The sequence below is a fragment of the Emys orbicularis genome, chromosome 24 (genome assembly GCF_028017835.1).
Source record: "Emys orbicularis isolate rEmyOrb1 chromosome 24, rEmyOrb1.hap1, whole genome shotgun sequence".
NCBI classification, from domain to species: Eukaryota; Metazoa; Chordata; order Testudines; family Emydidae; genus Emys; species Emys orbicularis.
Genome location: NC_088706.1, coordinates 10,253,893 through 10,394,565, shown reverse-complemented (window position 1 = coordinate 10,394,565; position 140,673 = coordinate 10,253,893). Strand labels below are relative to the sequence as shown.

At 51.2% G+C, this 140,673-nt stretch overlaps 4 protein-coding genes across 15 annotated transcripts; 3 read left to right on the top strand and 1 right to left on the bottom strand.

The window, feature by feature from the left end:
• Positions 1–7,764: 7,764 nt before the first annotated feature.
• NCLN (nicalin) lies at positions 7,765–28,125 on the top strand. The gene is made up of 15 exons (XM_065422073.1): positions 7,765–7,945; positions 15,856–16,046; positions 16,273–16,417; positions 17,233–17,327; positions 18,339–18,419; positions 18,642–18,745; positions 19,584–19,672; positions 20,494–20,633; positions 21,265–21,443; positions 21,749–21,836; positions 21,942–21,980; positions 22,100–22,263; positions 23,096–23,149; positions 23,252–23,330; positions 26,842–28,125. The coding sequence occupies exons 1-15, from the start codon at positions 7,765–7,767 to the stop codon at positions 26,899–26,901; spliced, it is 1,689 nt and encodes a 562-aa protein (XP_065278145.1). The 3' UTR covers positions 26,902–28,125.
• Positions 28,126–37,383: 9,258 nt separating this feature from the next.
• Positions 37,384–47,099, top strand: LOC135894176 (activated RNA polymerase II transcriptional coactivator p15-like). The gene is made up of 5 exons (XM_065422227.1): positions 37,384–37,443; positions 42,594–42,663; positions 43,634–43,750; positions 44,052–44,160; positions 46,407–47,099. The coding sequence occupies exons 2-5, from the start codon at positions 42,595–42,597 to the stop codon at positions 46,484–46,486; spliced, it is 375 nt and encodes a 124-aa protein (XP_065278299.1). The 5' UTR covers positions 37,384–37,443; position 42,594; the 3' UTR covers positions 46,487–47,099.
• Positions 47,100–54,645: 7,546 nt separating this feature from the next.
• Positions 54,646–109,953, top strand: CELF5 (CUGBP Elav-like family member 5). Of its 12 annotated transcripts, none has more exons than XM_065422114.1 (14): positions 54,646–54,904; positions 66,242–66,324; positions 85,010–85,064; positions 86,323–86,339; positions 94,983–94,986; positions 97,466–97,594; positions 98,035–98,114; positions 99,299–99,445; positions 105,729–105,873; positions 106,270–106,416; positions 106,795–106,857; positions 106,948–107,031; positions 108,299–108,382; positions 109,826–109,953. In XM_065422114.1, exons 1-14 carry the CDS (start codon positions 54,646–54,648, stop codon positions 109,951–109,953), a joined length of 1,425 nt encoding a protein of 474 aa, XP_065278186.1. The 12 variants fall into 12 exon arrangements, with proteins under 12 accessions (XP_065278186.1, XP_065278184.1, XP_065278180.1 ...); XM_065422112.1 differs by having other exon boundaries at positions 106,795–106,863; XM_065422108.1 differs by having other exon boundaries at positions 106,795–106,863; positions 108,299–108,442.
• A 7,380-nt stretch (positions 109,954–117,333) lies between these two features.
• On the bottom strand, positions 117,334–133,563 carry LOC135894168 (repulsive guidance molecule A-like). Its single transcript, XM_065422220.1, has 3 exons — positions 133,443–133,563; positions 129,231–129,724; positions 117,334–118,002 (listed from the first exon to the last, which is right to left on the bottom strand). Exons 1-3 carry the CDS (start codon positions 133,561–133,563, stop codon positions 117,334–117,336), a joined length of 1,284 nt encoding a protein of 427 aa, XP_065278292.1.
• Between the last annotated feature and the right edge of the window lie 7,110 nt (positions 133,564–140,673).

Below are 140,673 nucleotides of genomic sequence, written 5' to 3'. Positions count from 1 at the left end.
TTGAGGCTCAGTGGCCTTTGGTGCCCCCTTGTGGGTTTGGTATTGAATCATTGAACCTCAGGCTGGAAGGGACCGTGAGACGTTATCACCCCCAGCCCCCTGTGCTGAGGCAGGACCAAGTAAACCTAGACCATCCCTGACAGGGGTTTGTCCAACCTGTTCTTAATCACCTCCCATGATGGGGATTCCACAACCTCCCTGTTCCTGAGCTTAACTACCCTTAGCGTTAGAAAGCTTTGCCTACGATCTAACCTAAATCTCCCTTGCTGCAGAATCAGATTAAGCCCATTACGTCTTGTCCTACCTTCAGACATGGAGAATAATTGATCACCGGCCTTCCTACAACCTTTAACATCGGAAGACTGTTAGCAGCTGCCCCCTCAGTCGTCTTTTCTCAAGACTAAACGTGCCCAGGTTTTTTTTAACCTTTCCTTATAGGTCGGGGTTTCTAAACTTTTGTTGCTGTCCTCTGGACATTCTCCAATTTGTCCACATCGTTCTTAAACTGCGGTGTCCAGAACGGGACAACTTCTTCTTGTGTCTTATATGCAGCCCTTTTCATAACCACATCACGTTGTTGACTCATCTGCTCTTTGTGATCCACTGTAACCCCCAGAGCCTGTTCAGCAGTAGGACCACCTAGACAGTTATTTCCCATTTGGTAATTGTGCATTCGATTTTTTCCCCCCTTCTCAAATGAAGCACTTTTTACTTGGCTTTATTGGGTTTCAGCGGGTTGATTTCAGACCAGTTCTCTAAGAGCGCGTCTACACTTGAAATGCTATAGCTGTGCCTCTGTAGTGCTTCAGTGTAGACACTACTTATGTGGATGAGAGAGGTTCTCCCATCAGTGTAGGTAATCCACCTCCCCAAGAGACGGTAGCTAGGTGGGGCTGTCTACACTGCGGGTTAGGCTGGCATAGCTACTTCACTCGGAGCTGTGCGTTTTTCACACCTCTGAGCGACGTAGTTAAGCCAACGTAATTTTCTAATGTAGGCCAGGCCTAATATAGCCCCTCTGGAAGCTCCCTAAACCCTCTTCTGGTTCAAAAGCTCTGTGGCGTAGCGGTTCTGGGGCCCAGGCACCTGGAAGGCTGGTGGCCCCCCAGCTGCATAGCCACATTCAGTCTGCTCTTTCAGAGGACAAAGGACACTGACCCCAGTCCCAATTATTGCAGGCGACCCCTTCCTATAATCCCGTTCAAAAATATATCAAGCTCCACTTTTAAACTAGTCAGGTTGTTTGCCCCCACTACCCTACTGGGAGGCTATGCCAGAGCCTCCCTCCTCTGATGGTTGGAAATCTTCTTCACACACACACAGCTGGGCAGGAGTAGAGCTCAGATTCTCTTTTTCCAACAGACATTCCTCCTCCCCCGCTTGCAGTAAAGGAGAGAATCTCCACTTAGCCCTTAGCAGTCTAGGGCACATGACTTGCAGTTGGGCAGTTCCGATCCCACCCAGTAGGGGGCTGGTGCTGGGGGATCTGGGTCCCAGAAGCGAGAGGGGAAGGTCTGGTTACGGTTGGTGGTTTGATGCTCCGAGTTCTTTTCTGTGCCACGGTAAGTGGTGTCATTTTGAATCGTTGGCAAATCCAGCGGGTGAAAAGCGTGTGGGCATCAAGGCTGCCCATGTTTGTGTGACAGGGTGTCTCGGGAACTGCTCTGGACCTGGATCAGGGCTGTGAGAACGGAACTCTCAGCTTCACTTCAAAAGGATCTGTGAAGAGAGAGCCCTGTAATGCAAACAGAGGGACTCTCAATAAACATAAAGACGCGCTCTGTCTGGCTGGTGCGCCACTGCCCTCTACAGGGTAGAATCAGAACTGCCTGCCTGTGTTTCATAGGCTCTACACTGCTACAGCTGAGGGAGATTTTCTGTTCGCTCAGGTGGAGGGCTGTCTTTTGCAGGAGGGGGCTTTGGAGTTTGATCGGTGGGGTCACTGGTATGTTCTCAGTGGTTGGGACACACAGTGTAGTCACAGCCGTGCACTCAAGGCACGGCAATGAACTTCTACCACATCATACAGCGATGAAACCATTCAACACTTGTCCATTTTCTTAACCGGAAAAGTAACAAAACAGCAACCACTCTGCTAAGCCCGAGTGTGGGTCTGTTTCGATGCCCTGGGTGGCTCTCACCCATTTCCTAGCGGCCAGGCACAAAGACCCCCATCACTGTTGGCCTCTTGTGGTATTATCGGCAGAGTAGCCAGTGAGTGATAATAACAGTTACCTCCTTTTGCCATAAACCCCAAAGCACTTTACAAAGGCCAGTCCCATTATCCTCATTTAACAGAAGGGGAAAGTAAGGCACCGAGAGGGAAAGCAACTTGTCCAAGCTCAGCTAGCAGCAGAGTCAGGAATAGAATCCAGATCTCCTGAGTCCCAATCTGCTGCCCTATCCACTAGGCCACACTACCAATGGGTCATTGAAACTGAGCTCCCCACTTACACGAGAGTCGGGAGGGTCCCTCCACGTCAGGACTGAAGCAGGCAGGCTGTGTGTGTGGGAGGTTTGCCCTGGATTTGGCACCCTTTCTCAGTCACACTTTCTATTAGGGTTCCATGTATAAAGGACTATGAAACGATCAATGGCTGTTACAAGCATGTGCCAGTCATGCGTATTCTAGATAGTTATAAGCCCATCTGCAGAAGGTGTTAAAGATGGTTCTAAACTGTGCTTGTCAGTAACCTATTGGACTCTATAACAATCTATAACAGTTGATTAACCATTTATGAAAGCTGCTATTAACCCTCCATTAACTATTTATCAAGGTACTCTTCCTATAAAGCGTGACTTATTCCTCCAGCAAATGCACATGAGAAAGTGACCAATAAATAAATAAAGCGGTTTCCTTTCTCCCCCTCTCAGTGCAGAGAGGTCACCTCTGCCGCTTGGATGGATCAAGCTCCACAACACGCGATACCCACAGCAGGCACAATGACAGCAGCTGGATTGTTGGGCTATGGCTGGCTGAGTTGACCCTGACGGCTTTATAATACCCATTGTATGGCTGGTGCATGAGAAGTGATCTCCTGCTGCTTTATACACCCTGCACCCCTTACAAACCCAGATTATCATGTCATGGTTTAGATTCCCCCTCTTTAAAATGGGGACCTCTCACAGGGATGTTGGGAGACTAAATTCATTAAAAGGGTCAAGTCTTGAGTTTTTGACTCAGGCAAACTACAATTGACTTCCACCTAGGCTAAGAATTAGTAACTGGTGATCTGTTGATCTAGAGTCACCATCTAGCCAGCTGTAGAAGCAGAAAAGCCGGGCTATTGCTACATCCATGTTCCATCCGCCCGTGGTCCCATTTACCAATGAACCAGCAGAGATTAGCCCAGCCCTCACTGCTGAGAAATGATTTCAGCTGAACTAGGCAGCGGTGATGCCTTCACTCACAAAGGAAACCCTCCTGCACAACAGGAAGCCTTCACTATCATGCCCACACAACTGTGAGCATTTCAAAACATCTCATGTTTACTCTCTTGCAGAATCCCGGGCTGCTGGACGGAGGTGCCAGCTCTGACCTCTGCTCCATTGGCTGGACGCGGGGCCGGCTCCTGTCCTGTCTTTGTGCTTTCTCTAGCTCTGGGCTTTGCTCTTCCTCAGGGCTTGCCGGTTCCTCAGAAGATGAATAGAGCTTTGAAATGCAAGTCTGCATTGTTAGAGATCTCAAGGGTAGATGTTTGCTCAGGTCTTGTGATGTCAGCAAACACGTCTTGTCTATTGCTATAAATTCAATTCAAAGATCAAAAAAGGAATATTAACATTTGTGATGATACTTGAGTGAAATAGTATAATTGTCTCTATGTCTCTTTGAAGGTAGTGGTAACCTGTATCTGAACTGTTTAATGGATAAATTACCCTGTGCTAAATGCCAGGATGTTTGGAAGAAGGAGAGTTAGGCCTATTGTTTTCTCAGGCTGAAAGGCTGCTGGAAATGTATAAGAACCCTGGGACATGATCCTTCTTCATCTCAGATCTGCTTTGGGTTTCAAGAGGGGGAAACCTTAAGCCACAAGGATTGAGATCCCCAGTCATTGACTGGAGTCACCCTGAATATGGACATTGGACTATAACCTATGGAGTATATCTAAAAGGACTTTTGGCAACTACAAGCTCACCTCTGCTATGTATCTGAACCTCAAGAATTGAATTCAAGTCTGGTATATATGGACATTGGACTATAACCTATGGAGTATATCTAAAAGGACTTTTGGCAACTACAAGCTCACCTCTGCTATGTATCTGAACCTCAAGAATTGAATTCAAGTCTGTATGTATATTAATCTTTTAACCAACTCTCTCTCTTTTCTTTTTTAATAAATTTTAGTTTAGTTAATAAGAATTGGGTATAGTGTGTATTTTGGGTAAGATCTAAGTTATAATTGGACCCGGGTATGTGGCTGATTCTTTGGGATTGGAAGAACCTTTTCTTTTGTATGATGAGATAAGATTTTCAGTAATCATCATTATATCTGACGTGTGTGTCTGGATGGAGACCTGAGGCTGGGTACTTTAAGGGAACTGCGTTGTTTGGACTTCTAAGTAACCAGTGAGGTACTATAGAAGCTGTTTTGTGCTGGCTTGGTAAATGTAAGTATTGGAATATCCACCAACTTCTGGGGTTTGGCTGCCCCGTTTTGTTTGCAGTTCACCCTGATTGAGTGACTTCAGCTGGCTCCCACGGGCAGCACTGTCACACCCTCCTCTCCAATTCCCGACTTCTGACTCTGGTTTCGATCCTGGGCTCTGACTCCAGCTGTGGCCCTTGGTTCTGGCCTCTGGCCCCAGCTGCTCTAACCACTAGGCATGGCCGCCCATGTATATCCTGGTCCCTGACACTGGGCAGTTGCTTTGAGAAGCAGGTGGGGGGGGGGCATAAAAGAGACAACTGCAGAGAACTAGATGTCGGTGGATCCAGTGCCGGAAGGCGTATGACACCCCTAAGACTTGGGTTCAGCACAGCCTAAGGCTGAGCAGGGCAGTGAGCTCAGGGCAGCTGTATGTGACTGAGGCAAAGTCATTCCTCTTCCAATGCGTGTGTCAGCAAGTACCGTCTGGGCTATTGTTTCAGTGTGTCTGGGGTGTGTGTGGAGTTATGGGCTGGACGCTGCGTCTGGGTGTAGGCCAGGGGTAGGCCTGTGTGACTTGATACACGGCTCTGAGGGCTGCTCTCAAGAGACTCCAGCTGGGCTGAGCCTCCTCGAGCGAAAGAGGAGCAGGGGTTTTGTAAGTCCACTTCTTCTGCAATAAACCTTTTGTACAAGAAAGTCACTCGTTTGGCAACACCTCCTTCCATTCTCCTCCCATCAATTGAACAGCACATCCCACAGGAGAGGTTCTGATGTAGCAGGGGGAAGTGACTTCGGCGCTGGCGAAAGGTGCCACTGACTTCCCGTGTCACCTTGGGCAAGTCATCCGGGGGGCAGAGGAGGGGGGGAATTTTTCCTGGGCAGATTTTCAAGCACCCTCAGGAGGGGCAGAGTTTTCAACCCCCCTCCACTACCACCACCAGGCTCCCCCTGTGATGTCTATGGGTGGGTTTTTAAAAGAGTTTAGTGCTCAACTTGCTTTTGAAAATGTGGTCACTTATTTTGGTGCCTCAATGAGAGCTGAGCCCATCTGAAAATTGCGGCCTCTAGGGGGCATCTTCAGAAACACTTAGCATCCAGCTAACTCAGCTTAGGCCAGTGGAAAAGACACTCCTGACTCTCTCTGGGCCTCTAGGCTAAGAATTAGTAATTGGTGATCTGTTTTGTTTTTTTAACCAGATTACATTAGCAGCTGGGATCCCCGGAAAGAAACTACAGCAAAATCTGATTTGAGTGACTACTCAAGGGATTGACAAAAATCAGTTGTTTAAATAAAATTGGCCTGTTAAATCTCTCTCTATCTCAGGGTTTTGTATTTAGTACCCATCGCTATCTGATCACTAGTTTGGGGACAGGGGGGCAGAATGATCCTTTGTGTGTTTTGGAAATACTCTTTAGACAGGTGGCAGTTTACTGAGTGTTTTCTTTCACGGGTTTCACTGTGTATATCCTCCACGAATTCTCTTAGGCATAGCTGCCCAAATAGGGGATGGGATGACTCAGGGGTCTGGGAGACAGAGCCCTTCCTGTTGGGTCACTGGTCAAAACCGGCCAAGCTTGTAAATGGACATCCCTGCTATCTGATGGCTGTTTGCGGCTTGTGTGAAATGAGTATTTGGTGGGTACTAAGTGTGATGGACTGGTGCTCCCGTTGCTAAAAATACGCCTCCACTAACTGGTCCTCATTGTAAGCTGCCACTAAATGGTCCATGCGGAGTAATGATTCAGCCCTGGCCCTGGAGCTGGTCTCTATGAAACAGAGGTGAGGCCTATCTGTAGACAGGCCATTTGTCCGGTTTGAAACTGAACAGTTCTGCTGTTCTACTGTTTGTCCCCTGTCTGATACTCAGCGAAAACCGGCTGTGGTTTTGTCCGGTGTCAAATGGGGGACGTCATAATGAAGAGCATCCCTCCACCGGTGTGACCTTGCGCATGCCATCCGTGCCAGGTTATTCCAGCAGGGATGGGGCAGGGCTGTCTTCAAAAGGGCACCCCATCTGTGTGGCATGACCTCATACACACCGTGCGTGTGAGATCACAACAACGAGGTGGGGTCAGGCCCAGGCTGTTCCTGAAGATACTGGAATGTGTGAGTGGCCACCCTCCCTATTGGCAAGATGGTGCATTGCGCATGAGGCGGAGTGACTGAGTGGTTGAGGCTCCTGAAGGTTGTGAATTTAACAATCTCACACTGAAAGGCCACCTCAGTTTACCCCGCTGCGAATCAGGTACCCGATCCATTGGGTTTGGGCAGCCAAAAGGGGACGGACAGGATGCTGACCACATCACTCTCTCCTGTGCTGTTGGCTATGAAACTGATGGTGGCTTAACCAGCTGAGCCAGTGGGTGGGGGGTAAACAGAGAAGGGTGTGAGAGGACTACATCCCCCAGCAGCCCTTGCAACAGATCCTGGAAATACTACAACTCCAAACACTCTTTGCAGCTCTCGGTAAATATTTTATTAAAGCTAATGTTAAAAAATTATATAGCAGACAGGTTAAGAAAAGAGTGTCTGTATATCAGGGTATAGTGCTTAGATTATCCACAAATACAAAGTTTGTTTTTAAAATCATAAGCTGCATATAGTGCATAATCAGCAATAACCCAAATTTAGGTGAATAAATTTTAAGAATACAGTTTATATATTAGCATCCAAGTATTCGGCTACGTCACTCATGAAAAGTTATACAGAGAGTTGGTTGTGGAAAGCAAATGTAGCAATGAGTGGAGACTGTCCCTCAGTAACTGGGAATTTATGGTAGGGTATCCATTTAAAATACAATCCATGAGGAAAGTATCAGAGGGGTAGCCGTGTTAGTCTGGATCTGGCATGCGTCTGACGAAGTGGGCATTCACCCACGAAAGCTTATGCTCCAATACATCTGTTAGTCTTTAAGGTGCCACAGGACTCTCTGTTGCTTTTTCCATGAGGAAAGTATTTCAACTACAACTCCCAGCAGCCCTGGCAAAGAACGCGCCTATAGAGGACTACAACTCCCAACAGCCCCCGGGGCTAGGCCTCCGCCCCCATCCGGGCCCCTCCCCCTGGCAGGACTCCATCTCCCGTGAGCGCTTGCGGGCGAGGCCCCCTCAGCCGGGCTGTCCGTGCGGTGCCTGCAGGCTGCGGCGGGTGGCCGGGTGTGAGGGAGCCGGGGCGATGCTGGAAGAGGCGGGCGAGGTGCTGGAGTCGGTGCTGAAGGCCTCGTGCCTGCCGCTCAGCTTCCTGCTCTTCGTGCCGGCCGTGCTGCTGCTGCTGGGGCCGCCGCCCGCCGCCGAGGCCGCCCACGAGTTCACGGTCTATCGCATGCAGCAGTACGAGCTGGGCGGGCAGCCCTACGGTGAGTGAGCGCCGGGCCCGGCCTGGCTTCTCCGCTTCCCCCCCCCCCCTTCCAGGGCCCGGCTCCCTCCTCCCCAGCCCGCCCCCCCCACCCCCCCCGGCCCCGGCCCCGGCCTCGGCCTGGCTTCCCCATCCCCACACACAGCCCCGGGGCAGCCCTACGGTGAGTGAGCGCCGGGCCCGGCCTGGCTTCTCCGCTTCCCCCCCCCCCCTTCCAGGGCCCGGCTCCCTCCTCCCCAGCCCGCCCCCCCCACCCCCCCGGCCCCGGCCCGGCTTCCCCATCCCCACACACAGCCCCGGGGCAGCCCTACGGTGAGTGAGCGCCGGGCCCGGCCTGGCGTCTCCGCTTCCCCCCCCCCCCCCTTCCAGGGCCCGGCTCCCTCCTCCCCAGCCCGCCCCCCCCACCCCCCCGGCCCCGGCCCGGCTTCCCCATCCCCACACACAGCCCCGGGGCAGCCCTACGGTGAGTGAGCGCCGGGCCCGGCCTGGCGTCTCCGCTTCCCCCCCCCCCCCCTTCCAGGGCCCGGCTCCCTCCTCCCCAGCCCGCCCCCCCCACCCCCCCCGGCCCCGGCCCCGGCCTCGGCCTGGCTTCCCCATCCCCACACACAGCCCCGGGGCAGCCCTACGGTGAGTGAGCGCCGGGCCCGGCCTGGCTTCTCCGCTTCCCCCCCCCCCCCCCTTCCAGGGCCCGGCTCCCTCCTCCCCAGCCCGCCCCCCCCACCCCCCCCGGCCCCGGCCCCGGCCTCGGCCTGGCTTCCCCATCCCCACACACAGCCCCGGGGCAGCCCTACGGTGAGTGAGCGCCGGGCCCGGCCTGGCTTCTCCGCTCCCCCCCCCCCCCTTCCAGGGCCCGGCTCCCTCCTCCCCAGCCCGCCCCCCCCCCCCGGGCCCGGCCCCGGCCCGGCTTCCCCATCCCCACACACAGCCCCGGGGCAGCCCTACGGTGAGTGAGCGCCGGGCCCGGCCTGGCTTCTCCGCTCTCCCCCCCCCCCCTTCCAGGGCCCGGCTCCCTCCTCCCCAGCCCGGCCCCGGCCCGGCCTGGCTTCCCCATCCCCACACACAGCCCCGGGGCAGCCCTACGGTGAGTGAGCGCCGGGCCCGGCCTGGCTTCTCCGCTCCCCCCCCTCACTCCCTTCCAGGGCCCGGCTCCCTCCTCCCCAGCCCGCCCCCCCCACCCCCCCGGCCCCGGCCTGGCTTCCCCATCCCCACACACAGCCCCGGGGCAGCCCTACGGTGAGTGAGCGCCGGGCCCGGCCTGGCTTCTCCGCTTCCCCCCCTCACTCCCTTCCAGGGCCCGGCTCCCTCCTCCCCAGCCCGGCCCCGGCCCGGCCTGGCTTCCCCATCCCCACACACAGCCCCGGGGCAGCCCTACGGTGAGTGAGCGCCGGGCCCGGCCTGGCTTCTCCGCTTCCCCCCCTCACTCCCTTCCAGGGCCCGGCTCCCTCCTCCCCAGCCCGCCCCCCCCACCCCCCCGGCCCCGGCCCGGCTTCCCCATCCCCACACACAGCCCCGGGGCAGCCCTACGGTGAGTGAGCGCCGGGCCCGGCCTGGCGTCTCCGCTTCCCCCCCCCCCCCCCTTCCAGGGCCCGGCTCCCTCCTCCCCAGCCCGCCCCCCCCACCCCCCCGGCCCCGGCCCGGCTTCCCCATCCCCACACACAGCCCCGGGGCAGCCCTACGGTGAGTGAGCGCCGGGCCCGGCCTGGCTTCTCCGCTTCCCCCCCCCCCCCCTTCCAGGGCCCGGCTCCCTCCTCCCCAGCCCGCCCCCCCCACCCCCCCCGGCCCCGGCCCCGGCCTCGGCCTGGCTTCCCCATCCCCACACACAGCCCCGGGGCAGCCCTACGGTGAGTGAGCGCCGGGCCCGGCCTGGCTTCTCCGCTCCCCCCCCCCCTTCCAGGGCCCGGCTCCCTCCTCCCCAGCCCGCCCCCCCCCCCCCGGGCCCGGCCCCGGCCCGGCTTCCCCATCCCCACACACAGCCCCGGGGCAGCCCTACGGTGAGTGAGCGCCGGGCCCGGCCTGGCTTCTCCGCTCCCCCCCCCCCCCCTTCCAGGGCCCGGCTCCCTCCTCCCCAGCCCGGCCCCGGCCCGGCCTGGCTTCCCCATCCCCACACACAGCCCCGGGGCAGCCCTACGGTGAGTGAGCGCCGGGCCCGGCCTGGCTTCTCCGCTCCCCCCCCTCACTCCCTTCCAGGGCCCGGCTCCCTCCTCCCCAGCCCGGCCCCGGCCCGGCCTGGCTTCCCCATCCCCACACACAGCCCCGGGGCAGCCCTACGGTGAGTGAGCGCCGGGCCCGGCCTGGCTTCTCCGCTTCCCCCCCTCACTCCCTTCCAGGGCCCGGCTCCCTCCTCCCCAGCCCGCCCCCCCCACCCCCCCCGGCCCCGGCCTCGGCCTGGCTTCCCCATCCCCACACACAGCCCCGGGGCAGCCCTACGGTGAGTGAGCGCCGGGCCCGGCCTGGCTTCTCCGCTTCCCCCCCCCCCCCCTTCCAGGGCCCGGCTCCCTCCTCCCCAGCCCGGCCCCGGCCCGGCCTGGCTTCCCCATCCCCACACACAGCCCCGGGGCAGCCCTACGGTGAGTGAGCGCCGGGCCCGGCCTGGCTTCTCCGCTTCCCCCCCCCCCCTTCCAGGGCCCGGCTCCCTCCTCCCCAGCCCCCCGGCCCCGGCCTCGGCCCCGGCCTGGCTTCCCCATCCCCACACACAGCCCCGGGGCAGCCCTACGGTGAGTGAGCGCCCGGCCCGGCTTCCCCGCTCCCCCCGGGCACGGCCCGGCCTGGCTTCCCCGCCCGCTCCCCGCGCCCCCAGGGCCCGGCTTCCCCGCTCCCCCCGGGCACGGCCTGGCTTCCCCGCTTCCCCCCCCCGGCCCCGGCCCGGCTCCCTCCTCCCCGGCCCGCCCCCCCGGCCCCGGCCCAGCTCCCCCTTTCCCACACACAGCCCCGGGGCAGCCATACGGTGAGTGAGCGCCCGGCCCGGCCCGGCTTCCCCGCCCGCTCCCCGCGCCCCCAGGGCCCGGCTTCCCCGCCCGCTCCCCGCGCCCCCAGGGCCCGGCTTCCCCGCCCGCGCCCCCAGGGCCCGGCTTCCCCGCCCGCGCCCCCAGGGCCCGGCTTCCCCGCCCGCGCCCCCAGGGCCCGGCTTCCCCGCCCGCGCCCCCAGGGCCCGGCTTCCCCGCCCGCTCCCCGCGCCCCCAGGGCCCGGCCCGGCTCCCTCCTCCCCGGCCCTGCCCCCCGGCACCGGCCCGGCTCCCCCTTTCCCACACACAGCCCCGGGGCAGCCCTACGGCAAGTGAGCGCCGGGCCCGGCTCCCTAACCGCCCCCCCCCCCCCCGGCAGCCCTACGGCGAGTGAGCCCCGGACTCCCTCCCCCCCGCCCCGCCTGGCCTGGCTCTGCCCCCTGATCTGTCTATCCTAGGCCTGCCCGGATGCCCACCTGACCTGTCACCACGGTATCTGCCTTGGCACATCCTGCCAGGTCTCATCCCATGGCAGCCTTGCTTCACCCTCACCTGGGGCTCAGCCACTTTTTCCGTTGTCTGCTTTGGCCTAATGAAACGAACAAGTGCCACTGGGCATAGAGGGCTCTGTCAGAGAACGGGGCAGTACTTCAAGCACCAGCTTCTGGACACGGCTTTGCGCTCCACTGGCTGTGGCCCATACAGGAAGCCCCTTGTTTGGCAATATCCTCTCCGGTGAGCACTGTGTGGGGGCTTCTCTCTTCCCTGCTTCCACCCCCCACAGGCTTTAATCGCTGTCATAAATCAGCTGATGTCCTGTCTGTGCTGCTAACTTCATTTAGCTGAGGAACCCAGCTTAGATTTAGCATCTGGCTTCCAATGAGGTTTTTTACTTTTCACCCAGATTTACAGCTGCTTTAACAGAAGCCAGGAGAAGGCTTAAGGGCATCTCCAGAGGTCACCGAGCAAGTGAGCGCAGGCTGCTTGGCCGCAACTGAAGTTTCCTGTAATGCTGCACCAGGGTGCCTCTTGCACAACACTTCAATGTTGCAGATAGCTCAGTTCTATTATTACAAAGTTCTTCTCCCACTCCTAGGGCTAAATCCAGCCCTGGTTTAAGCCCTGGTCTGGCTTCAGTAGAGTTGCAGTCTCTTATGTTGGAGAATTTGGCACCTAAATTGTTCTGTTCATATGCCTTTGACTTGTCCTCTCCTTTCTGTTTAGAGGTCAACTTTCCTCCTTCCTGAGCTATTCTGTTTTCACTTTTTTCCTTCCTCCTGACATATGCCTCACTGCTCCCGAAAGTTCTAGTCCCTTCTCCAATCTATTCCCCAGCCCTTTCTTCACATTACATTTCCCTCATCTTTCTCTTAGTCCTGATGTTCTTGAACTTTACGTTCTTATTGGTTGCTCAACATCTTGTCTTGAGTCAGAAATATAATATCCATCATGAATTTCTTAAATGTTATAACCTTTTCCCTTCTCAAATGCTGATTAACATGGAACCAAGTATGGTTTCTAAGGGCTCTGTTCCTAGTGATCTTCTTCCAAATTAGGGTTTATATTCTGCTCCTGTGTGGATCTTACAATTTTTTGTCATTGTGGTCTAAAGCTTCAGCCATTTGTTGACATCCAGAAATACTTAGGTATCCCTGATCCAGCCTCAGATTCATGTCATAGAACTTTGGGGATTGAATCTCTAGATATTTCTGAAATTCCATAAGATTAAACAGCACTAAAGGCGAAACAGTGTTCGCTAGATCTATGTGCCTTGTAAATTCTACCCTTAGTCGGATTTTGGCCTATGGGATATATGAATGGACTGGATCCTTGTGATTATTTTTGAACTAGAGTTTAATCATTGCCAATGTTCAAACCTCCATTCTTGAGAACTTCATTAGGTCATAGCTGTGTTCTCTCATGGAGATACTGACCTAGATCTCTTCAGACTGCAATAAGTCTTCGCTGGCAGGTTTAATAGGAGGCACTGTGCACAAATTTCAGTTGGCTTTGACTTCAGCTGTAAGAATATTAAATCCAAGCAAGTGTTCACAACAGCTCTCTCTGATTCCAAGTTCTCGGACTCCTAGAAAAGCAGTATATTGATTTTTAAGATGCCTGCGATTAACTTTTAATGCTGTTTCTTTTTCTGGTTAGCTAAGTGAATTGTGTATTCTCTTTATCCCTTGCAAAACGCTTTGGGTAGCTAATGTTCCCATTCTGTGTGTGTTCTGAGGCCAGATGTCCTTTGGGGTAAAAGCTTTTTGTTGTGCCAAACTCTCAAATTTCTTTCCAATGGGATCAACTAGTTTTTTTTTAAAAAGATTGAGCCTGAAGCAGGTTAAGAACAGAGTTTGATTTGCTTCTAATTTTATTAAAATAGAGTCCCTTCAGATTATAAATAATTATATACATATTTCATTTGTCTCTGAGAAATTACAAAAAGTAGCTCTTTCTTGTAGTATCAAAGAAAACAATGTTGAGCTCACACTGCAGCAACATCTAACTGAGATCCATGCTGGGAACAGAATATGCTAGTTACAACCATGTAAACAGTCGTTGCTCTTGGGATTGTTGCATGGTTTTCCTGATGAGCATGGGCAGATTTGTTTGTCTGGGAGGTGTATTATAGATATAGGCCCCTCTGATCATGCAATCTGATCCACTGGTGTAGATCCCTGTGTCTGTGCAGGGGCAGAAGTCTGTACTAGTTGGGCTCAAGCAGGGGTAACTAGAGAAAATTCTATAGCTTGTGTTATACGGAAGGCCAAACTAGATGATCCTTCTGACCATAAACTCTATGGATCTGATTGCGGGACTGAGGCTGCAGTACATGCTACACTATGTATCTTCATGCAGTGGGGCATGAAATGCAGCTCTCAGGAAGAATAAAAACGTTCCCACTGCTCAGGGAAACTGTGGCGGAACTCTGCTAACAAAGACCATGTTTAAACGCTGTTGTGTAAAGGTGTAATGCAGTTCCCGGATGCGCTGCCATCATTGGGACATGAACAGTAAAAAAAACCCTGTGCTTACATTGTAAAGAGGTTTGGCCTTTCCTCTGCAGACAAGTAACCATGTAAGCAGGGCTAGCCCTGACCTTCACGATCCATGCAGGCAAGACTAATGTGAATTGGGGTACTGCCATGTTCAAGCATGTTGACTGACTTAAAAATACTGACAGCATGCACCTTTTTGGCATGACTGACTTAAAAATACAGTCTCCCGTCCTATAAGTATGGCCTAATTCTTTGTTTGTAGATGTATACATTTACATTTACCCATTGTTTGCTTCCACCCAGTGTACCAAGTGATCCAGATAGCTTTGAATCAGTGACCTGTCCTCTTCATTATTTACCACTTCTCCAATTTTTGTGTCATTTGTAAATTTGATCAGTGATGATTTCTTTTTCTTCCAGGCCACTGATAAAAATGTTAAATAGCATAGGGACAAGAAATGATCCCTGTTGGACCCCACTGGAAACACACCCACTTGATGGCGATATCCTGTTTACAATTAATTTTGAAACCTATCTGTTAGCCAGTTTTTAATCCATTTAATGTGTGTCATGTTAATTTTATATTGTTCTAGTTTTTTAATCAAAATGTCATGTGGTACCAAGTCAAACGCCTTAGAGAAGTCTAGATCTATTATATCAACACTGTTACCTTTATCAATCAAACTTGTAATCTCATCAAGAAAAGATATCAGGTCAGTTTGACAGGATCTGTTTTCCATAAACCTATGTTGATTTGCATTAATTATATTATCCTCCTTTAATTCTTCATTAATCAAGTCCCGTATTCGCCACTCTGTTATCTTTGTCAGGGATCACTGTCAGGCTGACAGGCCTATAATTTCCTGGGTCATCTCGTTTACCCTTTTTAAAAATCGGCACAACATTAGCTTTCTTCCAGTTTTCTTGAACTTCCCCAGTGCATCAAGACTTATTGAAAATCAACATTAATGGCCCTGTGAGCTCCTCAGCCAGCTTTTTAAAAACTTTTGGATACAATTTATCTGGATCTGCTGATTTAAAAATGTCTCACTTTAGTAGCTTCTGTTTAACATCCTCCAGAGATACTAGTGGAATGGAAAGAGTGTTATCATTACCATATGATGAGACTATATTATGTTTTTCCCCAAATACAGAACAGAAATATGTATTGAACACTTCTGCCTTTCCTGCATTGTTATTGATAATTCTATCAATTCCATCTGGTAATGTACCAATGCCACTGTCAGGATTCTTTTTGTTCCTAATATAGTTAAAGAACTCCTTTTTGTCCTTAACTCTGCTGAACATAGATTTCTCCTTGTGTCCCTTTGCTTCCCTTATCAATTTTCCACAATTCCAAATTTCTGATTTTATATTCTGAATAAGTTATGCATGTATAGCCAACACCTTTTCATATATTATCTCAGACTGCGCTGTCTGTTGGCATTTCCATTCAGCTTGATCCCTGTGCTCTCAGGGAAGCTATTCGCAAAGCCAGAGGATGCAGTTGCCTGAACAACCCGCTGCCCAGATTTTCCCAGAAAGCACTGGTACTGACATAGGTGGTAGGTGCAGAGAAGCAAACAGATCTCATATATCGTTGTGCTGTGTGGGTTTGAGTGTACTGTATCAGTAACAGTCAGGTGAGCATGTCAGAATATGGTTCCACAAATGTGGTTGTAACCGGTGTAGATGAGTGTACAGTGACTGTCTCTTAACGTGCCCATTGTGGGCTTAGGAACCCAGGGGCAGATGATTAGTGTGTCCCACAGGGGAAAGGGGGAAAACTGAAGGTGTTCAAAAGGAATGGGGAAGGGAGAAAGGAATAACTTAAGTGATTACAAATACCTGTCTCTGCTGATGACTGTGGAGATAGTCAAGGCTGGTTAGCATGGAGAGTGTTCTGGGAACAGGATGCTGGTATTGACAAGACCATCGGCTAGATCTCATCCTCTTCTCCTTCCCTGCAGGCACCAGGAATGCAGTGTTAAACACAGAGGCCCGCACTGTAGAGGCGGACGTGTTGAGCCGCCGCTGCGTGATGATGCGGCTAGTGGATTTCTCGTATGAGCAGTACCAGAAGGCTCTCCGCCAGTCAGCTGGGGCCGTGGTGATCATCTTGCCCAAGGCCATGTCAGCGCTGCCGCAGGATGTTGTCAGGGTAAATATCGCTCCAGACAGAGAGATGCTGTTATTGGAGAAAGGGAGCAAAGATTCAGGTACAATATAGTGACTGAAACTCCCAATTGTGGTTTGACGGGGTTTTTACTCTGTCAAGGTTAAGTTTAAAACTTTGACATATGCCCCTCTGCTTTGGCCATTAGTATGCCTGCCTTCTTGCAAGTTCAATGGAGCCTAAGTGTGCCCCTCTCCTTCTAACTTCTCAGCAATTCATGGAGATAGAGCCAGAAATGCTGGCCATGGAAACCATTGTGCCGGTCTATTTTGCAGTAGAGGATGAAGAGCTGCTCTCCATCTATGAACAAACACAGGTTGCTTCTACATCACAGGGTTCAGCTTCAGCTGCTGAAGGTGAGTTGCTGCGAAAGGGGGGTTTGAAAGGAAGAAAATTAGCCATAATAATGTTCCTCAGTCAGGTGTCCCTAAGAATGGTAGGCAAAGGTTTCCACAAAATTCTGGAGATGCAATGTGATCTAGTGGCTAGGCGGTCGACCCCAGGAGTCCTGCGTTTTGTTCCCAGCTCACCTAATGTGTCACTTGGACAGATCACTTAATCTTTCTTTGCCTCACTTTCCCTATCTGCAAATTGGAGATAATGATCTGTGGACGAAAAGGCTGTATAAGGGCCAAGTTATTATTTTACTTGGAGTGACATGATTTAGGAACCTAGTTCCATAGAAATCCTTATTTCTGTTTCATCTCATTTGCAACAGCCTAGGGGCCAAATTCAGTACAATTTGGTGGAAAGTTGTTTTTTCTAAGTGGCTATAGCAGGTTACTGTGAGTCACAACTCTTTGGCCCTATTCCTGGCTGGGCCACTGATCACTCTGTCTTTGGGCAAGTAACTTAAACACTTAGTACCTTAGTTTACTCCACTGTAAATTGCTTTAATATTTACCCATCTGTCAAGAGCGTTGGGCTTAATTGTTTGTAACAGCTTTTGGATCCTGGGGTGAAAGTTGCTGTAGAAGTTCAAAGTATTGAGATTTTTGTACAGAATTAAATTGCTTTGTCACTAGATGTGGAAATATAAACAGTGAGCCGGAGAAGTTATGGGCTTATTTGACAAAGCTAGATTCTTTGTTCATCAGCCATCAAGGGAATTAAAGTGATAAGATTTCCCTCCCACACCTCCAGTGTCAGTATATTGAATTCTTTTTTCTAGTTCTGCTGCACACGGCGACTGCCAACGGCTTCCAGATGGTTACGAGTGGGGCTCAGAGCAAAGCTGTCAGTGACTGGCTCATAACCAGCCTGGAGGTGAGTTCTAGATGGATCAGAACTGGGATCTAGGCTGGTAATGTTTATAGGAAAGCCCTTTCTGTATGGGGACTTCACTGAGTTGTGTGTTTCTAAAGACTGAAAGTTAAAGCCGCCTCAGAGGAAATCGGGGATTTTTCAGCCACATCATAGAGGCAGCTTTTCTACCTTTCTGGATTCAGAAGCCAGAAAGCTGGTTAATGGCTCAGTACTGGAAGTCAATGGGAGTATGATTCAGCACTGAGGCTGTTAGAAATTGACTGGGTGATGGTTAGGAGTGGTCTATTGTGCCCCTGTACTCCAGGCAATAGAGTGATGCAGGAGGGGATGAGTCAACAGTGTGCCCTTGTTGCCAAGAAGGCTAACGGCATTTTGGGCTGTATAAGTAGGGGCATTGCCAGCAGATCGAGGGACGTCATCGTTCCCCTCTATTCGACATTGGTGAGGCCTCATCTGGAGTACTGTGTCCAGTTTTGGGCCCCACGCTACAAGAAGGATGTGGAAAAGTTGGAGAGAGTTCAGCGGAGGGCAACAAAAATGATTAGGGGGCTGGAGCACATGACTTAGGAGGAGAGGCTGAGGGAACTGGGATTGTTTAGTCTGCAGAAGAGAAGAATGAGGGGGGATTTGATAGCTGCTTTCAACTACCTGAAGGGGGGTTCCAAAGAGGATGGAGCTCGGCTGTTCTCAGTGGTGGCAGATGACAGAACAAGGAGCAATGGTCTCAAGTTGCAGTGGGGGAGGTCTAGGTTGGATATTAGGAAACACTATTTCACTAGGAGGGTGGTGAAGCACTGGAATGTGTTACCTAGGGAGGTGGTGGAATCTCCTTCCTTGGAGGTTTTTAAGGCCCGGCTTGACAAAGCCCTGGCTGGGATGATTTAGTTGGGAATTGGTCCTGCTTTGAGCAGGGGGTTGGACTAGATGACCTGCTGAGGTCCCTTCCAACCCTGAGATTCTATGATTCTAGGAGGGGATGCTGGGTAATGCTCCTATGTGTTCCATCCCTAGGGGAGGCTGACTGGTCTGGGAGGAGAGGACCTGCCCACCATTGTAATAGTTGCCCATTATGATTCTTTCGGAGTGGCCCCAGTAAGTATTATTTTTCTTGCAGCTCTCTGTTTCTGTTAATGGGTTACTTCCTGGGACCCGTATCCCTGTCTCTTCTCCACCCTCTGGCTGTTGGGGCGGGAGGGAGTGTGCTTTCCGCAGGAACCTGTGAGGTCAGTGTGTTGCAGCGGAAGCTGTTCTCTGTGGGGTGGGTGAGCACGGTCATGAAGCCTTGTCTTTATGTCTCCCGTTCTCTTCCTGCAGTGGCTGTCTCATGGTGCAGACTCCAACGGCAGTGGCATCTCTGGGCTACTGGAGCTAGCCAGGCTCTTTTCTCGACTCTACACCTACAAACGTACCCATGCTGGGTAAGAAGCTGCTCTCTCCATCGGAGAGCATGGGCGGGAGTGGGCGCGTGGAAGGGGTTTTGTCTGTAAGAGGAACTTGTGAACAATCCTGCAGCTGTTCTACGTGCACAGTCCCTTAGCACAGTGACAGGGCTGGCAGGGTGAAACCAGGCTGCCTGTGTGCTTTTATCTCAAGCTCTGTCAGGAAATAAAACTAATAATTCATGAACAGCAGATGTGTTAGAAAAAAGATGAAATATCATGCTCTTTCCTTTCTTCTCCTTGCAGTGGCTTATCATTTTATGCTTTGTGCAAGGCAGAGGCTGCATCATCTAGTGGACTTGAGGGTAGGATAAGAGCCAGGAATTCTTGTGCTCTGATACGTGCTCTGCCACTGTCTTGCTGTGTGGCCCGTGGCAAGTTCCTTAACTTGTGTGTCTGGGTTTCCCCATCAGCAAAGTGAGGCTAGAGACACAGAGCGATGGGGAGAGGGGATTAGTTAATGTCTGTAGAGTGCCTTGGAAATGTAAAGTACAGAAGTGCCAAATATTCAGTAAGAACTGTGTGTTCCAGCAGGCATTTCCTTGCCTTCTGTTCTGTTAGGATGTGGATTCGATCATATTCCTGTATAGATGTTGCAGTCAAGTGCATATGGTATATAAAGTAAAAACACACATGATTTTACTCAGGGGTGCTTAACAGGATACAGCTCATAGTAATGAGCAAAAGTTAGTCTTTGGGCAAAGTTCGACTTGGATTCCATGCCCTGTCCTTTACTTTTCCCGATGCTGGGCATGCTGCCACCACAGCCAAGAAGTCAATTCTGCTAACTATATTTTCCCTGTTTCTTGGTGGGCAGGTATAATCTGTTGTTCTTTGCATCTGGAGGCGGTAAATTTAACTATCAAGGAACCAAGAGGTGGTTGGAAGACAACTTGGATCACACAGGTGAGACAGACACCTAGGATGGGAGCAGAGTGTCCTGCAAGCTTAGCTGGGTGGAGCAACTTCAGCAGTGAAAGCATCCACTATTTGTGCTGTGATAAGTTAGGGTAGGGAGTGGGGTGGGTAAACTAACTTCAGAGAGTGTGATGCCATTTGCAGGCCAAAGATTAGATCGCTGTATGTGTTCTGTGCTCTCTGGAGAGAATGTGATTCTCTTGGGGCTGTATGGTTGAGGGAAATGCCAGGGACATGAGAAGTATGTGCGTCAGGACTAGGAAAATGGGCCTGCAGTGAACTCCTCCAGCAAATGTACATTCCAGAGAGAAACCATTATCTTCTGTGAGTATGCACAAAGGAATCCCAGACTAGCATGACTTGGGATTGGGAGATGGTTCTCTTCCTGACTGTCACTGACTTGCTGTGTGACATTGGATGGTTCAGTTTTCCCCTCTATAATCAAGATAATGTTACTGATCTATTCCTACAGGATTATGAGGATTAATATTGGGGTAAGGCACTTTGAGATCCTCAGATGGAAGATATCCATTATTGCCTATGTGCATGTTCTGTTTTGTTGAATGGGCTTTTAATATCAGCTGAATCCGTACTGAACCACTCTAATAAAGGTATATATTGTAAAGTGTCGTCCATGCTATTTGTATTGCAGCTGTTGTAAGAGGAGTATAGGGTGCATACCGGCCTCCTTACTGTGCAGCTGTAATACCTGACCATGCTGGGAGATCTCTTCTCCATATGTCCTGCACATGTGTCTAGCCCCGAAAGCGTGGAGTGGCGTTTCATGGGTTTGGCTGCATTTGTTTCAGATTCCAGTTTGCTGCAGGATAACGTGGCGTTTGTTCTGTGCCTTGACACCCTGGGCAGAGGGAACAGTCTTCACCTCCACGTCTCAAAACCTCCCAAGGAGGGGACCCTGCAGCATGCTTTTCTAAGGGAGTTGGAGATGGTAATGAAAAGCATCAACTTCATTGGGCATGTTGGGGAGGGTGGGCTGTGCACGTGCTGCATGGATGGGCATTTGGGGGTGAATTGCTATGGGGAGCTCTTCTGCTTCTATAAAGGATGATAGAGGGTGTGAAATTAATGTGGCTAAAAGAGATGAAGGGAGGAAGTCCTGATATCATCCAAGCCTCATTTCTGGTGGCCTTGATTTGGTGCAAGGAGTTACCTATCATTCAGGAATCCAATGTGGAGCAGACTGCGTCAGTTCCCTTTCCTTAATACAATGGTTCCTTTTAGAGCTTCTTGCTTGTACAAAGTGACTAGCCAGCTCCTGCGGCAGATGGCTGCCTCGGCAGCTTGGTGACTGTAGAATGTTGCTTTAATATTCTAAGCCAGGTTTCGAGGGTTGCTACGTATTTTCCGGGTGCATCTGCCTTAACCAGCCCTTCCTGAAGGACGTTGGCAGAAACATACCCCTGTTGGAATAGGCCGGAGGGAGGGAAGGTGTAACCATCTATAACACTAGAACTCCAGCCTGGGTTTTGAGAGGGATGGGGAATGTGTTCTGAAGTGATGGGATCTGTTCCGTGACCTCCGGGTCATCCTTTTCCTGGGCTGCTTGGCTTCTTCCACAGGTGGTCGCGAGCCAGTTTCCAGAAGTGAAATTCTCCATGGTGCACAAGAAGATAAACCTGGCTGAGGACATGCTGGCATGGGAGCATGAGCGCTTTGCGATCCGCCGCCTGCCTGCATTCACCATCTCCCACCTGGAGAGCCACAGGGATGGCCTGCGCAACAGCATCATGGACTTGAGGTCAGTGGCTCTGAGGGGAGGGCGCCAGCAGAAGATCAGTTGTTGAATGGACATGTGGGCTAGAGGCACTTTATAAGCATGATTGTTCCAGTGTCTTAACTTTCTCAAGTGGTGTTAGCACATCAGGAACACTGAGAAATCAAGACCAAGAGCTGGGAGTGTTGGGTCTATAACTGTGTCTTGATTGGGCGCCCTCTGCTTCCTCCTTTATGGATGATGTTTCACCATAGTTGTATGCAGTGAAAAGAGCTTTCCCGAGAGGAAGCTGTTACCGTAGCCAGATTTACACCTCCCTTCTCTTGTAGGTCACGAGTTGACTCTAAGACTCTAACCCGTAACACCAGGATCATTGCTGAGGCATTGACTCGGGTCATCTACAACCTCACTGAGAAGGTAAGACTGTCCCCCAACATGCACCCGCTGCCCATTGGCCAGGACTTTCCAGTTCTAAACCACCATGCCTGCTTTCGCAACTGCATCCCTTTTCTCTCTTCACAGGGGGCGCCTGCTGACCTGCAGATCTTCACAGAGCAGATGGTAAGGGAGCAGGGGGGCATAGACGTAGTCTGGTGGGGAGAGGGAGTGAAGTGCTCTGCAGACCTTTGATCAGCAGCATAAGTTTGTCTAATTCTCTCTCTGGTATCCTCTTTCTGCAGCAGATCCAGCAGGAGCAGCTGGAGTCCGTGATGGATTGGCTGACCAGTCAGCCCAGAGCGGCCCAGCTTGTAGATAAAGACAGCACCTTCCTCAACACCTTAGAATATTACATGAGCCGCTATCTGAAGGATGTCAAGCAGCATCATGTGAAGGCAGATAAACGGTAAGGGAGGCAGGTGAATGGAGAGGGAGAAAATTTGGTCTGCTCCTGACATGCTTAAACTGACTTCCCTCTTCATTGCATTCCTGTCTCCTCCAAGAGTAGCAGCTTCTCAGGTGTTCTCCTCAGCGTGTGGGGTGACTGTACCCCCCATTTCCTGCTGCACCTGTACAGTCTGGCCACATGTTCTTTACTCTCTAACAGGAAGTTCTCTAAGGAACTCCCAGGAATTCCAGTGGGCATAATTAGAAGTCTTGTCTTCATCAGTGTGAAGAGGGAGGGTTTGTTTTTTCACTGTTCAGCCCCCTCCTTCTCCAGAAGTCCACCTTGTTAGATATGCTGTACCCGGTCTGAAGGCAGTGAGAGAGGAGCAGCAGTCTCCTGGCGCCAGGAGAGCATTGCCTGCTTTTAAACAAAGGCAGTCTCTCGTCCTGATTTAGCTGCTTGGGATGAAGATGCTCGTGAGCCAGTGAGGTGTCTCCAGGGCATCTGCTCTTTGAGACAGCTGAAAATTTGTGTGGAAATGGAGGGCAAAGAGTCTTGTTCTTGTGTGTAAGTAAACAGCATTTTGCAGCCCCCTGAGAATGGGGTTCGGCTTTCCAAGGTTCTCTCTCTGGTTGGGATGGGTGATGAGTACTAGTTTATCCGGGTAGCTGCTGAGAGCTGTAAACTGGCTTAAAGGGGTATGTGAAGCTGTCAAGCTTTGCCTGTCACTGGTTGGTTGCTTCTGTGGCGAGGGGGACAGGAGATGAGTGAGTTCTGGGGCTGTTTTTATTTCCTCTGGAACCAATGCCCAGAAATGTCGCACCATCTGAAGAGCTCGTTCTTTCCACAGGGACCCTGAGTTTGTTTTCTACGACCAGTTGAAGCAAGTGATGAACGCATACAGGTATGTACTAAGGCAGGGTTGGGTATTTCGTCTAAGGCAGGGTTGGGTATTTCATCTTGCTCAGCTCCTTTGGTGACCTCACCCTTTGTCGGTCCATTTCAGGGTCAAGCCAGCAATCTTTGACCTGCTCCTGGCTCTCTGTATAGTAGCCTACCTCGGAGTTGCCTATGTTGCAGTCCAGGTGAGAAAAAAGGAGTGATCCTTCTATTCATTCACTTCCTCTTTAAACTATAAGAGTGTATGAGCCAGGTATGCTTTAGTGGCCTTCAGGTCAAACTCAGAGTGTGAGAGAGTCTTCTCTGGATGAGAGAGGACCCCTGATTTTTGTGACCCATTAACTCTTCGGGTGCTGGTGTTTTCGCTTCCATGGGTGTCTTCACTGTGTTATCAGGCTCATAATTCAGCTCCCTTCTAGCTCTGGAGCGTATTCCTGATGTGGGACTAACCTAGAGCAGCATCCTGCTCTTGGAGAGCAATGGGTTTCATTGGTGAGGGGAAACGCATGCTGCATGTGTTACGAGACTAGCTTGAATTCTGAGCTCTAATCGCATGCATGGGCTTCAGGCAAAGGGCTTGTACACACTACCACTTATGTTAGTATAACTTACATTGCTATGGGGTGTGAATAAGCCACACACACACACACACACACACCCCCGAGCGATGTACGTTACACCTATCTAAGTCCCAGTGTGACCAGCGCTTCTGCTGACATAACTGCTGCCTCTCATGGAGGTGGTTTTATTATGCCGATGGGAGAGTTCTCTCCCCTTGGCATAGAGCGTCTTCATCAGCTGTGCTACGGTGGTGCAGCTGCAGCACTTCTAATGTAGACCAGCCCTGAGACATCGGAGTTAAATCTGCCGTGTCGTCGTAAGAGTTTACAGCCCATGATAGGTCAGGTCACACACTAAGGTGCATAACATCGGCGCTCCAGATGCCTGAATTCAGACTGCACAAAAGGTTCTACGATTTTGTGCAATGAATAAAAATCAAAATCTCTATTTTTTTGAAACCTTAATTATTGCATGAATAAAATCAGGAGACATCCCAAGCAATTCAGTACATATGAAATAAATAAGCACATGTTCAGGTGATGGTTTATATCACAAGCACGTTACATTCTAAGCTTGTTGGCCTGTCCGTAGGTTCAGGGAGCTATTATTTTTGACACGATAATGAGACTGTGACGGGTTCCCCCCGGGGTGCCACTGGGGACCCACCAGCCTGGGCTCCCTTTACACTGTACTGCTGTGACCAGCCTGCACTGTCACCAGCACACATACAGGGTAGGGACACACCCAGCTGCAGTTGCATGCAGATGCTGTGATCAGCTCTGCATGGGAAGGCTCCAGCTAAGGAGCTTCCCAGCTACTCAGGCGTGCACCCCCCTCTGGAGTGCAAACCCAAAATGATACGGTCTTGTGCTGCACAGGGAACTGTACAGCGTAAGCTCATGAAATTCATCCCCTCCCGCAATGTGGAGAGGAATATACAACAGCTTTCTGCCCCGAGTTATGACTCCCACACACTGGTTTTAGACAAAGCAAAAACAAGTTTATTAACTACAAAAGATAGATTTTAAGTGATTATAAGGCAGGGGTAGGCAACCTATGGCACACGTGCCGAAGGCGGCACGCAAGCTGATTTTCAGTGGCACTCACACTGCCCGGGTCCTGGCCACCGGTCCAGGGGGCTTTGCATTTTAATTTAATTTTAAATGAAGCTTCTTAAACATTTTAAAAACCTTATTTACTTTACATACAACAATAGTTTAGTTATATATTATAGACTTAGAGAAAGAGACCTTCTAAAAACTTCTTAAAATGTATTACTGGCACGCGAAACCTTAAATTAGAGTGAATAAATGAAGACTCGGCACACCACTTCTGAAAGGTTGCCGACCCCTGTTATAAGGCATAGCAAACACATCGAAGCAGATTACCTAGCAAATAAACAAAACACGCAAACTAAGCTTACTATACTACATAGAGCTGATATGAATAGCAAATGCTCACCCTAAGTGAGGATACAAGCAGGTTGCAGATTCTTAAGGGGCAGGCTGCACTTGTTCACAGCTTGGAATCCCCAGGTGTTCCATTCACGGGCTGAAAATCCCTTTGGTGGGTCCAGCACTCCTCCTCCTCCTCTCCCCCCCCCCCCCCCCCAGTTCAGTCTTGGTTCCTCAGGTGTTTCCAGAAGTCTCTTTGGGTGAGGAGTCAGTGAAGAACCACGATGATGTCACTCCCCTGCCTTAAATACTTTTTTGCATATGGCGGGAACCCTTGGTTTCAAAGCTTGGTTCCCATGCCAGTCAGTGGAAAAACGCTGATATCCCAAGATGGAGTCCAGCACCAGGTGACCTGATCACATGTCCCTGTAGTGTCACAGCAGCAGCCGCCTCAGGAAGGCTCCCAGGTGAGAGATAAGCTTCTTCTGAGGCCCATTGTTTTCGCCAATGGCCCTTCCCCAGCCAGGTTTTCAGAATGAAAGCATCTTGTCTAGGGGGCGTTCCCCAGGTGTAAACACATTTGTAATAGAGATGCGTAGTCAATATTCCTAGCTTCAGATACACAAATGATACGTGCCTACAAATAAGATAATCATATTCAGCAAATCATAACCTTTCCAATGATAGCTCACATGGCCTATCTTGCATAAAATACATCCTAACTATGCCATAATCATATAATAATATCACCATGAAGAATATGGGGTGAAGTGTCACAGAGACCATTGTGAGTCTGGCTCCTGATCAATGCTCAATGAAAGGGGGAACTATGTTGGGTAAGTCTGTACCTAATCCTCTTGCTTCATAACAAGCCTTTTTTCTTTTGTCATTTCTTTTTTTAAGTTAGATGCTTCAGGAAACACCCACCATTTGATTAATGTCTTTTGTATATTAACAATCCTATTAAATAGAAAGAAAAGCACAAATACTGTTGTATAATTCAAATGGTCCTGTCCACCCATTTATTTCTTATTGGTTAGCTAGATTGATGATGGGTCATTTGGAGGCTGCTGCTAAGGTTTGGGTTTGTAACCAAGTATTTGTTGAATATCTGCAGTGGCCGTTTAAAAGAAAATGGGAATCACATGGGTTTTTCAGTGATTTCTAAAACTGCAAAAGATAAGCCCATGTTAAAGGATTAGTGGTTGGCCTTAATCTGTGGTTTTACCTGTTGGTTTTGCAATCCCAAAATCATTACAAGCCAAATGTTACTATCAGTGGGCCAGATTATATGCACTGAAGTCTGTGGGAGTTTTGCCATCTATTTCAATTGGAGCCGGAGCAGGTTCCACAAGTACTGATTGCAGATCAACAGCAAATACTCATGGCAATTCTCCATGAAAATAGGAGTTCATAATGGTAATGCAGGCAGGCCCAGTGGGCGTTTCTGTAAGTAATTCATTGTTCTTTCCTTAGAACCCTGGTTTCATTTGCTGTACTGTAACAACTGAGCATTGTTTGCCAAGTCCTGAGCAGATCTATCCAGAAGGAGGCAGAGTTCTCCTTTGGGTAGGGATATGGGTGTGAACTCAGCCCTGAGGCAGATATTGCATTTATATGCTAGCACTGCCTCCAGCCTCCTAATGAGCTCCTTCTTCCCTGTGAGCAGAAAAGAACACACATTGCCTGTTTGCTAGCACTGACATGGACTCACTACTCTTTCCCCCCCTCCCCTTTCTAGCACTTTGGTCTCCTTTACAAGACGGTACAGAGGTTATCCCTTAAATCCAAGCAGCAGTGAAGTGACAAATCACCAACCCATCGAGCAGCACTGAGCCACCGGTGGCCCAGCAGGAGCTTCTGCCTTCCACTGGCTCCTGCCATTTCTCCCTCTCTCCTCTAACCCTCCTGGAGGAAAGCAGAGATTAACAGAACTTCCAACTCTTGTGCACCTTCTTTAGGTCTCCCCCCAACTTGCCCATTTTCCTTCATTTTGTGGCGAGGGAGATGTGCAGAGACTTGGTCAATCCCTGCAGATTGTTTAAACACTGAATGGCTGATGTAAAGTTTCCGCCGAACAAGAAGTTTCTGTAAGTGTGAAGGTGCTGAACCTGGTTTCACAGACATGTGCCATACAACCTGCTTGGATGCTGAATCCACGGGGCGAAGGGACGGACAGCTCTGCCCACCCAACTGGACTCAGAGCACTCGTGTTTTTTTTTTTTTTAAAATGTGCACATGTAAATTAAAAGATAATTATTAGCACGTTTTATACTGCACCTCTTCCTTCAGCTCCCTCCCTGGCACCAGGAAGGGAGTGCTCAGCAAGCAGTGTCTTCAGCAGACAGCTTGTTGCATTTTCTTTGGACAGTGCAATAACCAGTTCTCTCTTTGGAAGTGCACTGTAAACGAGCTTGACTGTTAATCTGATTGGGAAATGAGAAAGGATCATTAACTGGTTGCCACAATAGGATTCCTTCCATAGCATGTTTTTCTCCCTGAGCTGGAGGCTGCATTCCGCTATGCCCAGGTTCCTTTGAGGTTTATATCCCCCAGTTTGATGCTGTCTCCACTCTGTGCTTAACTCTCACTGATGTGGGCGGGTGTGTTTCCTTTTTTTTTTTTTAAGGGGTTTCTAAGTTTATAGTTGCTGCAGGATCAGGTCTAAAGCCGTTCTGTATATTTAAACAGTTTGATGGTTATAGTAATAATATAAGCAGGAGTGACCTAGTTCCTGCCATGATCTCTGGTCAGTAATCATTCGCTTCCATTCCTTTCTCTTTCCACTTGCAGTTGGGCAGATTTTAGTCCTGTTCACCTTCATCTCAGGGTCTTGTTTAGCATTTCTCATCACTATTGTTTATAAAACACTGGTCCTCGCTTAATATTATTGGTAACGTGCCAAGACTGTTGTTGCTTCCTTTACATGCACCCTGTGGTATGTTTGGAGGGAGGTGGGATGTTAGTGATTTTTTTTAAAGAAGGTTTTATGAAAATGTCATTAAACGTTACTGTTTCCAGATTGTAGCTAAGAGCACGTGTTACAGCTGGAGCTCACTTGTTCTCCAATACTTTTGTTCTCAAGCAAGATCTTACTGCTTCTGTTTGCTAATACATTAGGATGGGGAAATTACCCTGTTGCCCAAAACTACTGTTAATGCATGTGCAGAGGCCTGGGAATTTTCCAGTCTAGACAGACAAATGCCAAAGTGTGATCTCTCTCAATTTTAAACCCCTCTGAATTTCACAGCCTAAGGTAAGTGGAACACTTTGTCTTGCAACCATTTTCTGATGAGTCCCCAAGCTGCTAGCAGAGGAGGTGCAGCAGTGTGGTAACCACAGTGTTCCTACATGTAAACCTCTCAACACCTTTCCCACAAGTTTTAGGTTAATAGTATGTGTAGATGACACTAAAAAAAACAAAACTCCTGCAGGCAACAGCAATCTTAACTTTTAAAATACTTTCTGTAGTTACTGTACTTCTATGCATATATAGTACGTCTCTAAGCCAAGATGACTCTCTTTATTTAAAATACCACTTTCCATTTGAGGCTGAATTTCGATCTTTTGTGGCTTGGAGTAGAACTATCCACCTTCCTGTAAGCAAGAAAAACATTAGCTGTGTGTCCCCATTTTCATTATTCACTGTACATGGATTAGCTAGGAAAAAGTGGTGGTGTGTGTGGCCAGCTGCCCTAGTATTATTGTCCTTCGGATGGGGATGAAAACTCTCATTTTTCAACCATCTTTTTTTTTAAAAAGCAAGAGAAAATGCACCTTGTCCAGGGCTCTTCACCCAAGCTTTCCAATACACAGTGGCTCACTCTTTAAAGGGCCTGATTAGCAGAAACGCTTGCTGAGTTACTGTAGCTCCCAGTGACGTTGGATTGGTATCATAGGTGCCCTCGAGAGAGACGTGCCTTTTGCTAGCTCTTGGGTGCGTCCTTAAAATAGGTTGCACTGTGCGTTTGGTGTTTTCAGCATCACCTCTGGGCAAGCCATTCCAAATGGATGTGAAGCCTGTTTCCTTCTTGCTTTGGAATAGTTGGAGGAAAAACTTGCCTGTCGTTAGCTTTTATGCCCTGCAACATTTTATGCCCTGCACGCAGCAGCTGGGAGGAGCAATTGCATGGAGAGTCGTGCTCAGCCCTAGGATGGAGCATGCCCAGTACAGGTAGTCTGACAGGTAAATGCTCCTAAGATTGTAAGCCCTTACTGAGCATGTGCAAACTAAGATGTTTCAGAGGCTTATAACGGTGTTGCAACTTGCTAGTGCTCTACACCCCAAGGAATGTCTCCTTTCCCCATCCCAGCTCATTACTGAACCAGGCTTGTTGGGACACCGTTACTCCATTTAGAACAGCTAATAGGAAGTAAGTCATTAGCAGTCCTGCTTCAATTCACGTTAATGTAAGTAATATTTACGAATAGTGGGCAGAAGCGAACAGAGCCAGCGTGCTCCGATATGCAATGAAAAGCCCATTCTGGCATCTTCAAGACAAGAAGAGACTGAAGCTCATAGGTGCTGGAATTAGGGGTGCTGGGGGTGCAGCAACTTGAGTGGTTTCCATCTTATACAGGGTTTACAGTTTGGTTCGATGGCACTCAGCACCCCCACCTTTGCTGAAGCCTGAGATTAACAAACATCTCCGCCAGCGTGAACAATTGATTGCAGCTCTGATCCCTTCAAGGTTGTAGTATTAAACCAACCGTTTACAGCTCCTTGCATGGTGGGAAATCAATACCAGAAGTTCCTGATAATGTGAAAGAATATAGCGGCAGTTATCTTAAACCAAGGAGGGTAGGACCGCATGGTTACAATGCATATTCAAGGACAGTGGTGGAACAATGACCTGTTCTCTCCAGAGTGAAAGCAATTTACCCTGTTATCTCATTTAGGCATACCTAAGCCCTATCCTGTCACTATAGAAAGTAAGTTCAGCTCATGGTAACTACTGCAGCTAGGGGTATTGCATTGCTGATCAAAGTGTTCCTGCTGATACCAAAGCATTCATATATTCATAAATGTGAGAGAGCAGAATTACAGCCTCCTCACCCCTGAAGCAGAAAGAGGCTGCCACTTTTTGATCTATTTAAATCAGGTGTAAATGTTTAACAGAGAGGGTAATGAACCCCTGGAACAACTTACCAAGGGTCGTGGTGGATTTCCCATGACTGACCATTTTCAAAGCAAGATGGGATGTTTGTCTAGAGATCTGCTCTAGGAATTAGTTTGGGGATGTTCTTTGGCCTGTATACAGGTGGTCAGATTAGATGATCGCGGTGGTCCTTTCTGGCCTTGGAATCTATCAGTGTATGAATGCAGGTCCCTGAAATTAGAACATCCTATTGCTGGGGGTTATCAGTTGTGCTGGGTTCCCCTTGCGAAGTCCATTTGGAAACTTGCAACCAATCCTTGTGCTGTCCTTTGGGTTGTTTTGTAACAACAAAAAGTGATGATGATGCACCAGGCAGGTTCAGATTTCACAGTATCTGCTTAATCTTCCCAACCATAAAATACCGTACAGGGAGAAATCCAGACAGTTTGTTTTAATGTAATAGATTCCAAGGCCAGAAGGAACCACTGTGATCTCTCAGACAGCAACAGAGGGTCCTGGGGCACCTTTAAGACTAACAGAAGTATTGGGAGCATAAGCTTTCGTGGGTAAGAACCTCAAGAAGTGAGGTTCTTACCCACGAAAGCTTATGCTCCCAATACTTCTGTTAGTCTTAAAGGTGCCCCAGGACCCTCTGTTGCTTTTTACAGATTCAGACTAACACGGCTACCCCTCTGATACTTGTGATCTCTCAGGTATTTCTGCAGGGCATAGGCTACTGCTCACCCTTAGCCTAGCCACATGCCCTGTCTCTGTTTTTGGTTTGCAAGGATTTTGCTATGACTAGCAGAAGAAATAATTAAAATGGTCACCAAGTTCATGCAGGTGGGACAAGATTATGCCTTAGCTAAAATGCAGCTATGGGGCAATGCTGCTAGCATTCGTCTCAACTTTCTTTGCTGTCCTAGAGCTAGGGTGACCAGATGTCCCAATTTTATAGGGACAGTCCTGATTTTTGGGTCTTTTTCATATGTAGGCTCCTGTTACGCCCCCACCTCCGTCCTGATTTTTCACACTTGCTGTCTGGTCACCCTGCCTAGAGCTATGAAACGCAGCACACTGTAGAAATACTTATGCTTTCCAAACAGGCTCTGTGTATTGCAACCATTTTTCAGTCTCTCCACGCCCAGACTGCTGGGGAGGCAATACACATGTAACTTGCTCGAGGGCAGCCTTTGTACTACAGTTTAAGTATTTTTTTATTTTAACTTCCCTATTTTGCACACAAGAAAATCAATCCAGAGTCATTAGGTTTGAGGAGGATAGATTCCTTGAACAATAGTGATTGTTTTTTGCCAGTAGAATTAGTAATCCCCACACTGTTTTTGAGTTTATAATCTCTGCAAGAAGGGAAGAAACTCTAGTAATCACTGCAGCTATTGCTCTGTCGTGGGGAGCCTGGTGCATAATAATTGCAGTAGAGAAAGTTTATATATAATGGGCCAAATTTTGCAGTCTTGAATTGAAACTCAGACAGCAATGCATTAAGATTTAACTAATCCCTTAAGCAAACTCCCCTTGAATTCAGTAAGAGTTTTGCTTGATTTAAGGACTGCAGAATTTGGCCGGGCAAGAGCGTTTACTGTATTGAAAAGCTGGCTACCTTGAAAACCTGCCACATACACACTACCTCCAGTACTTAGTCCTATGCTTGTACCTTCTGGTGTTACCAAACTTAATACTCTGCATGTGCAAAAATGACTTTTCAAACACCAAGCTTGGTTATATTTAGGTGCATATTGGAGGGAGGGGTAGCTCAGTGGTTTGAGCATTGGCCTGCTCAATCCACAGTTGTGAGTTCAATCCTTGAGGGGGCCACTTAGAGGGATCTGGGGCAAAATCAGTACTTGGTTCTGCTAGTGAAGGCAGGGGGCTGGACTCAATGACCTTTCAGCGTCCCTTCCAGTTCTATGAGATGGAAAGGGGGTTCTACTCATTGAGGATGAGCTAAGATGAACATTTTAAATTGTAGATTTCTGCTACTTTTGGGGGGGTGAGCAAAACAACCCATACAAACCACCAACAAAAAACAAACAGAAAACCCATAACATGCACCAAAACAAATTGGCTTAAAATGAGCAGTGCATGCTTTTTTTCAGCTACCTCTAACAAAAAAGCATCTGAATAAATTTTGCTTATAAAATCACAAACTGTCTCATCTGTGCTGTGATGAAGAATGGATAATTTCAGCTGAATTTATATTTTGAGCATGTAAAAATGAGGTTCTAAATTAAAGTTTTGATGGTTGCCTCAACTTACTGGACTCATTACTATAATTCTTTTTAGGCTTTGTGCAATTCACTGGCTTTTCTGGCTTCCTAAATGAAGCCTCCAGAACTCATTCATCTGGGATAACCCAACTACTGGGTGAGCCAGCAATTGCATAAAGACTTCTTCCATCTAGCGGATCCAGCACATTATCTGAAAGACCAAAAAGAATGCTTAAAGGGGCTAGTTAAATCTTAATGCCGTTCTGTCTGAGTCCTGGGGCTAGTCACAATATATTTCCAGTGCTTAACTTTCTGTTGTGGCTTTGCCGGTTGCTTTTAAAAGTAAGACCCTCAGCTACCCATTGGACGCAGGTCTTCCAGCATCCAACCAAAGCTGCATGTTGTCTGCCCCATATAATTCAGTAATTAAAGATCATGTCCCTATCCCTGCTTGTGAAAACCCTGAGCAACACCCTGATTTTTTTTCTAACATCCTACATCTATTAACGCTTGATCTGTATCGACCATTTTGCCAGTTCAGGAGTAACCAACATAACCTTCCAGCTCCTCACCTTGGCTGTCCCGGAGCAGCTGTGAGTGAGTCACGGGAGACACTGCTCTTTTCCTGTTGAGGCAGGATTAGACTCTCACTAACGTTCTTAGCCGCCGATAACCTGCAAAACCAAATCTGGATTTCTTTGCACATAAATGAAAAAGGCACTAGGCCAGTGGCTCTCAAACTTTTTTTACTGGTGACCCCTTTCACATAGCAAACCTCTGAGTGTGACCTCCCCTTTATAAATTAAAAACACTTTTTATATATTTAACGCCATTATAAATGCTGGAGGCAAAGCGGGGTTTGAGGTGGAGGTTGACAGTTCGTGACCCCCCCCCCCATGTAATAAGCTTGCAGCCCCCTGAGGGGTCCTGACCCCCAGTTTGAGAACCCCTGCACTAGGCCACTGGCCTGCTTCTCTGCAAGTGCAGAACACTATCTCCAGTTCATCAGACTCTTCCTGTGCTACAACTACTAGGCAACAGAGCTGTTCCTCAGTAACACTAATCCTGCATTTTTTGTGTGTGCTCGTTTTCATAACGATTCTTCTAGACGTGGGTCACTTCTGTTGGTGGTTGGCAGGTACCACCCAGTTCTGGCCAGTCTCCTTTGGAGGAAGGAGTACGATACACATAGGCACAATGGTGAATTTTTATTTTTATTTTCACTGCCGAAGGTTTTTTTTTAATTTACTACAGAGACTTGTTGGGTTTTTCGTGTCTCTTTCCGGAATCACTCAATGCATTTAATTAGTCAGGGGACATATGCATTCTGGAGAGAAAATGTTCTGGAAAAGAAAAATAAAATCATTATCAATAGACATGTCTGTTTACTCTTTGTGTGCCTAAGAGGTGAGCCTGTTGCCTATGGCAATGTCTGGTATGGTGAAACAACCAAAGAAGAGGTGGCTGTAACCAAAATTCATAGCAGACCAGCGCACTCAGTATATGAAACTTTTTGGCAAAAGGCCACAAAGAGGAGCGGCTGGAACTTTCAGTTTCTGCTGCTGTAGTGAGTATATGAGCTGAGGACACTGATGCCGAGGACTTTAACTCTGCTATAGTAGCAAGCCCCTGAGTTTATATGACAATAACAAGGCTTCTGATGGTCATTGAAGGCTGGATCCAAAGTCTATTGAAGTCAACGTGAGTCTTTCTATTGACTTTTGTGTGCTTTGGGCACTACAGGAGTGCTAGATGTCTTTAGCCATCTTTTTATTTTTTAATATGGAGAAACTGAGACCATACAGCTGGAGTGGAAGCAGTGCAGTCCTTGTGGTTAATTCTTCTTCCCCCCTAAGGCCCATTGGTCATGCATCTGGGTACCCAATACAAAAAACATTTTACAGCATAGCCCTCCCTGGGCTTCCACTGTAAGGAGACACACACACAAACACCCCCCCGCCAGCAATATGCCGCTCCAGTAAGATGAGCTGTGCACCATGTGCTGAAGATCAGTATAAACTGGTTTACTGGGGGTTAGTGGGTACTGGTTTTGCATAGAAAGACTGAGCAAAAGTGTCTTAATTGTCCTGATGATGCTTGGTCTGCTGGGTTAGGAACTCCCGAGTTGTGTTTCCAGTTCTGCCACTTTCTCATTCTTTAGTTTTGGGCAAGTCATGTAAGTGTGTGAATGCCTCAGTTTCCCCCTTTGTAAAACAGGAATCATAGAATATCAGGGTTTGACGGGACCTCAGGAGGTCAACTAGTCCAATCCCCTGCTCAAAGCAGGACCAGTCCCCAACTAAATCATCCCAGTCAGGGCTTTGTCAAGCCTGACTATAAAAACCTCTAAGGAAGGAGATTCTACCACCTCCCTAGGGAACCCATTCCAGTGCTTCACCACCCTCCTAGTGGAAAAGTTTTTCCTAATATCCAACCTAAACTCCCCCTCTGCAACTTGAGACCATTACTCCTTGTTCTGTCATCTGCTACCACCGAGAACAGTCTAGATCTGTCCTCTTTGGAATCCCCTTTCAGATAGTTGACAAGGCATCTGACAAGGTCCGGATCCATCCTCGTGTCCAGGCCACCTGGCCAGTGACTTGGCACAAGCAACTTCTAGGCTGGTAACTATAATAGCAACCTTGCAGAACTTGTGTGTGTGGGTGAATGATGTTAAAACCTCCTTGGGAAATTCTCTACATGAGATTATTATTTATATTCCCCTAGCACCCATAATATCACAGGCACAGTCCAAGAAAATCAGACTGTCCTTGCCCTGAGAAGCTTATAATTGGATGTCTCCAAAGTGCTATATAACTGGCAGATATTACAATGGTGGGACCCAAAGGGTTTCTGTATAGACTGCCAAGCCTAGTTCCTTTTGGATTTGGGCCACAATCTACACTTCTAGCTGTAGAGAAAATGCCACAAAGAGGAATGCTTATCACCTGTGTTTGAGACAATTTTTCAACCCACAAACTTTTACCACTGGTGCCAGTGGATATTTGCAGGTTTCTACCTACCTGATTTTAACATTGGCACTGAACACATAAGCCAAAAATCTTCAGTGTGGAACTTTCGGAGCAAACTTTGTCAAGCCAAATGTTTTTGTATAAGTCTTAAATATATAACCTCCCTGGTGGTTATAGACTTTGGTCACCTGGGTTGTTGTAACATCTTCCATTGCTATAGTGTCTTACACATCAAATATTTGAGAAAGAAGGTGGGTGAAATATCTTTTATTGGACCAAGTTCTGTTGGTGAAAGAGACAAGCTTTTGAGTTTACAAAGTTGAAAGCTCATCTCTTTCACCAACAGAGGTTGGTCCAATAAAAGATACTACCTCACCCATCTTGTCTCTCTAATATCCTGGGACTGCCACAGCAACCCTGCAATACCAAATAGCTGTATGATGTTTACATACAGGGTTCCTGAAATGCAACCCCTTCTGGGGTGGCAGCCAGCTGTCACATGGACAAACACTGTACAAATCAGGGTGGGGATTACAGATGCTTGGCTACACAAGGAAATTAATTTGGGTTCAAATAGGACGTGAAAAGGAAGGAGCACCTTATTCCAAATCCACCAAGCTAATTTGTCATAAAACATTCTTATTCCAGAATAAAGGTATCCACACAGGGAGTTAATCAGGAACAGCTATTCTGGAATAATCTGTGTAGACAAGCTCTTCCTCATGAAAAATACCAGGGGAGCTTTGATGTCCATGTGGAGTGGAGGTCCTTGGTTTTGAAGGCCTCACCCTACAGCTTTACCTACCAGATTTATTTATCATTAGGGCCCTACCAAATTCGTGGCCATGAAAAACGCATCACAGACCGTGAAATCTGGTCTTTTGTGCGCTTTTACCCTGTATTATACAGATTTCACAGGGGACACCAGCATTTCTCTAACTGGGGGTCCTGACCCAAAAGGGAGTTGCAGGAGGGTCACAAAAGTTATTTTAGGGGGGTTGCAGTACTGCCACCCTTGCTTCTGCACTGCCTTCAGAGCTGGGCGGCTGGAGAGCAGTGGATGTTAGCTGGGCACCCAGCTCTGAAAGCAGAGCCCTGCCAGCAGCAGCGCAGAAGTAAGGGTGGCAATACCATCCCATGCCATCCTTACTTCTGCGCTGCTGCTGGCGGCGGCTCTGCCTTCAGACCTGAGCTCCTGGTCGGCAGCCGCCGCTCTCCATCTGCCCAGCTCTGAAGGCAGCGCTGCTGTCAGCAGCGGCACAGAAGTAAGGGTAGCAGTAATGCAACGTCCCCATCAATACCCTTGTGACCCTCCCGCAACTCCTTTTCGGGTCAGGACCCCTATAATTACAACAGGTGACATTTCAGCTTTAAATAGCTGAAAGCATGAAATTTACCATTTAAAAAATCTTAGGACCATGAAATTGACCAGAATGGACCCTGAATTTGGTAGGGCCCTACCTATCATGGATGAAGGACTGTGTTGACCCAAACAACAAGGAGTCTGGTGGCACCTTAAAGACTAACAGATACAGACTAACACGGCTATTCCCTGTGTTGACCCAGTGGCTGCAGGCTATCCAGGAGTTTCACACCAGAGTCAGCCGTCCCCTCCAGTTACACCAGCCAGGAGCCCTGGTTTCTAATCCCCCTGATTCTGCTCCTCTACTGGAAGGAGAAATGGATCCCAGGGATGCTCTAGCCCACCAGGGTGCTCCTCCCAAGCTGGAAATGGAACCCAGGAGTCCTGGTTCCGCTGCTCTGATCCTCTGGGCAGGTGCCCCCCGCCCCCCACCCAGGGAAGGGGAGGAACCCAGGAGTCCAAGCTTCCCCTGCTTCTACCAGCTCATGCCCACGCCCTGCCCAGCCAAGGAGGAGAGTGGGGGGAGGGGTCGGTTGTGGGCGGGACTGTTTTGGGGGAATCGGGCCCAGCGATTGGCTGGCGGGGCGCGGTGATTGGCAGGAGCCGGCGCTAGGAGGGAGTCGCGGGCGCAGTGGGCGGGGCTCGCAGTCGGAGGGTTCCGCTCGCGCCGTTCCCCGCCAGGTACGGGGGGGGGGCTCCTACCTCGCCCCCCCGCCTCCCCAACGGCCTCGCCCCCCCCGACTCTGGCCCCTCCAACAGCCCCCCTCTCCCCCAACAGCCACTCCCCCAGCCCCCCTGCCTCGCCTCCCGCCCCCCCAACGGCCTCGCCCCCCCGCCTCTGCCCCCCAACAGCCCTCCTGACTCACCTCCCGCCCCCCCAACGGCCTCGCCCCCCCGCCTCTGCCCCCCAACAGCCCTCCTGACTCACCTCCCGCCCCCCCAACGGCCTCGCCCCCCCGCCTCTGCCCCCCAACAGCCCTCCTGACTCACCTCCCGCCCCCCCAACGGCCTCGCCCCCCCGCCTCTGCCCCCCCAACAGCCCCCCTCTCCTCCAAGAGTCACTCCCCCAGCCCCCCCTGACTCGCCTCCCGCCCCCCCCAACGGCCTCGCCCCCCCCGCCTCTGGCCCCCCCAACAGCCCTCCTGACTCACCTCCCGCCCCCCCAACGGCCTCGCCCCCCCGCCTCTGCCCCCCCAACAGCCTCCCTCTCCTCCAACAGCCACTCCCCCAGCCCCCCCTGACTCGCCTCCCGCCCCCCCAACGGCCTCGCCCCCCCCGCCTCTGGCCCCCCCAACAGCCCTCCTGACTCGCCTCCCGCCCCCCCAACGGCCTCGCCCCCCCGCCTCTGCCCCCCCAACAGCCTCCCTCTCCTCCAACAGCCACTCCCCCAGCCCCCCCTGACTCGCCTCCCGCCCCCCCCAACGGCCTCGCCCCCCCGCCTCTGCCCCCCAACAGCCCTCCTGCCTCGCCCCCCGCCCCGCCAACGGCCTCGCCCCCCCCGCCTCTGGCCCCCCGAACAGTCCCCCTCTCCCCCAACAGCCACTCCCCCAGCCCCCCCTGACTCGCCTCCCGCCCCCCCAACGGCCACGCCCCCCCCGCCTCTGGCCCCCCCAACAGCCCTCCTGCCTCGCCCCCCGCCCCGCCAACGGCCTCGCCCCCCCCGCCTCTGGCCCCCCGAACAGTCCCCCTCTCCCCCAACAGCCCTCCTGCCTCGCCCCCCGCCTCTGCCCCCCCAACAGCCCCCCTCTCCTCCAACAGCCACTCCCCCAGCCCCCCCTGACTCGCCTCCCGCCCCCCCAACGGCCTCGCCCCCCCCGCCTCTGGCCCCCCCAACAGCCCTCCTGACTCACCTCCTGCCCCCCCAACGGCCTCGCCCCCCCGGCTCTGGCCCCCCGAACAGTCCCCCTCTCCCCCAACAGCCCTCCTGCCTCGCCCCCCCGCCTCTGGCCCCCCCAACAGCCACTCCCCCAACAGCCCTCCTGCCTCGCCTCCCGCCCCCCCAACGGCCTCACCCCCCCGCCTCTGCCCCCCCCAACAGCCCCCCTCTCCTCCAACAGCCACTCCCCCAGCCCCCCTGCCTCGCCCCCCGCCCCCCCAACGGCCTCGCCCCCCCGCCTCTGGCCCCCCAACAGCCCCCCTCTCCTCCAACAGCCACTCCCCCAGCCCCCCCTGACTCGCCTCCCGCCCCCCCAACGGCCTCGCCCCCCCCGCCTCTGGCCCCCCCAACAGCCCTCCTGACTCGCCTCCCGCCCCCCCAATGGCCTCGCCCCCCCGCCTCTACCCCCCAACAGCCCCCCTCTCCTCCAACAGCCACTCCCCCAGCCCCCCCTGACTCGCCTCCCGCCCCCCCCAACGGCCTCGCCCCCCCGCCTCTGGCCCCCCCAACAGCCCTCCTGACTCACCTCCTGCCCCCCCAACGGCCTCGCCCCCCCGCTTCTGGCCCCCCGAACAGTCCCCCTCTCCCCCAACAGCCCTCCTGCCTCGCCCCCCCGCCTCTGGCCCCCCCAACAGCCACTCCCCCAACAGCCCTCCTGCCTCGCCTCCCGCCCCCCCAACGGCCTCACCCCCCCGCCTCTGCCCCCCCCAACAGCCCCCCTCTCCTCCAACAGCCACTCCCCCAGCCCCCCTGCCCCGCCCCCCCAACGGCCTCGCCCCCCCGCCTCTGGCCCCCCAACAGCCCCCCTCTCCTCCAACAGCCACTCCCCCAGCCCCCCCTGACTCGCCTCCCGCCCCCCCAACGGCCTCGCCCCCCGCCTCTGGCCCCCCCAACAGCCCTCCTGACTCGCCTCCCGCCCCCCCAATGGCCTCGCCCCCCCGCCTCTGGCCCCCCCAACAGCCCTCCTGACTCACCTCCTGCCCCCCCAACGGCCTCGCCCCCCCGCCTCTGGCCCCCCAACAGCCCCCCTCTCCTCCAACAGCCACTCCCCCAGCCCCCCCGACTCTCCTCCCGCCCCCCCAACGGCCTCGCCCCCCCGCCTCTGCCCCCCCAACAGCCCCCCTCTCCTCCAACAGCCACTCCCCCAGCCCCCCCTGACTCGCCTCCCACCCCCCCCAATGGCCTCGCCCCCCCGCCTCTGGCCCCCCCAACAGCCCTCCTGACTCACCTCCTGCCCCCCCAACGGCCTCGCCCCCCCGCCTCTGGCCCCAACAGCCCCCCGCTCCCCCAACAGCCCCTCCCCCAGCCCTCCTGCCTCGCCCCCCACCCCCCCCAACGGCCTCGCCCCCCCGCCTCTGGCCCCAACAGCCCCCCCGCTCCCCCAACAGCCCCTCCCACAGCCCTCCTGCCTCGCCCCCTGCCCCCCCAACGGCCTCGCCCCCCCCGCCTCTGGCCCCCCCCAACAGCCCTCCTGACTCGCCTCCCGCCCCCCCAACGGCCTCGCCCCCCCGCCTCTGGCCCCCCCAACAGCCCCTCCTCCTGCCTCATCCCTCCAACAGCCCCCATCTCCCCCAGACTCCTCCAACAGCCCCCCTTCCACAGACCCCTGCCTCTGACCCCCCAATAGCTCTCATCTCCCCCAACAGCCCCCCCAGCCCTCCTGCCTTGCCCCCCAACAGCCCCCAGCCCCCCACAGCCCTCCTGCCTTGTCCCCAACAGCTCCCACACCCCCCCAAAAGCCCCCCTGCCTCTGACCCCCCAATAGCGCCCCCCACAGCCCTCCTGCCTCGTCCCTCCAATGGCTCCAGCCCCCATCTCCCACAGCCCCCCTCCCTGCCCTCCTGCCTCTGACCCCCCAATAGCCCCCATCTCCCCCAACAGCCCCCCCACAGCCCTCCTGACTCGTCCCTCCAATAGCTCCAGCCCCCATCTCCCACAGCCCTCCTGCCTTGCCTCCCCAACAGCCACGGCCCCCCTGGCTCTAGGGTGACCAGATGTCCTGATTTTATAGGGACAGTCCCGATATTTGGGGCTTTGTTTTATATAGGTGCCTATTACCCCCCACCCCTAGCTCGATTTTTCATAGTTGCTGTCTGGTCACCCTACCTGGCTCTGACCCCCCCAATAGCCCCAATCTCCCCCAACAGACCCACTCCCACAGCCCTCCTGCCTGACCTCCCCAATGGCCTTGGCCCTCCTGCCTCTGATCCCCCTCCAACAGCCCCCAACAGCCCCCTCCCACAGCCCTCCTGCCTGACCCCCGCAATGGCCTTGGCCCTCCTGCCTCTGACCCCCCCCCAGCCCTCTGACCCCCCCCAACAGCCCCTATCTCCCCCAGAACTCCCCAACAGCCCCTGTCCCTGCCCTCCTGCCTCTGACCCCCCCCCCAACAGCCCCTGGCCCCCATCTCCCTATTTTCCCCAGCCCCCCTCCTGCCTCTGACCCCCCCCAACAGCCCCCATCCCTGCCCTCCTGCCTCTGACACTCCTCAACAGCACCTGGCCCCTATATCCCCCAGACCCCCCCACAGCCCCCCTCCTGCCTCACCCCCCCAACAGCCCCTGGCCCCCATCTCCCTATTTCCCCCAGCCCCCCCAACAGCCCCCCTCCTGCCTCTGACCCCCCTAACAGCCCCAGGCCCCCATCTCCTTATCTCCCCCGACCCCCCCAACAGTCCCCCTCCCCTAGCCCTCCTGCCTCTGACCCCCGTCAACAGCACCCCAACTCCCCCTGGTCTCCCTCAAAAGTCCCCCTGGCTCCCCTGCTCTGGATCCCTCCATGTCTGCCCCCCCTCCCTCAGTGCCCCCACTGTGTCCCCTGTCTCTTCTACCTCAGCCCCCTCCCCAATATTCTTCCCCTGGCTCCCAATCCGTGGAGTTGCTACCTGTCATGCCCCAGGCTCCTGGGGATCTCTAGGCATTGCTGTAGGAAGGGGCTGTGTGCCCTACTCCTCATACAGGGATCCCCTCCCAGTGCTAGCATGGTCCCTTCTGGGGACCCCTGGCCTCTTCGGATCCTGCTCTCGCTCCCTTTGGAAGGACGGGGAAGGCTTGCTGAAGGGCAGCAGAGTTTTCAATCCCCACCTTCTCCTCCTGCTGCCCCTCTCCTTTCTGGGGGCGTTCACACGCTCGTCCCATCCACCTTCTACGCAGAAGCGACCATCTCGTGTCTGCTGCTCACAGCTTCGGAGACAGTATTCACCCCCCTCAAAGAGCAGCTTTGGGGACCTGCTTTAATACCCCCCTCCCCATCCTCCTCCTTATTGGATCCGATTTGGGCATGGGGATCTCAGACTGCCAGTTCCCCATGGCTTGTCCACAGCACGTGGAGTTTTCCAACCCTCCTCCCTCGTTTTCTCTCCTTTCTCCACTTCCTTCTGTCTAGTTCTGTAATGGGTGTCCATTAGCACAGAGCCACCAAAGTTTCTTTCACCCCAGCTAGCCTCAGTTCAAGCCTCCTTGTGGTAAGGAGCCTGGGCAAAAATCCCTTGAACTATTCCTTGCCCACAGCGATGACTGCGGAGTTCTTACTCTGCGTCTCAGAGTAGGTGACTGTTGCAGTGATGGGCACCTTAGAAATATTTGAGAGATGCTGAAATCTTGGGGAGATCTAAGGAGTGTTGTATTTTCTTATCCCTCTTTTTCTTGCCCAACTTCCATGTTATGTGGCTTTAGAACAGGACATCTGATTTAATCGTTGTTCCGAGACAACTGCTGAAGACTGAATTGCCCATTTAGATGACTGGAACTGGAGCAGGGATCCCATTGTTATGACTCTGTGTCATTTACTCCACATGAAGTTAAGCCTAGTGACTCTGCTGTCAGAGGGAGGAGCAAGCTACCCGTGCCAGCAGCTAAAAATCTGTAGCATGAGGAGGGGGTTATTTTGCTATAAATGTTGAGCGTGTGGTTGAAGGTGAAGGGTTCAGCCTGCTTCTTCGGTGTTTGTCTTCCAGAATGCCCAAGTCCAAGGAGCCTGTGGAAACAACCACTTCAGACAGTGGATCTGATGCTGAGAATGAAAAGGTATTGGTATACAGTAGTTGGGGAATGAGACTGACTTTGCTCCCACACATCAGGAATTCCCCTCCTATACATACGTCCCTCCAGTGGGAAAAAAGTAGCAATGTTCTAGGTGCTTCAGTTAATCCTCTGAGGTCATGCAAACAATAACCTGAATTCCAGCGTGCTCACTTAGTGGGCATCATTGTCATGAGCAAGCTCTGGGGTGAAAGTCGGCAACTAAGTGTCCTTCCCATGTCATGCCACTGTGCAAGTTAGGGTGCTCCTTGGCACTGAGGCAAACCCTATGCTTACAAATGCCATGGGATCAATCTTTTGCATCCATGCAGAGCAGAAGAGGCTGGGGTTTTTCTAATGTTACTTGAAAAGTCACAGCAGGTGATATAGATGTTCCATTCTATATGCATCCGAAGAAGTGGGCTGTAGCCCACGAAAGCTTATGCTCTAATAAATGTGTTAGTCTCTAAGGTGCCACAAGTACTCCTGTTCTTTTAGCAGGTGAAGGGAAGAGTAATTTCCCTCCTTGCTTTCCAGACCTGAATGGCTTTCAGCCTTGTAAAGCCTGTATCATAATGCAGCAAGTGAAGGTCACACAAACAACTTTATTTCTAGCACCTCTTAACTTTTCAGGGCTTGACTTTACAGCCTGGATGTTCCTTTAGTGTAGTTTTTAATGTAATTATTAATAGTTTGGTCCCGCTCTACTGGCTGCAGTCTAGTTTTAAGAGGTTGCAGACAGGTTTAGGTCAAGTACTGCTGGTTGCTAGTGTAGTTAACAGTAGAGTGCCGTGTTAGTATTATTGCAGTTAGTATGTCTTGCTGAAGGAGCTGTGAGTGACTTATCATGAGATCCCATCTCATGAAATGTGTGTAAGTCCCATCATTTGAACTATCTAGAAGCCGCATAGGCTTGAGAACTAGACTAATCACAAGGGGCGGGGGGAGCTGTCTAATTATGACCTCTTCTTTACAGAAAAGAAAAAAAGAGATGCCATCCAAGCCAGAGAAAAGACCAAAAACTGAGGCCAAAACTTCCAAGGTGGCAACGAAAAGTCAAGGGCAAGACAGTGAAGAGGAGGGCATGTTCCAGGTATTGGTGGGAGGGGAGAGGATCAGGTATTACAAACAAATCTACCTCTGTCACGTCCTTCAAATCCCCCTGCCACATACACACACACATTTCTATTCGTTAATTTCCTAGCCAAATCAGAATTCTTTCCTGGTTTCTTGCATTGGTGTGTCCTTTCTCGCTCCAGTTAAATACAATGGAGTTTTAAGTAATGAGATGAAGTAATATGGACGGTAGCTAAATATATGTATATGAAGCTGGTTGCAGCGTTCCTCAACTCAAATCCAGACCTTTCTTTAACTGTGGTTTAATATCTTTGCAGATTGGGAAGATGCGCTATGTCCGAGTGTCCTGCTTTAAGGGGAAAGTCCTTGTGGATATCCGAGAATTCTACATAGATAAGGAAGGGGACACTAAACCTGGGAGAAAAGGTAACCAGACATCTCCACTAGGTGGCAGTAATGCATCATATTCATCTCATTTCCAATACAATTAAAATCATGAATGAGTCTAGGGCAGTCTTGTATCCAGGAGTTGGAAACTTTACATTATTCTTAAATTACTGACTTCAGCATCTTCTGAAAGTCTCCAATATTCCCACTGCCATCTGATGCTGGGAAGTGAGCAGCACGGCCCCATGATGGGCTATTAATGAAAGAGCAACCAGCACAGTGACCTTAATCTATGAAGCTTGGCTCCCTGCCTGTTTCTGAAGGGGGACTTCAACTGAGTAAGGACATGAACAGTAGGTAAGCTGAATATCAGATAAAAGGCAGGAGATGGAACATGATCGAAGATGGGGTTATTCTGATAGTGCAGGAATGTAGTACCTTAATTTGACCAAACTTCACCCTTCCTGCTCCCTTTTTCTCCCCCTCCAACTATTTCTCTTATAAACAGCACCTCTGCGAGGGGCAATTGAGTATGTAAAATTAGACAGGCCAAAGGAAAGTAGAAAATTGTAACTCACACACCGCTATCCAGCGTCTGTCTGTTGACAGACAAAACTAAATATATATTGAAGGAGCATATATTGGCACGTGGGCCTGTTAGAACTCTGGGGTTGTACAGTGTACTGTGCATTCACCCTAATCTTTTAACCATGGAAGTGCAGTCAGCAGGGACTTCACGATCCCAAAATATGATATTCCATCTCAATCTGAACGGAAACTGGAATTTCATAATCCCTCCAGCTATACCTCCATATTAAAGCAAGGATGACTGCAGTGTGCCACGTAAGGTGCATACCTGAGGCTCCTGGCAATTTGCCCAGTGCGACCCTCAGTGGAACAGAGTTTGGGTGACCCTTTATTAAAGAGCCATGCGGTCCTTGGAATAACATGGTCTGACTGGGAAAACAGCACAGAAAGTAATGTAAAGGCTGCTGTGGAACAGGGGCATCATTCACTCCAGAACTTCTCTCCCACTACTGAGTTAATGTTCATTCATGGCCCTTTACATTACAACTTTCCGGCTGACAGTGATTTGCTTAGTTGACTCACTTGACTCTAAGTTCCCAGGCCACGTCTGTAAGTCATTCCCCTCTTCTGCCCTATGTGTTGGGGTATTCAGCAGAGATTCAGTTACATGAAATTTCCCAGGAACCGTTCAGTTCTCGTTATTGATTTTGTGTCTGTGCAGATGAATTTCTTTCAGCTTGATTTGCCCCTCGAACACTAAGCATGGTTTACCCTCCAGAAATTAATTTCCTTCAAAGAAGTTACCACTGTACATTACTATCCTATAATGAAAGGCAGGAACAGATCCCGAAACCTTTCTGTGCCAGTCTAGGGGGAGTGGGAGACAGAAGGGGGATTAAACTCTTTTGGCACATGTAGGAAACTTGCCCAGAATACAAGACAGAAGATCTGTTCATCTGCTACTTAGAACTTGGGTCTGTAGAGGAATGTTCACATGAATGCTGTCTCTTCTGTTTTGATGTAGTGTCTCTAGCCACTCATGTTTGTCTAAAACTTAATAAAATGTGTGACTAAGTGTCAGGACATGTTACTTTTGGTTTTGCTCAGGAAACAAGTGGACAGCATCCGGGTGGAACCAAGCTGGCATGCCCATTACCATGTTTCTTTTCCATGGAAAAGGCCAATTACATCAAGTTGGCTTTATCTCTGTGGGTGATTTTTTTAGCTCCTGCCTAAGGAGCTAAAAAGAAGCCAATTCCTCCGAGTTTAAGCCATCACAGTGAACGTTGTTAGTGGTAGATTTTGTAATTGAAATTACAGTTGCTGGGATGGGAGTTTGCATTACCCATTTGGCCAACACAAAGGATGGTACTCTAATTGCTGGACAGGGACTGGGAGTAAAGGCTCCTAGGGTTTATTTACAGCTTTGCTATGACCTTGGGCCATTTAGCAGTTTCCTCCTCTTTACTTCTTTCCCCCATCTGTAAAATGTGGGATACCATCTCACAAGAGCATTAAAGCTTTCCATATTTCTGTAGTACTAGAGGAGTACCACAGAAGCACACATTTCATATTTGCTACAGTGTTAACATGGAGACGCTTTACTTAAAAGGCTGCCTCAGTTTCTGTTCTGGGATCTGATTCAGATCATAAATTTCCCTTCTATAACTGCCCTTATGGAGCCACCTTGGCTGTGGAACTTGCTGATTCTGCTCTGCAGGCATGTCTCTGTAATCCTTCTCCTTTGCTGTTTCTAGGGATTGCCCTATCTGCCGAACAGTGGAACCACTTGAAGGAGATCATTCCAGATATTGATGCTGCAGTCAAGAAATTCTAAGATGTTGTTTATTTAAAATCCTGTATTTTTCCTGTTTTTTTTTTTTCTTTTTCTTTTTTTTTTCTTAATTGCTATTCTGCATTGGATTCCGTCCAAGGGAAAGGTTCATTTGTTTAGATTGTGATAATGCTCAAAGGGCTAAAGATTGCTTTAAGGTTTTAAAATATAATGTGGAACAAATGCATGAACCTAGATTCAGTTTTGCGAAAAGAGCCTTTAGCATCTTCAGCCCCTGCCTGTCCCTAATGCTTTGCATAGCGAGTGATCCCATCAGTGATCTGTTGCATGTAAGAGTCTGACTTCTAACTGGCATTTCCTGAACTAAATGGCTATTGACTATCATGCAGAGCTGTCTAGCTGCTCCACATCTGTTGCAATCTTCCACTTGGCCGAATATTTAGTAAGCAGTTTAGTCCAGCTACCTACTTGCCACCCTTCCACCTCATCTAGGCTCTGGAAACGCTGCATACAGCATTCTGGCTATTTCCATTAGCTTTTGTGTTTGGAACTCTTTCTGTCTCTTCCCCCCACCCCCCTTGAAGAAGGGGATTGTAGCACTTCAGCAGGGAAAATAGCATGTAGAGGATGAATATGCCCAATAAACTTGTTTGCATTACCAAAAAAAAAAAAAAAGTGTAGTCTTCCCTGTTGCTGGTAACTTAACTCCCTATTTTGTCCTCTTATTATGTATTGGTGTCAGATTTCCTTCCACAGGGAAAATAAGTGGTTGAGCAGTGGCCCTGCCTTAGAGTTTAATCTCTCTTTTAAAAAAAAAAAAAAAAAAAAAACCAACCCTAACTTTTTTTGCTATATAGAATTGATGAGATACCTATCTTGGCAGATTATAATAAATAGTTCAGGCCACAGAAGGCCCTCAACTAGATCATATATTCTGTCAGAGGGGCAGTAATTACTTCATAAGTGTACGAATTACTAAAGAGGGAAATTAAAAGCCGAAAAAGGGAGAACCTTCCTTCCTCTGGTGGAGGAAAATCACAGTAAAACTACCTGGGCCCAACACTGAATGGGTAGCATGAGTATTTCTGTTATTTAAGGCTAAACAAACTTGAATACTGTTAATCAACAGGGGGACAAGCAAAGCCTCTCAGCATCTAGTGCTCATATTCTATTTCAGGTACTTATCTAGCCCTTGTTGCCATAGTATCCGAGCACCTCCCACTCTTGAATATATTTATCCTGACAACCCCCCTGTGAAATACTATCTGTATTTTACAGATGGGGAACAAGGGTCAGATCCTCAAATGTACTGAAGCACCTAACTTCCATTGAGTTCAATGGGAGACATGGTTCTAGATTCTGACCTGGATCGAAGTGACTGCCCCAGGACACACAGGAAGTCTCTGGTAGAGCACGGAATTGAACCTGGCTCTCCAAAATCCTAAACTAGACTCCTGTCTACTGGGCCATCCTTCCTCCTGCCAGATATTAGCCCCACTCAACACTTTTCTGTTCTAGCAATCAAGAGCATGCACTTAGGTACCAGACTCAATTTATAGCATATTCAACAGCCAGCATGTCTTACGCTGCAATCTGATTTCTGCAGCCATTGCTAATACTGTACATGGTGTCATAAACCACTCTTCAGTCAGAAGCCAAAGGTAAAAGAAAAGACGGAGGAGGAGGAGGAGCGGGAAAGGAAAATTGCCTGGAGAATGATGGAAAGGGAACAGAGAATGCTCAGAGTAGAGCAGGGAAGTGAGTGTCTAGGGGGGAAAAAATGACTAGCAGCGGGAGTGAGTCTCGGTAATTTGGAGAGAAGTCAGGGCAGTTGATTTGGAGATGGAGATGAATAGGAAAGTGCGGGGGAAGGTGGTGCAGCACTCGCAGAAGTTTCATTATATGGCACCCACCGCGCGCTAGGTACTTGACAAAATGGTGTGCTCTTTGCCTCAAGGATCTTACCGTCTAAATGGACAGTGTGCTGATGCTTTGCTGTGTCCCTTAAAAGGTGCAGCACAAGAGTCAGAGTCCAGGTTGGGGTAGGGTAAAGATGACTTTAAGCCATTTTTCTAACACTGGCCTGTTCAGACGGCTGATGTGTATCTCAGCAAAAGTTAGAGTGACCCTGGGGCATCCTGCCCCAGAGTGGTCCTGTGTTTGGGGCAGTGCAGAAAGACGCTAATTGGAGGTGGTGGTTGACTGACAGACAAGGACGTGTGGGAGGCAAGAATTTGGGATTTACTTTGAATATATGAATACAGGCATCAGTGTTGTCTATGGGTTGGAGCAGGCGAACCAAGGCACAAGTGTCCCACAGCAAAGTAGTAGCAGTTAGGAACAGAACCCAGTTCTCTTGCTGCTTCGAAATGTGTCTTGACCAAAAGACCATCCTTCCTCCCTGTAATTTCTGTAGGGATTTTTATTGTGGTCAGAGAGAGGAAATAAGCAAAATCAGATAAGTAGGGCTTAAAATATTAACTCAGTAAAATGGCCCCCAACTAAACTTTGTTAGCAAAAGAAATGCTGAAGGGCACTTAAATTCGCAGTTCTGAAAGCATGCAAGTTTTATCTTTTTTAGAGGGGATGTGATGGATTTGAGGTTGTTTTGGTGTTTGTTGGCTGGCTTTTTCCTCAATCCAAAACTGAAAGGAGCACTAAAAAAGTGGTGAATTACTGAAGTCAAGGTACAGCCCAGTACTTTTAGTTTATAATGTAACAAGATTTGGGTTGTTGTTTTTTTTTTTTAAATCCTCAAGGAACAGCTGCTTCTGATCAGAAAGATGCCTGAGAGTTATTGATGGATGTTTGTTTGTTTTCCAATCCACCCACTGTAAAAATACAATTTATGCTTATCAACTCACAGGATTTAAAACTGGCTTGTTTTTGGTTTGTTGCATAGATAAAAATATTTAAAAGCCCATTTAAAATTGGTCAGGATAAATAATAGAGACCAGAAATAGGTAAACAGTAGACCTTTGAAAAAAGAATGAAGTGTACTTGTGGCACCTTAGAGACTAACAAATTTATTTGGGCATAAGCTTTCATGGGCCACGAAAGCTTATGCCCAAATAAATTTGTTAGTCTCTAAGGTGCCACAAGTACGCCTCGTTCTTTTTGCTGATACAGACTAACATGGCTACCACTCTGAAACCAGTAGACCTTTGGCAAATAAGCCAAGATGTAAGCATATTCGTATTTCCTATTCTCTCCTCCACAAAGATGTTTTCTAAGCTATTAGGCAGTTCTTGATCAATTTCCCTGCAGTACCTTTGCTCCGGAATAGATACAGTTGTTTTGCATGAATGAGCTGGTATTTTACTGAGATACAACAACCCTGCTTGGATGTCTTCTGCCAGGAGTACATACTTTCTTCCTCCCTCCTCTTTCCGTGGGAACCGGTGGATAAGGGAAGATGGCCTGTTTGGCTATCTTGAAAGATCGGGGGGGGGGGGGTTTGGAGGACTTTTTAATGTAAAGTACATCTTACAAATCTAGAACCTGATCTCCAAAGCCTCAGTGACTTTAATGGCACAGGATAGGGCCCCTAGACCTATTGGCTTAAGCTCACCTGTAAATCAAAGTAATTGGATGCTTTCCTACCCTCACATTGCTGGCACATGCTGAAAAGAAATTGGGATCAAATTTGGGTTTCGATCATCTGCAAATGTCCCTCTATTAGCAGTGAAACTTCTTTCACCTGCACTGTGCGGGGTTTCCTTTCCTTTAACAACTTTTTAAAGGGCTGCTTTTCCTTTTGGGATCTGCTCTTTCCTCCTTAGTGCACAATCATCCACATGTGTATGCTAGCCTCCTTTTCTGTGCCTCTCTGCAACCTTGCCACTGTCTGGTATGAGAGACTTGCCCTCTGTTTGAAAACCAACCATATCTTGTCTCTTTTGCATATGCCTACTCATTTCCTGTCTCCCTCTGATACTCCTAGTAATTCCACAACTATTATCTTTTATTATTTATTCCTTAATCCTGTTGCTTTGGTATATAATTCTGTACCTTATTCTGCGAACTGTTTCAGGGCACTAGTTGACAGCTGCTATCTTTTATTATTTACCAGCAATATTCTCATTCCTGTCTTAGTCTGCGGTCAGGGATGATTGTAATATTTCCATTTTTGGGCAGAGCGACCCCAAAAGATACAGTCTTCCTATGGATACCACTGCTTGGATTAGTGGCAAGGCTTGTGATGGCAGATCTCTGGTGGCCTATGCAACAAAGGACTGAAGAGAAGTGGCTGATGTGTGTGTGGGGGGGTGTTGCTTTTCGTTTTTACTTTGATTTTTAGGGATGATGTTGGCTTCTGAAGTGAAAGCGCCTCTATGGAGACTGCCTTGATTGCTGCTCTGTAACTAGGAGTCATTGAGAGATGGCCCATGGACACTGGTCAGGTTAAGTATGGTAGTACTGCCCGGCTCCATTTGATAATATATAAGCTGCAAACGCCACAGTTGCTATGCGAGGTTCTCACACCTGCCAACCCAGGGCATAGGAGATTCAGGTGGTGGGGGGCAGCCAGGGCTGAAAGGAAAACGTTCAGACCTGCAGCATATGTCCGGGCTGGGAGTTAGGGGAATAGTAGATGGAGGTTTCCTGTTAAGCATGCGGAGAAGGCAATGTGTAGTGTGCTCCGGCCAACATTGAGCTGACAAGGGGCGACCCTGGTTCCCCAGGGTGACTCAAGTAATTATCCTCACCAAGCTCTCAGCCCATGCTGTGTCTTACTGGGTACTGAACATCCCATTAGCATTTCACCCTCTACCTGGTGGGGTGGCACCTCCTGCAGCTACAGGTTTGGCAGCACTGAATCAGCCCTGAGGCTAGGCCACGACAGGGGCTGGGGCCCGTGCCTGTTGCTTTCGGAGTTAAATCAGACTTGAAAGTGTTGGAAGTGTTTCATCCTGCCTGCACTTGGGGAGGGTGGGCAGGCGTGTGTGTTTGTGTGTACATACAGGGGATGGGGGGGCTGCGTTTCCTAGTGTGAAGATGTATCGCATTTGCTACATGTTGGGTAATGTGCTCCCCTCCTCCCCTCTTCAAATCGCTGCTTCGGTTTATCTGCAGGATTCAGGTGAGAGTCCTGGAAGGTGACAAAAAGCTTCTAAAACAGAGCCACAAAGCAGGGTTTTTTGGTGCCAGCCTCACACTCCTCCTGCAAAGCCTTTTGGACTGATATTTTCAGCACCTCCAGCCCCTGCTGAAGTCAATGGGAGCTCAGCACCTCTGCAAATCATTCCATTTGTGTGTAAAACAATCAGGCTCCCTCCCTCCTTCCCAACCCTAGGGTAGATAAGCCATTTATCTTCAGCAATGCTATGGAAGAATGCCAGGCTGGAACGCATGGGCATGGAGATATGAGCCATGCTGTGCCACAGAAGCGATGCACATGGGTGCTGTCCTGTGGTGATGGGGCTGTATCCACAGGTAATGGGGAGGCACACAGGGCCATGTCCCCGGGGGACTGAGGATGTGTGCTGGGCTGCACACTAGGGCTAGCAGATACATTTGCCCGGCTGAAGGTAGATCTGCATCCCTTAGGTAGTCTGCAATGTGAGTCTGATAACACAGTTATATAAAAAAAAAATCCCTGTTCACGTTGGTCAGGGGAACCCATCTTAGACTCATAGACTTTAAGGTCAGAAGGGACCATTATGATCATCTAGTCTGACCTCCCGCATGATGCAGGCCACAAAATCTGACCCACCCACTCCTGGAATAATTCTCTCCCTTGACTCAGCTGTTGAAGTCCCCAAATCATGATTTAAAGACTTTAAGTCGCAGAGAATCCTCCAGCAAGCGACCCCTGCCCCATGCTGCGGAGGAAGGCGAAAAACCTCCAGGGCCTCTGCCAATCTACCCTGGAGGAAAATTCCTTCCCGACCCCAAATATCGCAATCAGCAGAACCCCGAGCATGCGGGCAAGATTCTCCAGCCAGACCCACATTGCCCATTGATACTAATTACCAGCGATGGCAGTTATTGACTTATTGACTAAAATCACGTTATCCCATCAAACCATCCCCTCCATAAACTTATCAAGCTTAATCTTAAAGCCAGAGAGGTCTTTCGCCCCCACCGTTTCCCTTGGAAGGCTATTCCAGAACTTCACCCCTCTGACGGTTAGAAACCGTCGTCTAATTTCAAGCCTAAACTTCCCGACGGCCAGTTTATATCCATTTGTTCTCGTGTCCACATCTTGCTAGTGAAACTGCATTTAAACATGGTTAGCACTACCAGCTTCGACCGATCAGGTGCAGTCTGGACAGGGCCTGACAGAGGCAGACCAATTTTATAAAGAGAATAGAATATCCCCAGGGAAACTATATCCCATATTGCACAGAGCACATTGGCTTCCAGCCCCCTTCTGCCTCAACATAACACATCGAAGCTACTCTGTGTCATAGGGCGTGATTCCAATGTATTACCGCTTGCATCCTTCTTTGGACAGGGACTTGGTAAATAAACCTTCTAGCCTGAATTGCCTCTCCACCTACAGACAATGGTGCTACAGTAGCAGTGGGGAGGGGTGAGGGTATGAACAATGCGATTTCAGATAGGGATTCAGTAGGAAGATATTTCTCTCATCTGTCCTTACCTCACACCTCCTATACAAATTGTGATTGGACCTTTATTTTGTAGAAGATGCTGGTGCCTGCGGTGTCACCAACAGCTGGAGCATAGACATTACGGTTCTAGGGACCTTAGAAATGCCACTCACAGCAGCCCCTCTCACAATCTAAGAACCGTGGGCTTGATTTTTCACTGGTGCTGAGCACTCCCAACTCCCAGCTGGCTCTGTCTGGGGCTTGGGACCTCTGAAAATTAAGCTCTCCATTTTCAACATATACTTGCTTTCCACTGACCCCCCCCCCCAAAAAATCTTTAGGTAGCAGCTGAATCTGTTTTGTGCCAGGTTGCCTGCTCTTTTTGTGTCCCTCTTATCCAAGCTGCAGGTGTCTAGATTACGTAAGGTGGTCCTCTTTTCCCATTTGCATGGGTCTGGCTTGTGGGGCTTCAATCCAGGCTGAATTGTGTTGTGTTGTAAATTGTTCTCCAGTATTTTGCAGAGTTGTGGGCTGGGCCCATCCCCGAAGTACATGGTTCCTCTTTCCAGTCTGAATAGGCCTGGGTGGTTTCGATGCAGTCGTCACGGAGCTGTTCTAGATTTTGTCTCTCTGGCCAGGCTGAGATGATTCCAACAGCATTCCCTTTCTGGGCTGAAAGGTTCTGGACTCTCTCCCATCCAGTCAGCATGATTCTGGACTGTGGTCCTCCTCAGCATAGTACTAGATTACCCCCCCCCTTTGCTGTCCCCAGCCTATCTGATTTTCCAATGTGCATCCAGACTCCATCCTCTTCCTGGACTGCATCTTCCTCCTCCAGTCTGAAAAATTCTAGACTGCCTATGCAACTCTCCAGCCTGTTCTGGATTGTGCCTTTCCTCCAGTCAGTGTAGGGTTCGGGCAACTTGGTTCTGCCCAACGTGCATGGGCTTTCCTAGCCCTCTTTCCCAGCGCTAGCCATCCGTCTTTCTCTAGAATGGCACGAAATGGACTGCGGTTTACAGATCTCCGTTCCTTGCTGCTGTCCCATGAGTTACTCTCCCCAGTTTGTGAGGGGCAGGACTTCCCCGCCGCCAATATTCAGTATTGTTCTCTACCCTGGAGACTGGATGGAGTGTTTGGGTTCTAAGAGGTATTGTTCTCTTCTCTCCTAGGAAGGGGGCGTAGGTTTTATTCTCCCTGGGGGTGCAGTGCTTCTCAGTCTGGGGGGGGCGAAGATGCAGTCATCATCAATCATCCCCATCCCATAGGTTGCACGGATTGCATCGTTGGCAGCCCGGTGCTCCCAGGCAGCCTTGCCCCTCTCCCCCCCTTGGCTGGGGCATGGTCCCTGCCTCCCTCCCTCTACAGCGTGCGCTGACTGCAGGGTTTGCAGGCTAGCAGCACTGGCAGCCCCTGGGGCATGGTCCCTGCCTGGTTTGCAGCCCCAGGCAGGCATGGCCTCCCCAGGGACGGGTGCCTGCCTCCTAGAGGCTGCAGCTCCGCTCCGCGGCCGGCAGGTGTCCCTGTGGAGCGGCTCTTTGTGGTCCTGATGCTGCCGCCGCTGGCTGCTGAGCCCTTTCCAGCTGAGAGCTCTTTCCTCCCCCGTCCGCTCCTTCCGTCTGCAACCTGCGCCGGGCTCGGGGAATGGCCAGACTCACCGAGGGCGAGGCGAGGAGGCAGCAGCAGCTCCTGCAGCCCAGAGCCTCCCCCATGAGCAGCAGCAGCAGCAGCTCGGACCCCCCCGCGCAGCCGGACAGCATGAAGGACCTGGATGCCATCAAGCTGTTCGTGGGGCAGATCCCCCGCAACCTGGAGGAGAAGGACCTCAAGCCCCTCTTCGAGCAGTTCGGCAAGATCTACGAGCTCACCGTGCTCAAGGACCGCTACACCGGCATGCACAAGGGTGAGCCTCCCCCCCTCAGCATCCTCCTTTCCTCCAGCCATCCCCCCTGCCAGCCATCTCCCTGCCTCATGTCTCCCTTCTCTTTCCTACCCTCCCTCCTTCCAGCTTCTCCTCCCTGCCAGCCTCTGCCCCCCCCAACTCCTAGAGCCCCCTCTTCCCCCCTGCGTCCCCAGCCCCTTTCTCCTCCCCACCTCCTCTCCTTTCTGGGGCGCTGGCAGATTTCAGCCCGTTCCTTTCATTCATTTAGGCTTTTGACAGGAGCTGCCTGGGAACTTTTAATCCTCCCTAACAGAATTACATTTGTAATGTTCACAAAGGGGCCCTGGTGGCTTCGACCCTCCTCTTGCTGCCAGGCGAAGACGATCAGACTCTCTCTCTGCTCTAGCCAGGCTTGGAGCCACAAAGAAATGGGGTTGTGCCTGGGGCTGGGGAAATCTGTGACATATCGTTAACACTTCTTCCAATGCCTTCTGGGCCCGATGCCTTTCCTTGTTGATCTCACTCCTTTTCCCAGGTCCTATTCTGGCCAAAGATCTCCTCCCAAAGAAGGGGAATATCCCCTCCCCCCTTTATACTCAAGTTAATTTAGGGTGAACCATTGGATGATTTCATAGATGAACCTCATTCCAATCCCTCCCCCCCTCAAGATTATCGACCCAAGATGCTGCAGTAACATTTCTGTGAGCTGTAGTTTTTTTGGTCCACTACTGTAGAATATAGTAGTGTAACAAGAAGAAGGAGGAGGGTGTGTGGAAGACCCCTTGAAACCTTAAGACTTATAGAAAACAGCAGCCACGTTATAGCTTTGAAATCACGTTATCTAGCTAGGCGATATTTATATAGTGCTAAAAATGACTCTCTTTATACATAGACGGTTATAGACGTTTACTGTACAGCACCATGCGTATAATGGGAATTTTGTTTGAGTACATTCAATATATACCAGTAAAACTGTTTATTGTGAAACTTATGTCTGCGATTATAGCCTTCTGGTTGCTCATGTGTGGGGCTCTCCTAGACAATGATATTTCAGTGTACATGAATGATATACACAGTCATCTTTTTACAATAGGGTAAATGGAGAAGTTGGATTGCCACCCCACTTCCCCTTTCCAGATTTGTGGGAATGGAATTGGAGTGAAGGAATGATAGTGCTGGGGACAGCCAAGCGGTGGTTGTGTGGGAAGGTACCCAGGGTTCCCCTTGTCCCCCTGTTCTGCCAATCCACCTCAGCCCCAACCTGCCAAACCCTTATTCTAGTCCCAGGCTCCCCTGACTGAGGGAAGCAAGGAAAGCTGTGTCACATAAATAATCCAACGCCCCTTGGTTCTAACCTGCAGCATCCTCTGCTCTCCTAACCCCCCACCCTCTTTATAGCTGTGCCAGTCCCTTCAGTCCTGATTTGCAGCACCTCTGAATTTTGCTATTGGGCCTGGTGACAAGCAGTCATGACAAATTGCATGGCTGGGTTTTTTTATGTGGACAGATGTACAGGACAGACTAGGCTGAGATCACAAAAACTCATTGCAATTAAGGCCTGGAGCAGATGTGGAAGCCGGTCTCCAAAGTGGAAGACCAGCAGTCCCTGGACTATGGTACTGAACCTCCTACCAGGCTATAATGCTGCAGTTTTTAAAATCTGCACAACAAAGATTATAAACTGCAAATCTATTCTTCACAGCAGTATCTAGAGTGGATGAAAGGCCATCCTGAGCTTCTGATTATCCTAGAAGCTTTAGCATGCCAACAAGTTTTGGAAAGCATGTTTAGGCTGTAATTATTATTATTTTTTAAATCGGATGTTTTAAAAGCTTGTTGTTTTCAGAGTATCAGGTCTGTGGCTTGAATCCGTGTCCACCCTAAGCCTGGCCCTGGGTAGATGTTTCCAAGTTTAGAATACTCTGATCACCACCACTAAAGGGATGGTAGAGAAATCAAAGAACCTGTTTGTTGAAAGACCTGACACAGGTTGTGGAAGCCCCATTGCTTGACAGGTTTAAAGCTAAACGGCAGAGAACATGCAGTAAATACCTTTAAAGCTGTCAGCAATCGGCCTGGCCATGTATGCCCTAAAATGATTTGTGGTGTCATGATATGGGGGTTTTCATTGGAGGGAAGGGGAGCCCAGATCAGTTCTGATGCAGCTGGTTTTGAGTTTAGGGTGTAGCTCTGAAAAGCAAAACACCCTATAGCTGCAAGTGCCAACATTCCTCCAGGAACATCTGATTGTTGCAAGCCCAACAGAGGAAAGGGTGACAAAAGGAAGTGTTATTAACAGAAGACAAGTATCTGTCCAAACAAAGGGCCAAATTCAGCTCCAGTGTAAAGGGGGAATCATCTCCCATTGAAGCCAATAGGAGCTGCGATGGCTGACTTTAGCCCAGGGAGTGTTGCTGTCTTCAATCAGGATTTCAGAATAAAACTGTCATCTGTCTGTGTGTGCGCGCACGCGGGTGTCTCTGAACAAACCTGTTACCATCTGACAGCAACCCGCCTTTAAAACACAGCGAGGAGGTGGATGGGGTGGGGGCACGACGCAAACGCACATTTCATTACAATCGACATGTTAAATATAGGCTGCGTTTGTAGGCTGAGGTCAGGCTAAAGGCAGATTCCAGGGATCTGCTGCTCAGATATGGAAATTAGAGGGGGCAGCGTTGGTATTAGCCAAATCCTTGTGACATTAACTTGCTGCTAAACGCAGGATTCGAGTAGGCCCCCCCCCCCCCCAAATCCCTCTGGCTTTGACATTTTTGAGAGGATACAGGCGTTGCTGGGATGTTGTTTAGCTCTCGATGCTTCTTTCCAGGGAAAGTATCAGAGGGGTAGCCGTGTTAGTCTGAATCTGTAAAAAGCAACAGAGGGTCCTGTGGCACCTTAGAGACTAACAGAAGTATTGGGAGCATAAGCTTTCGTGGGTAAGAACCTCACTTCTTCAGATGCAAGAAGTGAGGTTCTTACCCACGAAAGCTTATGCTCCCAATACTTCTGTTAGTCTCTAAGGTGCCACAGGACCCTCTGTTGCTTTTTCCAGGGAAAGACATTTGGAAGTTCAGGTTATCACTGTGGTTGTTTCCAGGGCTTCTGGGTTCTTCCTCCTTCCCTGTTTTATACAAATAGAAAGTTTGGGTTGATTTCCTTGTATCAGGTTTCACCGTTACTCGTTTTTCTGTTATTATTGATACACTCGCTTATAAGGTCGCCATAGGCGTGGAAGGTGAGTGGACTTCCCGTGGCTTAAGTTGGGTCATTCACCTCCCCAAATAATAACAGGGCTCATCCCTCAAATTGCTGAACCTCCACCGGCATCAACTTCAGTGGGAATTGAGGACAGTCAGGATCTCATAGGCTTGGGTCCAGCAGGCACCTGCAGCTGCAAAGAAAGGTAGGGGCTGGAGGCTAGGTGCCCAAAGTTTCCTAGCTCACAATCAGTGGAAGGCCTGGGCCATCACCCATCCTTAGAGCAGCAGGGCACCTTACCTTTCTCGTGGGCTCACATTCAGCGCTCTCCTCACCTTCCTTTACTGTTGAGAACTGACAAATTCACTGCTCTAGGAGGGTCCTTCATTCCTGTATAAGAATTAGTGCCTTAAAGTCAATGCTATTATGAAATGGTTATATATTCATATTAGTGGCTGAATATTAATGCCTCAGCAACCTATTCGGTAGTTGATATTGCTCCAGTTCCCCCTGATATTATTCATGATGCAGTTTTTCTATTTATGTTAATGATGGCAGATATATTTGCATATTAATGGCAATATTTGTCATCGAGCTGCTATTTCCATGGGAAGAGCAGGGAAGTGTTTTCACATACGCTGGGGGAGGTGGACGAGGAGTGGGAGTCCGATGAAAATCTTTGGCCTTAAATTCCAGAACTGGGCTCACGGAGGTTTCTGTGAGAGCATCTGCTGCGTGCTTTCCTGGGTGGATTTCATGACAGAGTCTATGGGAGGGGAAGGAGAGAGGCTGTGAAGCATGAGATACCGAACCGGACCCCAGGGAGGAAATGGCAGAGGAACAGTCTAAACCTGGGTGTGTGAATAGGCAGAGAGTGCCATGGTTTGGCCATGGGCAGAGGAGGCAGCAACACCCTTCCACCGCTGTGTTTTCAGCTCATGTTCCGTGTGCTGGTAGGAGTGGGCTGCTCTATAAACCTGACCCCTTATGCCAGGTTGACATGCTTAAGACCGTTAAAGAAATCAGTGGGATTGATTATGCAGCATTGGAGGCCTGAATACTCCCTTTCCTTGAGCAAACCAAAGATCTGGAGACATGAGTCTCAAACATACCATTAGCCTTTATTAATACAGGCATTAGGCTATCGGTGACAGCGGTAGCCGTTAGGATGTAGCCGGGGATCGTCATTCCAGTAGCCAGTGCGGGAGGAGCCAGCCATCCTTTGCTGTGATCCAGACAGATCTCGCAAGCTAGACAAGGTTAGATCGTGTTGGGATGCTGATGTCCCTGGAAGACCTCGGCGCTACAGGAAGTGTTGATGGTGTCACACAGTCTGGGCTGCTCTCCCCGCTATCCGTACTAAGCCTCTGTCTACAGTTATGATTCTGACTGCTTGTCATCATTAAAGATCCCATGCCATGCTTTATAAACGTAAGGCAGTTAACCTCTCGGTGCTGACCACATTCGAATGGTCTGCCTGCGTAGCCCCCACCCTGCTGTTTCAGTCCTATACCACATTCCTCACTTGCTGCCCCGAACTTCTGTGTATTGCCACAGGCTGTTCAACAGCTGCTGCGTTTCAGGGCCTGATGACGTTTTCTCCCCTTATCTTGTTGTGAGGTTTAACTAACTAACGTTTGTAACGTGCTTCGAGGATCTTAGACAGTGGGTGCTGTAGGGCAACCGAGTCCAATATCATTATTAATAAGCACTCCTATAGTAGCATCTAGTGGACTCCTTAACATTTCAGCGTTAGTGCCACACAGCGATGGGCCATCTCTGATCATCTCAATGGGGGCTGATAGCCTGGCCTGAGATTTCCTGTTGGATGCTCTGAGAGCATTTGGCTAGTGGGGGCGGGTACGGGGAGCGTTGCTGGATTCTCTTCCCAGGGCTTCCATAATAACTAGCAGCAGGACCACAGAGTAGTTCCTGCATCCTAGGGGCAGGGTTTCTTGGTCTCTCCACTCCTCTCTTGCTCTGGGTATTTGAGCCGCTGGTGGGTGGTGCTAAGGGCAAATACAGAGAGTGCCATACTCCACACACGAAGTGCTGTTCTATTTATTACACCCACAAGCTAGCCCTGATCCAAAGAGTGGAAGGGGTTTGGTCCAGCTGTCTGGTTCGAAGGTTAATTTAGGAAAATCAGAGGCTTACCTATACCATCTCCAGATCAAATTCACAGGTGAGTCTAAGGCAGTGTAATGTCTCTTTTCCCACTGCAGCCTAGTCTACGTGAGGCCACGTACTGGCAGATTCTCCAGTGTTTCAGCTAGTGGTAGCAGAATGGGAGAAAAGCGTAGAAACCAGGTATAGCAAAGGCTTCCATGGCCAACAGCATTTTTAGCACCACATCCTGCAGCCCCCGTCTGAGCACGGTTAGCTGACACGCTGTTAAAACCGCCTTCAGCCGCGTGAGCCCTACCCCTGGTCGTGGGGGTGTACTGGCCTTAGCAATGGTGGGAAATGTTACCCGAGAAAACCTAACGTCAACTGGCTTAGTCTTAGACTCACCCCCACTGATACCTCTTTACACATCGCCTCCGACTCTGGTTTTGAGTGGGTCCCTCCTCAAATCCAAGGTGGTCATCTCAGACTGAAGTTTTAGGAACCAGAGACACCTGCCTTCCACAAGGAAAATGGGATCCCTGACTCGGGGAGAGGAACTTCTCTGCTCCAGATGTCTGTTTTCCTACGGCTTTGTTACGTTCCCCAGGCTCTCCCGAACTCTGAGTCCAGACCGAAGGATACAACGCAGCTGGAGTTTTACTGGGGATGGCATTGGGGCCTGTAGCTCAGGAATCAGTTTGCAATCGGCAATGTCTCTGTAGGGACAAGGGGCGATTCTCGTTCCCCTGACAGTTACATAATAGGGCAGCAAGGAATATAACTTCCTGGCAAGATCCCCCTCAGCGTTCCTCACCAGGACGTAGGTGCAACTGAAGTAGAGTAAGCTCCTGAACCTCAGCAGTGAATCCTGCCTCCACGGGTTGGGGCGAAATGATCAGGGACTCCTAGGGGCCCTGGGAGTGGATGGTATGGTAAGAAGAGCCTTTTCAAAAGGATGCTGCTAAGCTAGTGCCCCCCAAAAGGCAATGGTGCCCCCCCAGTTTGGAGCACAAGAGCACTTAAATGGTTTCAACAGGCGGCCCCAAATCTGTTCCAGTTGTAAGTAGGGAGCAGCAATAAGGGGGCAGCCCTGGAGGGAAGTGACCATCTGTGTAGGAACATTCACCATTTAGTATTATAATGCACATGTATAAAGTGCCTCTCACCTTGGTATCTGGGCTTAATCCTGCTCCCACTGAAGCCCTTGGCAAAACTCCCAGTGACCTCAGTACCGTCAATCCTCTGCTTGCAGTGCCTCACTTGCCATTTCCTACAAATCAAATTACCAAGGGGCTGATTGGATTGCAAACATGTTTAGAAAATGTTTTCATTGCTGCTTTTTAAAATCTCCTTTATCCTAAGTTAAAAATAGGGCCTGAGCCGGCAAAGTTTGGGCTGCAGATCCTGATGTAGGTTCTGAACTTAGCCAGAGTCTGGGGGCTGGTTCTGTCTAGAGATGAGAGGGGGAAAGGGTTGGTGCAGTCCCACCTCTAGTTAAAAAGCCAACTGTAATAACTTGCAATCAACTGGGACAAAGTGCATGGGGGGGGGGCAAGGTGTGTGTGGCTGGGAGGGAACGGGAAGGAAGCAAATTAAGTCATCACTGCAGAGAAACGTTGTCCAACAATGTGATTTGCACCATCCAACACACAGTTATAACAGACACCCCTTATCTGTGTCTGATCCGCTCACACATACTTATTCAGATAACAGAGAGCTTATTTTTTTGGAGAGAGATTGATCTATATGTTGCAGTTCAAATAAATACAAAAAGGCGGCCAAATCTGCCTATATACATTCCAGTGAACTCCTGTGTTTCGTGGGTGGTGAGCGTGGAGGGAGAGATGAACAGCTGGCATTTTACCCTACAAATAGAGGTAGAGGGGGAAAGGCTTTTTAATACTGATTCGGAGAACTGGGTACTTTAAGAGGCAAGCAACAAAATCTAATGTCCATGCGGAATTAGAGGAGGCTGGGGAAGAATGCATGGCAATAGTCTATCCAACACCATACTGCTGTGACAGGTAGGTTAAAATGTTAACAGTGAAGGTAATTCACCATTGGAACAGTTTACCCAGAGTCATGGTGGACTCTCCAACACGGGCAATTTTTCAGTTAAGATGGGATGTTTTTGTAAAAGATCTGCTGTAGGAATCCTTTTGGGGAAGTTCTCAGGGAGGTCAGACTAGATGATCTTATTGGTCCCTTCTGGCCCTGGAATCTATGACTCTATGAAAATGTTCCAGATCATTTTAAGTATAACAAGAGGTTAATTTCAGTGCTAATTAAAACAAAGTGTTTTGCTTAGAAAGTCCCCAGTTAGCTTTGAAGGCAGTGCTGTCCAGGAGAGAGAGCACTAGACATGGATGCAGAAAACCTGGGTTCTATACCACATCCATTGATGAGCTTGGCCAAATCACTTCCCCGCTTGGTGCCTCGGTTTCCCCCTCTGTAAATAATGATACTGGCTTTCCTTTGGTAAAGCAGTTTCAGATCTATGGATCTAGCTAATAGGGCTATAGTGTGAAGGAAGAGGAGGAAGAAGGTCAATGCTATTCGCCCTGAAACGTGAGTAGAAGGGGGCATATATGTTCATAAACAGATTGGGTGCTGGCCAGCATGCAGTTGCAGATGCACAAGTGTGTCCGTGAAATTGTTGGACGAGGATTGCTCAGGGAGTTGGCAGCAGACTGTTGAGTCTTTCGCCGCTTGGTTGGGAGTTCAAATCCAACCCAGGCTGGCAGCTACTGGAAATTGCTACGCACCATACGATTGCTGTTTGGTGGTTTCTGTGAAATGAGTTTGATCTCAGTCCAGTTCTCACTGAACAAATACCCATGTTGCAAAAACCAGCACAGAAGTTGGGCCACCGCGATTATACTGCCTTTTCCCCAAGGCAACTCTAGCTTGGGGTTGGGGCATCGTGATTGGCTAGTTTGTGGAAGACTCACGTGGTCCTTGCCCATACTGTACCCAGTCTGTGGAGAAAGCGGGCTTCAGTCTCCAGGTACCTATCACTAGTGCTAAATCCACACACAGATACCTGAAATATATAAGCTAGAATAAATATCGGGCTGTAGGTCACATGTGCAGTGTGGAAGACGTAAGAACCCGAATCTGAAGTCAATGGGAGTTGTGAGTGCTCGCCACTTCTCAGGATTAGGTCTTGTGCAACTGGGCTTTGCAAATCCCATATTTTAGCTGCCCATAGAAATAACTTTCTGGCTTTGCGCGTGGAATTCTGTGCATTAGCCCTGCTAAAATGGGCACCTCGGCCCAAATCCTCATCTCCTGACAGCTAGTTCCCCATTGACTTCACTGGGATCAGGAGTTAGGCCTTTAAAATGCACTTGGAAAATCTAGGTCTACAGCTGCTGGCACTTTCCATAATTCTCGCTCTGCCTCCGTCTCCAGAGCCTCCCAGTCGGCCGATGGGGGTAGGGGTACTGAACTGGGAGTCAGGAGAGCTAGGGTCAGTTCCCAACCCTGCCACCGATCTGCTGGGTGACCTTGGGCAAGTCACTTTCCCTCTGGTTCCCCTCCCCCCCTTTGTCTTGTCTTGCTAGATTGTAAACACTTAGAGGAAGGGATAATCTCCTCACTATAGGTGTGTAGAGCCCCTGCTCAATGGGAGCCCAAACTCAGTTGGGGCCACTGGTTGGTACAGCAATACAGATAATTATAATACACAATACACAGACACAAGCGGACGCAGGCTCTCCTTGAACATGCAGGTTGAACAGGCCCTGCCCCGTAAACTTGGGGGGGATTTTCAAAAGATTCTAAATCACTTTAGCAACCTCAGTCCATGTGACTTAGGTGCTTAGGAGCCTACATATGTAGGACTTAGGCTCCCAAGTGTCTAAGTTACTTTTAAAAATGGGACTTAATGCCTAAGTCACTTAGGCACTTTTGAGTATTTCACCTTTGGTCCACATTACAGCTGTCAGAGGAATGGGTGGATTCAAAAACCTTGGGATACTTGTCAGCCTGTGTTTTCACGAAGGATCCCGCCAGATACTGCATTTGGCATAGGAAGCGAGTGTGTGTGTGTGTGTGTGTTTTTCCCAGTCCCGTGTTCCTTAGTTAAATTAGTTGCTAATCTTGAGACCGAGCCTGGCACGATGCATCCTCAATTCGAAGGCTGGGCAAGGAGTCTTAATTACCTGTCGGATATGTTTAATATTCATGTGCTGTTTTTCTAGTAAGAGCTACAGAGCCAGGTATAATTTGTTTAGCAGAGGCAATTTATTGGATGCAGAATGTAAGGAGGGCAGCTTAATCTTGTTGCCATATGTGGGATAAGGACACTCGAGTGGTGATTGTTCTGCAAAGTTTGCTTCAGCATGGTAGAAAAATCATATGAGTCAATGTGGGACTCTGGGGTGGCTGCCAGAATAGACACAGTCCTGCAGCCCTTACCTGAGTTTGAATCATTTCAGACTAGGCTGGGCAAAGCGTGGGAGAATCGATTCAATGCTGGGGTGTAGAGAAGCTTGTTGAGATTGGATTGCAAGATCAGGCCTCTTATCTGGGCCAAACCCATGTGAGTGGAGATCTGTGACATGGATTGGCACTGCGGGTTATCCCTGAAGACATTTTGTAGCAATCTGAGAGCCCTAACTAACACAGGGATGAATTCTGCCTTCGTACAGGACAAAATTTGCCCTGTAATTAAATGCCAATGGGACTGGGAGACAGAGGGGGGGCATATGCATTTCTGTATTGGAGTCTATTCTTCAGTGCTTTGCCCAGCTTTGTCTGAAATGACTCAAGTGACGGGGCTTCCAGCTCTTCCCTGGGGAGATTATTCCACAGTCTAATAAATCTCTCTGATAGGAAACGTTTCTTGATAACCAGCCAAATTTTTTCATTGCTCAGCTTCATCCCGTTTTTCTTAGCATTGCCACCTCAGAGCACCCTAAAACAATCCCTCTCTCTCTCCGTGGGCGTGATACCTTTTTAATAAATGTAGGTGGCTAGCCTCTCTCCCCCTTTCGTCATGATTTTAGCCAAAGATGCTGGGTCAAATCTGGAGTAAGGCCTTCAGGCTCTGATCCTTATTTGGCCCTTTTAATCTTTCTTCATAAATCAGTCCCTGCAATACTTGTAGTGCTTGCTTTTCTCTGAATTTCCATCAGTGCGTGTGTATGTGTGTATGGTACGGAAAGCCAGGACTGCTCTTGCTACATCGTCTCACTGCTGCCGTATATTCCCTTCCTGCTCCAGGACAAGATACTTCTGCATAGACAGCCTAAAATCGCATTCCACTCCCATCCACCATGGCATGCTGGTATCTAAATTGCTGCCTGCTCTGACCCCTTAGGTATTTTTTGGAATTGCTGATCCAAGCCTCACCCTCCCATTGAATATCTGTGTTTCAGGTTATTTCTTCCACTGGCTGTGTCAGCTTGCATTTCTCCTGCCCGCGATGCTAACCCATCTGATCCAAAGCCCATAGAGCCTTTCCCTTGACTCCAATGGGCTTTGGATGAAGGCCCACATTTTTCAAGGTATTTAGGCATGCTGAACAGATTTAGGAGCCTACGTCTCATTTTCAAAAGGGGATTTAGCCAAATCCCTTTGAAAAATGAGACTTGAGTTCCTAAATCAGTTAGGCGTTGCAAAACTGAGTGCAGCCGTGCGTGCCTAAATACCTTGACAAATCTGGCCCAGGCCACTATGCCCCTTTATATTCTTTATCTAGTTTCGTTCCTGGTGTTTTACGACACCTCCCGATTTAGTAACATCTGCACCTTTAATTAACAAGGCTTCACCCCTTCTTGCAGGTACTTAATAAAGATGTTAGATAAAAACTTGGGCCTACCAGGGCTGCCTGCATGCTTGACTCCTCCTCTCTGAACTCAGTACAGGAAGGTTAGAGCAGGGGTCTGTGTGCTGGGTGGGGGGACGGCAAGGCACATAGCCCATGAACCCATGGAACGTGTTGTTATCGTGGATATTTGGGCGGTGGGGTTGGGGGGGATTTTATGTTGTTACATGGAGGCAATTGTGTGTCTAATTTGGCATTTGCTGTCTCCACCGCAGGTTGTGCATTTCTCACATACTGTGCCAGAGATTCAGCCATCAAAGCCCAGACTGCGCTACACGAACAGAAGACTTTGCCTGGGGTAAGTCCCGGTGGTTGATGAATTATGATCTGTGGGTTTCTTGGCTTGAGCTGGGCTGCAAAGTGGAGGGAGCACTGGCTTTGATTCCTTTCTCTCTCTCTCTCTCTCTCTCTCTCTCTCTCTCAAAGAGGAGCTTGGTCTGGTGGTTACAACAGGGAGCTGGGAGGCAAACCCCCTGGGTTGGATTCCTGACCCTACTAGAGGCTTATTGTATGACCTCAAGCAAGTCGCTTTGCTCCTCCGTGCCTCAGTTTCCCCATCTGTAAAACGGGGTCTAATGCTGCTTACCCACATCACCAGGAAACGGTCATGTTACAGGGTGGAAGATGTGGCACAGGAAGCTGGTACTTTCTTTAGATGGGCAGCCTGTGAGGAGGAGTCAGGTGGGGCAGGAAATGAGATACGGCATGTGATGCTGGAACCTTTTCCCAGATTCCCCAAGGCTCCTTTGCACATCAGCTACAGCTCCTCGCACGTTTCCTCTGCCGGAGCGACTGGCCCGGTTGTTCAGGGCCGCGGTGTAGAGCCTGACGTGACGTTGAGCTCAATTACTGAGGCTGACTAGACAGCGGAGGAAAAATGTCCCTGCTTATACACAGACCCATCCCGTCGTTCAGAAGAGAAATCCACTGAACGGGTGAGACTGGGAATTCTGGACGCCTGTAGGTAGCCCTCCATACCCTGTGCCCTTTCTGCAGTCTATGGTCAGTATGAAACCTCTATGGAGAGACCAGAGGGATTGTTTAACATGGATACACTCTAAGGTGTTGGGGGATCAGCCCTCAGCTCACCCATATTCATGCACAGATTGCCCCTCTCTGTTGCAAGGCGATGCTATTGTTTTTTTTTTTAATTTTTGCCATCCCCATTTTCTGATGGTAGAAGAACCCTGGCTAGGCTGGGCTTGTTTTCTCCCTGCTCTGGGGTTTGAACAAGTGTGCTGAAAAGATTCCTTTGTAGGTGAGTAGGCGGAGGACTCGGGTACTTATAGACAGAAGCTCACCGGAGACCCTGAGCGCTTAAGGCAGCAGGATAATTAATGTAAACCAGGGATCTCTGGAGAGGGGTTAGGAATTCTTAACCATAACATTTCCCCTTTAACTCCTGCAGGACGAGAAAGCTTCCCTCACCTCTCCCAGCCCCTAGAGCCACCCGTAGTTTTTACTGTTCGCTTTCTGCATGGATCTGTGTTTGCAATAGGCAGGAAAGCTCACATGGCTTAATTACAGCTTAATGGAGTCTTTTTTGGAAGCTGTCATTGCTGTTATTGGCTGTGGGTGTTCCAGGTTATTTTAGGGCACAGATGAGAGCCGAAGAGAAATACATTCTTAAATATTATTTGACTTAATTTTCTTCGGGGGATAAGTTAGCATTCAGGATAAGGCATAATAACTTTCCACAAGCATTCGACCAGCATGGGATCTAGAGAGGGAGGAAGCATTATACCAGTATAGAAATTATACAGGTCATGGTTTAGTGCTGTAACTCAACACACGGTGGACAAGAACTTCATCAGTACAGTAGCTGCAGAGCAAACACCACAGACAGTATAAGTAAGGCTCAGTGTCTTCCATGGTAGTCTGGGCCCTAGATTTGGCAGCAAGACCTCTGGATTCTGCTTCAGCTTCCTTTACACTCAAAATGGAAATTCCTAGTGAATGAAACCTAAAAAGAACAGGATGAGCGGTAGCCCCTGCGTTGCTTAGTGTGAGAGTAAGTGCAAGTTATTTTATACTATCTCCAGGTTTTGACAGAACTGCAGATTTTATTTTTGAATTGACAATGCAAAACTGCTTTGTCAGAGAAGCTGAAGGTTGTTGGCATCTCGATGTGAGGATATGTCAGGCTTTTGGTACGTGGGGGGCATAGGTAGCTGCTGGGGATTGTGGGAAATGCACACTTGCTGGCTGTCCCTAAACCGATCAGTATCAAAATGGTTAACAATTACTATGTCATCATTGGGCTTCAGGGTTAACATTGGGATGAACTGGCCTCAGTGCAGGGTTCCTCTAACCTTAGCCAAAATCCAGAATCAGAGGGCTTCAGGTTCAGAATGAAAAGGGAGAGGTGGCCGAGGACAGAATATGGAACCTTTCACCTCCTGGTCCATGGTTCTAATATAGCCCATGTTGTGGTTGAATTTTGTTGTTGCCTGGTGGCTGTTTAGTAGCCTGCCTAAAATGCATTTAGTTGGTTTCAGTCCACTTCCCTGTGGACAGCTGTCCAGATCTCAAAAGCCATCACCACAGTTGGCACAAATTGGCCCCCTGATTGGCTCTCTCAACACAGAGACCAGTGATTGATCTTGACCGTTAAGGAACACGAGTATTAATCTGTGGATTTCTCAGCCTGAGCTAGGGTTATAAGGTTGGAATCAAAGAGGAATGGCCTTGATTTGTTTTCTTGTAGCTCTCAGGAGCGCAGTTTGGCTAGAGTGGTGAACTGGGAACCAGGACTCCTGAGTTCTATTCCAAGCTCTGTTGCTGGTTGGCTCTGTGCCCTTGGTCAAGCCATTTAACCCCCTCTGGACCTTATTCTGACTTACACTACAGCCCCTTTGCACAGCTCTGGCAGTGTAAGGCAGCCCTGGTGTAAATGGGAATCCAGCCTATGGTATCTCATCTTATCCATATGTAAAATCTATCTATTGGGGGTTTATTCTGCTGGCCCTCACTGTAGTATCCGAGCAGCTTCCATGTAAAACCAATAGTAAAGTCCACAGAGGACTTCCTGGAGTCTCGGGCAGTCCTTCCCTTTTGGGTCACAACTCTGCTTGCGGTAAGGTTTTTGATTTTCTTTTTTTTTTTGGTGATTGGTTGGGGTTTACTGGACAGAAGGGGGGAAGCCCGTGTTGTGAGTGTCATTCGTATGGTGGCAAGTTGAAGAGGAAGGTTTTGCAGCATTTCTTAAAGATGGTCAGCCTGTGGGTTCACCTGGTCTCCACTGGGGGTTTATTCCGGAGCCGGATCCCCCTCAACCGAGAATGCTCTCGCGTGCTTTGATCTGAGTTCTGTGGGCTGCATTGTCCCAGAGGGGTGCAGCTGTCGCAGTGGTTCATGATCAAAATGCAGTCTTTAATGTAGCCGAGGCGTGATCAATGAATTGCTTTGAAAATTAAAACCAAAGCCTTAAACTGGATTCGGGACTGACTGGGAGCCAACGGAGGGCTTGGAGCGTGGGTCTGACGTCCTCATGGCAGCCTGAGCCATGGAGAAGGCCGGCAGCCACATTCTGTACCAGCCAGAGCCTGTGCATCATCTGCACATTCCGTTTCAGATCCAGTGATTCACAGTAATCCAGCCTGGAGGTGACCAGTGCGTGGATCCCTGTGGCCAGATCCTGGTCTGGGAAGAAGGGGTGGAGATCCCTAGCAAGCTTTTAGCTACTGGTGCTGCCTGGTCATCCAAGCTTAGTGAGGAGTCAAATGGGACCTCGAGATTTTCACCCCACTTTGATGAATGGAGGCGATGTGCGTTCATTGGAAAATGGAGACAACGGGCCATGTCTCCAGTACAGATGCTACAGCGGCACAGCTACGGTGCTGCAGACACTTGCTAAAGCCACGGAAGGGGTTTTTCCATTGCTGTAGTTAGTCCACCTCTCCAAGAGGCGGGGAGAGTTCTCCTGTCAATCTAGCAGTGTCTACGCCAGGGCTTAGGTCAGCTTAACTCTCTCAGGGGGGTGAATTTTTCACACTCCTGAGCAATGTAGCTAGGTCAACCTAAGTTTTCGGTGTAGACCAGTTCAACATCTCGGCCAGTTCTTTTGCTTTTTGAATGGCATCACTTCGGTTTTGGCTGGGCTCTGCTTGAGACAGCTGTTCTCCATCCAACCTAACCCTAACCCTAACCCTAATTTCCAGTCGACATTCTGACATGTTAGTCGTGGTGTTTGCATCAGCTGAGAACAGGGCCGGCTCTAGGCACCAGCAAAACAAGCTGGTGCTTGGGGCGGCACATTTTTAGGGGCGGCATGGCCGGCGCCAGAATGCCGCCCCTAAAAATGTGCCCCGGCCGCCCTAGCTCACCTTCGCTGCTGCTGACGCTCGCGCGCCGCTACTCGCCCTCCCTCCCTGGCTCTCAAACCTGGGAGGGAGGGGGAGACTCCGAGTGGCCGCGGCGCGGGTGCCGCTTCTCCCCCTCCCTCCTAGGCTTGAGAGCCTGGGGGGGAGGAGGCAGGGAAGGGGCGGAGTTGAGGCGGGGTGGGGTAATTAAAAAACGGGGGCGGCCAAAATTGTTTTTGCCTTGGGCGGCAAAAATCCTAGAGCCGGCCCTGGCTGAGAATGAGATCTACAGTAGAATGTCATGGGCATATTGTCGGTAGCTGAGTGCATGCATCTCACTAGCTCTTTCAGTGGTCTCGTGTAGATTTTGAAGAGAAGAGGGGATAGTATGGATCCCAGTGGGACGCCGCAGATTAGGGGCTTTTGAGTACCTGTTGCCTTTCTCTGAACACTGTTGGAGAGGAAGGATTGGAGCCACTGTAGGGCGGGGGGGCGGGAGGTAACAATACTTGCCTGGCTTGCAAGGAAAAGTGCTTGGAGATCCTTAGAGGAAAAGTGTTATACAAGGGCAAAGTATTCTGTTATTTCCAACATAAAAATGTTGTTCTTCATCCCCATAGTTGAACCTTTCACAGGTACCGTTTCAGAGTGATGCTGTATCAGATGCTCCCTGGAAATACGATGCACTGTGACACCCTAAATTCCACCCTAGTATAAAACCCTGGAGGTCAATTTTATTGCACCAGAAATGATTTTAGCTCATTCTACATGAAAAAAGTTCAAAACTGTCCCCGGGCATGGCCAAGATCCAAACTGACAATATCTCAAAGACCCTTATGCTTTGGGAACCCCAACCAAGATGGGTTTCCAGAGCCTTCTGTAGTTATCTAGAAGCCAGTCTCATCTCTCGCTGCTGTACAGTTTTTGCAATTCTGTGCCATAGAGTCACAGCTAGTCACCCTTGGCACCAGGTTCTCAATTTTCCTCCTAGGCTCTTGAAATCTCAAATCAACCAGAGATGATTTCAAACTCCTTTAGCCAGGTGAGACTAGATCACCTTAAACAAATATTGCCTAGTTCTTCCAAAACAAGTGGAACACGATTCAGTCAGTCAAGATCCTGGTGGCACGGAACTGAATATAGACAGAGGTCCATCTTCCAGCTAGTGGAAGGTTTTGGAGGATCTGGGTTTATTTTTAAGGCATCCTAGGGCTCAACTGTGTGGAATTCAAAGCAACACGTGGTACTCCGGGAACAGCTTTGGGCAGGCTAGCTCGGATAGTCAGAGTAAGTTCGAATAATACCAGTCTGGGCCAAGTGGGCCTCTTTGATTGTGTTTGGGATCTAGAGCGAGTGGAGCATCACAAATACCGAAAAGAGCTAAACAGCTCATCCTGGCCCCAACGCCCCACAGGCACTGCAGCTTCTGACCTATAATTTTCCATGCATCCTTGGCTTAGTAGCCAAGGTGGATGCCCCATTAGGCAACCATCTACGCCAGGCACAGAGCTGGGTCCTGCGCAGCATTGGATGTAGGGCACGCCAAAACTCTGCCCTTTACTCCAGATGTGGAGTTGGCCTCTGGATTCCACAGCTGCTCTGCAAACCTCCCACTTAGAATTCCCCAGCCCTGCAGACTGACTGGGGAACCTCAGAGCCAAGATGGAATCTTTTCCATAAGGCAAGTCCCACGAGCCCTGCGGACTCTGCCCCAACCCCGGTGGAAGCGGATCATCCTGCGAAAGAAATGGATAGTAGCTAAACTCCTTTCCCAAGATCATGCTGTTGAGGGTTACAAGTGGCTCAGAAACGTATCTCTAGGAGGTCTGGATGGAGGCAGGATCTTTGGTTCTGAGCAGCAGAGCACCAGGCCCTTGGCCTTCTACTTAATCTATTGTACTCACAGGGTGCCAATCAGTATGTAGGTGCAGTGGCCATCACCCTCTCTTTGCTCCCCAGTGCACTTACCCTTGGCTGGTTGAAGTGATATTATATCTCAATAACCCATGCCTTTGATTCATGATTGTGCCTTCACTTACAGACTTCTGAAAGGAACCGAAGAGGTTATTAATGACATGCAGTGATCACACGCGCCAAAGTTAAAGCTTCTCGCTAAGTGAAATTTGAGGGAAAAGCAGCCAGCTTTTCAATATTTCGGAGAAACGCTTTGTGTCTCTTTTCATTTGCAGCCAGACAGTTGCAAATTGCATAAAATTGCTCCTGAAGAAGAAGGGGGGAAAAGGGGGGGAGGGGGAAAGTGTGATTCTTCTGGCAAGGTACAGTATCAGTTTTATATCTATGCAGAACAAAGAAGGGCTTGCTGAAAGGTAGGCAAATAAGTGGCAGAAATTGGTATTGATCCAAGCAGGGAATAGGGGCAGGTTGAAGAGCAGCAGTGGGGGTATGGAGATGCATGGACGTGGTGAGAGCCTGGGAACGCAGGGACACGAGAACGGAAAATTACAGGGAGGCAGCAACACTAGAGCAGAGAGACGCTGGGAATGCACCAGGGGTTGAGATGCAGCACAGCTGGTGCCTATGGATGGTGCACAAGGAGCAGCACCAGAACATAAGGACACGGCATCTGATTTGCCTCTCACTCCTGATCTGGCGCTGATGCGAATCAGAGCAAGGCAACGCACTGGGGATAACAGTTAACAGAGTGGGACTGGCTGGCTTGAAGGGAGCTAATCATGGGGTTGCCAGACTTTCACCTCTAATGCTGGGGTGAATCCGGCCTAGGTCAATGTCTCCAAAGCTGCCTCTCCATGCACGATCTACTGAGCCAGCTGTGCTCATCCAGGATGCTGCAACTGACAGTGCCTGGGGAAGCTTTCAGGAGCTCGGTTTAGGGCCTGAAGCTTGAATGGAGATGAAGGCTGGACTCCAATCTTCCATTCCTGCAGTGGTCACAGCAGGTCATCGTTTGGGCCCAGCATCAGTGCAGGGTGAGGGAAGCTTGCACGGCTATTGCCTGTGCTGTCCCCTTTTTGTGGGTTTTTTCAATAGAAATCCTCAGCCTCCCGCACATTTCCCCAGTCGTGAGTCCACCAGAGAGGGGGCTGTTCACGGATACACCAGCACTAGAACACAGCAATGCAGGGAACACACCAAGGCTGGCACAGGGATAGCTCAGTGGTTTGAGCATTGGCCTGCTAAACCCAGGGTTGTGAGTTCAATCCTTGAGGGGGCCATTTGGGGATTTAGTTGGGGATTGGTCCTGCTTTGAGCAGGGGGTTGGACTAAGGGACCTCCTGAGGTCCCTTCCAACCCTGATAGTCTATGATTCTACAGTGAAACAGCACCACAGCATGAAGACACTGGGCCAGATTCAGCCCCGGCTAAGAAGTGACTGCAATTCACAGTCACTTCAGTGGGAATCCCATCGGCTTATTCCACTGGTGAATCCGGCCCAAGGGGAGAGCAGGGGAATAGAGGGGCTTAACCGAAAGATGCAGCAGAAGCATGCATAGAACGGACATTGGGAAAATGGGCTGCCAAGATAAACATTGGGAACGGGAGAGCTAATAAGACTGAAGCTCGACACCAGCTCCCACATGCTGCCTCAAAGGGCACACCTGTGCTCTCTTCCTGCGCGCCAGTGGGTGCCCTCCCCAAGCGGAAATGCACAAGCACGTCTGCAGTGCCCGTGGCAGAGCGTGGGCACGTTGCTCAGCTGGAGGTGTCTTTCTCTGAGCAGGTTCCCACCCACGCGTGTGAACAAAGACTCCCACCCCCACACGTCCACACACTTCTTCCCAAACACGCCCACGCTCCCCAATGCAATGGCACATACACGTACACATTTTCCATGCATGCACAAATGTGGGCCCTCCCCAGCCTCACGTATGTGCGGGAACACGCCAGCCTTCACATGTGCTCAGCCCACTGCAAATTTCCCCACTCAAACCCTGGCCCCTCATCATTGCTCTGCTGAGGATTTCCAGCCAGGCCTGGTTTTTCCATGTGTGCGTTGTTGTTGTAGGAGGGTTTTCTATCTCTCTCTATTTGCATCGTTCGGAAAGAGGAGCTGCAGCAGCCTGGCTGTCAGGAAGTGAGCGGCACCGTTAGTGGTTGCCATGGGAACTGGGAGTTAATTAAGGCCTGTACGCAGAGGCCTGGGTGGAGAGGTCCCCATCACAGCCTAGTTCTGAAGCACAGAACCACCGGCCTCCTGTTTCTCGACAACAAAAGAACATTAAATTAGCAGGGACCCATCTCTCCCAAATCACTGTAATTAAGCTGCAGTGGGGGAGGGGGTGACTGCGTAACAGGTGCTGCCGTGTCCCGCAGCCATTCGGGTTTGAACTCTTTGGAGAACAGCAGATACCTACAAACAGGAGCCAAGTTTTGCTTCGCAGGTCTGAATGATGTTGTTCTGGAGGGGGATGCTATGGGTCCCACTCCTCTCCCAGCCTTAGTAAAAACCCTCTTGGCCTGAGACTAAAGCTTCTGGGGAATTTCTCAGGCCCTTGGTCCCATCTCTGAGGTCTCAGGACCTTCAGCATCACTCCAGGGGCTGCGGGTAGAATGTCTGAGGGCATCTCGACACTTGGCAGTGATGCAGAATTGGCTAGAGGAGCAGTGGAGATATGGGTCCTGTCCAGTCAGTTCCTAGCCCTACTGTCATCCAGGCTCCTTCCAGGCAGGGAATCAGTGTATCTGATCGGCTAATTCTTTTGCAAGGGTCAGAGAGAAAATGGGGCAGGTGGTGGATGATGGAGTCCGCCAAGAGGGAAATATCAGGGTTCTCCCATTATGCATCATTGGCAGGACTGCCCCGAACACTGCTAGAAGGAACGCCCCCCCTTGGGTACCAGTAAGACCAGAGGGGGTGATGACCCTTCTTATGCAAACGGAGAGCATCCAAGAGGGGAGAACTAGGAGTGGGTGAGAGGAGGAAAGGATGCTGTTGGTAAGAGTATAGAGGAGAACTTCATACAGGAGGCTGCTGTGATGTTAATTTTCCCCACGAGGGAAGATCCCTTGCCTGATGTCCCCCAACAGTCTCAGACAACTTTATTCATCACCAGTAGGATTGGTTTCAGAGTGGTAGCCGTGTAGGTTTGGGTGAGTTTAATACATTTGAACAGCACAGGTACTGTGGTCTCTGATCGCCACACCCAATCCATCCTTGTGCAACAACATGGGACACCTTGGGTTTCAGACTAAGTTGGCACGAGGACTCTTTCTTGTTCTGTTTCTGCTGAATGGGGACAGTATCCCCAGAAGAGCTTTTCCCCTGGATTTGAGTGGGGGTGACTAGCAAAAAATAGGAGATGGGGGGAATGGACGGGCTGCTGCCCCCCAGGACCTCAGTTGGGGCGAGGGGGTAGTTGGGTTCCCCTTACTAAGCTGTCAAGACCAGAAGGGCCTGGAGTAAAAGACCACCTGAAAATACTTGGGGTGAGTTACCCTAGTGGGGTGTGTCTCCCCAGGCCTGGGGGAGCCTGGGATCCTGGTCAGGGGGAATGGACAAACTTTCTTGGTGCATCTGTACCAGCGGCAGGCGAAGACTTGAGCTGGAGATGCCTGCCGCCGCCCATCTAGCTGTAGCTGCCTTAGCCTACTTGGCATTGTGAGCAGCTCCCAGTCACGAGATGGGAGCTTTTAGAAGCCTGGTGATAATGATCTCGCAGATCCTGGAGTGGTGTGAAGCTGGCCTCACTAGACGATGGGGCTCCGGAGCAGGGGCTCAGGTGACGCTGAGCACTAAGTGTATGTGCTACACAGAGCAGTAGCGAGTCTCAGGTCCCTTGCATGCCTGCTCCCTGACAGTGCATAGGGTAGGGCAGAGATGGAGATCGCACCATTCTCGTTGCATTACCAAGACGCTTAGCTACGCGCCCGCCCCCCTCCCTTCCGCCTCATTCCTGTTCTGTGGTGGGAGTAATGGGGTGACTGCACCGCAGTGTTTTATGAATGCAGCTCCCTTGCTCTTCCTCCGGTCCTGCCTGACGTGTTTCACTTTGCTCTGAGCAGCGACCTAGCCCTGTGGGTTAGAGCATCGCCAGTCAAATAGGAGAGGGGCAACAAGTGGCCAGGAGTCAAGAAAAGAGGCTCACTATTAAGGAGGGACCATTAGATCATCTAGTCTGGCCTCCTGTGGATCACAGGCCATGAAATTTCACCCAGATACCCCTATATTAAACCCAGGGACTTAAACCAGAGCATTTCCTCAGAAGACCTTTCCACAGGCAGAGAGCAGGAGAGACAGAGGGGCCACTCAAGTAAGATTGGGTCGGGGCGGTTTAAGGGATGCCATGGCATTGGGTGTTGTAGATATGCATATAGAATAATAATAAAATCCCAACCACAAAAACAAAACAAAGACCCTAAAGGGCAGGGTCTTGGGAACTCTGCTGAAGCTAGATCAATTGAGACTAGAAATAAGGTTGCACGTTTGATGATTGTCCATTGGCACACCTCACCTAGGGATGGGGTGGCTTCTCCATTAATTGAAGTCTTTTGAATCAAGACGGGATGTCTTTGTAAAAGAGAGGCTATTGCTCAAGCAGAAGTTCTGGGCTTGATGCTGAGATTAGTGGATGATGTTCTCTGGCTTGTGCTATGCCGGAGGTCAGGTTAGATGATCACAATGGACCCTTTTGGCCTTCAAATCAATGAATCTGCTCTAGAAAAGCTTTCAGTGTGTTTAGTTACGTCAGTGCAGGCTTGGGCGAGAGGTTATGGGCCAGCTTCCACTCTTATTTAGCCCAGCGTAAATCCACACTGACTCCTGCTGAAGTTGGTGGCGTTACTTCAACACCCCATGTCAACTGGATTTGGTTCTGGATTTTTCTTTCCGTGAGTTAGATTTCTTTTGGGAAATGTGATTTAGATTTCTTTTGCAGCATGTGGAAAGGACTCCAGGAGAGTTGGCACACTCCTCTTACCACCTTTCAGACCCTCACCTCCAACAGGACCAATTGTAAGGGGCAAGGAAGGACCCGAATGATGGGGAAGCTCATTTGATGTCCGTGGCCTCGGGTGTGCTGCCCTCAGGCATGCTAAAGGAGAGGGTCAAGTGAGGGCAGAATGGCCAGTGACTCATCCCATCAAACAGCCCACTTCAGGATGCGTCTGCCCAAGAGCCTGCTGTGCGAAGAGGCTCGTAATTGCTGCGATGGGATGGACTCCCCTGTTGGTTATCTGATGATAATGCACAGTAATGGCGCTGTCACTTCCATAGGGATATCAGGGAGATCCAAAGACTTTCCGAGTCACAGTGATAAGGAGCTCGCCTTGCTGGCGGAGTGGCAGGAGCAGGAGCGAAGACGGGGGTGACTGATTGCGTTAAGGAAAAAGTAAGAAGCTGCAGAGCACCTGAGGAGGTGAAGCGACTGATCTGGTGTGTCATTGTCCTTCACTCAGCCTGGATGTCTGCACACTGCTGTCTGTCATCACTCAGTGCTCGTCTTCCAGAGGCACGGGGACAGCTTCCTTCTCCACCTGCCTGTCACTCACAGCCAGCTGGGCCAGGAAAAGGAAGACACTCTGCCTGAAACGATGGCCTTCAGCAGGGGCTCGTGTGAAATGAATTGGGGATTCTCAGTCCGGTTCTCAAAGGACAATCTACCACCACTCTTGGCACTAATTCCACAAAGGTTGGGTCTAGCAGTTAGAGCAGGAGACATAGAGTCAGGACCCCTGGGTTCTTTTCCTGGTTCTGCTCCAGACTTCCTGTGTGACTTTGGGCAAGTCACTTCCTCCGCCTCCGTTTCAAAATGGGGATAACGATACTTACCTACCTCACAGGGGAGGGGAGTTGGGCGGGCGAAGTCTTTAACGTTCTTAAAGCGCTTTGAGATGCTCAGCTGGATGGTGCCAGAGCAGCGTTCGGTTAGTACCATATTAGTGGCCAACCTTACTGATGCTCTCAACGGAGATCACCAAGGACTGAAAGCTCAATGAAGACTAAACTCCCTTTTCATCTGCCAGGTGAGGATTGAGCCCCGTTGATAGAGTAGCGTGTGGGGACGTGCAGAAAGATACACTCTGCCGCTGTTCACCCTTCATGTTCCACCCTTCATGTTCCATCATCGCCTGCCCAGATACAGGCAAGTGAGGTTCCGAACCCTGGTGCTTTGAATGGATGTTTAGTGGCTGTGATGCAATAGGCAGGGAGTTCTAAACTGGCCACCAGAGAACCAATGAGTCAATGCTGAAGACCCATGCCCTGATCCTGGCAAGTCCCTGAGTGCTCTTGTTTCTAGTGAGGGCCCTACGGAGCCAGCACACGCTGTGTTTGTTTCATGGTCTCTGCCTCTGACCTACTTAACGCCGCTGGGTTACCCTGTGTTGCACCTGAGGGCCTATTCTACATCACTTACACGTAATTAATAGAGAGCGAGGCCTGCTCCTCCCTTGGGGCTCTCGCCCTCTCTGCAGCACATGGTTTGCTGAGCATCGCGGCCTGACGTCCCAGGAAGCAGGAGGGGACGGTCTCTCCCTCTCCTGGAGGAGATGGCTGCAGGATGGGGGCTGGGCTGTTGGGTCACTGGGGTGGCCACTCACTCGGTGCCTCTGTGTGGCCGTTTGGGGGCTGCTCATGCCCAGGAATGCTCTGGGGGAAATGGTGCATTTTGTGGAGCAAATTGTAATCAGCTGGAATCAAAGCCCAGAGGCTTTACTCACTCCTTGCTCACTAGGAAACCTCCCATGGACTTGTGCTCCTTAGTCCCCTTGACTTCAACAGAAGTTTTGCCTGGATCTGCTCAGCAAGTAGGGGGGCTCCAGGGGTGACATCCTGGCCCCATTGGAATCTATGGGGAAACTCCCACTGCCTTCATGCGGCAGAATTTCATCCCAGGCATCCTCACTCCCAGCAATTGCATCAGAAAACAGGAGCAGGAATGTCACAGTAAAGGAGCTGGAGTAGCCACCAAATCCCTCGCCCAACTGGGCTTCATATTCCAAACCCTACAGGAGCACGGAGCGGGGTGCAATTTATATTGTAATTTATACAGAATCACATCGTAAAGGCCTCTTACTGTCTCCCTCACCGGGAAAGGAATTGGCTGCTCTGGGCTGTCCTTCTGCTCCTCCCACAAGGCAGCTCCTGACCATTTGGGGATCGGCATGAATTCTGAAGGACGAGCTTTCTAACGTCCGAATGCAGATAGCCTGCTAACGCACCTGCGGTCAGTGCACCCCTCAATCCCAGCCAAGCTGACTGGGCGCTGCCCAGTGGGAGCCCAGGGGAGAGAAATGCATAGGCACTCTGTGTGTATGCGTGTGTGTGTGTGTGTGTGTGTGAGAGAGAGAGAGAGAGAGAGACACACACACACACACACACACACACAGATGGATTGGTATGTGTGCATGTGACAGAGAAGGGGGTAGTGCCGGAGAGAGACACAGTGTGTGAGTGTGAGAAAGAAGGTGGGGGAAAGAAAGCAAGAGATGCATGCACAGATTGGTGTATGTATGTGCGAGGTAGGGTGAGGGGACAGACACACACAGAGCGTGTGTGTGAGAGAGAGAGAGAGGAGGGTAAGGGGGAGAGACACACTCAGTGGGTGTGTCGGGGGGGGGGGGAGTGGTGTGACAGAGAGAGAGGGAGGGATTGATTAACCAGGTGATGTTCCCTTGCTGGTGTGTCTGGCCACACCACCACCATGTCGCTGGGAGCGCTTTGCAAGGCCATTGGTCCCCTGCCCGGTGGGTCACAGAGCTGACAACGCTGCCTATCATTAGCGGCAGGTAGGAAGCGCTGCGAGGCACTGGCGGTGAGGGGCGGGGGAGCGTGGCCCTTGCTGGCCCAGCAGCGTGTGCTAAATGTTAATGTGATATTCTTCAGAAATGAATAAATAGGTTAATTTTTAATGCTCATCTAAATAATTTAATGAGGAAAATCAAGCTCAGTCTGCGAGGCAGGCTCAGCCTCATAAATCACTAGCAAAAATCCTCTGAGCCACATGGGTGTGGGCGTGTGTAGTACATGCATGTGTCTGGGTGGGTGGGTCCGGAACATGCATGCATATGTCCGTGCACGTGGGAGATAAGAACGGCCATCCTGGGCCAGACCAGTGGTCAGATGCTTCAGAGGATTTACACGTATGTGTGTGGGAGATGCATGCATGTGTGTGTGTAATACACACATCTGTGCAGGGGTGCCTGCCTCTGTATGTTTGTGTGTGTGCGCACGCATGTGTCCAGACTGCATGTGTTCATGGTGGGTCTCTGTGTTCATTTGGGCACCGTGAACATAGCTGTGTATATGTACATAGCTGTGCCCATTGGTCTGTACATGTGTGGATGTACATGCCACATCCTGTCTAATGCAGTGGGACATGACAGCTAGAGCCGGGCACGGGGAGCACAAGGTTTTGGTTGTATCTCCAGCTCTGCCACTGACTCACGGGTGACCCTGGACAAGTCACTTCCCCTCCCCATGCCTCGCTCTGTCCCTCTGTAAAATGGGAGGAGCAAATACTCACCTGGCAGCGTAAGGTGCTGTGACTTGAGCTCATTATCGCTCTTTGGTCTGGTCACCCCTCCTAGTGGAGTGTCTCTGGGCAGTGCAGCCCGAGCACACACATGGGCCAAGTTAAAACTGCTGTAGAATTTCCTGGCATTTGTGCATTTAGGTCTCTGCTTGTGGGGCCTTTTGTGGTTTGTTTGCCGTTCTAGCCGTGGTGGAGCTTGAATTAAGGTCCTGTCGCCTCCTTAGCTCTGTGCTGCCATTGCCAGGAAATTCCTGTGATAAGCATGATGCCTCCTCCATGGTTGGGCCGGCGGCGGGGACCTCTCGCTGCAAACGTTAAGCAGAGGAGTCTGAATTTCTTCTCCAAACATAAATGCCTTTCGCTGCTTTGAGAGGCTTCTGTATCTCGTCTCTACCCACGTCTCCCTGAGCAGGTGAGAACGAGCCAAGCCGCCCCTTCGCGGCTCTGCCAGGGAGCCGGGCTTGGCTGGCAACAGATCAACTGGAGGGAGTGGAAGTGGGGCTTGTTAGAACTCGCTAGGGATTGTGAGCTACATGGGGACGCTCAGCCTGGCCAGAACCTGGTCATCTCGTGGTCAGGCTGGTTCTGGTTGCAGCCCCGAGCCACTGTGAGTGGGTCTGAGGAGTGCTCGGGTCAGCTTCCCGGGGATGAGCGAGAGCAGAGGAGAGACCTCAGTGTGGCTTAGAGGGCGGGGTGAGAGCGAGCTGGGGTCTGCAGAGCGGCTCAGGGAGCCCCCCAGGCCATCTTGGTCACAATCCCAGAGCCAGATGCTGCTCTTAGTTATCCTCGTGCACCCCAGGGCATCTGAGACTAGACAGCTGACTCGCAGGCCTCAGTGCATCTCACCCCACTCCCCTATAGCCAGCGATGGGCTCAGAGGGCTTTGTATGCCATAGCTCTGCAGTTCCCACCAGGGGCTGGTTCTGGCCAAAGTCTGCCCCACTGGGGCTCCCGTACGGAGCAGCTGGGGCCTCGGTGGCCAAGGGACCTGTTTACATAATGCCAGTTTATCCTGCCGATCCCGCGAGGGTCGCGTCCCGCTGGCAGAGCCCAGAGAGTCACTGGGAGCAATGGAGGGGGGGGGGCTCTTCCCCCTTGTCCCCCCGCACCCTCCCGCCAGCCCCCTCTCCGAAGATCATATCAAAATGTCTCTTTTGTGCAAAGCGGAGGGAATGCCCCTAAGAGCTGGTTACCATGGCAACCACAAATGTCAGGTTCCATGTGGTGAATAACCGTTTCCATGACGACAACTCCTTTACCCAAGGTGCCACGAGCTGGAGTGACAGGCCTGTGGGGGGATGGGCGGCCGGGGTAGGGTGGGGTGGGGGTGGGGGGGCAGGATGTTCTCAGGTGCTGAATTCCCCTTGGGGTTGTTCCTGAACCTCTCACGCTCCTCCCCTCCCCCTCCCACTGCTGCCGTTAAAGATTCTGGATTCTCCCATATGCAGGCGTAAAGGCATGAGCTTCAATGAAGCCTCCCCCTCCCTGCCCGCCCTGGATTTGCACTGGTGGGGCTGAGCTCAGAGTCCAGTCCCTGCATCTTCCTCCCCATCTGTTTATCTTAATCCCAGGTTTTCTTCCTGGCTAGAAATAAAGCTGGTTCTTGAGGCTGCAGTGGGGGCGGGAGGGGCATGTGTGTGACTCGTACAGCTGTTGCCCCTCCCCCTGAGCCTGTTCCCAAGTGCACATCTGGACGATGCTGCCCGACCATGCACAGGGACGGCACAGGTTATTGATGCAGACGGCAAGCAGCAGCCACGGCCTTGCTCAGATCTCTCAGTCGGGTGTTGGGGGGACTGTCTGGATGAGAGTCCTACTCTGGGAGTCCAGCTTACATCCACGCCTACCCGAACAGACACCCAAGAGACACCCGGGAGGCAGCGCTGGGCTGGAGACTGAATACTGCTGCCTCATGCTAGGGCTTGCACCTAGCAGGGTGGCTATGTCCAGAGGCACTCCATAAATCAATACAATCAATCCATAGCAATAAAGGGATGAGTGAATCAGAGGCCAAGCTAAGGGAAGGTGCTTTGCTCTAAAGTCTCCTTGAAATGACAAAGCAGCATGCGGTGGATGGCGAACGGGGTCTTGGGAAAGAAGCAGCCTCTGAAGGCTGGGTTGGGTTTGGTGCCCAGTCACCGGCTTTGTGCAAAGACCAGCGCTTAGCCGGCAAAGTCCTGGGATGCCGCAGGGGATTGCAACAGTCAGCTGGCGTGGGGGGCATTTGGGGTTTGATGATAGTGCTGCCTGCAGAGGGAAAAGCACCGTTCCGAGTTGGTGAGCCGAAGCATTGGGAGCTGGCGCATGGTATGGAGGAGGCATTGCAAGTCGGTGCATCTGTCTCTCAGTCAGTCAGCCAGCAGGTAGCATCCCATTCCTGGAGAAAGCTCCCCTCTGGGTGGTCTCCATCTCCAACTCATCACCCCTTTGGCCAGAGGCAGACTCTTCATTCCCTGATTTGACCAAGTGCCGGAAAGGGAGCTGCACATGTCTAGCTGAAACCACTAACCTCAGGGGCGCTGGCTGGGAACAGTGTTTTCCACTACTGGCCCCAGCAGGTTCGCCTGCATAAATACATGCAGCCTTTGTGCATACAGATCAGGTTTGTGCATGCACATTGGATGACTGGGCACAATCCTGCAGCCAGGCGCTCAATTTCTCTGCCCAGGTAAGGACGGTCTTCTGCCGTTACATCCTGGACATTGACACAGCTGGAAATGTGACCCAGGAGCAGAAGCACCAGAACACTGAATTCTTAGGAGCCACAAAGCACGCGATCAATCAGTCACTTGGAGCTGGAATCTCTCAGCAATGGGTGTGTGTGAGTGGAGGGAGGCTCGGGCATCTATTTTATAGACTTCAGTTCATAACTTTTTATCACTCGACTTCATTATACGTTTTGCATCATGGTTGTGCCTTAAACCACCGAACTTAGTCGAGGACCCGATCCTCTAGGGTGTGAGCAGATCTTGCTCAGGCAAAAAAACGTTACCGACTCAAGTCAATGGGAGCTTTGCCCGAGTGAGGACTGAGGCTGCTAGATTTTTCTCACGTAGTTATGGAAATGAGCCTCTTGCGCAAGAGATCCCAACAGCGGAAGACATTGGCCTCCGATTTTGAGCTCCTCGAGGGCGGAGAAGGTATACTGCTTGTGAATTCACTTTCAGTGAGACGCAGGCTCCCGAGCACAAGATGTGCTTTTGGAAAAGGGACTCAGGCTCCTTAGTCACTTAGGTGCTTTGAAAATTTTCCCCCTGGTGCCCATAATAACTTAATTGTCCTCTCATCCTGTTGACTTTGGGGGAGTCACTCCAGGTTAGATCTGCGTTAGCGAGACGAGTGCAGAGCCCAAACACCATTGAGAGCTGGAGGGGTTTGTGACACTAGGTAACCTCCTCCTCTCCTGTGCGGATGATGCTTTGAGGTGTCACTACCGTCTTTAAAAGAAGTTCATAATCATCCTTCTCTAGAGCTTTCCCTCAAGGACCTCAGTTCCTCATAGGAGCATTAATGAAACACCACCCCTGTCTGGTACGGACGTCTTATTTCCCTGCATTTTACAGAAAGAGAGAGAGAGAAATGGAAACACAATTAAGTGACTTGCCCAAGGCCATGCTGAGTCAGTGGCAGAGTTAGGAATAGCTCACAGGTCCCCAGGCTTGTTCTTTAACCACTGGACCACACTGCTCCCTGGGTATTAGATTCTGAAATGATGAAGTGTTTGCTTCAAGGCCCTGAGTCTTTCTCAGCCAGCAATCTGCTGCCTGGAAGATGCAGGATTCCTTGGTACAGGCTGTGTGTATTTAAAGGAGGGGTGTTCTCTGCACTGCCAGGATAGGAAGGGGTGGGAGCTACATTCCTCCCAGAAGATCTGAAAGAAGCTGCTTTGGCTCCTTTCTGCAGGTCCTGGCTTGCAGTCATGTCATGGGTCTTGGCATGTAGTTGTGCAATCTCCACATCTCCAGAACACCCCTCCACACTGGCATGACAGGCATTTACTGGCAGAGCGGGAAGAGGGGCTCCTAATGGGAGAGTACTTGGGCACTGGGTGCCCAAGGGCTTATACCGCTGCACAGGCCCGAGAGCATCACTATGGGGAGGAGGTAATATTCCTAGCTGCATCTCTCCACCCTCGGGCAGTGCTGCTGAATTCCCTGGTGCTGCTGGCGCCGCCATGTGACTGGCAGGCGGGCAGCGATGTCTCATTCCCCGTCTTTCTCTCTCGTTGCAGATGGCCCGTCCAATCCAGGTGAAGCCGGCGGACAGCGAGAGCCGTGGAGGTAGTTGTCATCTCTCCTTGTTATTCCTCCTTGTCGTTTTGCTGGCAGCTGGTCTGTTGTGAGGTGCCCTCCTGGCCCACTCTTGCTAGGCAGAGAGACCCAGTGTTTATGGCCTGCCCTTGCCGTGCACCTGCGGGTGATTGTGGGCCTGGGTTTGGGTTATGGATAGAACAAAGAGGCTCCTGTTGGGAGCTCCTGGTTTGGTGAAACACTCCATGCCCGAGTATGCCACTGCAAGGCTCTGCCAAGCTCACAGCTTCTCTGCTGGGCCCCACTACACTTGGGAACTGCGCAGAGCATCAGCCCTGGGGCCTGGCAGGAGGGTACAGGAGGAACAGGAAGCATGATGGGGACGTTTGGGGCGACTCAGGCATAGCACTGGGCCCGTTTTTTCATTGGAACCGTTTTTTCAATGAAAAATGCAGATTTGGGTCGACCAAACCACTTCGCGAATTGGGTCAAATTCGCCAAATTGTTCAGTCCAAAAAAAAAGAAAGAAAAAAAAAGCAGAAACAGATCAAAACATTTCCATTTTTCCATTCGAAATGAATTTTTGTTTAGACATTTGTTTTCCTTTTATTTTTTAAAAAAAGTAAAAAACCCCTCAGAAATTAAATGAAACGGGGGGGTTTTCGGTACGGCCGAGAGCTATTCGCACAGCTCTCCTCAGCGGTGCAGGTTAGCCCCTTGGCCTAGCGAGCATTAACATGACAGCAGTAACATATGCTAAGCGGTTATGAGCTGGAATATGCGGCGAGCTGCGTTAATTTACACTGGAGATCACGCCCCTGTCAGATGCCATTCTTCAGATGGAGCAAGTGTAACCCCCTGGTGTCGCAAATGAACAGATCCTTTTTGTTGCTTTTCCCTGCCTTAACCGTGCATTTCTTCTTCCTCCTACACTCCTGCATCTATCCTTCCTTCTCTTCATTTGCTTGTGCTGCCTTATCAAGCGATTTGGTAGGGCTGGTGGCATTTGGGTGGGGCTGTTTTCCCCTTTAGAATGGAACGTCGCATGTACTGTGTCTAGGATTGGAAGGATTTGATTTTTGTTTTCAAGGATTATTTCCAAGTATTTTGTTTGTATTGATTTCAATGTTCGCATCAGCAGGAAATCAAAATAAAAAAGTCAGCTATTAATAATCCTTTATTCCAAACGGGGGCTGGGATTTTCAGATGAGCCTAAGGGAGTTAGATTTCCAAATTTCAATGGGAATCAGGCATCTAACTCCCTTAGGCTGCTCTAAAAATCCAAGCCACAGAGCCTGTAGGAAGCAAGGTGTGGAATAAGTGACCTAAGTCACTTAGGCCCAGATCTTCAAAGGGCTTTAGGTGCCTAACTCTCATTGGTTTTGGCTATGGAAGTCTTTGCTAGAGCTACAAAATCTCGTACACACAAGTAACCATGCGCAGATGCTCACAGACACCACACACAAATTCTGGTACACAGTTAATATATAGCAATACACATGCTTATGGACACCCGAACAGACACCACAGAGATACATAAAAACATCCACATCCAACACTGGTCCGCATGAGTGCATTCACACAGCTACGTTCACAAGTCCATCCATACACATGCACAAATAAATAGAAAGATAAACTCATACCCATTTATTAAGCCCTCAAGCCATATTAAAAAAAATAACTTCCCCTCTCTGTAAATGTCCCTTATCAGTGATGGAAAGTCTTCCTTACAGAAGGAAAAAGATTGTTTCTTCTAGGCTGCACTGCCTAGAACCATGTACCTGCGCTACTGAGCACACATGGGTTTAGGCAGCCGGAGAGCTGAATGCCTGAATCAGAGCTTGCTGATGTGTTGGGAAGGGTGGAGTTAATATTCAGCCAGCTCGTCCTCTCAAGCTGCCCAGGGAACTCTGCCAAGGACCACAACACATGAGTGGGGAGAGACGCCAACGATGATCGCCGACATTTACCGATCAAAAATTGAATCCTGACGTGCCTAATTAAGGCCCCGATGCTGCAATCTGAGACTTACTTCTGCCCCCCCCATGCAGGGCCCCATCAGTGCAGGAATCCACCTGGATGGATCCGAGTGCAGGATCAGGGCCTATCTGTGCCTCAGCTTGTTGCATCTGTGTTGGGCCATAATTTCCTCTGGGCAGGGACCGGGTATCTGTCTATGTTTGAAAAAGCGCTAAGTATTCTGTAGTGGCTGGTCAAAATAATAATAATAATTAATGTTCCCACTTTGCTCGTTGGGGAGCAAAAGGAGACGTGCTGCTTCTTAGACCATTTCATTGAGTTCAAAGCTGTCAGTGGTGTTTGCAGAAGACATTTCTTTCCCTGTGTAGGACCAGATTATGATCCTGTTGCAACCCATAGCCTATTACTCCACAAGTAGTGCCACTGACTTTGGTGGGCCAATGCTCATGGGGAAAGCACTATTCAAATGGAGTCAGAGTATCACAAACTGGTGCTTAATTATTCTTGCCTTCCCTACAGCAAGATCTTTATTATTTTAAAAAATATCCTAGTGACTGTTTTATTAAATATTAATATTATCTTACATTTCTATTGCAACTTCCATCCCAAAGCATCTCAGTCGCTGTTAGAGAAGGGAGAAAGGAGTCAAAAATGTTTATTTAATTTGTGTATTTTTAAAAAAGTTTATTTCCATTTCACAGCTCTGAAACAGAGGAGGATTCCCCCCCCTTCTCATGATATTGGTGCCAAAATGGCCATTTTTCACATTTTAAGAAAAATGCAACATAAAAAGATTTCACTTTTTTAAATGCAAATCGATTTTCACCCCCAAAGAATTTTGCATTTCAAAACTGCTGGACATTGTTTTGCATTGGAAACAAGATCCGTTTTTTTGGGTGCGGGACCTATTTCCATTCCAAAAGGCTCCAGTTTTTCCAAGATGTGAAAAAGAAATTCACTAGCATTTTTTCCTGTTCTTTTATTATTATTATTTATTATTTTATTATTGTTGAAAATTTGGACCATTTTTGGAAATTCAAAGCCGGAAAGCAGAAGTCTTGATTTTCTAGGTCTCTGAATTTTGTTTCAAATTTTCTCCAATAAATCTACAAATTATATACACATGACAACACAGAAACGCAGCCACTTCTGGGGGGGAGCTGATGGAGGCCCAGAACTAGCCTGCAGCTTTTCACTGTGACAAGGAGAATTTGCTATCAAGGTCTAAGAGGTAATGGGGTGTTTGCAGTGAAGTGTGTGCATGTGGCATGGGAGAAGAATAGTGATTCTCATTTAGGTTCCGCTTAGATCCATCCTACAAGACTATGGCCATTTAATCCAAAGTCCTGCCTGCATTTAGGAGTTCCTTACTGACCCCTGTATTCCACACCAGTGCCTGGGGCAGCCCAGAACCCAGAGGGCACAACATTGGCATAAAGCCACCTTTTCCTTCCTCTTTTCCGGCACAGCACTACTTCCTTTCTTGTTGTTTCCTTTATTACCACCCCCCGCCCCTCCAGGGAAGATCTCATCCCTTCTGATTCTCACACTTGTGTCCCCTGAGTCCAACAGTCCACTCTGCCCTGAGTGGCAGCCGTTAATGCCAATGGGCTTGCAAGGGAGGCAGAGAAATGTCCCCTCCTTTCCTCTTCCTCCCTGTATTTACATTGCAAATCTTCCTTCCTGTCTGGGAATGACAGTGCAGGAATAAATGAGGAGTCGGGAGCAAGTTCCCATCAGCCCAGGCGCAGCAGAGCTCCCATCTGTCTGAGATGCCCCCAGCTCCTTTCGTGCAGACAGCAGGAGGAGATGGACTTTATTGTTTCCCTGTCAGGTTTCAAGCAAAGGAGTTTACTACCAAGTCTGCAGGGAATGGGGGGGGGGGGGGGGAGGAGGAGCAGGAATCCTAAGCAGCGCAAGATACAAATGCAAACCCTCTGCAAAAAGTTACTGCAGCTTCCCATAACCTACCTGGCCTTTCAAACAAAGCTAATGCTCTTAGAATGAAATCCCAGCCACCTCACGCTGGGTGTCAGACTCCAGCCTCCCACCTGGGCACAGTCCCAACGAGGTTACTTCTCCAGTAATCATGCATTCTATGGATACGGCAGGAACTGTGTTCAAAGGATACTGTCTATTGTCCTCATGGACACAGGGACCAGAGAAATTCCATCCCCCAGCGAAAGGACTGAAACAGCAACCCCCAGATATGCCTGGCCTCCTGCAAGAGACCTTGATGGAGAGGAGGATGAAGGCTGGGGAGCCAGAACTCAAACAGGGACCTGGGCTGCTTCTCTCTCAGCTGCAGGGAAGGGATAATATCTTGCCTTTCTATAGCAAGGAGCTCAAAGCCTAATGATGATGTACTGGGATCGCTTCACTCATCACTGAAATGCAGCCACCTCTGGAACGTAGCAGCTGTTTAACAGCCACACTGCAGTTTAGGGCAGGGAGATGAATATTGTATCTAACTGAAATGGCGTGGGAAATCTAGAGGCAGGATGTAGATTCTGCTACACAGATTTGGCCGTGATATTGGGGCTCAGTGCCCTGAGCTTGTGAAGAATGCCAGGGGATCGTTAATGACCACAAGCGGTCTGGACGTTAGCTTTGATTCTCATTCCAAACAGGGTGTCTCCCAGCAACAGGGCATCCCCAAGCACCATGCCGGGGCAGCTCCTGGGGTCATTGTTGGACCCCAATTTGTTCTTTCTCGTCCCAAGGCTGCATCTCACCTCTGTGGTTTCTAGTTAACACCCCAGGGGTGGGTGCCCCTTGACATCCTCCCGGCTTGCTCTTTGTGCAAATCTGGAGCACACGGATCCAGCCAGTTGGCAGAGTTAAAGCTGCACCTCAGACCCTTTCCCCCCGGGGCCACACTCTTGGATTCATCCCAGCTAGGAACTGGCGATCAGAGTACCATTTCCAAAGTCTTCTGCGGGAACCCCATTCTTGGAGAAGACGCAACAAGATTTGCAGATCGGGATAGAGCGGTCTTACACAGCGATGGAGAAACGCTGCCGCTTGGAGAGCAACGCTGAGTGTGGGCCAGGCAATCTTGTTCCGTTTATTACCATCGGTTGGAAAGAAACCCCAGAAAAACTTTCCTGGGGTCACACCAGAGCCAACTTGCCCCATGGGATTCCACGGAGTGGCCTTTTCATGGCTGAATTGTGGCAGACACCAAGTTTCAGTATATTCTGCCTCCCACTGGCCTGGTGCCCTCGGACTGCATATTTTCGACTCAGCCGTAACATCCCGCATCCCATGCAAGCCTGGGGTTCTCTCACATTGTCTCTTGAAAACTAGTGACATCACCGGTGCAGAACCGGGGGCCTGCAAAATAGGGAGCTGTATGCTCTGAATCTTCCCCAGCTGTTTATTTTCCTTGTGACTATCAGTTTGGGCCGTTGTCCCAGGTTTCCAGCCATCCTTGGACACTGAGAGCTCCCTGATACAGATGTGTGCATGAATCCTCCGCTCAGAGGCATGGTGTAGACTGGGAGCCAGGACCTTCTGAGTTACTGGGAGGTGTATTATGACAGCACCTAGGAACCCCAGTCCCGGACCAGCACCCTGTTGTGCACTGCTACAAACACAACACACAACCGATTCCTACCCCAAACAGCACTTACACTCTAATTAATCTCAGCTCTTATATTGATTCAGTGGCTTTAGACCAGTCACTTAAAGTGCAAATCTCAGCTTATATTTTATGTTCCTTTCCTGTTTCTTTGAACACCCTAGATTATTAAAAAGGGGGAGGGGGGAACTAATTAAAATCTAATTAGGTTTTCATTATTTAAGACTTTTAGCCTTTCACTCACTTTCTACAAACGGACTAGTCCAGTGGTGTCAGCCACTTGGCCCGGCTGGTGGATATGGGTGACTCTCATGGCGTATTCGGATTCTGCAGAATCCCAGTTTTCATGGGGGGGAAAAAAGTTTAGGCTTCATGATTGCACAGCTAACCTTCCAAATGTGAACCGCGTATAAACCGATGCAGTGCTTTCTGCCTGAGTCTGCAGAGAGCCTGAACCAATAGCTCTGGAATTCAGCCCTTCCTGCACAAAGGGTCTGGCACCTCTGGGCTTGTCTGTTTTACTTTTGTCTTAGTCAGTTTCTTTGGTGCTTTCCCAATATTGATAGGGTCTGAGCCTCTGACACAACAGGGGGATGTTATTCTTTAAAAATAAAAAGTTTCCCCCTGGAAGTTTAAAAAAAAACATTCAAAATGTTTCTGTGGGTGGTCAGCTTTTTTAGCCCTGACACCGCCCCTTTAATAAATCACTCTGTACCTCAGTTTCCCTATCTGTTAAAAAAAAATGGGAGATCACAATACTTACCTCTCTGGCCGAGGTGTTGTAGATAAAAAGTGCTTTAAGAAGTGCTAAGTATTAGCGTTATATTCCTGACTCCAATGTGCCGCAGACATGGGTGACATACGGAGCATATGTGCACTGTTAAACATACATCCATGCACACAGAACGTTATATAACTGGTTAGGTGCATCATGACTGGGAGAGGAAGCTTTCCCCTACTCTTGCCATGACAGTAAGCAGGATGCTAGGGTTGATTGACTAGCGCTGTGATTGGATATGGCACATCCAATGCCCTAGGATCTTGCTGTGCTGCATAGCATACCCAAGCCCTACAGGTTAACTGAGGACACCTTTTGTCCACTAGTGGAACTGAATTCACTCCTGGCCACTCATGGGTCCCACGCTGAGTGGTTTTTATGGGTTAGATCAGTGTATTTGGATGGGAGTTTCTGCAAAGATGATGTTATTAAACCTCTACAGAACACATCTTCCAGGCAGTCACTTGGAGCTTGAGAATGGCAAGATAGCCTGGCAGGGCTAGTGTAGTGGGAAAGCTCGTCTGGGCAGGAGCAGTCCAAAGCTGTGGCATGAATTCCCCAGGAATTAGGGGGCATCATAAACCTCCCCACCTTCCACTCCACATGGCCAGCACAGCATGCCTCTCTGACAAACATGCAGCTGCATCCCGTGCATTTCAAAACAACCCCCGCACCACCACCACCACCAAAGCAAGCCATCCCCTGCACACCCAGTTCTCCCCCTGGGGAGAGGATGAGAGAGAGAGAACAAACCACATGTGACAGATGTGAGTCATGGCGCTTAATGCACTGCTGGAGGGTGCTCAGATGCCGCGGTGGTGATGAAGGCGGCATAAAAACCTGTACAGAATGGCGTGGCTGGGGAGGGGCCAAAGGGGGCTGGGTGGGAAATTGAGCTGGGTGAAATCAAGCTGCTTTAATCTGTGTGGGGGAGTTGGAAAGGAACGCTGGCTAGGGAGAGACGGGAAAGATTGGGAGCGAAGGAAGAGATAGAGCAGGGCTAGAAGGGGAGAAGAGAGAATAAATTGCGGGACCAGGAAAAAAAAATGAAAAAGGGAAGGAATAAAATGAGAAGAGGGGGAAGAATAGAGCAAAGAGGAAGAGGAAAGAAACGGTAAAGGGAAAGAGGGTCAGAAGAGAAGGGAAGAGCTAACGAGACCAAGACAGGGAGGCCGGAGCAGGGGAGAAATAATCAGCAATTTACATGCGTTTGAGGGATTTTAGAAAATAATAATAATGATGCTGATGAAGAAGAAGAAAAGGACAAAAGCCAGGCCTGGGGCAGCTTTAAAACCATCATTGCAGTGAATTATCCACCCGGATGGAGCTGGGGAAGGAACACCCTGTTCTCCGCCTCATGTGGCTCAGAGACTGCCTCCCCCCGTGGCCTGCTGTGGATACCGGGGGTTAGGCCTGTCCCCTGAATCCCACCCCTGCTGGGGGCAAGGAGCTGATTGGAGGGCCCTGAATGAGAGGGAGAATTGGCATCCTGGTCCCTCTTTGGCGACTGCCATCACCTGGTCCTTTGCAAGGCAGGGATCGTGGGCTGGCTTGATTTCCCATGAGCCACCGAACGCTCTGCTGCTCTGAGCTGATAGCGATTGCTCACCCGAGCCCATTAGCACTGTATTAGTGACGAGGACACTCCCCGCGTTCCCAGTGAGATTTATCGTGGGAACCATCCCATCCGTAACGGGCTGCGCAAGGGGGTCGCCTCCCTCTCCCGTAGCCATCCCTGCTCTTCTTCCTCCCCCCGCCCCCGCCAACAGCTGTTTGGCCAGATGACCTAATTCCACTGGGTTTTAAACAGGAGCAGCATCCCCTGCTGTTTCTCTCTCTAATGGCTGAACCGTTCAGCCTTAAAACCCTCCAGTGTTCCTCGTCATCGCTCCATCAGAAATCCACTCGGCGCTAGGCCCCTCCTTGTGCCCTCCCTTCCCCAACCTGCCTGAATGACGGCCTGCCCGAGAATGGGTTTCCATGGGAACTCAAACTCCAACAGTCGGGGATAAGAGACAATTTTCGTGGTTGCTGGACAGCCTGGGAAATTGCCAATCAGAGGGTGAAAAAGAAGAGCTGGAAAGAAGGTGGAGAAAAGGGGGGGGGGGGCTACGTGGCTGAGACAGAGAGGGACCTGCAGCTTGGCTTGCAATAGCTCCACAGGCCAGGGCAATAATGCAGCAGCCTCGATGCTTCAGATCCAGGGGGCTGTTCTAACCATTGCAAGATGCCAGGGGCTCCTGGTGGCTTGGCCAGCTGCAGAACTGGGGGTGGTGTGGGCTCAGCCAGTGATGCTCAGCTTCAAAGTGGTTGCAGACGCCGTCCCCCCGCCCCCCCATAATAGGAAGGGACTAGGAACCAGGTGAGGAGTTTGGGAGAAGAGCTGCAGCTTTTACCAGGAAAATGCAATCAAGAACATTAGCTGTGACATTGGGGCTGGGCGCTGGAGGCGGGGGGGAATGAGAGGTTTGCTTTCATCATTAAAATATTTTTAATTAAAGCGACGGCATCAAAATAAAAGTCTTCCACATTGTTAACCTACCATTGTTAACAGAAAAGGATTAAAGGGGGAAAATATTTATTTCTCTCTCCTCCCCCCAGTTTGTGTATTGGACAGCACTAAGTGAAAATGACTATAAAATTTCCCCTATATCGTCCTTTGTCAGTTTCCCCTGTTGCGGTATTGCCAATTCCCAGCATTCATAAGTTAGGCTCCAAAAAAAAAAAAAAGTTGAGATTGTTTTATTTGCTTTCTGATGTTTGGGTCTTTAAGGGTTTGTGTTTATGCCACAACTAGGAGGGATAGAAGCTTACATTAAAAAAAATGAAAGCGAGGTTCACACGTAATCACAGGACTCCCAGAGCTGGAGATTTCAGAAATGCCCCCAGCAAATATTGCAAGACTTGTGATAAAATTGGGAGAGTGGGAAACATTAGGTGTTGTTTGTGTGGGTCTTTCATGCAGCGACAAGACAGAGAGGAACATTTATGGGGGGGGGGGGGAAAGGAAAAATGTGATAGTGAAACCATAACAAAATATCCAGGGGGCTCAGAGGCTGGTGGAGAACCTGAAACGACTTGCAATTGATTTTTTAAACTGACCGCTTTCAAGTTGATGGTGTCCCCTTTGACACATGTCCAATGCAAGTTAGTGCCTCATGGTTCCAAAGGAATATTGCTTTGCCCAGGATCATTCTTGCTGGGACAATTGCATTTGTATTAAAATATGGGACAGGCCCAAAATGGAACAGTTTATCTGAAATCCTCACTCCCCTTCCCCATTCATTCCCCCCTCCCTGGCCAAAAATAATCCCGCTTTGGATAAAATTAGATCCAGATCCAAACTGCCAATCATCTTGCAACAGCAAATCCCAACCCAATTCTCCATCGCTGGCAATTTTAAAATCAAGATTGGATATTTTTCTGAAAGTTCTGCTCTCGTTCAAACAGGAATTATTGGGGGACGTGTTACACAGGGGGTCAGACTAGATTATCACAATGGTCCCTTCCCGCCTTGGAATCTATGAACCTAACACATTTTTTTTAAAAATATAAATCTCCTCCCCAGTTGCCGCCCCGTCCCATTCTGACCATCTCTAGGCAGGAAGGATAGCCTGGTGAGCAGAAATTGGGACTGGGTGTCTGAGGAATGTATTTAAAGGGATTTCAGCAGGTCAGTTTTGTCCCAAAGTTTAGGTGTTTGTTAAAATAACCCGACTTTTTACAGTGTCTCAGATCAATCGAAATATTTCCCTGATATTTTCCCCGGTCGATCCAGCACTGATGTGTTTTTAAAGATACGCCCTGCAGTGTTCGCAACCCTGACACTGCAGCATTAGTACGTGTGCATGAGACCCTGAACATTTCAATTGTTTGTTAAACTCTGCTCATTTTGTTACCTCATCCTCTCCACCCCACTTGTTTGTCTTGTCCACCTGTTGCTTCCTGACTAGCACTGAGCCTGGGGCAGGGGCCCTCTTCCTTCTTAGTTGGCTGTACAGCCCCTAGCATCATGGGGTCCTGATTCTGGACTAGGGTTGCTAGGCGTTGCCGGGATACAAATAGTAAATACTCACAATAAGAGGAACGTGACTAGGCACTGCAAAGTGAAACTGTCCCATTTATTTTCATTGTCCAAGGGCAGAGAGGAGGGTAAAACAGTGACAAGCAAATGGAAATGTTTTAAATTCTATGTAGGTCTAATACGCTGGAGAGTTGCAAACAGAATTGGTCAGGAAACTTTGTCTTAAAAAAAAATGGGGCTGTATTTTCTGGTCACCCAACCTGTTGTAAATCAAGAGCCAGACCCGTGACTTTTAACCCTTTCAATCAAGTTGATCAGAGGGCAGCTTGTCCCATGAAAATACCTTGACATTGAATGAGACCCGTGTGTTTGTGTGAGCGAATGCACCTGTGTGCACGCAGCTGTACGTCTGTCTCCGCAAGCTGCCCGTGCGGCAGGAGTGTGGATCTGTCTGTCTGCACATCTCTCTCTCTCTCTCTCTGGAAACGTGGCTCGGACAGCATCCGCGGAGTCACTGTGAGATGCATGTTGCCGGGCATGCATGAGCCCGTGTGTGGTCACGTCTATTATTTATGGGTGTGCGCATGTGTCTCCCAATGCGCTCTTGTGTAAGTGTGTGCCGGCACGTGTGGGCCCTCCCCTCACGTGTCCCCATGCGTGCGCATGTGTGTGTGTGTGGGGAGGGAACGGAGCACTGGGTTACCTAGGTGGGGAGCCACTTTCTAAGCCGGTGGGTGCTGCCCGCAGCATGAAAGCCCCCCCGCCACTTCCCCTGTGCTGTTGTAGCTTGCAGACCTGTTGTTTTTCAGGTCACTGCACTCTCAAGCAGATAGCAGCCTCTTCGCTATTTTCCCTGACACACGTCACATTCAATTGGTTTTGTTTGAAGCCGGCCCCTCTGATCCTGTCACTAACAATAAGGAATCCTCCCTCGCTGCTCCTCCTAAACCTCATCCTGACACAGCCATTCCCTGCGGGGCGTTTCTCCTATGCACGTTCCAGGGGGCGTATTTAACTGTTTCGGTGACACGACCCCTCTGCGGGATGGGGGGCAGGATCGTCCCTGGGGTCAGGCACTGTGAGTAACCGGCTGGTGTGATCCAGAGGACAGAGCTCCACGCTTCCAACGCAACCAGACGCCATGTTTCTCTCCGGCCTAATGACACCCGGCTGTAAGATGTTAGCATCGGAGCCTGGGCTTCGGGCTGGAGGGGGGGCCGCTTTGTGTGGGGTGATGGAGAAGGGAGTAGGGCGGGGTGGGAACAGGAAGAAGGCACCCCGTTGTTGTCATCACTTCCGCTCCCCCTTCCCCGTCCCCATAAACTCTCCCAGGGTAACCTTGAATTGAGTTTCTCCCTGACAATTAAATAATCCAAAGTGACTCCCTGCCTAACGTGAATGTAGCCATGTGCCTTTCGTCCCCTCTCCTCCCAGGGCCAGAGTGTGCTGAGCCCTCAAGACATGTCCTGTGGACAGTGGGAGGGAGGGGAGAGGATCTTCGTACTCCCTTTGGCCCCGCCCCACCCATCTCCCTGGCATTAGTGCCAACCCTTTGGCAACATTTCTAGAGTGTGGGATCCTGGGAGTCAGGACACCTGGGTTCTTTTTCTGTCTCAAGATGCAGGAGAATGGTCTAGTGGTTAAAGCCTGTGGAGGCTGGGCTGGGTTCTAGTCCCTCTCTAGTCGTGAGAGCCAGGAAACTCGAAGTCAGGGCGCCTGGGTTCCATTCCCTACCTCTGCAGTGCAACGCTGGGCAAATCATGTTTGCTCACCTGTCATGTGGGGAGGATGATGCCCACCTTGCAGGGGGTGGGCCTGGGAGGTTTCGCTCTTTAACGTCTGCAGTGTGCTTTGAGATCCTCCGATGGAAGGAGCTATTATTAACCCTTAGGGGGCTGGATCCCTGCTTGGTGTAACAGGAACCTCATTGGATTGCTGTCCGGGATGAATTGTGGCCCAAGGAAAGTAACTCACCTGCCCGTGTGTTACATACCCAAGGCCGGATGCCCCGTGTCCTTGTCCTCTGAGCCGCGAGACTCACAGAAGGTTGATGTTTCTGTGTTTGCCCCTAGGGGACAGGAAGCTGTTTGTGGGGATGCTAAATAAGCAGCAGTCTGAGGATGACGTGCTCCGGCTCTTTGAACCGTTTGGGGTCATTGACGAATGTACCGTGCTCCGGGGACCTGATGGCAACAGTAAAGGTGCGAGCCTCCTCTGTCTGTCATGCCTGTCTTGCTGTCTCTGCGCCCTGGGGTGCACCCAACTCAACCCCTGCGCTGGGCGGGTCTGTACGTCAGGGCCAAAGATGGAGGGTGGCAGGCAAGAGGAGAGGCCTGCTTCGGAGAGGGGGAACGTGGCTTGGGGCGAGTCCCTGGGTCAGCCGACGTTGATGTGCCCAGCTGTCTGCCTGAATCAGCTGGAGCACCTGCCAAGCCATCCTCCTGCCTCCATCTGTCCTGGCCCTGGCCCTGGAATGCTTTGTAGGGATCGGCCTGAGCAGCAGGATCCGGAGCTCAGGCTCTGGGCCGGTTCGGATCCGGCCTCGGGCCCGCTCCCCAGTACACAGGTGGCGCCTGGCTCCCGGCCTCCCTCTCGGGTTTGCTCTCACCTGCAGTCTCCCTTGCTCTCTGTCCCTCTCCAGGCTGTGCTTTTGTAAAGTTCTCGTCTCACACAGAGGCTCAAGCAGCAATCCACGCACTGCACGGCAGCCAGACGATGCCTGTGAGTATGAGTCCAAGGTACCCGTCATGCCCCCTGCTCCCCATCTCTGTTCAAGTGACCACTCCCCATCCATCTTTGGCTGGGAACCCCCATCACCGCTCAGCAGAGCAACAGGCACATGCATGTGTTGTGACCTGTGTGGCCAGGACTGTGTGGGAGTATGTGTTACTGCTCTGCCTGCGCATTCGGTTGTATGTGCCCAGTGTATCCCATCATCCTGACTATCTTAGGCAGGGGTGGCGGCCGTGGTGTTGTGTTTGCCGCAGTAGGTCTGACTGTGAGCGGACAGGGCAGTGCGTGTGTGTGTATTTGGGCTCCTATAGGCATGTGGCTGTGTGTGACCTGATGTGCCGCCTTGTTACCTGGATGTTAGAGTTTGCGATTGTGTATCTGTGATTGCTTTGGGGTCGGTGTGATTAGGGGGTCCTGGGACAGAGTACATCTTTATCTACTCTGCCTGTACATATGGCGGTGTGCGTGCCCTGTTGTCTGCCTTTCCGTCACCCGGGGCTGGGGTGTGTGTAGAAAGGAGCATGCGCTTGTGTGCAGAGTGGGTGTGACTGTGAGTATTCTGGGGTGTGGTGTGCATGGGTGTACATGCTTCGTACATGCTTGGGGGCGGGAAACAACATCTGTCCTGTGTGCCGGAGCGATAGCTGCCGTATAGTTGTGTGTTCTCTCTCCGTGTCACCTGGGGTGCTGTGGGACTTTGCATTGCTCAGGCGGTTGTTACTCTAGGATGCATGTGTCGCTTGTTTGCCTGCATACACAGTTGTGTGTATGTGCCCTGTACGCCAGTGCTGTACCGGTGCCTTCCTGTCACCTCACTGCCAGTATCTGCGGCTGTGTGTCGTGTGGGTGTGAGGACAGCCGGACGCTCGGCGCTGCACCTGCGCCTGTGGCTGGGCGTCCTTGTGCATCCCGGCAGCAGCAACCGTGTTTTCTTGTGTGCGTGTCTGTATCTGTGTCCACCAGCTTGTGTGCCTGGGCAGGGCTCCCCCTAGCTCTCGGGTGCAGATCTCAGCCTGAGCCTTTCACTCTGACATTTGCTGCTCTGCTGACCCTCCTCCTCTCTTCCTCTCTGTGCTGCCGCTCCCGCCAACGCCGCCCGATGCCCTCACTGCTGTGCTCTTCTCTCTCTCTGTCTCTGTCTCTGTCTCTCTGTCTCCTCTCTCTATGCATAGGGGGCCTCCTCCAGTCTAGTCGTGAAGTTTGCTGACACCGATAAGGAGAGGACCCTACGTCGGATGCAGCAAATGGTGGGGCAGCTGGGGATTTTCACTCCGTCTCTCACCTTGCCGTTCAGCCCGTACAGCGCGTACGCGCAGGCTGTGAGTATCGCGGGGCCCTATCGCCGGGGTGTGACACCACGGAGACCAGGGCTGGCGGAGACCAACCGGCTCCCGGAGCGGTCTGCTGTGGTCTCCTGGGTTCCCTTCTCAGCCTGTTGTGCTGCAGGCCCCGGTGCGTTTCTCCTAGTGGGTGTGACTGGTTGGCCGACGGTCCCTCAGGAGAGATCTGGTCTCATTTCTGAGTTGTGACGTATTGCTTCAGTACAGTACCTGCTGGAGCTAGTGGACCGGTTGAAGTGTCTGGGAGTCCTGAGAGACAGTGCAAGTGTGCCCTGGTGTATTTCTCTGGTAGGGCCTGTCTATGCTGCAGTCCCAGATTACCCTGTGCTGACGGGTGTGCTGCTGCTTCACTGCTCCGGGACCCAGCCTAGCTAGATTAAAGCTTATCCTGGAGATGTCAGCTCAAGCTGCAGTGTAGACCTTCCCGAGGTTTGTGGGCTGTTTGGAGCCATGATGCCTGGGACTTGTCTCCTGGATATGCAGTCTTCGAGTTGTGATGTATTTCTCTAGCATCCGGTATAGTGTCCCTGGGCTGGGTGTATTGCTCTCTTAGCCCTTGGGAATGATTGTGCCACGGTGGGTCGTGAGTTTCTCGCTTAGCTTTGCTGCAGTGCTCAGGAAAATCCTAGCATCTCAAGTGGGTTCTGGAGTGTTTCTCTCTTCGCTGGCGCGATCACGTGGCCTGCCGTGGCTAGGAGAGTCTTCGAATCGAGGAGAACGTACCTAGCTCTGCTATATTTCTCTCCTGGCTGGTTGTGCCTAGGATAGATTCATAAGAACATAAGAATGGCCCTACTGGGTCAGACCAAGGGTCCATCTAGCTCAGTGTCCTGTCTTCCGACAGTGGCCAGTGCCAGGTGCCCCAGAGGCAATGAACAGAACAGGTAATCAGCAAGTGATCCATCCCCTGTCGCCCATTCCCAGCTTCTGGCAAACAGAAGCTAGGGACGCCATCCCTGCCCATCCTGGCTAATAGCCATTGATGGACCTGTCCTGCATGAAGGTATCTAGTTCTTTTTTGAACCCTGTTATGGTCTTGGCCTTCACAACCTTCCACAGGTTGACTCTGCGTTGTGGGAAGAAATACTTCCTTTTATTTGTTTTAAACCTGCTGCCTATTAATTTCATTTGGTGACCCCTCGTTCTTGTGTATTGAGAAGTAGTAAACAACACTTCCTTATCTACTTTCTCTATACCAGTCATGATTTTATAGACCTCAATCATATCTCCCCTTAGCCATCTCTTTTCCAAGCTGAAAAGTCCCGGTCTTATTAATCTCTCCTCATACGGAAGCCGTTCCATACCCCTAATCATTTTTGTTGCCCTTTTCTGAACCTTTTCCAATTCCAATATATCTTTTTTGAGATAGGGTGACCACATCTGCACGCAGTATTCAAGATGTGGGCGTACCATGGACTTATATAGAGGCAATATGATATTTTCTGTCCGATTATCTATCCCTTTCTTAATTATTCCCAGCATTCGGTTTGCTTTTTTGACTGCCGCTGCACATTGAGTGGATGTTTTGAGACTCAAGACCTACTACGGGGTCTCAGGTCCTTTGGCTGCAGACCAGGGCTACCAGAGCGGAACGCTGTTGTTAAAGAGCTGTGTGATGGCAATAGTGTTATTTTCCGTGGGACCTGGGCCATTGTCAGAGGCAGGAATCCAAGCCTGATGGACCAATGGTCCCATCTGGTAGTGTGAATCCTACCTTCCTGTGGAGCATCCAACGCTGGTTGGTTCTTTTCATCTTCAGGTCAGCTGACTACCTCATATAAGGTAGAAAGGCCCAGAGAGACTCTACACGTGTCTCCACTGTCCTAAAAAACCCGCAGAACCAAGTCTCAGAGCCTGGCACAATTGACTGGGGCTTGCAGAGCTCAGGCTGCGGACTACAAATTGCAGTGCAGATGTTTGGTCTTAGGTTGGAGCCTGCGCTCTGGGACCCAGCCCCCTCGTGGGGTTTCAGACCCCAAGCCCGAATGTCCACACTGCCCTGCAGCCCGAGTCCCGTGAGCGTGAGTCAGCTGACCCAGGTCAGCTGGGACCGTGCCATGGGTCTTCTACTGCAGTGTAGACGTACCCTCAGTGACCTGCTCAAGGCTACACTGGAGCAAAAAATTTGGACTTAGGTGCAACAGTCATTCAGTCCCCTTTGTCCCATGGACCCCTCCCCGCCACGCACACACACACGAGGGAAGAACACTGTCTGAGTTTGGAGGGAGGAAAAGCTGCCTGGACCTAACCCCAATTGATGTCAGTCGTTTACATGGCTCTCAGTTCAAATTGTACCCGCTGGGGACTTGCTCCGCACCCTCCCCCCAACGCAGCCACCTCTGCCCGTTGAACGGGGGTGGGGCAGGACGCGAGGAAGAACACCGTCCGTGTCAGACTGGAACTGCAGTGGGGAGTTCAGGGAGCTGGGCCGTGGCCAGGACTGGCTAGTGGACTGTTCTCTGGAAAATGATTGCAGGGTCTATAACGACCAGCACCGGTCAGGACCTTGGTGTTACGTGTCATTCAAATGCTGACGCCTCCTCCTTTCACCAGCACCCTGCACCTGGGACACTGGTTGAGTAAGGGCCTGGACGGGACAGTGCCTTGTCCTGAGCTACCAGCATCGCCTTCTCCAGCACCCCAGGGCTTGCTTCCAGCTCCCCCGTCCAACTACTGGCCACCCTTGATCTAGTTTAGCTGTAACGAGATCCTAGCCAAGGGGGCCAGCATTGGCGCAGTGGGGGCTTTTGTCCACGCTCGTTTCTGGTGTGTGTGTTAGGTTGTGGGGTAGGCAGGGGCAGGGGTGCAGGGAGGTCATGGCGTGAGAGGTCTTTGACTTTAGGCTTGGCCTTCATCTTCTCTTTCACTCTTGACTGGCCCTGCCTCCCACTCCTCCTTGACTTCATTCCTGGCCTTTTCCTCCTTGACTCTTGGCTTGGCCTGCTTTCCTTCCCTTTGGCCTTCCCCCTTCTCTTCTCATTGGCTGTGGCCCAGCCCTGGGCCTTTAATCTTGGATTGTTGCTTCCCATGGACCTTAGGCTTATCCTGATCTTTGGCTTCTCCTCTCGCTGGAGGTGAGATCCTGGCCTGTTCTCGCCCTGACTACATCAGGGTGTCGTGAGTCTCTGCAGTGTTCGCCCTTCGAAGTGCCCCCCATCGGATGCAGAAGGGGCGGTACCGGGGAGGGATTTGCTAGCAGAGTCCTTGTAGAAGTATTCCGAACGTCAATCCAGGGAGCAGCCTCAAGTGACGGGGCTTGTGCTGAGTTAGAGTTCAAGTTTTTCCTACAAGTTTTTCCAGGGCAGCACTGACGCGGAAGATTTGACACTACGTGATTAGACTGTATCGGTGCAGCAAGTGATGGTGGCACTGCATGATCCCAAGGGAACCTCTTTTGATCTGTTTGCTCCGTAATACGCCGGCAGGTTTTCGCCAGCTTGTGACTCGCTGGGTCTCTGGGCCGAAGCGATCAGACGGGTTAGAACGATGGCGATGGTAATTCCCTACACAGGGCAGAGAAGGAAAACAGTTGTGACCCTGCGTAAGGACCATGAGTGGTTAAGACTTGGCTTAACATCGCCTCCCAAAGACAGCACCTCCAGGAGCACAGCGCCACGTAGCACCAACCTGGGGTACTGGTTTGATACCATCTCTTGTTCTACTACTGAGATACCCACAACACTCCCAACCCCGACTTGCCTGGCCTAGGAGGTCTCCCAGGCCAGTAACCACCAAGCTTATCCCTGCTTTGCTTAGAAGTGGGGGCCACTGGAAAAACCACACGTGCGGGAATAGTGACAACCCAGGTTCATAGGCAGACAAGCAGCTTCTTCCGGGGAGTGTCCATGTGGTGTCCCAGGTAGCGGCTCTGTGGCCTTCCCATTAGCATGTAGAAGGCTCTGCGTAGAGGCCCTGGGGTGGTGGCCTCACCTGGGGCATTTCCTTTGGGGTGGGAGGATGTGGCAGTCAGACTGCACCCTCTTTCCCACTAATATTGTGCCCTGCACGGATAAGCGACACGGGTGGTGTGACTCCCGTTGCGATGTGCAGGCGCCTTCAGGGAAGGGAATTTTCTACCCAGAAGCCAAAACACTTTATTGATTCCCCGTCCACCCCCCGTAGATCTCATGGGAGCTACAAAGCTAGGTTTACTTGGTCCTGCCTGAGCACAGGGGGCTGGGTTAGATGACCTCTCGAGGTCCCTTCCAGCCCGACATGTCTGTGATTCTATGATTCTCCCACCCATCCCGCTGCTGCCCTGCTGAGCTGAATATTGCTCCAGCAGGCCTTGCTTGTGCCACTCTAAAGAGACATTAATGCCACAACTTAGCCAACTCCTATTTTGACTCAACAGCAGTGATCGGATGAGGTGCTCAAGCTAGATTGATATGTCTAGGAGCTACCAGCTCCTTGACTCTAGAATTCACTGCTTCGGTCCCGTGTTTGCTGATCTCTGGGCCACATTGGTTGCAAAGGCTCTGTATATACTCAGTCTTCTTAAGGGGTGAGTTAAGTTGATGCAGTATCCATTAGACTTGAGAAGAGACAGGAGGGGAGTGAATATAAGGGGATTCTCTATTGAGGCTTCTGGACACAGACAGACCTTGGGGTTTTCTCTGGCTCATTAGCTCCCAGCCTGGGCACTGTGGATCATCACACAAAGGTCTTCCTCCCTGCAAATGTCACACCATTTACTCACAGTCATTCTTGCCTGTGAGAAACAACGGTGTCCAATGCTATCACAGGGCTATAAAGGGGCGGGATAATTTGGTGGCCATTAATGACTTTTGCAGCTATTTGCGCTAAGATCTACGTAATCAAATCTCATGCTTCAGAGCATCAACGGATGGCCGCAGGGGTCAGGAAGAATTTTCCCTTCCTCCCCCTCTCCTACCCCAATGTGCATCACTACCTAGTTAGCCAGGTGCATTATGGGGCCAAGGGGGTTTGCCTTCCCCTGAGGCACCAGGCGAAGGCTGCTTCTGGAGGCAAAATTGCTCTGATTTTGTATGGCAAAGTCTGTGATGTGATCTCAGCCCCAGCGAGTGCTGTGTGTTGTTAGTGTGGAGTCTAAAAGGGACTGCATGTGTCTGAGCAAAATACAAATGTATAACAGCCGGCTCCTGGCAAAGGGCAGAGTGTGAGGGGAGCGGTCTCACAGAGCTGTCTAGTGGAATTCCCATCCTTCGGGCTAGTGAAAACCATACCGGACCCTGCACTAAGGAATGCTTCCTAGAGAGCAGTCTTGCACTGGTCCCCTGGTGGGAGAGGGCTGGGAGGAAATGCCTTACTGGTCCTTTAGCATCTCTAACTTGTCTGGTTCATTTATAAGGTCTCCCTTCATGAGTAGATGAAGACAAGACTGGGAGGAGGAGCAGGGGGTGAAGGCAGTTCTATCGCCACACAACGCATCCAAGTGCCTGTGGGCTTCTCTTGTAATGAGCTGGCGAATATGTACGCGGTACCGCTGCCCTTTGTGGAACAGAAATCAGAGCTTTTCAACTGTGTGTCATTGACCCCATACTGCTAACCGTGATTCTCCTTTAGCTCAAACTCTGGGGACCCGTGTTTTAAGAACAGGAAGATCCCCAAGTTCTAGCCTGGCTGCTGCCATGGGGGGTCCTGGTGTGCAGCACAGAAATGGCCCAGGAGGCAGTGGATTTGTTACAGTACTAGAGAGATGGGCCAGAGAGGAGGGGTGGTGTTAAGAGCTGGAGTTTGGGAGCTCAGTCGAGGCCAGGGTTTGGGTCAGACATTGACATAAACCTCTTGGGAGCGGCTCTTCCCAGGAGTTTGTCCGGCCGCCTCCCAACCCAGCCGCAGGGAATCGGCTCCTTCCTCCGTTGAATCAGCCCCACGATCACATCCACGGGGGCCAGTTTGGGGTTGAAGCTCAGCGGGGTTTGTCTGCGAGGTTGTGTTTGCGGTGCCTTGCTGGCCCTGCAGGATCCGTCGCTCAGGTGAGTATCCAGGGAGCAAGGATGCTCCTAGCCCCATCACCAGGGAGGGCCTCGCCAGCCAGGCTGTCTGAGCGCTAGAATTTGGGGTGGATTGTTGGAATCTGGGGCCCCCTAGTGGCTGGTTGGAGATGAAACCTGCCTCTCAGATCCTGTGGCTGAGTTAGTAGCTGGGGTGGGGTTAGCATGTGGGCGCTGTGTGAATGGAGGGGGGGAGGGCTGGCCCTGGAGCCCGGGGCTGAGTAACTTATTAGACGTACCCTTGCACCAGGGCTGAAGGGACGTCTCTTTGCTTCATTTCACAGCTGATGCAGCAGCAGACGACGGTTCTCTCCACGTCTCATGGCAGCTACCTGAGCCCAGGCGTCACCTTTTCCCCATGCCATATCCAGCAGATCGGCGCCGTCAGTCTCAACGGGCTACCAGCCACCCCTATTGCACCCACCTCAGGTAGGTGCCCTGCCCACCACCCTCAGCTCTGAGTAGAGCAGAGTTACTATTATTACTATTATTTACCCATGTAGAGTTTAGGTAACAACCAAGAACGAGGCCCCATTGTGCTAGGCAACAGACTATTCCTGGCCTGCAGAGTTCCAGTGCTGCGAGCTTCTTTACAGCAGTGCCCTACCAATGCTATTTAGTCCTGTGACATTGTGCACCTATCCCCACAGCACTGCCCTGTCTCCAGCAGGGGACAGGACTAGGAGACCTCTCAAGGTCCCTCCTGGTCCGGTGGGTACTGTGGTTGTGAGCTTCTTTGCAGCAGTGCCAGCCAGAAGATGATAATGAATCGTTGTGGGTTGTGGAGGCCAAGCTAACGTGGGATTTGTTTGCCTTTTCCCTCAGGGCTACACTCGCCTCCTCTCCTGGGCACAGCTGCAGTTCCAGGGCTGGTAGCGCCAATCACAAACGGGTTCACCGGGGTGGTGCCTTTCCCGAGTGGCCATCCCACCTTGGAGACGGTTTACGCCAACGGCCTCGTGCCCTACCCAGGTATGGAGGAAGGGGAGGACCCTTGACTGCCATCTTCCTGGCTCGTAGGGCCAGACGATCCGATCGACTCCACCATCTCCCCAATGAAATGCGGTGGCTCTTGTTACTCTGTGTTCTCTCTCCTCCCGCTCCCCATCCCGGCTTGTTCTAGGTCTCTCTCTCTCACCCCCTCTGTGTCTGGGCTTAGCCACACATCACAAACCAGAGACCTCAGGGAGCCAGAACTAGTAACCGTCCCTGGCTTCCCAAACAAGGAGTTTCTCATAGCTCCTGGCAGCCGCTCTGGGTCCCTTGGGCTTGCGGCAGAGTCAGGGAGCGCATATCTAGCTCTCCCACGATTCCCTTTTCATTCCTTTCTCTTTCTCTCCCTCGCTCCAGCTCAGAGCCCCTCGGTGGCAGAGACCTTGCACCCAGCCTTTACCGGGGTTCAGCAGTATGCAGGTACCTGTCCCATTTTACAGCCCTCCCCTAGACTTCCCTTGTGTTCACATTCCATTGGATAACTGGTTTGTTACGTCTCGTTGACCGCAGCCATGTATCCGACCACGACCATCACCCCGATAGCCCAGACCATCCCCCAGCCGCATCCCATCCTGCAGCAGCAGCAGCGAGAAGGTGAGGACTTGGGACAACGGGAAGCTCCGGTCTGGGGGATGACGCTCTGACGCTCGTGGGATTCCCTTGGGGGAGCTGAGCCTCGTGGGCTCTGATCTCCCCCGTGGAGGGTGAGCAGGCTCCACACAGTGCCCCGGAGAAGCCCAACCCATGAGCCATGGCTTGGCTTCAAAGCTGGCAGCGTTGGTGCCACCAAACCACGCCAGTTGCACAAGCCCCCTTCTGGGGTCGTCCCCAGTCACACGGGGCCTGATCCGCAGCCTGTGGAAGTCAGCGGAAAGCCTGGATCAGGCCCTTGATGAGAGGGAAGAGATGCACTCCATCTGGCATCAAACAGCCCCAGTGAAGATGGTAGAGCCGGTTGGTGCAAAGCAGTCTTTCCGGGCCCCCAGCCTGTCACTTTCAATAATGTGACCCGAAAGGGATGAGGATATTGTTATCACCCTGCACTGGCAGCGCAGTTACTGCTCTGCCCTGCCATGGCAAAGGTTGGAATCAGATTCCTGAGACTGGCATGCATAGCTGGCCCAGCATGCGGCGAGAGCCCCTGGCATCGCTCTACAGCGGCTCCTCCCAGCTCTTCTGGGAGGAGCGTTGGTGGATTCCCCCAGCCATCCCTGCTCAATGCAGCAGGCTCCATCGAGGGCCTGGGTCACTGCTTTAATCAGCCGGTTTGTAATCTGCAGGCTGCCTGGGACTAGTGGCTGAGTTGGCAGTGCCGGCTCAGCCCTTCCCTGGGGGTGCCCAGCGCAATCCTCGAGGTTTACCGTGTGGTCGTCTTTCAGATGGGACTTCAAATCCAAGGTCCAGACCTCGACAATGAGTCCCCAGGGCTCTCAACCCAGCGGCTTCCACCAGGGCTAAATTCATGCCAATGGAACAAACCCGTCAGTGCCCGGCTCTGGCACATCACTGAAGGAGATGTCCAGTGTCACCGGTGGGAACCGGGGGCAGTGATACCCAAAGCTGCTCTGCAGAACCCTGCAGTCATGTGTTGTTCCCAGGGCACTATTGGGATAAGTAGTTCGCAAACTGTGGCTGTGGGGACAGCCCTCTGAGCGCCCCCTTCCCCCCCCCACCCGATCCAGAGCTTAGCCGGCGGTGAGAGCCGAGCAGGAGGGGCGTTTGGGAGGGGGAGGTGGCCCGTCAGAGATTCTCTTACAAAGCTGTTCTCTGAGCTGAGCCCGTTTCTTTCCCCTTTCCCTCGGGGGTTGTGCACACTTGTGTGTCCTGTCCCCTCCCACCCCCTCCCCGTCCCTGACTGCAGGTCCCGAAGGCTGCAACCTCTTCATCTACCACCTCCCTCAGGAGTTTGGAGACAACGAGCTGATGCAGATGTTCCTGCCCTTTGGCAACATTATCTCCTCCAAGGTGTTCATGGACCGAGCCACCAACCAGAGCAAGTGCTTTGGTAAGCAAGCCCCTTTTCCCGCAGCAGCAGGGGGCTCTGAGAGGCTGGATGAGACCGCAGTCATCTGGGGCATGAGGTGGAAAGGGGATGAACTCCCCTGGGGCATGGAGCGCTCTGATCTAGAGGCATTTGGGGCACCCGAAATCCTGCACCTGGTTCTGGGCAGGGCTGCCCGGGGGGGGCAAGTGGGGCAATTTGCCCCGGGCCCCAAAGGGGCCCCCACGAGAATATAGTATTCTATAGTATTGCAACTTTTTTTTATGGAAGGGGCCCCCGAAATTGCTTTGCCCCAGGCCCCCTGAATCCTCTAGGCGGCCCTGGTTCTGGGTGGAGTGGAGGCTAGAGCGGAAGTGTGAGAGAGTAGCTCAGCAACGTGTGTGTGTGTGTGTGTGTATGTGTGTGTGCGCGCGTACGCACATGCGGACTGGGGCTGTGTATAGACTGGGTGTGTGCACACACCAAGGGATGTATGTGTATGAACTTGTGGATGTGTCTGTGTATATACCAGGTGAGAGAGAGAGAGAGAGAGAGAGAGAGAGAGAGTGTGTGTGTGTGTGTCCACGCTATCACTGTAGGTACGCACATGCCCCTTCCCCCCAGCAATATGTCAGCACATCAGCCTAGAGGAGCCAGGGCGTGGTTCGTTTATAGGGGCTTGGTTCGGTCGCTATGGTTATTGGTGTGTGTGCTCGGTGTTTGTGTGTGACTGTGAACCGGTGGAGGGATGTCTGCTGCTGTGCGTGCACAGAATTTATGGCAGGGGGGCTGAGACTCGCACTGACTGTGGCTCGGAGGACGGTGACATCGGGGGGGGGTGTCTCTCCTCTCTGCTGGGAGCAGATTTCACCGTCTAGGCCCAGCTCCTGCGCCCGTTCTGTCTGCTGCCATCACCAGCCGCCTCCTGCTACCGCTCAGCAGCGTCCATGGAACTTGGAGATCAAGGCTGCCGGGCATGAGGCTTCTCTCGGGCAGCAGAGGCTGATCCCATGGAATAGCAGGGCAGAGGCCTGGAGCTGGACTCTGTAGTCAATGGGGAGCCCGTGCAGAGTGGAACCCGGGGTACTCACCAGGCAGGCTGCTGCCTTTTTCCCCAGCTGGAGCGGTTTTTCAAGGCATGCGGCCTCATTCCTAGGTAGCCTGAATTTCAACAGTCAGGCCTGGAGAGCGCAAAGGTGCCGATCACTGTGGCAGAGCCTAAATCTAGTAGCCTGGGGTGCAGCCTTTCACCCAGTCGCAGCTGGAAGGGGGATGTTTTCTACTGGCATGGCTACCCTAGGTGGATGGATTTGGGCCAGTGCACCCCAGCAGTCCTGGTCAGACGCTGGGGCCTTAGATCCATGAGAAACTGCGACAATCTCCGTCCCCCCGGTCTTCGTTCTGCAGGTTTTGTGAGCTTTGACAACCCGTCCAGTGCCCAGACTGCCATCCAGGCCATGAACGGCTTCCAGGTCGGCATGAAGAGGTTGAAGGTTCAGTTAAAACGACCCAAGGACGCCAGCCACCCCTACTGACAGCGTGTGAAGCCAGGATTCAGTGCTGCAGCACAGGTAAAGCATCCGACCTCCCAGCTCCTGCTCCTCCACCCCGGTCCACCTCCACCGCTGCCCTGGGACTCTGCAGCTGAGAGAAGCATCCCCCGTCCATCCTGACTGCCCTGCTATAGAGCTAGGTCTTAACCCTGAGAGATTGTTTTCAGGTGGGGCGCGTGACGTGGGCTTAGCCTGTGGCACAGTCTCCCAAGGTAAGTGGTGGAAGCCACAACACTTGGGTCATTTAAAAATGGACTGAAGCATTCACTGGAGGGAACAATCCAGCTGTGTGGAGTAGATGGGGACCAAGGGTTCTTATGTCCTAATACAGCCAGAAAGACAAAGAGCTTCCATCTCTGCTGTCTGTGGACACTGGGACAATACATTAGGTTAGGCACAGGGGGCTGGGGTGATGCACCACTTCTGCTGTTTAGTTTGGACGTGGTTTGAACTTCTGTGGTGACAGCTTGTTTTTCTCTTTTGGCTCCCCTAGGCTGGAGGGGGTTTGCTAGCTAGGGCACTGGTGGAAGGCTTTGGAGCACGGTGAAGTTTGCTTGGCATCAGGGACCCAGCAAATGCTGGTTTTTGCAGCCGTTCCCATGGGAGAAACTCTTCTCCCCGGGACGCTGCATTAGGAACTCTAGGGATGCCGCAGCTTCAGCAGGGACATGATTAGCGGAGGATGGACGTCAGCCACCACTCGCGCCTGGCCATCCTCTCAGACTGGGCTTGGTACTTGCTTTGGCTGCCAGCGCAGATGCGTCCACTAGCACTAGTGTTACTGCAGCATTCGGGGCTGTCCCTCTCCAACACTCGCGTCAGATGTTTCTAATGGGTTGGGGTGATCTGTTTAACCCCCGTCACAGAGCATGTTCTGGGCACTTCGTGCTGCCACAGGACTGAAGGCAGCGAAGCCCTGTCTTCGCTGGCAGCCAAACCAGTTCTCTGCCCAGCGTCAGCCATACTCCTTCAGTGTGGGTCTCTGCCCCCAGTGTTCTAGTGGCTAGACCATGTATGAAGGCTTCTGAGGCTGGTACAGCCTTTGAGCTAATGAAGCTGTCTCTTCAGCCCTCAGGGATCCAGTGGTGGTGGGTTCAGGGCCTTCAGACTGCTGAGCTGGAGAGAACCCTAATAACATGGGGTCACTTTCATAGAATCATAGACTATCAGGGTTGGAAGGGACCTCATGAGGTATCTAGTCTAACCCCCTGCTCAAAGCAGGGCCAAGCCCCAGACAGATTTTTGCCCCAGATTCCTAAATGGCCCCCTCATGGATTGAACTCACAACCCTGGGTTTAGCAGGCCAATGCTCAAACCACTGAGCTATCCCTCCCCCAATAGAGGGGAAGGACAAGGAGAAGCCTTGGTGTTAACCTAGGGCCTCCTAACCTCCCACCCTCTTTTCACGCAGGCAAAGGAACCACCCAGAGGAAGAAGAACTTCTGCTTCAAGCTGATTTCAGGAGAGGCCAGTAAATTTAAGAACTCTTTTGACACCGCCCCTTTCCGTCCCACCCTGCCCCCCACCCCGAAAACGTGACGCTCCGAAGAGAAGAGACGCTTTGGAAGGCTTGACATTGACCCAGCGGGAAGAGTCTTGTCACAACTGGCTGCTGCCACCACCACCATTACTGGGGGAGGAGGGGGCCAGAGAAGTAGACACTCATGGGGACCAGGCTGCCTTCTGCTCGGGATAGGCGTGGAGTGCCGTGGACTAAGAAAACTTAATTGTTGCGTCTCTAGGTCACCACAGCAACTCACGGGATTTTGGCTTTCACCCTTTCATATATAAATATAAATATATATATAATATATATATATATATACAGTCTCTATTTTTTTTTAACGTAAATCACAGGACCAAACTTTTCCATTCAGAGACTCCCTCCTCCTCACCTCCAGAGGGGTTAGGAGCAAAAGGTTTACTGCTGGGACAGCACCTCCTCTACGGGGACTGCACAAGGGCCTGGACATTGTCAGAGGACGTGGCCACGGGGAGATCCTCTCTCCACTTGGTATTAGCAAGCGGTGAGGAGAGAGCGAACTATATACCTCCAGGAATGGGGTAAGGCCACCTCAAGATTCACTCACCCATCAACCTTAGCACCAGCTTGGTTAAGGCTATTGAGAGCTCTCAGTCTTACTTCTTAGAGGGCTTCTGGAGACCAGGCTACGGGAATTTGGCTCTGAAGCCCATCCTGAGCACTCCTGGAATGGGAAATAAGGTACCTTTACCCTTCATCCCCGGCAACAGCAGACCTTCCCCGTGCTCAGCAAAGAACCCTTGACTTTCATCGTTCTCCATGGCAACAGGGAATTTTCCCAACCTATCAAAGGCGAGCGCTGTAATCCTACAGCAGAGAGATGGAAGCCTGAAATGGCCTACACGCTGCCTCCACGTTCCGGCTAGAACATAGAGCTCTTTATCAAGCGTTAGCATTTCCAAACCAAACATTCCATTGGCGACGATGTTTACTCCAGTTGATGACCTCTTACCCCCTCCGCAAGGCTTTTCAGAGCAGATGCACGGAGGATAACATTGTAAAAGAGGTTGTTTTGTTTTTTTCAGCATTCCTCCCCCTCCAAGGACAAATTATACAGTATGCAGCATATATAGATATAGCTATAGATATAGATACACTTAAGCACAGAACCCAGGTCCGAGCTTGGTTAATTGGAGCTCTCCTAAAGTAGGGATCGTATGGACAAGCAGCATCCATTTAACAACTTGAAAGAGTCCCTTTAAGGTTCTACCAAAATAAGTTTAAGCAAAAGAAAAAAACAACTTCTGAACAACTATTCCAGAGATTGATAATGTGCGAAGAACATTCCTGTGCGTGTCTGCGTGCGTTTGTGTGTGTCTGCGCGTGTTTAAACAACATCAGCAGAGGGTTGGTGGGGAAAGACTGATGTAGCAGTTTTAGAAGAGAGCGCTGAGGACTAAGTTTCTCTTGGGACCTTTATAATCTGTCGTCATTCTCCAGATTCCCATGTGCAGATGTTGCCCAGGCTCTTTAAGAAAGTACATTTGTGGCTCTTCACCAACCCTCGCTGTCTGATTCTGAGAGCACATGAGAGAGAGGGTGAAGTATTGAAAGCTTGTGCGTTTCTATCGTCCATGTTTACTGATTGTAAATACCATTTTTATACTTAACATCTATTATGTACGTGATTTGTACGATGTTCTTTATTTCTGCTACAAGTGATTTCATGAAGTTTGAACTTTAATCAAATTTTGAACAAAAAAAAAATATTACCAACAAACAACAAAACGAAAAAAAAAAAAATAAGGACTTTGGAAATTTTAGGTTGAGCTGGTTTGAACTAAGTGTCTAAGATCAGTTTCTTCCATCACAGTTACCAATGTGACCGATCCGGTGTTGCAGGTGAGATTCAAGCTATGTCTTAATGTCAAACTCCTCGCTCTGGTCTAAAGAATCTGAAATTTATTTAATAAAAGTTTTACTTGTTAAGTAACTGGTTTTCGGCTGTTGGTTGTGTCCGTCGCCAAATGGTTGCTTGGGTTTGAAGACAGTCAGGAGGGCCCCAAATGAGTAAAGCATTTAAATACAGGCTTAAGTCCATCCCTATTCAGCAAATCAGTTGGGGTACATCTGCACTGCAGCTGGGAGATGAGATTCCCTCAGCTCAGGGAGACGTACCCGGGTTAGCTTTAGTGGAGCTACTGCACTGAAGATAGCAGCGTGGCCGTGGCAGCAGGAGTGTTGTGACCTCTAAGCACCTAAGACCTCAAACAGGCTCATACTTGAGCTGCCAGCCCAAGCCGCCAGGGCCACTCTGCTGTTTTTAGCACACTATCTTGATCAAAGCTAGCACATGCATGTCGCCCCCAAGCTGGGTATTACGTCAGCCAGCTGCAGTAGCACTATACCCTTAAGCACCGCTCTACAGTCAAGCATGTACTTAAGTTCCCTCTGTATTCAGCAAGGCCTGTAGCCTTGGGAATGGACAGAAAGTAGGGTCCCATTCAGGCTATACGCCAGCAAATGTCCTTATAAACAGGCATCCCTAAAGGGCAGTAGCTCTCTAGGACGTTAGATGGCACCAGCCCCATAATAGCTGCACACTGCCCCAGCACCTCTCCATTTATTGGCGCCCCCAGCCCTGGTGAACGCTGCGAGACCGGGAGTGGCAGCATTTGCGTTGGAGAGCTGGGGACATGGAGGCCAGGCCCTGAACTGTCCATTCGCAACTCCCCGCGCTGTGCTTTAGCCACAGCATCATGCCAGCAAGCGGTTTCAGCCCCGGATCTAGGTGACTCGCTGACGAGAGTTGGCCAGAAACGTACACTTTGGTCTGCAGCCTCTGAAAGCCAACCGCATCACACGCGCCCCCGGCTCAGTGACCTACACCGATAAGCTACAGCAGCTACAAGGCAAATGGGTCTTCTCTCCCTCTTTTAATGGGTTAGTTACAAAGTACAGCGGTTTTATTTTTAACTGATTAGTTCCCACAGCAGCTCTGTAAATAAAATGGAACAGCCCTTCAGGACTCAAACTCGACGCTGGCCCATCTATTAACTTAGACCAGAATATCTGAGCTTGGCAAGAGAGAGAGAGAGAAAGAAAAAAAAAAAGGCAATTTCAACCCTCCTCTGATCTGTAGCGTAAGGTAAGCGGGACTGTGGTCAGCCCAGGCCAGCAGGATCTTGTGTTCGATATTAGCTCAGTCCCGGTATGTTGCGTGTATGTTTCAGTTTCCCCTTCTGAAAATGGAATGAACATTTATTTTCCAAGCAGGCCTGGTTTATAAAGTGCTTTGAGCTACTCCTATGAAAGGTGCTCAAGGAAAGCAAAGGTTTATGGGGAAATAAAGGCTCTAGCAGGCTAGCTTTTAATGTTTTCCCCTCAAAGTCATGGTGCTCCTGGCGGAGATTTCCTAAGTGCTCTTATTGTTCCAGTTTACATTTAAACCATTGGAGACCATTTTTCCAATCTCCAGGTGTTGCATTCAGAGGATGATTACAGTTTTGTGAGGCCCTGGGCCAGAGCAAGTGGGAGCCCCTCCCTACCCCTTCAGTCCCTTCCCCCCTCCCCCTCATGCTCCTACCAGGGAAATGGGGTCAGGGCGTAGGAGCTTGCCCTGCCAGGGAGTGTGGTTGCAGCCTGGGGGCAGGAGTGCCAGGTGGGTGGACGGAGCGGGGCAAGCCCCCATGCCCTGATCCTGCTCCCCGGCAGGAGCGCCGGATGGGAGGGGGGGGGGGTCAGGGCATAGGGGTGCCCATTTTTCCAGGGCCCCCGGACATGGGCTCTGTTGGCCCAGTGGCTAATCGACCACCGGCTGCATTGGTCAGTTATCTCACATCTACATGCCTTTGTTTACTGCAACGATCACTGAGCTCATAGGGGAGACTGAGGCTTTGGGTTTGAAGCACTGTGGAGGTCCTTAGGCAAAGAATTATTGCCAAGAGGGGCTGGACGCTTGTCCCGTACTGTCCAGGTCGAGCCCCAGCCCTGCTCTTGCATGTTCTAGAACAGGGCGGTTTCTCCGTTGACAGTAACCAGCTGAATAGAATCAAGGTAAAAAGAGAGGGAGGGAAAGTGGAGACCTAAAGTGCAGCCCGGTCCAATACTCCACCCACTGGCTTGGGCAAGATGTCCTCACACAGAGCCACAGCTCTAGGGCTGCAGCCCCAGGCCAAAGCAGAGAAAAAGGGGCCGCAAGAGGAGGCGAGCAAATGGAAGCAACACGCTGCCTGCTGCAGCAGAGCGGCTTGGGGCCGGCCCGCTTCATTCCAAGGCCAGCTCACCTAGCAAAACGTTTTGCTACCCTAGGCTGGAGGTGGGGCAGCAAGGGAGAGCCCAGTGCAGTGGCAGGAGGGGTGAGCCATGCCCCCCCTCCCCCATCGGATCCTGCTCAAGACCGGGCAGCCCCTCTCACCACTGCTGCTATTTTTGGTGCACCCGCTTGTGCGGAGCCACCGCAGGTACGTCGCAAATGGAGCTTGAGCCCTGGCGTCTGCTTAGCCTAGCCGAGATCACGCTGCAGGGTACGGAGGGACATGCCGGCGGAGAGGAAAACTGGGCTTGGGGCTGGTAAAGGCCTCTGATGAATGACCAGGCTCCAAGCGTGGAGGCTGGTTCCTGCGGAGAAGGGAAGCTCTCACTCCACCTTTCTTCTTGTGCCATTTGTTGCAGAGGGCATTACATCTACGCCTTTACATTGAGGGACCAGCAGCCCTTGTAATCGAGCACATCGGGGATCAGGCTGCAGGCTCAGGCAATTCGACTCCTTCCCTGCATACAGGCACGAGACCACGGACACTTTAAAAAACAGCGGTTTAATTAAAATAGAGGTTAAAATGCTATGAACAGCTGGTTGGGGGGAGGTTTAGAAAGTCCACAAAGAACAGCAGCGTGGAGGAACACCAGTTGTACAGAACGTACAGACACATTTACAGGCTGGAGAGCACAAATCTACACGTCTCAGCAGTGATAATAAGAGAAGCTGTTTCTTCAGGCTCGGCCGCTCCCAAATCCACAAAGGGCTCTGTCTGGGCTCGGGCTAGTTGAAGCCACGGGGCGTGTGTGTCTGGCTATCGTGACCATTTCACAGGTTAGACCGCTCTGCGGGAGGAACAGCGCAAGGCCCCTTCCTGCTCAAACCAGCAGCTTTCCTCAGGGGCATTGGAAAGGAGCCAGGTTTCACAGCGTAGTTTCCTGAGGCACGGGGCTATCTGCAGACAGGGCTTCTTAGTTGGCTTTGTTTCTACAGCCATCGCTCTGGATCTGGAGCGCAGAGGAAACAAGGGGCCAGTACCAGCCCCAGCCGTGTAGTATGGCCCCCCCAGTTTGCTCATCATGGCACAGGGAAGCAGAGCGCTTGGTAAGAACACGAAGTCAGCACGGGGTCAACCTAGGCGCACGGCGTCAACCTAGGCGCACGGCGGCCATGAGATGGCAGAGAAATCCCTCGAAGGGCCACCCATGGGGAAAGCTGGAGGAGGTTCTGACTGGAGGACAGGGTGGGGAAGCACCTCAGGGTCAGAGAAGGGGCTGGTAAGCAGGTATTATGGATGGGGGCAGCATTGCCCCCAGAGATGGCCAGTTGAGAGTCTGGCCAACCTACTAAGCAGCAGCCCTGGCAAAGCAAGAGCCAACGCTGGTCCCCGACTCTTGCTCACAAGGCAGGGGTGCAGCTGTAGTGTATGGGATTCAGTGGAGACCAGAACATCTGAGCAAGCCGCACTTTGCCTTCAGTTAGCAACAGAGTCAGCTGGACCAAGCAGGCCGGCTTGGAGGGAGGAGAATTTGGACCCTCCACTTTGCTCCAAGATTGGGAGGTGCCAGGGGCTTCTCTCTTCCTATATGGGGGCCCAATACTGACAAAAGGTCCACACTCATTAGCAGCACCAGAACAGCTTTAGGAAGGCAAGACCGCACCAGACTAACGAGGCAGCGGGCTGCCCAGGCCCGGGAGCGCCAGTGGCCACATTAATAGTCTTGGAGACCGTATGCAACTTGAGTCTGCTGGGGTACAACGCCTTCAAGTCTTCCAAGGCCCCGTAAGCAGCCATGGAGAACTCCGGGTCCCCCGTGGTGAGCAGGTCAAAGACGCAGGACTGGAAATACACGTCCTCCACCTGCAGGATGTGGCGACACTGCTCGGTGGCCATCTCCACCGTGTAGGCCCGTCGGGAGCTGGGCCAGAGGGGGCTGGAGCTCCCCAGACTTAGCCTGTGCTCTTGGATCAGCTCGTTCTTCGGGCAGCCGTGCAGACAGAGCTGGAGGCCGGCGCTCTCCTCCGAGAGGTTCAGGGTCTCCTCCGGCACACGGATGGCGAAGGTGAGGTAGCGGCCCACTTGGCGGATGATGACAGTGCTGCCGATGTAGTTGGCCTGGATCTCCACCTGGCCGGCGTCCGGCTTTTCCAGGATGCGCAGGCTGCTGGCGCTCTCCTGCCACCCTCCGGTTCTTGTGCCGTCACTGAACGCCAGCGGCAGGTCCTCTGTGGTCGCCTGATAAACCTTCTGCTCCGTGCAGCCCTGGTAACTCTTAAAGATCAGCGTGATCTGCAGAGGAGACGGAAAGCAAGGAGATCAGCCTGGTGAAAACGCAGCCTGGTCCCCACCTCCCACTGCAGCTGTGTCCACTAGGGAAAGGCACCGGGCGACGTGGCAGCTCACAATGAGGCTTTGGGGATAGACGCTGACTCCCTGGGTGCTCCGGGGCTGGAGCACCCACGGGGAAAAAAACAGTGGGTGCTCAGCACCCACCGGTGGGCCCCACCGATCAGCTCCTCCCTCTCCCCCAGTCCAGTGCCTCCCACCCGACAAGGATCAGGGAGCCGGGGCCGGGAGCGGGGTCACAGCTCCAGGAAGGGGGGACATGGACAGGGATAAGGGGGCCGAGGTTGGGCGCAGAGCTATTGGGGGGGACATGGGTGTGGGGCTGACTGCGGGGGCCAGGAGCAGAGCTGGGTGGCGCTCCCTTCCCGTCCCCCGTGGGGCCTGGTCCCCAGCCATGCCCCTCCAAACATTCCTCCATCCTCCCACACTTTGGGGACCTCTGCCCTAAGCCATCTGTTCTCTACTTCCCAGTGACACATTCCACGAGAGCTGAAGCTTACCTCCCGCACTGTGTGTGCGGGTCGTGAGGAACCCAGGGGCCCCAGAATATCTATTCTGCTAGAGGCACCTTGGCTCAAGTCGTTTCAAACCTGGCAGCCGGATTGCTGAGGCCACTGGGCCCACAACCTTAAAGAGCCGCTCTTAGCTGCAGCTCTCCTCTGGGCCCCACAACCCTCCGCTGGCACATCCAGCTGCCAGGACATGGTTCTACAGAGCACAGCGAGAGCTAATAAATCACAAAGTTCATCGTCGCTTCTAACTCCGACCTCGTCCGCCGTCAGAGCCGAGGTCGCTTTTGGTAACCAGCGAGAAGTCAACCGGGCCAGCAGATGTCCACACAGCCTAAAGAGCGTTCACAAGGGCATGCTCAGCAGAAGGGGTAAGTGCGGGCAGAGGCTGACCCGAGCTGGGCTATCCCAGCCAACGTTGAGGTGTGGGGAAGGGAACTTCCCAAACTCTGCTGTGCCTCTTTTATGGTTAGAGGCCGTCAACGTCCAGTGAGGCCAGCCCTGAACTCACTAGGGACAGCAACTGTTTCAAGGCTCCTGCACGGGTTTAAACTTAGGCGACAAGAGGCCATCAGCACCGTGCCCTTGTCTGGCGGCAAGGGAAGCCAGGCGCCAGCCGGATACGTGTACAGGACAGGATATTTGCCTTCGTCTCTCAACAAGGCCCAATGCATAGGTGGGGCCCTTCATTTTCCGTTTTTATTTTATTTTTCTTGGGAATGGTCAGTGTTTATTACCACCACCACAAAAACAGGTGAAAATCAGGGCAAAAAACTATTAATTTTTCTAGGTAAATATCGGGTTTTATTTTGGTGGGCCGAAAGACAGGGGGGTGGAAAGTATCCAGTAGATGAAGGTTTTGAATTCTGTTCATCAATGTGGGTTGCTGCAGAACTAAAACAGAACTCAAAACTCAATGCCACCTCTGTGTTTAAGGAAACAGTACATATCTAATGCCCAACTAAAACTTTTCATTTGAATAAACAGTTTACTGCAGTAGACTTAGGCCATGACTACACTACAAAGTTAAGTTGACTTTATGGAAGTCGACATTAAGCCTCCAATTGAAGTAAGTCGACCTTGCGTGTCCACGGAGTGCATCCTCACTAGCAGGGCTTGCATCGACGCACGGAGCACTGCATCATGGGTAGCTATCCCTCAGTGCATATAGCCAAGTGGAATTTTGGGTTGGGCTTGCAATGCCTTATGGGACCAAAACATTGGCACGGGTGGTTAGGGGAACATCGCGTTAACCTCCCGTGATGCACTTACCTCCCTCCCTCCCTGAAATCAATGGCAAACAAGCCAAGCCTTTTTCTTGTCTTTTTTCGTGAGCCTGGGTTATCCGCGCGGACGCCATAGCACGATAAGCATGGACCCCGCTCAGCTGTACTCTGTTGTTCAGAGTGCCTTATCCTGCAGTATTTACACAGCTGATACAAGAGCCGCCACACGGAACAACGTGATGCCACACAAGCAACCCTGCTGGAAGACCTAGAGCGAAGCAATTCACAGTTGCTGGTGACAGTCACGCATCACCTTGACACGGTTGAGCACCGTTTCTGGGCCTGGGAAACCAGCACTGCCTGGTGAGACCGCATCGTTATGCGGCCATGGGATGACGAGCAGGGCTGCAGAACTTTCCAGTGCCTAAGGCCACTTTCCAGGAACTGCGTGAAGAGCGTTCCCCGGCCCTGAAACGCAGCAATAGTAAAATGAGAGCTGCTCTGACAGTGGAGAAGCGAGTGGCGATAGCTCTGTGGAAGCTTGCAATGCCAGACTACTACCCGTCAGTGGGGAACTAATTCAGAGTGAGTAAATCTAACGTGGGATCTGTTGTGATCCAAGGTTGCAGGGCCATTAACAGACTTCTGCTAAGGAGGGTAGTGATTCTGGGCAACGTGCAGGACATAGGGAATCCCAGCACGACAAAAGCATCCACTAACTTCAGCGGGGCGATAGAACACATGTCCCTATCTTGGCACCAGACCACCTTGCCAAAGAGTACATAAACCAAAACGGGGTACTACTTAATAGTGTTGCAAGCGCTGGTGGATCACAGGGGCTGTTTCACCAACATCAACATGGGATGGCCGGGAAAGGTGCATGACGCAGACATCTTTAGGAACACAGGTCTGTTCAGAAAGCTGAAAGCAGGGACTTTCTTTCCAGACTGAAAAATAACCATTGGTGATGTTGAAATGCCGATCGTGAACCTGGGAGACCCAGCCTACTCCTTGCTTCCATGGCTCATGAAGCTGCACACGAGCAGCCTGGACAGCAGTAAGGACCAGTTCAACCATTGGCTGAACAAATGCAGAATGGTGGTGAAATGTACCTTTGGACGTTTAAAAGGTTGCTGGCGCTGTCTGCTTACTAGGTTAGACCTCAGTGAAAGCAATAGCCCCACTGTTATTGCTGCCTGCTGTGTGCTCCATAATATCTGTGAAAAAGGGAGAAAAGTTTCCACCGGGGTGGGGGTGGGGTTGAGGCAGATCACGTGGCAGCCAATTTTGAGCAGCCAGACACCAGGGCAATAAGAAGAGCACATCAAGGGGCTCTGTGTCTCCGCGAGGATTTGAAAACCAGTTTCAGCAATGAGCCAGAGTAATGGGACACTTATCTGTGTTGTTCCTTACCAAGCTGTCCTCTTCCTTGCACTTTCTCCCCTTTAAACTCCACCCCCATCAACCACCATGTGTTGAATGAATAAAGAGCCTTTTCTCCTCAATCCGTTAAGTTTTATTATGCACACAAAACACACAGAGACAGCAAAGAAAAGTAAGATAACCTGGGGCAAAAGGGCTGATAACACTGTGGGGGAGAGAAACAAGGAACGCTTGCTTACAGATGCACTGCAACAACAATTAAAGGTGTGGGAATGGGCACCTTCTGGTCCTTGTACCCTCCTCTGGTGTTGAGTGCAAGGGATACAGAACACCCCACATGCACACATCTAATAGGACGTTTGGGGGAGGAGGATGTAGAACTGGGCGATGATGGCAGCAGGTTCAGCATTGGCTGCAGCGGGACTCTCGCATCCAGCTGCCTTTCATGAACCTCAACGTGTCTGACTGCTCATTCATAATCCGCAGCATCTCTTCCTGCATCCCTGTATGCTCTCCTGTCCTCCCTGTCCAGGTCCAGGTCCTCAGACAGTGCAATCCTCCATGCTCGGAGCTCCGTCTTGTCACTCTCGGAGGCGCACATTAACGCATTGAACCCATACTCCTGCATCTTCTTTTTCTGCCTTCTAATCCGGGAAAGTCTCTGTCCCGGTGTGGAGGATGCGCCGACGGACAAGGTTTCTGCTGCAAAGCATGAGGGTAGCATTGACAGTGCTTACATGGTTTCTGGTGCAAGGTAAATGTTTTTTTTTTTTTTTTTTTTTTTTTTTTTATTTAAAACCAAAACCACCCATCAATGCATTTCACTGCAAGCCACAACGGAATCTCAACCGCTGGCTATTGCAAGTGTCGGTTTGCTGCTCCAGCTTGGGCGAGTAAGGCCACGAGGCATGGGCGAGAGGCCTTGTGCTGCTGCTTTTGTGGGATCACAGGTTGGAACTTGAGAAAAGCCCCCTTTCTCCTAGCAACCTGGACAGTGCTTGAGGACAGGCACCAGGGTAAAGCCCCACCAATAGTTTGTTTTTTTACAAAAGCAGCACCGGGTTGGGGGGGGAAGGGAGACAAACAAGCTCCTCTCCCCCCCCCCCCCAACCCCCCATGCTGCTTGCAATACCCGGTGATCCCTTCCAACCACGGCACGTTTGGGAAAGCCTGGTTGTGACACTCATATTTCACCAAACAGGTGGTGGATTTCTTGCTGAATTATTTGTGGTTTAAGGGCTAGCATTGAAAGCTTCCCCCGTTCCCCCTAGGTGACCCTGTGCGATATCACTCTCCTGAGGGGAACAGAGGCGGCAAGGGAGCAGATGCTGAAAGCGTCTGGGTACAGACCTGGTCCTTATGCTGCCATGCTGTGTGCTGCAATGATCCCAGCAGAGTTAATACTGGAGTGACGCGGGAAAGTGTCCTACCGTGGTGAATGCAAAAAGGCAGCCCTTCCCCGAAACCTTCTGTAAAGGATTGCAGAGTATCTCCATGGAGGACTCCCAGGCCATCCCCGTGCACATAAACCGTCTGTTTCGGAGAGCACCCTCGGCATAGCTGGAGTGGCCACCAATACCCACTACACCTACTTTTTTGTTCAGATTAAACATAAAATATAATAGCATGTAACCCCTACAGTTTGACTGGAAACGTGGACTCACCAGAGGTGCCTTTCCCGGCATCACGCTCCACTGCCAACTGGTCCTGTGAAGGGATGGGCTCCAGGGTTAAAAGCAGTTCTTAGCTGTCGGGGAAAATGGATCCTCCGCTTGCCTGCCTCCAGGGGCGGCTCTATGTATTTTGCCACCCCAAGCACGGCGGGCAGGCAGCTTTCGGCGGCATGCCTGCGGGAGGTCCGCTGGTAACGTGGATTTGGCGGCATGCCTGCAGGAGGTCCGCCAATCCCGCACCTTTGGCGTACCCGCTGCCAAATTGCCGCTGAAGCCACGGGACCGGCGGACCTCCCGCAGGCATGCCGCCGAAGGCTCCCTGACTGCCGCCCCCACAGCGACCGGCAGGCCTCCCCCCCGCGGCTTGCCGCCCCAGGCACACGCTTGGTGCGCTGGTGCCTGGAGCCGCCCCTGCCTGCCTCACATTCTCCACCTCCTCTTCCTCATCAACAATGTCCTCCTCGTTGTCGCTCGAGGTTGCCCGGGGCTCCTGGCAGGTATCCATGGAGCGTTTTGGGGAGCGATGGGGTCGCTGCCGAGAATCGCATGCAGCTCCTCAGAGAAGCGGTGTGTCTGTGGGGCAAAACCAGAACGACTGTTCACCTCCCTTGTCTTCTGGTACGCTTGCCGAAGCCCCTTTATTTTCACGCGGCATTGCTGTGTGTCCCTGGTGTAGCCCTTCACCCCCATGCGATCTTGGCACAGACGTCAGCGTTTCTTCTGCTGAATCGAGCTCTGCCTGCACAGACTCCTCTTCCCCACACAGCAATAAGATCCACCACCTCCTATGTGCTCCACGCTGGAGCACGTTTGCGGCCTTGAGTCTCCATGATCAGCTGTGCTGGCGAGCTCTCCACGCTGATCAAACAGGAAATGAACATTCAAAAGTTCCCAGGGCTTTAACAGGGGAGCGACTGTTTCCTGTGTACCTGGGTGACGTGCAGTGGAGTTGAAAGTGCAGTCCAGAACGGTCACAGCAGAGCACTGTGGGACACCGCCAGGAGGCCAATTCATTCGAATTGCACAACGCCATGTCGACCTGCGGCTGCCGAATCAAGCGCTACGTCTCTCATGGAGGTGGAGTACAGAAGTTGACTTAGGTCGGCAGAAGGGACTCAGTAGTGTAGACACATACATTATTAGATTGACTTAATGTAGCTTATGTCGACCTAAGTTTGTAGTGTAGACCAGACGTGTACTATTAGCCTATAAATATTTACATTTAATAATTGGACCACACTATTTGCAGCGCATACTTAATTCTTTTCTCCCGTTTTTGTTTTTAAACTTTCGAATACTTCCTTGTGTTCTGAAACGTATTCTCAGACACATTTTCATTTTCTTCCCATTTCAGTGTGTCAAATCTTTAAACCGTTATCTGCTAACAGCTTGAGATGTGTACGTGGTGGGCGTGACATTCATCAGTACCTTCAGATGCGCACACACTTCAGAGCTTGCGTGCAGGCCTGTTTGTTTATTGTGTGCATCTTCTAGACTAATACATAGTCTTATTTCAACAGGCAGCTTTGCATATACACAGACTAATGTATTATCTTAATACATAGATCTCATGCAAGGTATCGTATGTTCCTAATAAAACCAGTTATTTTGTATATATTTGAATGATACAAAAGTAGGGTGAAAAATCAGAAGGAAAAAAAAAAAAACCCTGAATACTACTTTCTGTAAAACCCGGGTAAAAATCGGTTTAAACTGAAAACAAAGGGGCTTACGCATGGGGTAGGCAGGTAAGGACAAGTGCCCTGAAGGTTTCAGAACGGCACACTGTTCTCAAACTCCAGCCCGGGGCAGCCTACGGTCTCAACCTGGGTGTGCCAAGTTGCTGCTCCCACCTCTTATTATTTGTGTCGCCGTAGCACCTAGGAACGCCAGCCATGGGCCAGCACCCTTCTGTGCTAGGCTCTGTACAAACAGAACTGCCAGTCCTGTTCTGTCCATTCCCTCCGGGGCACCTGGCACTGGCCACTGTCGGAAGACAGGATACTGGGCTAGATGGACCTTTGGTGTGACCCAGTATGGCCGTTCTTATGTTCTTACAGTCCTCTCCCAAAGCACTTACAATCTAAGCCCCACTTCCTCCTGGTTCTAGACCCATCCCCGGCTCATGGTTTCCAGAGACTCTGATCAACTAAACTAGAGAGAATCCTTCTTTCCTGCTACTCCAAGCAGCATTTTTTCCCCTCTCCCTTTGTGTGGGGGAGATGGGCTTCTTTGGTGTACGTTCACCCATTACCGGCTGTGCAGCTGAAACAATCTGCAGAGGAGGGGATGTCAACACACAGGACGGCAGAAATAAGCAGTCTAGGAGATTGGGGGTGGGGAGGTAGGTGGGGGCCTCGGTCACCCACAGAGGAAAATCAGTCCTTAACGAACCGAAAGCCCTACCAGCAGCATGAAGAACTGAGCAGCTGACGTACAAAGATGGGGGCTGTAATTAAGCCCGGCACTGTAACTGGTTTATTTCCCCCCCCCCGCCCCTCACCTCCGAAGGGCCAGTTCCCGGGAGCCAAGCCCTGCAGACGTGGCAGGGAAGATGGAGACTCAAGACTGAAGGGAAGGTGGGTTGGAAAGACACAGTCCTCTGTGAGGCACCTGAGAACCACAGCCTTGCCCCAGCCTGCCCACCTATCTAGCTGCCCCCCTCCAACGGCTTTCGCTAGGGAGCAGGCCCTGACCTCCCCTCCTGTCCTACAACACCAGAGCGATTGTCTCCGATGCTCCCCTGCAGCAGAGCAACAGTGGCTGCTGGGTGAGCATTAGGCTTGACGATGAAGACCCGTCCTTCCTTAGCTGTGCTAGCCACAAGGAGAATGAGCGTAGCAGGGACCACGCAGGGTGCTCGGCCGGTTAAAGCTGGACCCAGAACGCAGGCGGACAGCCCCTAATCTAAATCAACCGCCAAGAAGCTGAAGCACAGAGGGGGAAAAAACCCTCCCAGCTTCCCTCAACTGGAGAAGACCCAGGAGGAAACAGGAGGGGAGCCCCTCTGAGCGAGCACCCAACACCAAGGCTTCAAAGTTGTGGCACTGACAGGAGGCCCTGCCATGAGGCGGGTGGAGGAGCAGCTGAGGGGGTGCCCAGGTGCGAGGTCACAGCTGCAAAGCAGAACAGAGTCCCCCAGGCTCGCAAGCTCAGCTGGGTAGCAGGCACCTTCCTGAGACCAAAATACACGTCACCCCAGCAGCAGGAGACCCAAAGGGAGGTCAGGACGGAGGGTGTGGGCCAAGCAGAAGGTGGAAGCACCTTCAGAGTTGGCATTTAATGAGCACCAGAAAAGTAGCCATGAACCTCAGCAGCGATAGGAAAGCAGGATGGGGCTGGACGGGAGTACAGAGAGGAGAAGATCTGCTAAAAGGGAGGCAGAAACCAACCGGGGGTGGGTAGAGGTAGAGCACCCAGGAGAACTAAAGCAGCAGTGTCCAAGAAAAGCCAACGCACTGAAAGATGGGAAGGAAAGTGAGGGAAGTGGGCGTGGCAGAAGAGGGATTGAAAGAGGAGGTGGCATCACAGATAGCCACTGCAGGCGTCTCAGTGTCCAGGAGCCAGTGAGTTCTACTGGCTGGACCAAAGACAGACAAACCGGGAAGAGAAGCTCTTGGGTTGCCCAATACAGGGAGGAAATGATGCATAGGCAGGATCAGACTGCTCATTTGCCTGTCAGATGGGAGACACCGAGAGGTAACGTGGCCTAGCAGACTGATCACAGGGCTGGGAACCAGGAGAGCTCCACTGCTGTCTCTCTAGCTCTGCCCTGACCATCTCGTTCCCTGCCTGGCTAGTGTCAGCTATTGCACTTACAAAGAATCATAGACTATCAGGGTTGGAAGGGACCTCAGGAGGTCATCTAGTCCCACCCCCTGCTCAAAGCAGGACCAATCCCCAGACAGATTTTTGCCCCAGATCCCTAAATGGCCCCCTCAAGGATTGAACTCACAACCCTGGGTTTAGCAGGCCAATGCTCAAACCATTGAGCTATCCCTCCCTCCACCATTAAAAATAAAATGGGCACATTGCATAAAATGCCAGCACTGCTGTCAAACTTGTCCTAGGCGCACAGGGGCTGATTTGAAAGGGATTTGGGTGTTGCTGGGCTGAGCAGACCAATGCTTACCTCCTAGGAAGCTTACTACCCAATGGCATTTTTGGCCCCGAGTTAGGCATCTCCATGCCACCACGTCTCCTTATAAAGGGGTTATAAAGATACAACCCTCTCTAATGCTTCACTCTGCTTACCCCAGCTAGTGCTACTGAAAACAGCTGGACACCGAACAAACAGGTAACACCCCAGAGGGGGCTGATACCAGCCTCCAGTTAAACTGCAAGAGCAGGGCAAAGGTAGCCAGAGAGCCTGGGAAGCCACAGACGCAGAGGAGCACAATTCAGAGCTGCTGGTCTAGTCTGTGGAACAGGTGACCCTTCCTGCATAAAGCTACCGACTCCTGACACACTAAATGCAAGGGGTAGAATGGCGCAGGGCCTCGGTGTATTGGAAATGGGCCGTGGGTCCCAACCAGCGGTTCGGGGTCCCCTGGGGGGCCGTGAGCAGGTTTCAGGGGGTCCGCCAAGCAGGGCCAGTGTTAGACTTGCTGGGCCTAAGCCCTGCCACTCAAGGCTGAAGCCCAGGGCCCTGAGCCCTGCCACGGGCTGAAGCAGAAGCCTGAGCAACTTAGCTTCATGGGGCGCCCTATGGCGTGGGCCCGCGGGCAACTGCCCCACTTGCTACCCCTTAACGCCGGCCCTGGCTTTTTATAAAGAGTTGTGGCACAGGTGGGACGTGGAATTTTTAATCACATGTTGGGGGGGGGGCTCAGAAAGAAAAAAGGTTGAGAACCCCTGGTTTAAGCCTGGGTCTAATCCCAGGCTGGCAAGCAGAGTTTAGGTCGTTACCATCAGACGCATGCAGGGCACATGACCCAAGTGAATGGCTTTATTCCTAGAATGCTAGTTTGCTCATCACAAAACCCGCCACCTCCCACACCCGGATATTCCCCATGGCCACAGCCCCTGGTGTTGGTGCTTTAGATCACACAGCAAGGCCGAGAAGCCTGCAAGGCCATGGAAAGACGCTTGCATGGTTAATGCTGGTGCCGTACCCTTCCATCAGATCAAAGAGGGAACCTGCAGCATGCCATGTTGTCAGTCCAACACTACCCACATGCACGAATTAACACTACTAGAAACAAGACAGAAAACTGTGGTTGTTGGGATTTTCATACTGAAGCTCTGGGATATCGTAGCAACGAGCAGATACTGTTGAAGATGCAGCTAGACAATCCAGCAGTCACACACAGCGTTGGAGATGAGAGCCAGTTTCGATCAAGAAGGGATCTTAGCTGGGACACTGGAGTCAATCATACTTTGCCCTGAGCCCATCTCTCCTCTGGGGCTCTCAAAGAGCTTCACAGAAGGGTTGTCTCAGATTAACAGGCCCACTGTCACACCCCAAGTCAGTGCCTGAGCGGAGAACGGAGTCCTACTCTACAGCATGGCCCGAAAGAGGGTCCTGACAGGGGCTCTCTTCTAGTCCAGTTCTGCTACTGCGCTCATCGGTGCAGTTCTGAACAGCTGCCAGTGGTATACTAAGAAACATGAGCAACATCTGTCACAAATCCTCTGCCTTCCAGTAGGTCCTTGACTGTCTTTCTGTAGGAGGGGAGGAGAAGGATGTAGGCCGAGGGGTTTTTAAACAACGATTTTTAATCTTCCACCTGGAGTATTGCCAAAGCCGCCCGCCTCCGACCAGGCTGGAAGAAAAGCTTTTCACCCTCAAGACCTGACCTGTACAGAGGGTTTGGGGCTACACAGAGCCCTCACACTTCCTCAGCTCCTGCTCAGAGATGTGCTGCCTCTCCTCCCTAGACTCCGTCCAACTCCAGAGATCTCAAAACAAAACTCAGTTGGAAACAGATTCACTTTTCTCGTCCCTCACTTAAAGCCCTGAAGTGAAGCCAGCTTTTCCTGAAGGTTTGGGAACCGGTCCTGAGTTTGTCGCAAAACTCAGCAGGTTTGGGGCGCTTACACACGGAAGGGTTGCACAGCCCTGCTATGGAGGCAGGCCCTGAATGTCCCCCGGGGTCCGAGGACACCATCTGAACCTCTAATGCAGTCCTGTAATTACGGAAGACCATGGTAACATGACAGACCTGCGAGAAAGGTACAGAACAAACAATTCTAAGCCCCCATCTAGGAGAGGCGGTTTCCTAAGTACACACTCTGAAATTCACTTCCTCCGATGACCACAAGGGGGTAGCAGATGATCACAGCAGCTTAGTCCCTCCTAACAGAAGCTATTAAGTAGAAGGGTAGGGAGTTGGGGGGGGGAGGGGTTGTTTTGTTTTTTTAAAAAGGGGTCTGATTACCTTGCTGGTGGCCGTGGCGCTGGATCCCAGAACAACTGGGACGTTGGTGACCTGGACCGACAGGTACTGATTGTCTATTAGCGGCCAAGCGCCCTCTACTTTACACGTCTGAAACTCATCTTTAAAGGTCCTTAAATGAGGATCCCCAAATAATCCACAGTGGGCAAATTTCTTCTGAAAGCCAGATCTGCTCTCGTAGTTGCACAGCTCTGAAACCAGAGGGTCCGGTGTGCCGGGGGCTTTTGCCGAGGAAGTCGGCCCGTCGCTGGAGCAGTTGTGCTGCGGAAAGAGTTCCTTGATTCGGAAGACGGCCGAGTGATACACCAGGTCTCCCCGGCAGGATTTGGCTGTCTTTCTGGTGCACACGGAGTACGCCCGCAAGGCAATGCAATAATCCACGTCCAGCGGCGTCTCTTCCGGCAAGGCATGGGTAGGAGATGTGGCAGCCACGTAGTCTGCATTGCAGCGCTGGATTCGGCACTGCTGGCCACGCACTGCAAGGAGAAAAGGTCATTCTGATCAACAGCAAACATTTGACGGATGTCAATGATCTGCCCACTAACTAGCAACTAGAGAGGTAGGATCTGCCCTAAGCACAAGTCATATAAAGATGGATCTTTCCCCCTCCCGATACTGCAATGAAAGATCCTATCCGGGGGCTTAAAAAAGTCCTATAGGTAGAGAAAACAGAGGCCAAACTCTTCATGACAGCTTGACTGAGATATAGATGCTACCTACTGGCTGTTGTGACCCATCAACGCCTTGCACTTAAGATAGCACTCCATCTCCACGGCACTTTACCAACCAGGGCCATCACAATTCTCCTGAGACAGACAAGTATTAAGTCAAGAGTTCAGTATCACCAGCATTTTCTTGTGTTTTTTTATTAACTAAATCCCCCTCTCTCTAAGGCGGGGCAGAGCAAAAAAATAACCAGGGTTAAAACATTTTTACAGAGTGAAAATAAAGGAGCGGGGTTACTTTTGCAGAAAAATAGGTGTTGTGCATTACATGGATGTTACACAAGCTACAACGTACTACAAACATACGTAAGACAGCATCAGGCAGTGCAATGCAATGACTTGCATTTGCTTTTCATATACATATTATACAAAAGTGGCAAAACGATCACTGACATTTACCAGCCAAGTCACAAGATCGACTGCCTGCTTTTGCCATTAGGAAGAGGGGGGGGGAAAAAAAAATCATGATTTACTTGTTATTCAAAATAAAGTTCCACGCCTCAAGTGAACAGAATTTTGAAAGGCTTGTTTATATCCACCCACATTTTGTCAAGTGTGTAACAATCTGCAAGACATCTAGACTACTGTTATTCTTCCTAGAAATATCACTGCACTGTGTGTGTGTTGTGTTCTTATACACACAATGCTACACTGTTTGCTACCCTGAACCAGCCCACAAATGTTAAAAGGACAAAACACAGAAGTTATTAAATTCATCCAGTATCCTCCCTGGAGGCAGATATCAGCAATGCAGCAATTTTAGACCCAGCATGCAAATCTGTACTGATTAGCTGTAGATCTTAAACACACAATATCCGCCTCCCTGGAAGCATCTCACAGCCATGTGTGAACATACTGCTGTCACAGGTTTAGCTAGGTTTTACATTAAGGCACAAAACAGTTCTCCCTCTCCCTCCAACTCAGGGAAAAGAAGAAAAGTTACTTTCTATAGCTGGGCGTCTTGGCAATTAGAATAATGAACTGTGGACGGCGCATGGGAGTTAAGATTCCTGAGTTCTATTCCCAATTCTGCCACCGTCTTGTCTGCTCTTGGGGGGGAAAAAAATCACTCAGGCTGAAGTTTTCAAAATCACCCACTAATTTTGGATGCCCAATTGGAGCCTGCCTTTCTGAAACGCTGAGCACCCATAACTTCCAATGAACTCAGTAACAGCATTGGGTACTCAGCACCTCAGAAGTCAGGGCCTGGGCATTTCCAGTGGAGCACCCAAGAACTGACGCACCCCAAATTAGTGCACATTTGATATTTTTGACTTTTGCCTCCATCTGGAAAATAGGGAGAATTATCCACCTTCCTAAGTGCTCTGAGCCACATGTGAAATCTGCTAGGAGGGAATGCGAGTCATTCACTGCATTCCCCACCTTTATGCCTCGTTTACACTTCGACAGCTTCCACAATTAATTGTATTTTAATGTTTCTGCTCCGCATCTTGTGCAGTTTTTTGCTTAAAATCCAATACTAAAGAGAGATGCTTCACTCCAATGGCCTAGGGATTTTCCTAGTTACAGCAACTGAGGAAACAGTTGACATCTGTTCTAAAACGACACCTTCTTAGACAGCGTCACAAAGATACAATGACCTCTACTAAGAACATATTTCCCCCTCTCACTTTAGGTTTAAACCAAACCTTAATGCTTTGTAAAGAACAAAGTTAGTACATCTTCCACACGCACACCCCCTTTGCGGGGTAGAGTCACTGCAGGGTAGAGGGGCCCAGCCCTACTTCCACATCATTATTCTTCACACAGGATGCAAGAACATCTTGTGCAAACCCTCTACCTACTGGGCTGTATTTCATGCTTAGCTAGCAGAAATCCCCTGCGACAGCAGGGGTTATCAAGCAGATCATTCCTCTGCCTACCAGGAATGGCAGTGCTCACACGCCCATGGGCGACAGAATTGGGCACAGAAAGCAGGGAAGGCTGGGAAAGTCCACACCTCCCAGTTGGACCTTCAAGCCCCAGGAGGTTTTATTGGTTCGTGCCTTGGGGTCTGGAGAAGCAGGCAATGGAGAGGACAGCGCTGTGCAGCCCCTGCCAGGGAAGGGGGTCCCCAGCCCAGGAGATGGAGAGGGAGCCGACCCAGCCCTCCTTGGGCCGCTGTCCCTGGCTGGCCCGCCGGCAGCAGAAAGGCGCCTCTGTGCTCCAGGCAGCCGCCTTGTTTGCTTTGGCAGGAGCTGCACGTTCGCTCCTCATAGAAAAAACAAACCTCCCAGAAAAGGCTCGTCCACCCCCACAACACGCACACGCAGGAGGGCCCGCCAACTAAGCTGAGCATCCAGGTTCCTCCTCAGCACACCCCACAGAGGGGCCCCCAACTCAGGCACACCCTGAAGCCCCCCAATAAGGCATGTGTTTTGGGACCCCCGCTTCCAACTATGCTGCCACCACCGAGGGGTGCCCGGCAGGGATCCCAGCTCCCAGAGAGAGGGGTCCCCAAAAGAGGCAGCCAACTGGGGATGCCCTCATCCTCTCCCACTAGGCATGTGCTCTGGGCTCTCCCTTTCCCCCACGGTGCCTCAGTCAAGGCACATGGTCTGGTGCTCCCTGCAGCCCCTCAAATGAGACACCTGCCTGGGTACCCCCTGACCCAAGGCATGGGCACCCCATCTCCCCCTTTACACCCCCAGCCCATCTCCGGCTGCTCCCATCAGCTAACTCCCCCCAGCCCCTCCCCGGAGTTTCTATTCCAGTTCCGACCCTCTCCTCCCCAGCTCAGCTCCTCTCCAGTTACCCAGCCCAGCTCCCCCCTTCCCTCCAGCATCCCCAGCCCAGCTCCCCCCTTCCCTCCTCCACCTGCTCCAGTCCAGCTCTCAGCATCCCCAGCCCGGGTCCCCCATTCCCCCAACCCAGATCCCCTCAGTCCAGCTCCTCCCCATCATCCCCAGCCCAGGTTCCCCTTTCCCCCCCTCTACCGGTCCCAGTACAGCTCCCCGCTTCCCCTCTCCCCCCAGCATCCCCAGTCCAGCTCCCTCCACCATCCCCATTCCAGCTCCCCCAGTCTGGCTTCCCCCTCCCCACTCTGGGTCCCCCATCATCCCCAGCCCAGATCCCCCTTTCCCCACCTCTACGTGCCCCAGTCCAGCTCCCCCCACGCCCAGCATCCCCTGCCCGAGTCCCCCTTTCCCCACCTCTACGTGCCCCAGTCCAGCTCCCCCAGCCCCTCAGCAACCCCGGTCTGGCTTCCCCCTCCCCACTCCGGGTCCCCCAGCATCCCCAGCCCGGGTCCCCTTTCCCCCCCTCCCCCTCCCCCAGCCCAGCTCCCCCCCCCCAACCCGGATCCCCCACCTGCCCCAGTGCAGGTTCCCCCACCCCCCAGCATCCCCAGCCTGGGTCCCCCTCCCGGTCCCCCTGCCCCAGTCCAGCTCCCCCCAGTCCGGCTCGGCTCGGCTCCCCTCCCACTGGCCCCGATCCAGCTCCGCTGCCCCCGGCCCGGCTGCCCCGCTACCTGCGGACGGCGGGGCCAGGCACACGGACACCAGCAGCACCATGCTGAGCAGAGGCCGCCGCCGCGGCCCCCGGAGCCGCTCCACAGCCGCCGGGGGGAGGCTGCCTGGCCCCATAACCATCCAGCCATCGGCCCGGGAGCCTCCAGCTCCGAGCAGAGCTGCCCCGTCCGCCCCCCTCCGCCGGCCCGGGCGAGACTGCAGGGTCCGGCCGCCTCCGTCACCCCAGCGCCGCCAATGGAGCAGCAGAGGCAGCCCAGCGAGCTGCATATTAATAAGGCTGCAGCCAATGGGAAGGCAGCCAGAACCGACTAATCTGCATATTCATTATCCTGCCACCAATGGGCACGAAAGCAGAGCCCCCACATTCGTATATTCAATAGTCTCCAACCAATAGGGCAGCTCCAAATGTGAAGCTCCAGCAAATAGGGAAAGAGCCAGACCAAGCTAATCTGCGTAACAATTAGCCTGTTACCAATGGGACAGCACCGAGGCCCAGTTAATCTGCATATTTATTACCCTCCAGCCAATCCGATTCCACCGTGGCCGTCTTGTTTCACAGCGCTGTCCTTCAAGACACAGAGAGCTGCTATTGAGGGCAATGGGGCGGGAGTAGCTGCTGCACACCAGGTCTAATGAAGCCAGAAGGGGAGGGGGAAAGAGAGACACTTGGGGATGGGGCAAATATTTGCCTTAGGAGTTCACCAGGTGGCACCACGTGGCATGTATTATAGTATTTTATTTGTGGGGCGAGAGGACTGCTACCTCCACATACAGGGGGCTTATTCCCCCATGACCCTTTACAGGGGCTTTCTCTCCCTCCCCGCAAACCCCTAAGAAGGCTTTATCCCATCCGAGTGGCACCCTACAAAACACAAGCCCCAAGGACATGTTCCACTTACCCTTAGAATTACTTTAACCGGTCCCACATGGCCACCCCCATCCTTAACAGGCAGCCAGGCCCCGTGATCGCCAAACCTCCCTCATCCTGTGCCCTGCCTCCCCCCCAAAAAAGCTATTGCCAGCAACAAATCACAAACGTGATCCAGGCGAATATAATTCTTTCCCCGTTGCCTACAGCCACTTGTGCTTCAGATCTCACTATGACCTTTCTGTCACCTCCAAGAGTGATTACAGGAACTCCCTGCATTGGAGCAGTAATGAAGGGATTGGGGTGATTCCTATTATATTTTGCAAAGCTGCACCGTGGACTCACTGCCCTGATTTGAAGGCTAGGCAGGGAAAAAACCCACCCTCTGCGCTAGGGTCCCCCTTTGTGCTGCGTTTCACTTAGCGGAGGGGCTGTCTGGAGAGTCTCCATTTCTCTATTGCTGAAAGAAAGAAAAAAGCCACATTTGAAGGCATATGTTTAAGGTGGGAATGCAGGGAGCTTTCATTTCAGAGACAGCCGCCAATTAGAAATCTGGTCTCTAGGATCACCCACTCTGTTTCCACTCCAAGCTGTTAGGAAAACTGCTATAAATCAGGAGCCTACAAGTAGAATAGGATATGTTTGTATGTGCAGGTGTATGCAGTCAAACCTGCCCATGTAAAACTGTACGATGTGCACGGAGGAAGCTGCTAAATACCTGCATGCACATACACCCATGCAACGCCCCCCCTCAACAGCAAACCTGCATATAAACCCACATGTAAACCCACGTGCACAGTCAGATTTGCATGTACAAACACCAGTAAACACCTACATTTGTGTGCACACATGTGCCGATGTACATGCCCACCCGTCTAGACGTGTGTACACGTATACAGACGTGCAGACATAGAGTACAGCCTGCACTGCTCCACTAAAGGACCTCCCTCTTCAAAAACTAGACATTTCTTTAAATCCAGACCAGTTTTCCAAAGCTCCACCAGGGGAGCTGGGCAGATAAAGCCCCCTAAAGCTGCTCTTTGTTCTTGTGAAGTCAGGCTGATCCCCTGGCCCATCAGCTGTGCAGCCGGAGAAGGCCCTGCCCCTTAGCTGGATCCAAGAGCCATCCCACACCCGCCAAGTCCCAAAGCTTGATTTTCACTTCAGATGGCGTTAGGTTGGGAGCTGCCCTTCTGACAACAAAGGGCTCCTGTTTTTATTAACTCTCTTTAAACATTCGGGAGGGTAACATTAGGGGGGTTGGAGGGTAGGAGATGGATAAGGGAGGACAGGCAGGGAGGCAGCTTGACGTTAAATTGGAAGCTTCCTCTCTCGCTGTCTCTTAACGTTTTTTTCTCCTCTGTAGGTGCAAGGTGCTGCCCTCCTAAAACAGGGTGGGACAGAGAACGGCTGTACAAGGGTGGCTCATGGATTAATCCAGTTTAAATCAATGCATAGATCTGCAGAAGCTAGCAAGCAACATGATGATTATTTGCATTACCATAAAGTCCCGAACCAAGATCAGGGCCCCATTGTGCTAGATGCTTTATAAACCCAGAGAGACAGCCCTGGCCCCAAAGAGATTACAAGCTATATAGAAAAGAAAGACAAAGGGTAGGAGGAGAAACAGAGTGTCAGCGCCAGAAAGAGAACCCCAATATCCACTAGTCCAAATTGCATGTGATCTCTCTGGACACTTGACAAAGTCTGGAGCCAGCTCTGCTCTCATTCATACTCATGAAAATCTGGAGCAACTGCAGGTACTGTTGCTCCAGATTTACACCAGGGTAAGTAAGAGCAGAATTTAGCCAATTAACTAATTCTAACAAACTCATGTGAGGTACGTAGCATGCACTGTAAAATTCAGGGCCCCCTCGAATTTCCCAGCTGTGGCTATGCAGCACCCTCTGGCCATACACAACCTCATGGCACAACCAGGAGGAGAACTCAATTCCTGCCCTTTGAAAACCACAGGCCTTGAGGCAAAGGAGAATCTCTGTTAGTGGCACGGGGCCTATGATAGAGCTGAACGGCTCTGATCCCAACCAGGATTGGGAAGTGGTGCCACCGACATATAAGGTAGCCAGTTTGTTACAGTAAAAGCATCATTCCCATGTTACAGATGGTCACAGGAGGAGGAGTGAGTTGCCCAAAGCCTTTAAGTAAGTCAGTGGAACAGCAGCAGGGATTAGAATTCAGGAGCTCCTGACTCCCAGGTCTGGCCTCAGTCCACTAGCCCAGAAGTTCTCAACCAGGGGTCCGGGACGCCCTGGGGTTCACCAAGCAGGGCAGGCATTCGACTTGCAGGGCCCAGGGCAGAAAGCCAAAGCCCCTCTGCATGGGGCTGAAGCCTGAGGCCCTAAGCCCCGCCACCCAGGGCTGAAGCTGAAGCCTGAGCCACTTAGCTTTGCAGGACCCCCTGTGGCGTGGGGCCCTGGGCAATTGCCCTGCTTGCTACCTCCTCACGCTGGTGATGGCTTTTATATGCAGAAAAACAGTTGAGGTGGTACAAGTGGGCTGTGGAGTTTTTGTAGCATATCGGGGGGAGGGGGGGGCTCAGAAAGAAAAAGGTTGAGAACCTCTGCACTAGCCCACACCACTCCACATCCTCACCTCAAGTACCTATCTTAGTCACTGTAAATCCCCAGCCACTGCATGACTACCTTCCCCAGCTCCCTCAGAGAAACTCCGGTTCTGAACCTCCCAGAAACCCTGCAGTTCTGACTTTCACACAGACCCTCCCACGAGCTGACCTCAACCCAGCTGTCTTTTGGACGAGACATAAAATTGAAACCCTGAGCACTTGTGGTCATTCAAGATCTCATGGCACCTCAGGCAACACCAGGTGTTAACCCTGCCAGATTCCTGTTCGCATAATTACCTTCCACCATCTAAAATCCACCCGCTGCAACTTTATTTGGATACATTCTCCTTCACGCCTTATCCTATAGTGAACTGCTAAACAGCTGCCATGTTCCATTCCAGAGGTGACTGCATTTTAGTGGTTGGCTAAGTGACGACTGTGCATATTGGGCCAAATCCTGAAGTCCTTACTCAGTCGTCACTCAGGTGCAACTCCCGCTGACGTCAATGGGAAGATGAGCTATTACCCTGCCCTTTGTAGTTCTCTGTTACTTTGGACTCTATTGCACTGACCTGCCTGTTCACTGGGGGGCTGGTTCACCATTGCCCTACAGCTCCTTTACACCAGCCAGGCTGACACAAGGGGGCCAGAAGGAGGCATAAAGACCACCAGGCAAAGGAGGCCTCTGTGCCTTTTCTGAGGATTGATTTTGGAGCAAGTTTCTCCCGTCAGGAGACGCCATACAGGGACCACTGAAGGATCAGATTTACCTCCTCCCTACATGGCATTCGCTGCTGCGAATCAAAGCGCTTGCCAAAACCCCTTTGTCTCCCGCTGGGTGGATACAAATAAGCAGCGTCAGGGGATCCGATCTCCACACTCTCCCTGCAAAGAGACATTGAGTTCACATCTTCATTCAAAGCAGGCTGAGGTGGGATATGATGACCAGTCAGAAGAGCCCATACAGGAAGGCTTTGGGGGGAGCTTGCAAAAAGTAATGCTGCGTACTGGCCTCTGTCCGAGCTAGGACTGATGGACAGACCATTCATCTTCTCCAGAGTAGCTGTTCTTACGTTCTTTGTCTCACTCCATCACCATTTTAGGGAATATTTTTAACTCCTCAGGCCAATTTTAGTCCTGGTGCTGTGCCTGCTCACGCCAGGGCTGATTTTGGTCCCCTGTCCTCAGGTGTCTCTATGACGAAAGGATTGTTTCTATTACTCAAGGACCCGGATTATTGTTTGTAGGGTGCGAAGTGAAGTTGTGCCCTTGCATAAAAGGGTTAACGGAAGCCATTTGGAGCTGGAGGGTTGCATTAGTTCTGCTGCGATTACTGGAAACGCTGGGGACAACTGTTTGACAGCACAGGCAAATTCAGAGGAGGGTCAGGGCACTCCTGGCTGATGCAGAACCCAGGTAGGAACTGTGACCTGCCCCCTCACCTTATAGGAGGGGAGGGCAGGAAAGTGAGACTCTAACGAGGAAGCCAGTGTGGTCTAGTGGTTAGAGCAGCAGGCTAGACATCATGAGAGCTGGATTCTCGTCCTCTGGCTTTGGACAAGTTACTTTCCCTCTTTGTAAAACAGCGATCACAATTCTCAGCCCATCTGTGTGGATCCCAGCCCCACTTTCTCCATGTAACTCACCCATCCTTTATTACCTGTCTCTAACCTCCCTTCCCCACAGAGCCACGTTTTGTCCTTCTCTTCCTAACGGGGAACCACGCTGTATGGTGGCAGCTTCTCTCTTGGTGCACCTAGTTACATCCTAAGCTGAACTGTAACGGGACAAGCAGGGCATTACACCCATGCATGGCCCCTGCAGACTTGTCCAGTCCTCTGATCTCATCTTGCTGGCACCATTTTAGACTCAGGCTTGCCTGGGGACCCTTTTGTTTCGCAGATGAAAAGCCTTTCATTAATCTCTGCCTAGTCTTTTAAACAAGCTTTGCTTTAACAGCCGAACTCAGCCCCGCCTGGAATTCCTCTCCTTGAAGTGGAGTTCCAAAGTATCTATCGATCCACGCATGTATAACGCGCTCATCCCACTCGTCTCTGAGCACCTAAGAGCTCCCTAAAATTCAGCCGGGACTGAACGTCTGTGCAGGAAACCAGCTGTGAAGCAGCAGCAAAGCCTCACAGAGATTGCTACACAAATGAGCACGGGATGAAAGAGAGAGAGGGGCCAGGATGGAGGAGTGAAGGAGAGAGAGAGAGAGAGAGAAAGGAGAACACCTCTGATTATTTCCCGTGCCGGGCCAGCGTGGCGATTAGACAGACAAGATAGGTGTGAGGCTCGCACATCTACAAGGAGGTGCTGCAGAAAAGTGGACAGAGGGAAGGAAATAGACCAATCTGTCCCAGTCAGCAAGGGGCACTGAAGTCAAGAATGGGGGGCGGAAGGCACAGGAATCAACCAAGTTCTGCCTCATTGTGCTTTTGGTCATTAGTGTCTTAAAGCCCCTACATAGACACTCTCCAACTTACCCCCTGGACCTCATCTCACATCACGTTCTCCCCGACCTCCACCCTCCAACATGCCAGCTCCAGTGCCTTGTTCATTTCCTGCTCCCACTCCCTTCTCCGGGCCTTTTACCAGACAACATCTTGGTTCTATGCAGGGAGATCCCTCTGCATCCTCCAAACCAGCACTCTCCCAGTCATTCAAGCCCCTAGACTGTGAGCAATGTGGGGCAGAGACCGTCCATTTTGAGCCATGTGCAGCAGTGACCACAATGTCTGTGTAACACATTGATAAAGCGTGTATAGCGTCCCTTTCTCGTGGCTGGTGCACACTGAGGATAACAGCCTACTACTCCTACCAGCTCTGGGAGTGGCTTCTTTAGCTCAGGCGGTAGAGGTCCCTTTCCCTGCAGCACCTTCTGCTAGATCTGCCTCTGTGCCAATCCCCATGCTGGCCCTTCACTCCTCCATCCACACTTCTCTGTCTTTCATCCTGCACACAAATGATCACGCTCATTTGTGTAACGATCTCCGTAAGGCCTCTGCGGCAGCTTCTCAGCTGGTTTCCTGCACAGACATTCTGTCCCAGCGGGAGATCATCTTAATTTTAGATACTCAAATATTCAGTACAAACCTTATTGACCACAGGTGTTGAGGGTCTTGACATCTGTGCTTAACAAATAATACTACCACCAGACCTGGGGGTTACAGTCCTGGGGAAAGCCTGTGTCCATCGAACATATTCTAACTCAGCTTAGTAATGAAGGCCATATTTCCCTCGTAATGACTGTTTTGGGGCCACCTGACTCAAACACCCGAGGCCTGATTTTCAGAGGTGCCACGTACCCCCACATCCATTAACTACACCTAGAGCTGTGGGTGCTCAGCACCTCTCAACATCAGACCCTCTCAGGGGCCTGAAAAAAGCCCCCCCCCCTAAAATAGAGGCAGATACTTCCCCAAGCCCCCAGGGTCACAATGGAAGCAGCTGAAACGCAGAGGAAAAGCTGGCATCATGGTGTTGAGGGATCAGGTCTGCCCCATGCTTCTCCACCTCCATCAAGCAGCCTTCCCACCCACCCCAGCTCCCTTTGCACACAAAGGAAAAGGCCAGTTACACAAAAAGACAGAGCAGGCAGTAGGGCCTGCCTGTTTATGAGGTTTCCCCTCTGCTATTTTCCAGATCTCAACTGTGAAAGGAGGCTGAGCCCAAGAGGGCGTCCCCCCCCCACCCCCACACACCCTGTCCCACACCCCTGTGAGCTGCTAATCCCAATGTGCAGGAATATCAGGCGACTTCCCTCCTGGAACCCCAG

What these genes read in the sequence shown, in the direction of transcription:
- NCLN (XM_065422073.1), top strand. Translation starts at nt 7,765, where the DNA reads ATGCTGGAAGAGGCGGGCGAGGTGCTGGAGTCGGTGCTGAAGGCCTCG. An exon ending in TGCCGCAGGATGTTGTCAGG is followed by an intron (nt 16,047 to 16,272) that starts GTAAATATCGCT and finishes CTAACTTCTCAG; the next exon opens with CAATTCATGGAGATAGAGCC. An exon ending in TACAAACGTACCCATGCTGG is followed by an intron (nt 18,746 to 19,583) that starts GTAAGAAGCTGC and finishes CTTGGTGGGCAG; the next exon opens with GTATAATCTGTTGTTCTTTG.
- LOC135894176 (XM_065422227.1), top strand. Translation starts at nt 42,595, where the DNA reads ATGCCCAAGTCCAAGGAGCCTGTGGAAACAACCACTTCAGACAGTGGA. An exon ending in AAGAGGAGGGCATGTTCCAG is followed by an intron (nt 43,751 to 44,051) that starts GTATTGGTGGGA and finishes ATATCTTTGCAG; the next exon opens with ATTGGGAAGATGCGCTATGT. An exon ending in CACTAAACCTGGGAGAAAAG is followed by an intron (nt 44,161 to 46,406) that starts GTAACCAGACAT and finishes TGCTGTTTCTAG; the next exon opens with GGATTGCCCTATCTGCCGAA.
- CELF5 (XM_065422108.1), top strand. Translation starts at nt 54,646, where the DNA reads ATGGCCAGACTCACCGAGGGCGAGGCGAGGAGGCAGCAGCAGCTCCTG. An exon ending in ACAGCGCGTACGCGCAGGCT is followed by an intron (nt 99,446 to 105,728) that starts GTGAGTATCGCG and finishes TTCATTTCACAG; the next exon opens with CTGATGCAGCAGCAGACGAC. An exon ending in CAACCAGAGCAAGTGCTTTG is followed by an intron (nt 108,443 to 109,825) that starts GTAAGCAAGCCC and finishes TTCGTTCTGCAG; the next exon opens with GTTTTGTGAGCTTTGACAAC.
- LOC135894168 (XM_065422220.1), bottom strand. Translation starts at nt 133,563, where the DNA reads ATGGTTATGGGGCCAGGCAGCCTCCCCCCGGCGGCTGTGGAGCGGCTC. An exon ending in CCTGGCCCCGCCGTCCGCAG is followed by an intron (nt 129,725 to 133,442) that starts GTAGCGGGGCAG and finishes TTCTCCTTGCAG; the next exon opens with TGCGTGGCCAGCAGTGCCGA. An exon ending in GCGCCACGGCCACCAGCAAG is followed by an intron (nt 118,003 to 129,230) that starts GTAATCAGACCC and finishes TCTCCTCTGCAG; the next exon opens with ATCACGCTGATCTTTAAGAG.